This window comes from Trematomus bernacchii, unplaced genomic scaffold, assembly GCF_902827165.1.
Source record: "Trematomus bernacchii unplaced genomic scaffold, fTreBer1.1, whole genome shotgun sequence".
In the NCBI taxonomy this organism is placed as follows: Eukaryota; Metazoa; Chordata; class Actinopteri; order Perciformes; family Nototheniidae; genus Trematomus; species Trematomus bernacchii.
This window is the reverse complement of record NW_022987588.1, coordinates 2,283,726-2,427,904: the sequence shown is the minus strand read 5'-3', so window position 1 is coordinate 2,427,904 and position 144,179 is coordinate 2,283,726. Positions and strand designations below refer to the sequence as shown.

Here is a 144,179-nt window from a genome sequence, read left to right as displayed (position 1 = left end):
TTCTTTCTACAAGTGATTGACCTATTCAACTACAATGTGTATGTGTGTGTGTGTGTGTGTGTGTGTGTGGTGTGTGTGTGTGTGTGTGTGTGTATGTGTGTGTGTGTGTGTGTGCGTGTGTGTGTGTGTGTGTGTGTGTGTGTGTGTGTGTGTGTGTGTTGTGAGGAATTAACAGCGGGTGCAGAACTCTTGAGAAAAGTTGGAGACTTGGTGAGCGTGGATTTGGTTTAACTCATGATAGCTGCAGGAAAGAAACAGCTGGACAGTTTCAGTCTGAAATGAAATGTGCATCATTTGAATTACTATACTATACAATACATACCCCTAACTGATTTGTTTTAAGAAATAAAAACCATCTTATTGGAATATATATTCTTATGTCTGACAACAAAAGTAAAATGGCTTTCTTGACACGCTTTGAAAAACCACGAATATGTTTAAAATGTGGACACAAAATGCATCCCACTGAATACATTTCTTGTGTATGTGTGCTGTAGGGCTTTTAGTTTTGAACCATGATTACTTGCCTAACTCAAGGTTCAAGGTACAAGGCTTTTATTTGTCATACGTACATAGCTACAGTGTACCTATGTCGATGAACATCTTAGGTCACAGGCTCCACCAACAGTGCAACACAATAAAACTGAAAAACTGAATAAATAGTGCAACTAGTAGTGATGATGTCTCAAAATCCTGGTCATACAATCATGTGCTAAACCTTTTCCTTTGGCAGATTAATGTAAAAGCAGCATTCTTGTGTCAAACTCTGCACAGGGAAGTTTGAACCTTCAAAGAAAGAAACAATAATCAGCATTTCTCAGTGGAAGGGGAGTTTAGATACATATTAAAGATTCAATGCCCATACAAGCTGAATCTGAGGCTACATGCAGCATCCATATGTAGCTGGAGAGCATCTGTGTTGAGTCTCACACTGAAGCTGTGAAGTTGCTCATGCTTCAGACCTGTTGTCAGAGCCTCCCCTCACTGAGCATGAGAACAACACACATCAGTGAGTAGGCGCTAAGTGCTTTTCCTCTGAGGCAGCAGAAACTTCTGAACATTTCAAATCTGTTACGACAGCTGTCCCGGAGAACATTTGTGAGATCTGTTTCACCACACATGTTGAAATGACGAATCCCTCATTACAGTTGCCATCAAACATAGCGCCAAAGCTAATAGTTGACCAAATCCAGTTAAAAAAAAATGGAGGGGAAAGCTCTTAAAGGAAGAATTAATGGGAGCAAAAGAAAAACAGCTCTTAGACAATTAACACCAGAGACCACTCTATAATCTTAAGATTATTTTCACCACTTAAAAGCAGCACACATGGTTTGTATTGTGGCGGGGCAGAATGAACAACACTTGAGTGGATTTGATTTGGTCTCTCTAATCTGCATTTCCTTTAACATGCCTTTCTTCTGTTCCAAAATGTCAGCATTGATCAGATCCAGCTGGAATAAGCCATTTATGTGTCATCCCAGTTGTAAAATCTTTCACAGCATTTTTCCCATGACGGAGAATAAAGCGTCTGGTCGGAGGCGTGTTTCTGTTGCCTGTGACTCAATGTTTACTTTCTTTTCTTTTGTGTGTTTTTGTGCGTAAATCCTGAAGGAATGAAGATGCATTTTATTGGAATAAAGTATGTATGTGTGGTAAAGCCCATAATCAAAACATTATTATTCAGATTACATATCGTTAAAGTAATATGGATTCTCTTTGAATTTTCCAATTTTTTAAAAATATATTTAAACCTCCAAGATACATATAGAGACGTCTCGTTGATGACCCAAAAACAGACGATCTACTCTCCTTGTTTGAAATGATGAGTTAGAAAATAGAGGGAAATTAATCTACAATTCATTTTTCTGGAGAACCCCCTGAGGCACTCCAAAGGGCCCTCGGGGGTCCCCAGGCCTCACTTTGAGAACCACTTTATTGGATCTGGTTAACAGAAACATCCCAAAGCTATGTTCATTTAAATAACACATTGTATCTTTGTGGGTAAAAAAAAACTGTAATTGCTAAAATCTGAAATTTAACCCTGGGGCTGGTTGCTTAACCAAACATGCTTTGGCTGGTTAGGCTTAGTCACAGAGGAAATGTCTGGCACACAGATTGAATTTGTTCTCTCTGAAGTCAAAGGCAGGAAAACAATTAAGTGTCTGCCGCACATTTCACTGTGTACCACTTGACACAGTTTTTCACATCACTGGGGCAATTGTCTGCAGAGAGCGACGAGACAAAGCCATTACTTCCAATGTCTCAAAAAGATGGCATTGTTATTCTCTGATTCTGAAACATTTCAATTAAGCCACTGATGGAGATAATACACATAATGGTGGGAGACTTGCAGTGCTTTTTTCTTTTTGTGTGCTGTCACATCCATTTTCAGGATGTTAGACATGGTGCATCAGAAGGAGCTTTGGTCCCAGAGGTACATAGGTGTGTGTGTGTGTGTTAGTGTGTCGCTATCCTCCAGAGCCCCTTCCCCTTCTCAACCTTCGTCTTTCATTCAGCGACGAGTCCTTTCAAAACAAGGTGAAGTTCAGCAAAGTTTCTCTGCAGAGATGATCAAACAGTCACATCACTAATGGCGATGGGTGACAGGGCCAGTGAATACAGATCAGCTTTAATTGTGGTGGGTCTTACTGCCACTGTCTGTCAATCTGAGCCTTTGAATTGGTGAAAATTTGCTCTGTTCATTCTGTTAAATGACGTATCCAATTAAATGCTTTAGAATTCATGATCTTCAGTCAAGGTTAAATGAAAGCAGTTACTCCTGTCAGTAAGGTGATTAAAAGCTGACTACATCAGGCACATTTTGAACTAAAATTTAAATTTGGAACTAAAGCATGAATCTTTATTCATTATGTGCAATCCTGCTACATAAATGTCCACCACAGACGCTCTTAATCACCTTGTTCATTTTAAATCTCACTTTAGTCCTTTTAATGAAAAGGCATCCTGGTATTTAAATGACAGTGTTTTACATATTTAAGATGAAACTGTGGACAATTCAAAGAAGTTTCTCAAAAGCCAACATGCCTTTTAAGTGTGCACGTTTGTTATTTTACATGCTGCAAATCCATATGTTTGCTGTGGAGAAAAGAAGCAGCAAAACCTCGATAGCCAGCCAGTTTAATATAATGCAAAATATAGTTTGTCCCATTACCCTTTTTAACTATGATTGAAGGGATGGAGCAACTCCTGCTCGGCAAAACAAAGAAAAAAGGTTTTTGACAATTGGTTCAAATGAACAAGTGCACCACAGCAAGGAAATTAATTCCCTTCCAACAAGATGAATGTCGTACCAGGTTATTAATGAGCATATAATGTGCTTTTGCCGGTAAGTTTTCTGTGTCGTGATGAATGTGACGATGGAGAAGAAGAGCACGTTGACTAATGAGTGTTGTCCAGGGATCTGATCCTGGAGCACACCGGGGACAAAACCAGCGTCTGGATTTCACACTCCACATGATGCTCACACCCAGAGGTCCGCCAGTCAAGCTCCTTTTTAAAGAATCACCGCTGTCATTTCTGTAATCCCTCGACCCATCCAGATCCAGGTTTCATTTATTCTGTATGCAATTGTAATTGTATACTTACAGCTTCTGATAGGATCTTATGTGCTTTGAACCCAACTGATTATATAAAGTCAAAATATAGGTCCTCATTACCGCCATATGAGAATGTAACCTTCTACTGAGATATCTCTTTAAAAATATTTCAAATAACATTTTATTTTGTGTGAATTTGTCAGCACCATACGATCTTAAAATGTCAGTGAGCACTTCTGTTAGTCTTTACAGATGTCTAAAGAAACAGGTAAATTAAAAGGAGTTTTAAACAAAGGACTCCAATGTATTATATACTTTTAAAGTAGAAGAGCTTGGTTAAAAATTAAATTTCAATAGATTGCTCTCATCACATAACAAGCACATGTTGTTGAGATATAAACAAATAGCACATTACCAAGAAACACAAACACTCTCCTAAAAAGGTCTGAGAATGAGCCAAGATTGGGAAATATCTACATATGTGTAAAGTTTGATTGTGCACGAGACATCGAAATCAAAACTGATCATAAGAATAAACTTGTGTTATCAAACAGTGTTCTTCTGTACGGAAAGTGACAAAGGAGAAGGATTGCAGCGGCACACAAACATTAAAGGGAACACAATGAAACTCCATAGGTTCCTCTGCATTGACTTTAGATACATAATGGGATACAGGCCTGGGGGCCAAGATGCACATTTGAATGCCTGCCAAAAACACAAACTACACTCACTCAGGGGCTCATGGTGAATAAATAAGGCTGTGGATTACATCAAATCTCTTCTCAAACCACTACTCCTGCACACCACTCCCAGTGTAGAGACCATTTAAACTCTAGAAGGGGCCAAACATCAGCAGTTGGTCTCCTTTAAACAAGTCTGACTAAAGTAGAAAAATAAATAAAGCCTCCGGCGCTCTACTTTAATGTATTCAATTAACTGGGGCCCCTCTAGAGAACTCCAGCGCACACTTGGATAAAGAGAGAGCATATCGCCTGGAGATGAATACGCTGAATGCACTCATTCTGAAGACCATGATTGGAAATCTTCCTCAACAGGTTCTTACTTAATTAAACTTCCCTTCATCTGACTTTCTGTCGCTTTCGAGGGAAAATTGGGAGAGGCATATTGAAAGCCAGAGAAACTTTCTTCACTATTGCATGTTGTTTACAGGCCAATTGGGGGGACTTGTAGGGCCCGTGATAACCTCCATCGCCACTGTGGAAAGTCAACTCAGCCTGAAAGAACAAAGAAGTATATAAAATCTCCAATTCAATCATAGACAATTATGTGGTGAAATGAGAGAAATTCAGCAGCCGTCTCAGTGGGAGGGATAATTATCTTGCAGTCATTACGGCTCCCATAATAGCATTTAAAGACATTCATATACTGTATGAACATATTGCGCTTGCTGGAAACATGTAAGTTGAAAATAATCAGACCAAGCTTGGAAATATATGAAGTCGTCTGTATGCTGCGAAATGTAACATGTTCATGATGTCCTTGAGTGAATGATGTGTGTTAGTGTGACATTTTATCTAATTATCTCAAATATGTCTCGTGAGAATCCTTTCAGCATCCCTTTGTACCTTATTTTCCCTCTGCAGCCCCATTGTGCCGCCAAGCCCCAACAGAGTTTCCTATCTATTAAAATCCATCCTTCCTCACATCGCCTACATCCACCATTTGCTGCACTTTTTCCCTAACAAATCAACTTAATCAAGCTCATTAAGTGTCATTATTAGCTATTTATTGTTATCTCCCTCAGTGTAGCCCTGACAGGTCCCCCCCCCCCCCCCCGCCCACGCATGTCCCCTCCTGATACCGGGACCTTTGCCTGTCACAACTGCTCCGCACTCAGTTCTAATTGGCCTTTATTGTGTTGTTCTCGCAGGGAAAGAGGAGAGATGTGGCATCATCTGCATCGCACAGCGCACCAGAGAAGTTGCTTGAAAACAAATCCTGTGAGGGAATAATGCACTTAAATAAAGTGGTGCAAGGGCGTGAAAAATAGGCATGAAGTAGGTTCCTTTTGTGTTTCAGTGTGGTGTTAAACACGGTGGACGCGCCTTAATGCAGCATGGCGAATGTATTTCCACAGCTGTCAGGATGATGGACAGAGGGGCGGGTCTCTCCTCTGCAGCGGCATGCTTCTACCTGCACACAATAGACCTGCAGGATGGGAGCGTGATGACAGAGTGGAGGGGGGGGGTATATGTGTTTCTGTGGAGGAGAGGGGGGTTGAAGGGTGCAGGGAAGTTTGTCCCATGGCAGGAGTTATTAAGTTTGTCTCTGGGACACACTTGGTTTCACCAGGGTGCACGTCCCTCATTCAGAGGAGATGCTAATCTGTTCAGGGCTGACTGATGACAGAGCTTCCTGCCCTTCATAGAATTAGTCCTCGGCTTTATCAAAGGACCCAAACTGCTTGCTAATTAGACTCATTTCCTCCAGCATGAATTATTTATTTCCATTGTAACTGATCAGAGGCGATTGTGACGCATCATGCTGCTGCCAGTTTTCACACAGATGCGCATGCCGCCACCACAAGTTCTCCAACTCTTAGCTCAGGAATACAATTAGAGCGGAGACTGATTCAGCTTCTTCCTCAATTAATGACTTCTAAGAAATGACTCGATATCAATGAGCAGTTTTATGATACACACTTATATTTCAGATATTATATATTCCTCACTTTATTGTCAAAATAGACAGATTACCTCCCAATGTTGTTTGAATGTAACAGATGAGGAACAAAAGTGCAAAAATGCACCTCAAAGTATATCCGAAGTATGAGGCTTCAGCAGTTACATGTTGTGAAATCATAAGGACTTTTTAGAAGACAATATTAAACAGAAAGAGAAATGGCCAAAACGTAGTGAGATACCCACTCGATTTACTGCTTTATAGTATTCATTTTTTTAATTACAGAGAATGAGGACTCTGTAACTTACATTTGAATGTGGAGGAACAACTACAGCAACCACATAATGCTTCAAATCCTTATAAGAGGAAGTGAGCATTGTATAAAAATAATATTTAAAAATATAAGCCAATCCTTTAAATGAGACACATAAAGTTACACTCTTCCTATAGCCACTGTGTGTCGTTGCAGAGAAACTCTATGGATACATTCTATAAGTTCTGTTCGCCTCATCAAAACATTCACTCCCTAATTACATCTACTTAAGCAATTTTGTCGAGGGAAAAAAAAAATGTTGTGCTTAATTGCATTACTATCTGGAAGGCAGAAATATGCAGAGCGAAAAAACGTATAGCAACGTGAGGGAACTGCTAATAAGCCCGATATTTGGTTTTGCATTACCAAATAGCACGGCGCAGATAGGAGGCTAAGGAGAGTGAGGCTTCTGTTCTTCAAACTGTAATCAAACAAAGACAGATGTACAGATAAACACTAGAGGGAAAGTTTGGAATAATTGTTCATCTGCTCGCTCTGTTCACACTTCTTCTTCTGGGGGAAATCAGCGCGGTATACGTCTCCCTCTCTGTGATTTCACATCTATAGGGGCCAGGTATCAGATAAAGAGCGTCCATTTCTCCAAATACAATACCTTCTGATAAGGTTAATAACAACAGTTCAAGTATTACAATAGCACGAAATGTGCAACAGCTGAAATATTCATGATGGAGTATTGTGCTGAATTACAAAAGCTTATATTTACAAATCAGGCCAATACAAAGAGCTCCAGACGCCCTCAGAGGGCTTCTGTGTACAATAAGGCTCAGTTTCATCTCACAATTTGAAAGTTTATTCAGACTTTCAAGCGGTCTTTAGAAAAAAAGAGATGCCCTCTCCACAATAATGCCTGCCATTTTCACACGGACAATAGGAAATTATGTCGAGGCAAGATTTTTCTTCCTTTAAATAATGAATAGCACATTTAGTGATTGCAAATAATTGCGTTAAGTGGCTTATTTGCCTAAGGTCGGGGAGGGTGACTCCTGTATAACTAACATAAGGATCTGAACCCTCACCCTCACTGATGAGGCCTATTCACTGCTCGGCTGCCACTGTGCCCCCTCCCTGCTCCTTATGCTCCCACCTGATGAGGAGTGTGTTGTTAAAGTTTTAAAGCAATGATTTCACACAACGATATTCACCTCTCTGTTATGGAAGTAACGGACCGATGCTGCTTCTGTTCCAGCCCGGAGGAGGACAGTGGGAGCTACAGAGACACAGAAACTGTAGGACAGCATACTACGCACAACATGTGATCTGTGATTAAAATATATTACTGGCTAGAAAAAGAAAATGTGGACTCAAAATGTGTTCAAATCTCACATATAAAAAAAAAACACACTTACCCCTTGTGTCTAATTGTGGAAAAGTACATTTTTCATACAATGTATCTAAATACAGACTGGGTGTAAGAACAGTTTTGTGCCTTATTTTGAATTACACAATGTTTAGTTATCAATTACCAATAGATATTACTTAATTCGATTTTTGCCAACACTGAGTACGCTTGTATTTTACTTACTCCAAATGTACTACATTTTAGGGGGACATATCATAATTTTGACTTGCAGACATTTATTTCTCATCTATTGCAGATTATGATTTGATATACCTAACACATGACCAGCCTCTAAAATATGATTATATGTTAATCTGTAGATTGGGTAACCTTACAGTTTGTAAAGGAGTTAAATGATTAGATTGAGCAGCTACATCATTAAGATGCCACGGACACGTGAATGCATCTGCAGTTTTATTGCAGTAAGAAATGTTGCATTGTATTTATAATAATGTAATACTTTTCATTCTGCATAAAGAAGCTTTTTCTATTGTCACTTTACTGCTAATTAAACTGTAACTTAAGTAACATTCTGGTCTCAGAGCAGGAGTTTTACTTGAAAGAAAAGTATTGCTCCATTCTTTGCAGAACAAACTTAAAAAGAACGTAAAAACAGAATAACATCCCAAACTTACGGGAAAAACGTTCCTGTTTTTTCCTGCAATTCATTTATTCTCCCTAATAAATCCCTGTTTTCCAGTTTGTTGTACCCTTTATATATACAGTCTATGGTTGTACCCTTTATATATACAGTCTATGGTTGTACCCTTTATATATACAGTCTATGGTTGTACCCTTTATATATACAGTCTATGGTTGTACCCTTTATATATACAGTCTATGGTTGTACCCTTTATATATACAGTCTATGGTTGTACCCTTTATATATACAGTCTATGGTTGTACCCTTTATATAAACAGTCTATGGTTGTACCCTTTATATATACAGTCTATGGTTGTACCCTTTATATATACAGTCTATGGTTGTACCCTTTATATATACAGTCTATGGTTGTACCCTTTATATATACAGTCTATGGTTGTACCCTTTATATATACAGTCTATGGTTGTACCCTTTATATATACGGTCTATGGTTGTACCCTTTATATATACAGTCTATGGTTGTACCCTTTATATATACAGTCTATGGTTGTACCCTTTATATATACAGTCTATGGTTGTACCCTTTATATATACGGTCTATGGTTGTACCCTTTATATATACAGTCTATGGTTGTACCCTTTATATATACAGTCTATGGTTGTACCCTTTATATATACAGTCTATGGTTGTACCCTTTATATATACAGTCTATGGTTGTACCCCACACTGAGCTGAGCGCATCTTTTTGGGAGTGAAACAAAAACGTTGTAACATAAACTTCATTATAAAAAACAAGGGTTTCCACGTGAACTCGACATCTGTTTATCTCCATTGAACACTTTGGCATGGTCTTGAAGCAATCTTTGGAATTAAATTGCACTGTCTGTTGTTCATGGACAGACGCCATGCAACATAAGCCTACAATAAACACAGTTTAAAAACAAAAAAACTTGATCTGCTTTGTTTTCGCGCTGACCCTTTCCATTTGGCTGTGCTCGGTTACAGTTTACCTTCCAGAAAAAAAGGTCTTCACGGATTATTAGCAGTATTCTGGCTGAATGTGGAAAACAAAAATATAGAAATGATTGCGCACATTGTCCTCCATTTGAAAAGAGATACCCAGGGAAATCATCAACAGAACAAAAAAACACAAAAATGGAAGACGCTGCAATAATTACTTTAGGGTATCCAGTACTCTCTCATGGAATATATCAGTGGGCACCATGTCTGGGCTTTGACCCTCAGTCGCTGCAGACATCTCTAACAAACAAGGGACAACATATGAACCTCCCACTATGGACAGCTAAAACTGTCAATGGAGGAAAAGAAAACTGCACAAACTGACCACCTGGACACTGACGAGACTGTCAACAAAACTCATAGTTTACTGTATTCAGGAAATAATACAATTATTTAGAGCTGCTTGTAATGTATATAGAAAGTAACTAACTCAAAAGCAAACACCAGACAGATTTGCAGATTCTACAGGGTGTGGATGTGCCAATGTCTCTGAACAATAGATGTTATGGTTATGTTATTTTTTAATTCATGTGCAATGTGTTGTTTACATGTTGGTGTGACAAAAACGAATTTTCAAATTATTAATGTGTGAGTTTGCACACAGACAGAAAGTCTGACTCTGAAGACAAAGTAGGAGGAGAATGACCTGATAACAGTAAAGCTGTAATATATATATATAGAGTAAAACCATATGAACCTGGAAAATGTACAATTTTATCACATTTACGTTAGATTTGACATAAACTCAATATTTATCATGTCTATTATCTTTAATTTTAATTTTATATTTATTCTGTAAATACATTTTTTTTGTGTGTATGTGTGTTTTTTAAATGTTCCTATTTCGCCTCCCAAAAACTGTACACAATTGTGTCTGTTAATGAGCAGTGCTCTGCAGTCGAGACTAATACATAGCATAATTAAAGCAATTAAAAAAGGTGTTTTAGGCTTATTTACACTCCACCAGTTTTTCTGTTTGATTTTAGGCCAACATGCAGGGGGGTTGCTGCTAAAAGCTTGGAAACCTACCAGTTTTTTCCTAATTAGCAAAAGTGCTAATTGAAACCAACAATATTTTGTCATTTTAACAATGTTTTCATTACACATTTTTGATTATGTAAGCATAATGAAAACAAATCAAGACCTCTATATCTCAGTTGGGGAGTGTAAAACAGGCTGTTGAGGCTGGTTTGCTAACGAACTACTGCCTATTATTGTGTCATCACAGAGCTGCTTTACTAACCCGCTAACCCGACACGCTGCATGCAGGGAATACTTAGTCCTTGTGTGGCTCTCTGTTGACTCTGTTGGATTTCCTGATGTTAACATTCAATCCTAATCCAAAGCACAACCCATTACCAAACATTTGGTACATTTGAACACAAAAGCCCTCTGAAGCAACTAGGGCTCACATTTGAGCAATGCTTCGTTATACTGAGCTCGATCGTATATACAGTAGAGTATTTCCTGGCAGTCCTGACATTAGAGCTCATTTCCCAAACAATTATAACGCTCAGTAATCTTACTGTTGCACAAAGATTCTTCAATTTCAGATTGAACTGAGATTAAATAGTAGATATTTTTTGGTGAACTATTCAACAACTCCTAAATGGAAATATTAGTGACGAGGGAAGGCTTTTAATTGTAATTTATGCAAAAATCTAACAGAAGTGTGATTTCTAAGATGATTAAAATAATGTGCGGTATGAGGGGTGCAGTAAGGAGGAAAGTTTTGCAGTTCATGCAGTCGCTGTAGGAGCCAGCACTTAGCCTATTAGGACTAGTGCCACAGAAACACGCAATTAAATGTCTCCATGCAAAATGAGCACTCAGGTCATGTTTAATGGGCAGAGAGCTAATAAATGTTGGGCCGAGCGGGAGGAGAGGTGACTCACCCTACAGTCGCTGCCCAAAGGTGTCGCAAGCACAAGAGCTGGTCGCCGTGCCGACTCCGACAGGCACCCTATCATCTTCCTGCAGAGAGACACTTCACATCAGCAGACACACACAAATATTAGTCTCTCATCACTGGGCAGAAATCACATAACCAAGTTGAGAGGTATTCAGCTCATATCCACACATGTAAATATCGTCTCTATACGCGCACTCACATGATGATTTCCTTTGATTTGAAGCTGTTCTGATGTTATGAATGTGATATTTGCTCTAGCTGACACACACAGTATTTCTGTTGGTGTTGAGCCTCATGTTGGACGTTCATCCGCTGCACCCTTATGGATGTGTAGCTGCGTGTCTCATAGGTTCCCAGTAATCGTGTAGACAAAGAGACAACATGACACATAACATAAACCTTTGAGTCGATACTCTGCTTTTAATGGAGAAAGATGAAAATATCAATACCAGCTCATTTACAAATGCGTTTTGTTGCCCAGTTACTTATAGTTAATTGATTTTAACAACCACATGGGAGACGTAGCGAGAAATCAATTGAAGGGCCACGTTAAGTGACTGCATGACAGCTCATATTGTGGCCAATTCGAAATAGTCTAATCTGAAAAGACAATAATCCAAAGAGGACAGGCAGGAAGAGTGAAAGCTACAGCTGAGTTTGACACCCCCCCCCCTCGCTACGCAACCGCACCACCGAGCTGTCTGGAGAGAAAACATGAGACGAAGTGGAATAAATTCTCCTGGTAAATGTTATTACAAACAATATGCCTTCATGAAAAAGAAAGAGGGGAGAGCAATCTGCGCGGACTGACCATTCTGCGGACCGTTTATCAGCTTGAAATGCTATTTCATGCATTAATACTCCACAAACTGCATCCCCCCCCCAACACCCTCAGTACGAGAGCCCTCCGATTTATGATTACCAGTCGACTAAGCAATAGCCTGTGGCCCCCGCCGACACACCACTTCTTCTCACTTCCCTCCACGGCAGCTCATCTCAGGGCCCCTGCAGGTTCAGAGACAAGGCTGTCAGGGTAATGTGATCAAGGTGGAGGCCGGCGGAGAAAAGCTAAATCGTGGCTGGGGGATGACATTCTTTGATTTTTAACCATTACAGAGTTTTCATAGAGCTGCAGTCAATTTATTTTATTTATTCTAATGAAGAGCATTAGGAGTGCCATACTGTGCTGCACTGCACATTGATCGCCTCGTTAATCACACTTTGCAGACACTCGCAAATCAAGTTCTAACAGCAAGCACTGAATCAAGTGCAATGAAGCATAAGCTCCTTCACAATTTATGATCTTTCAAATTGCATCTTTTCAACCATTAAATTGCAAGATACCATAAATTTTTATCCTCTCTTCGTCAGTCCTGGTATTGATTCTGTCGTGTGAAAAATAGAAGAGTAGTAAATTCAGGCAGTTAGACAGAATGTAAGCCTTGTCTTCGGAAGGGAAACTGAACGGCACAAGGAAGGCTGTTAATTTGCCATGGAGAACAAATATCAGGTGTGATAAAAATGTAAAAGTCCAACAGGGGCTTCAAAGACGTGGCTCAGATGGGTTTCAGTCCTCGACAACCTTGAGTTCTTTTACTTCACTACCTCTGAAATGCCAGTGCACCTTCAGGGTCTTTTACCTACCATTTTTTAAGATTAGGTACCTGATGTGCTGCAGAATTAGAATTAAGTCCTCACCATGTATGAAAATGACAAGCAGGCAGTCACAGATCCAGCAGCTTTTAAAGAAAGACAAACTGCAGAAGGTGTTGAGGACAAAAGTCAGTAGTTCATATTTAATGCTATATCTGAAAATGCATTTATAAAACATCAAAAGTTCACTTTTCTTTCTTCTTGTTAAAGCATTGGTTTTAAAATATACACAACTACACAAACTCAGTGGCCATTACGTTCAACCTGAGAAAATCTAAAATGGTGCTTACCTGCCCCATACTGTTCCCACAAAATGGCATAATTGTTCTCAGATTGCATTTCACTCAGACCGAGCTGTAAGGAACACTTGTCAAACAATACAGTCAAATTAGTTCTCTGTGATTGAGCATGTTGAGGATCTATCCAGTACATTATATATCTAGGAAAAGCAACAGAAGTGCCGTGAAAGAGTTTCAATTACTGTGTTAAAGTAAAGGAGAGGAAAGAAAACCAGTCAAAGGCGTCTAAAAGTGGGTTAACCTCTTCACATCAAGTTATGATTGGAAAGAGGGCCTGCTGTTTCATGGGGCATGAGAATAACAACGCCTGCGATAAAAGACCCTCAGAAGTGAGACACATCTGCATGTGTTTTATAAAAAATATGATTCAAGTTAAAGGAGTACAGCGGCTTGATGATTCAGGTACATGGATATCTTTAGTGAGAAAAAAAGCTTGTTCCCTGCAAGATTTGAAAGCGCTAAGAGAAAATGGTCTAGCAGATGCAACATGACATTTCCAAATGTCTAAATTAATTTTTGTGCCTTAGAAAAGAAAGCCTTCACTAACCTCTTCACGGAGGAAAAGAGGGCAGCTTTAATCATATAGCGCTGTGCCAGACAACTGCTCTGAAAAGGTGAACAGTAAAACTGCAGCGGCATGGCCGACAGGCGGGGAGATAATGCTGCTCCACTCACTTTCATGGGAGGTGCTGCCCAACTCAGACAGCACACAATTGTGACTCCACATCTGAGAGAAGTAACGCTGGTGAGGCAGCAAGAGTGTTTCTGACACAGACCCTCCCCAAGGGAAGGCAAATCAGCAGAGGAAATAGCACGTAAGGAAAACAAACCATAACAAAAGGCATAAAAGCTCACAAACATTGGATTGATCAGACAATTACAACCCATCTGGCTTGTTAAACTCAATCTGCTATCACACACAAGCTGGCGCCTGGGCTTTCTGCAGTTGGACTGTTCCCAGATCTGCTAACAGCTGAAACTTAAAGGACAAGTCTGCTGATAATCTGTGTTTGTCTTATTCCGCACAAAGAGACCAAAACAAATAATGGTTATCTTCTACTAAACAAGAAAGGTGAACAAAGACTGTGAGAGACGTGATGTTATTTTACAGAGCCAGTGCCGGCAGTAACCCTGTTGTTAATGTTTTTATTCACTTTGATCCAATTAAGCTTTTACTATATTCTATAATGCACAAAGAGCTTTCACTTGCATTGTAGGAATTCTCTTATTGTGTTCCTATTCTGTTTATGTTATTGTGCTGCCTTACTGCAAACAGATTTCCTCTTGTAGGACAATATAGATCTAAATTGAGTTGAACTGAAGTACCATGAAGTATTGACTGTCTGATATATGCATCTTCCTATTCTATACCATAGATTGCATTGATATACAAAACATTTAATCAGTGAGTGACACAGGGGGGGAACATGGGCAATGTAGTTCACTTTGAGTTGATTTAACATGCTCCGTGATTCTGGTGTAAATACTCACCAGAGCACCAATTATATTAATCTAAACCTGTTTACCGCAAATGTGCTGTTTGAATAACGTTTGCTTTAAATGTTGTAATACGGAAATATTTAGCCTCATTTAAAACGTTAGACTTGTGATGTATATTATTTATATCTACGTCTCCAGTACTGGAAAATTGGCTTTGGTTAGTCACACAGTCTCCAGAAATAATGAAGAAGGATTCTTATTAAGTGTAAAGCATTGTTGGTTCGAGTATTTGCATTCGATTTGTTGACAATAACTCAAATATAGAAGTTCTCCAGCTGTATTTCTTAAGATGTAAGAATCCAGAGTGAAGGTTGACATCTTAGCAGGAGAGCAATGCGTGCTTAACATGGCAGCCAAAACACACCAAAAACAATCACCACCTTTGGATCTTAATTTTACGATCCCTGACTAAGCGATCTTCTGACGCCGTGCGCTGATCTATAGTCGCAGCTGAACTCTACACAATATACCCAGTTCCTCTTGTGATGACTCCAATAGATAACTGGACCAAAACAGTCTGACTCTATAGGCAAGCACACATCAACAAGCACACAATAGTGCACTCAAAAAGACACTTTCACCAAGCCAACAAAGGGAGATGCTTCGGGGTATGACAACTTCTTGTGAACGACAAAATGCCGCCTGACAAGCTTTCAAGGGATGGTTGAGCTCTGGCAGATTACAGAGATCTTTATCTTTTCATAAAACGAGTGCAGCATTTAAGTGCCAATGACTGAGAATACAATCTGAATTGTAAAGTGTGTCACAGCCATTACATGGAGATGTAGGACCAGTAATGGTGAGAGTAATTGTGTGATGACAGTTTCACTGCACAGTGACATTCTCCAGGGCATTGTCATCATCCCTGACAGGTAATACGGGTCCACTGGGAATTGGGTATGTCTTACAGTTGGAGTTTCTTCTTCATAAACACACACCAACCCCCCAACCCATCTTTACTTACAGCTTTGTCAAACCCCAGAACTCGCGGTGGCTTTTCAATATAGCTGCAGGTCTGAGTGAGGTAATTAGATGTTAATGTGAAATAATGGAATCATGGCGGGTTGTTACATAGGGAGAAATGCAGACCTTGGCGTGATCTCCGAGTGAAAAGCACAATTGCTTAAAAATCAAAACATGCTGTCAGCCGCTCACCTAAGCAGCAGAAAATGCCCTGACTTTGGAATACATTACAATGGTAATTGCTCTGACAAAATTACCTTGTCTAAGATGAGCTCGACCAGACATGCATGTCGATTGGCTCAATTTCATGATCATTGGGAGGCAGAAATCAAGGCCTTTATGTGAGAGAAAATCAACAGGGAAATTGACATAAACATCTCATCGGGGACATTACGCTGAATGAAGAAGGGAGCTTCAGTTTAACACTGCATTGTCACGAATCAATTTAAAGCGAAGCCATACTTTGAGAGAAATCATTCTTTAGATTGAAACTATGAGTGTTTGAAACCGCAGTATGTGGTAAGTAGAAATGAAATACTGTTCATAAGTTATTATTCTCATATCTTAATTAGAAATCAGAGCATGTTAGTCCATCTAGTGGTTAATTCACCTTTAAAATGTGTCTAATGTAATGTTTACTTTGTACAGCTGGATGCAGAAACTAATACTGCCTTTATTTCCACTGCTGCATTAGATACCAAACATGTGCTTTTGTATCTCTAAGAGTAACAAAGGAGGTTGAACAACAGCCAAGACTGAGTGAATCGACTTAATAATCAAAAACACAGCATCATACACGGACTCCACCTTTGATTGTTAGTTGTGGCTCTTTCTGTCTGGGCTTTTCTTCACACGCATCAGGATGGGAGAGTTAAAATGCCTCTTGTCTCTGTGATCTGATGAGGATCACCTTCATCCATTTGAAAGGTGATTTCCGAGCAAAATTGTTTCTCCGAACACATGCTGCTTGAGCCGAGAGCACATTTTTCCAGCATGTTAACAAACATGTAATTTCCATAAACACGTCCAGTAATTGACAGCTTGATTTGGGCTCTGCCAGGGAGCTGACAGACAGTCCTGGCTGCTCTAACGCAGGCAGCTCAGGCTTAAGGCCTCACCAGGCTGTAATGAGCTTCTCAAGGCTTTGTCTGGATTAGATCACAAAAGAAAAAAAAGAAAAACACAAATCCAGTTCAACATTCTTTGTCTTGTTAGATTTAGCTATGTGCTGTAATTCAGGATTACGGTTTTATTAAACAATAATTGTGAACAGGAAGAGGTGAGTCACGCCTGACACAAGGTGCATCTGAGAGTGAGACACTAAATGTAAAGTGTAAATGTAAGTAGGGGCAGGTCATATAGTATTATTCTCCCTGCTCCTTTCCACCATGGGCTACAAAAGAAATCAAATCAAATCTGTGTAAAGTGTTTTGTTTTGTAAAGTGTCACGTCTTAAAATAACTGCCATGTGTAGAATACATAAAGAAAAAATAAAGAAAGAAATTCAATACTAATTTTTTAGGGAAATCATTCAACAATGTTTCATTTGATTTCTTTTCTGCAGGAACAATAAATTGATTAAGAATAAAGAACGTTAATCTCAAAATGTTACAGAATTGCATAGTAGTATAAAAGGTTTGTGTATAAGGATCCATGTTTATGGGCTTGATTAAACTTAAATATTTTGTGATTTAATGTAAAAATATTAAAAAAGATTCCAACAAATAGAAAAAAATCTAAAATCAGCCAAAAATATTTATGTTTGAATAAATACCCAATATTTTCAAATACTAAACAATGCAATGATTCTTAATGTCTGCAATTTGAACTTCTGATTTAGGTTCATTTTAAGACTTTTTAAGATTTTACTGCAAAAAAATGTATTATTTCCTTCTCATTAAGACAGTACATTTCATTATGTCTGTTAATGTTAACACTATGTCATACTACTAAAATGTTTCAATATTAAAGTAGCTGGAAAAAATATTTACAAAATGTTCCCAGTTGAATTAGATGAATAAGCTAAGGAGGATGGTAGTGTGCTGCTGTTGCAGACTATCAATGGACTCCATATTGAACCCTGTCTATCTACAGGCCAAGGTTCTGCTGCTTGAACACCAGCAGCAAATTCAGGTCTATTCACCTCATAAAAAGCTGTGGTTCAAGAGCAGCAGAGAGATGACGGCGAGCACAAGAGGAAAAATGGAGTCTGATAAATCTGTATTGAACAGTGTGTGTGAAGGATGTTAATACATATTAATGGTGACAGGAATATTTGCAAGTGAATACACTGGCAAAGGGGATTAAACATAACTCTCCATAGAAGGGGAGGTATCATCACTCCCATTCTGGCGTGGGACTCGGCCGTATCAGATTCATCCCCATGCACATTGCCAGCAAACACTAAGCCCTTATCTCTCCACTGGGCCTCTCCGGAGAGTTTACAATTTCTCGCTTCGTTGGAGCCTGAGCTCAGCTTGTTACTGGCACAAAGGCTGAGAGGTGGCCTGGTTGAGAGCACAAAGCCGCCCTCACCTCTGGACGGACACATTTCCCTCAGATAACGGACGACTTGTTGGACAGCGGCACTAGAGTGTCCCCACACATTAGTATGACAGCCACACATCCTCCACAGCCCGGGACAAACAACAAAGTTAAAGTTCAATACATGACACCGTGACATGGCTTCAGTCAAAGATCATTATTAATGAGTTGTGTTAGAGGCGGCCGAGGGACATCAGCAGATGTGGTCCGGTCCCTCGGAGACACTTTACCGTCCCGCCATGGGTGCTATTCTCTGAGGGCACAAGCTTCAGAGACAACGTCCCATTTGCTACTCGGCTAATGGCGTTAACTCCCATGGGGATTTATGATAGGAACATACACATGAAATTCAGGGGAAATGTGCCTTTTTACCACACCAAAATGTATGTTCGGCCATATCCTGTAACCTTGTTATCCTGGTAATGTCCATATACATTTTCCAGTCCTCTAAAACCTGTTCTTACTCAGGTGTCATATAAAAAGCACACAAACTGTTCTGATAAATATCTATTAGTTGTGAATTTTAATGACACAAACGGAAAAAAACAAGGTAATTTTCTGTGTCGACCGACCACCCTACTCCATGGAAAGGCCTGTTACAAACAACTAATTCATCAACAAAACACTCTGACTTTGGATTTAAACATTAAGTAGTAAATTACATCTTTATTTCATCAGTGGTAAAGACGCCAGGTAGCCTGATTTTAGTAATACAAATTAGAGTGGTTTAAATTAAATAAGGCTTTTGAGATTAATCAGGAGATGATTTAACAGGAAGAAACAAATATTGCTTGTTGTATTAAAATATGCCCGTTCCTCAAAGCATGAGTGTTGTTCAAATAAACTTCTATGGTAAATGAATAAGATCTGAAAATAGTGAAGTGTTGATGTGACCCACAGAACATTGCCATCTTCTTAACATAAATGCACATGTTAGAGTTTATTAACAATTATGTTTTTCTTACAGAAGCATTGATTGTGAACAATTCTCTCTTGAGAAATCTGATGTACAAATGTATCTGTAGATTGAATGTTTCTCATAATTGTGTCATTATGCTGCTGTCACATCCTTGTCTCAGTACTGTACGATACCAGTCAAAACACATGTGGAAACATTGGTATACCTGCCTTTTTAAAATGTATATCTGAGTGTTGTATGTCTTTTAAAATGGACCTTGAGTCTTTTCAATAAAGCTGATGATGATGATGTCCTCAACCTAAAGCTGACCATTTTTTTTTTAAACGTTGAATTGTCCTGACCACAGAAAGAGATATCTTCTAAAACTAAGTGATAGCAAACAAATGTGTTTTCATTCAGTCAGGGTACAAAGAGTCCCATAACAACAGGTTAGGTCACAGCACAACAGAAACAGTGCAGATGAAGCTCTAAGTGCTTTCATAAATAAAGGTTTGAATGTGGCATTGCTTTTTGCTGCACAGAGCACAATGACAACATGAAAAATGCAAGTTATTTGATTAAAAAAAAGAAAAGAAAATGCCAATATGGTTTCAGTAGATTTTAAGTTGACAAGTAATATTGGATTGCTGCTTGTCTTACAGTAGGTCTCCCAGTCACAGCAATTTCAACAGACATGCTGCTGAGACAGCTCTGGCATTGTTTTCTGGGACACAGTGAAATTCTATTTTCAGTTTTACTTGGTGCAGTAATTATCTGCATTGTTGGTGAGAATAAAGAAAATAAAGTGCATGAATATGTGCCGGTCAATTGGATTCTGTCAGTTCAAGCAGAATTGGGTACACAAGCGAGCAGCTTGCCAGCTTGTAATAACGATGGTGTTTGCGTGGAACAATTTCCTCTCTAAAACAGCTCATCAACAGCAGAGAGAGTCTGTCACCCCGGGTACGGAGTGACAAGTCTTCTGCATCTCTGTCTGTTATTAACATGTCTCTTACGACAAGCTCAATTATCTGACACTGCCCGTAATTTCCATTCCTTTTTCTGGCACAATGTAAAGTTCCTCTCCTTCATTTTCAAAGCTGGTCGGTTTGGATCCGGCAAATACTGATATAAGACGTGTGGGAGGAGGAAGTGAAAACTGAGGGAAAAACATCTGCAAGTCAGAGCGAAGTTATAGTCGAGCCGAGGCCTTGATCTTTTGTGATATCTGTTGTTTTAAAAAGCAACGATGCTGTTAGTTTTTTACAATAAGGCTGTTTGTTGGCTTTCATTTGAGGAAAATATCATGTGTAATAAATATCACTATTACAACAGTTTTATTCAAATACATTAGATGATGTTAAACCCTATCAGGTACTCTCTATCTGCTGTTGGAAATCATGCTACATCATGGAAAGCTTCTAACTAAATTGCATTTCAGTGGGATTATAATAGCAACAAAACAAAAAGGTTTAGGTAAAATGATGATTCTGGCATGTTTTATATTGTAACCACTGCAAACTAAAGCACAAAGGATTGCTGGGAATGTTTTTTATACCAGATTTCAGACGGCTGTAATCAGAAAACTGTATTTGACATTTGTGACCTCCACAGTTTTTATCCCTGACCTGAACGTAGCTGTACTCAAAAATAAAATCTAAACGGATTGTACTAATGAAAAGGAAAGAAATACAAATGATGTTGAAGGTGCTTCGTAGCAGCAAGTCTTGATTAACTAAATAATGTAGAAGCGTTTCCTTCATTTTAATGAGCCATTCAGGCTTTTTTTTTTAACAGAACTGCCTACTGATTATTTTCAGACAGTACAATTTTGCAATCATTTTGAATAACTAAACTAAAATAGAGGATAAATGCCATTCAAATGACTGACCTCATATTCTTCATATTTTGACATGGAGACAATTTGCCTAGACACCTTTTATCTTCGAGATTTCTTCTCTTTGGCAAGAATGGTTCTCAATCTGAAAAGTTTAAGTCAGAATTATAGCCTTGTGACGGGGAGCTATTTTGGAAACGTTATGTTTTAGTACCCCAAAGGCCTGTTAGAGGTTACCTTACTGCTTCAAATCTAACAGCTCCACTGCCTCCGCTCGTGGCAGGGAGGGATGCATGATAAAAAGTGAAAATGTTCCACCAAAGTGAAATATCGCTCTAAGTGGGAGTGTCTGGGTTGCTGTGGGGGAACGTTAGAGGAAGTGGTAATGATGACAGCTCTAACTCAGTGCAGGTGCAGTAAAGCATGGCAGGTTGGTCAATTGCCCAGAACCCATTACTTCTCCCCCGAGACCAACCTTGTAATGTGCTAGGTAACTTCTGTAAAGGATTGACCTACTGTCAACAGAGAAACCTCTTACATTTTACATAAAGACACAAGTGTACCTCACAAGGTTACACAGGCAGGTTAAGAGTGTGTTGAATATCTGTTTGGAAAATAAATACTAGTTTGTTTTATGTGGCACACTTTCTTTTTACAGAGAACAATAGAGTATTATAGCAATCGATTCTCTGTCTTCACATCATGGTTGGTCTTGTTGGACAGGTTTGTCCTGGCATGGGAGACACTTTGTATTTTGAGAGCGCAGAGCACAACGGCGCTGAATGTAAAATGCATGATATTGTTTCTCTCTTTGTGCCTTCACAGGAGCTCTAAACATTTGCGGCAGTGCTGAGATTGGAATAGGATGACCTTGGGTGTCGGATACATCTCTGCTCCGGTGTCATCTTCAGACAGCCACAGTTTGACCACTCTCTACCAGATGCATTCCGTCCGACACTTGTAACAATAGTGTAAATGGGACGAAAATTGAGCTCACCTTAAAGGCGGACTTCAGTCCTCTTGAAGGCTGAAAGCCCTGGATGAGTCCAGTGCCCAGTGGCAGCTCAGAGTCCTTGTTTTGCTCCCTGAGACGTGTGTAATCAGAGAGAAAGTCCAGCACAGATTATAGTCTTCAATCAGTCAGGGAGGAAAATGATATGTACATCATTGTCTCTGCCGCACATCCCAGCCACTGTCAGCCAGCATGCATATTACCTGTGTCAAAGCTGCCAGGGATATGACGAGAGAAACTGAGAGCCATCACGGAGCCGCCACTCAGGGGGGTGTCGAGTCTCCGAGCGCAGCAGCCAGATTCAGTCTCCATGGGGACTCTTCTCTGACCTCCACCATGTTGTTGACACCATTTAATGTACATTTTCAGATACAAAACGTCTCTTTTCATATCTGAAATTGTTTTCAATGGGCTGAGTGACACTGAAGGCCAGCTCTTGTCACCCAGAGAGAATATTGAGCAAACGCTTGCAGTTTATCCTCGACTCCAGTCTGAGGAAGTTGAAGCCGTTGTCACATTTGACCTTGAGGTGCACAATAAAGACAGAGTTATTTCATACAATGGGAAAACTATACGACTGCTGTGAGGAGTTGCTAAATATGATCCCTCCTAATCTTCTCATATATCTCAACATCATCTCATGAAATTGTCTCCTCACTAAAAAACAGACACATGCTGTGTTTGAGTACAAAGAACATAAGGTGGGAAATTTGATGGAGGTGTCTCATTGTTTTCGATTCAATTTTCACAGTTGGATCAGGGAAAAAAACGTACATACAGTAAATGCAAACCACCAGGAGAGACATTTTACAATAAAGAATCTGAATTCCACCCTCCTGAAATAGATCCGAATCAGACCGTAATTTTCCTGACACAAGAGTGTTTAATTTGAAGCCTTGAATGGCACCTCTGCATAGAAAAGGATGATTGAGGATGATTTGCAGGCACACCGACGCAGGGACACCATACTTTTATACCCAGTGGACATCTTTAAATGTAAACATACACCCAGGCACCGTCGATAATTGCCTAAAATATATGAAAAACTAAATCCACAAGCCTGTGACTTCTTGCCGTGGCTCAGGTTTGCATAATAGCCTCCCTGTCCCTCACCAGGTATCTGTTCACCTTGAGAAGTCCACAGCGAAACGCAATGTCAAGACAAGCACTTTCTACCTCGACGATTCTGTTTGTCCTGCTGGGGCTCCAGAGGGAGGTCACCAAATTGTCTCTGGAATAAAAGAAAAAGGCGCTGACCTTCTGTTAAATTGGCCACACTCAGTAGAAAGGGAATATCAGGTTATTGAGTTGATCCATGCTGAGTTTCCCTGCCTGGGGAAAATGATCTGCGCTATTGTCTGCCTTTTACAGTTGATCAAGGGCAAGAATGTGCCATGAATGTAGAAACGTGGCACACTTCTTTATGTCGTTTCAAACGTCCTAATGGTTTAAGAGATAAACACCATTAGTACCCCGCTGTAAACAAAATATTAAGCAGGATGGTGAGTGCTTTCTATTTATGAAGAGACATTCAGTTCATATGAAATTGGAATAAAGGCTCAATGCTCTAAATGTTGTGTTTTGCAGAAGAGACATTGTGAATAAATGCAGCTTCAAATCCCCAACAATTCAATGCACTGTACTTTCAAGTTGTTGATTCCTCGAGAAAAGGCAAATAATAGTCAGAGACAAATTGCAGGCTTCTCCTTCCCTGTGGAAAACAGTTAAAATTGGGCAGAAGGAGAGGGAAGAAGCAGCTCTCTCGCTGAAGTATTTTGTATATTTTGGATAGTATAATGAAAGAAGTCATTTCTGCCGACGGTTCGCATTACCTCCCAATGCTTAAGAACCATCATCCCAATAGCATTTTGAATTCTATCACACATACAGTTGGAAATGTTATTACATGATTACAGTGTTTCTATCCCTCTGCATAGTTATTGCATTTACGCATTTTGTACATGAATTGGAAGAGAAGTTGAGCACCATGAACAATTTCCCCGATATTCAAACGGAGCTCGAAGAACCAAAAGCTGTTTGCTGCAATAAAAGCACACAAACAACTTGTAGTGTTTTTCTATCACAAAAACACAATGCGGAAGGTGCTTTACTGAAAGAGCTTTCCTTTTATTCTCAAAAATAAGACTCATGTTGAATTGTGTTTCAATCCTAACTAAGTGTGCAGTAAACACACACTTACCCCAAGAAGCTTTACTCCTGCATCTGCGTGTTTTCTTTATAAATGTACAAGTATATAAAGAGAATAACACTCTATGTTCATTTACTGGGCTGAAATCTGTTGAAATCTCAGCTCATTATTTTACAAATGAACACTGACATCCGAATCTAAGTTTGTAGAATAGCTACAATAGTTTGTTGACCTCAAACCCAGCTGGTCAGTTTTTCACGACGGTGTGGACACGCTCAGCAGCCGCCCGATTTCTCTTCCTTTAACCTGCCGAGGAGGATTGCCCACTGATGGCAGCTTTTATCTACAGCTGCCAGAAGAGCCAAGCCTCTCCCTGTTACAATGCAATGATACGTTGTCAAGAAAGACAAAGTTATCCTGGCCCTTGCACCGGACAATCGCCCTCCGTTTCTCAAAACATTTCCAACTGTCGGTGTGATTTGCATCATAAAAGCTGAAGGCAGACCATGCACAACCTCAGGTAAACAATTTTCAAGCACAGAGTATAAATCCCCCAGAAAATATTGCAGACAAATTCAAACCTAAAGTAAGAAATCTTTCAAGGCACTCACGTTTTCATATCTGCCGCACATTTCAACCGGGAAATCCAGGATTCTCCATGCAGGTTGTCCCAGAGGTCTGCGTCTCACAGATCCATTCCTGCAGGGGAGCAAAGATTATTACAATATTCAGATTACCGAGCAGGGGAAATTAATTGGACTAATTAACATACAAGTAAATGATGATACCGTTAACACATTTCATTAACTCAAACTGTCATTCTATGTTCCTGGTGCACTAGGTATTGCATTACAATGAATTGGATTCATTACATTATGCAAATGAAAGGAACGACAAAACGGATGAGTCCTTTTAAATGTTATAGACCACATTTTCTGACTCACTTTTAGCAAATTGACTAAGACTCAAAAATCATGTGCCTCTCTCTCTCTGATTTACCAGATAACGCTTTTCATAGAATACCATTTTAATTATGTTCAGACACTAAAACCAGGTAGGCTATTATACATTTTTAACTCCCATAAGCCAATGTCTTCAGCTTAAAATTAAAGAAAAAATAGCAACAGTACCTAATTAGTTAATGCCCCATTTATGTGAGAGACACAGACAGATATGCAGCATGTGTGCTGATGTAGGGAGTTAATATTAGATTCATATAGCAGAATATTAAGAAAGAATCTCCACTTTTGGCAAATTATATTGACAGAAAACTGTTTCTTTAAATTCAGAATTTAAAAAAGCATGTTATTTAAATGTCTTTCCAGATAATTCACTCAGATATACATGAATCTAGGTCATAGAAAAGCCGTTACCTCTCATACGACAGTAGCGTTTGTTCAAAGTCATGAGCCGTACTTTGTTTTCTAACAGCAGAATATGATCCTGACATTTCTGTGTGACATTAACTCGTGGTTAATTGAGGGTCAACACCTCCTGTTGGCCTCAGTGACTTCTGTCTTTATCCTAGCAGCGCTACATGGGGAAGGTCAAGGGGTCAAACATACCTCTCCTCCTGCTCCCTTGGCTGCAGTGACATCTACTGGACTACTAACCCTGAGTGTGAGCCGTGGGGCAGAACAACCTCCTGCCTGGACGACAAGTCTTCCAAGACAAAACAAAAAGGTTTCAAGTATAAGAGAAATTCAAACTTGACTTACATTTAGTTTGAAATATCGAGCTGCTTTCGGGAAAAACAGACATTTTAGAAAGTAATACAAAAAGAAAATAACTCAAAAATGAAATTCAAGTGTAACAGAAAGGTTTATATTGATGTTATATTGACATATTTATACAGAAGACTTTTGACTGAGAGTTCAGTTTTTAGTACAATATAAAGATGCTGTTCTAAAAGGGGTAATCTCCTGAAGAGGCCACGAGAGCAACAATGATCACGTGCATTATGTTTGACAAAAAGAAAAGAGAAATCGATAAAATATGCCACCAGAATTCACTGTTCCTTGTGTATTCAATTGAACAGTTGGAAGGGGAGGGTATAAAGGTTAAAATAAAAAACATATAATAACATGTGAATGCAACATACAGTTAAAGAATAAGTATTAACACCAAGACAGTTGTACATTTACTGACAGTGGATATATAAAGGACAGTTTCTTGGGAAGTATACAAAACATTTTTTTTTATACAAAAGGATTAACAAGATGAACGTGATGAGAATAGTGCTGTTAAAAAGAGTACCGCTTTCAGGAATACACTACATGTATCCAACTGCAGGATGGAGCAAGATACCGACGAGAATTCTGCGAAGCCGTTTCTATAACGTGAACCGGGGGTTGTCCTTATCGTAAAAACTGACATGGTAGAATTCAACGAGAACTGGTAACATGGTGACAGCTTAATTCACCTCAGCTTTTGGTCCATCATCAAATAACATTTCCTATCAACGTCACCAGCGTGGCATTGGAAGCTGCGGGGGTGATTTACTCTTATTGTTTCACACAGTCACAAGTCACCCTGAGTTTGTGGTCAAATTTGGCAATTACCACCAAAAGAAATGGCTTTTCTTCTTCATATTACAATTCATGTTTTTTTTTAAGTTATCCAAAAAGGTTTTACAAAAACACATTTAAATTACATATAGTAGAGCCATTTGAAATATTTTGGACTTTAAGAATAATAAATGCATCGTCCTTGTAAAGACCAAATATAAAATAACGGTTCAGTCAAAATATTTAATAAGCAAATAACGTGTATCATAACAACAGTAAATGCTAAAAGGAATTTCAGTACAAAATGTTGATTGTTTTGATTTTCACCTGCAAAATGTAGCAAATGTGAGCAAAAGTTTCTCAAAAAACTGGAGGAAGGAGGGCTCGCTAATCTGCGAACAGACTGAATGCAAGAGGACGCTGAAAAATATATGCATAATATAAAAAAAAACAACAACAACATGAATACATTTGCATGGACGTAAGCTATAACATTACTTCAGCTGGATAAAATTAGCTCTGTTGTGAGATTTAGTCTTTGCTCAAAGGATGGAACAAACCTTGCTTACCAAGGACATCATAATAATATACCATCAAAAAAAAAAAAGAAAGGCGAGGAGAAAATTGCTCAACTTACCAATAATTTCTTCGTGAAAAACACAAACAAAAAATGTTGATTCAAAACAAAATGGCATCCTACATTTTCCAACGACACAGTATAGTACAAAATAAGGCATTTCCTTGTGTGTTTACCGCATAGTCTTTTTTCCCCTCTACCTTCTTTTTGCCTCCACTCCTCAGTAAAGACCGGGTCTGGACATGGGCTGACTATTTCTGTGGTAAAATATATATATATTTATAATTTTTCTTCAAAACTTGAATAAAAATGCAGGTAGGAGTATACAGTATGAGAGAGGTTTCAGAAGTTCATAAGCCGAGTGTAAGTCACTCCATGACTTCGCTGGCGGCTACCGTGGTGACGAGCTGCAGCGGGATCTCTGCGTTGGCCAGGATGTCCTGGGCGGCGCTGGAGCCGTGCTGGATGTTGGTGAGGATGAGGGTGGTCCCGCCTGCCGTGGTGATGATACTGTCTGAGGACCCCGCGGACTCCATCGAGGCCATCACAGCGCTGCCAGAGTTCACGGCTTTTTTGTTCTGATGAGTTTTAATGTGCTTCGCCAGGTGGTCGCTCCGCATGAAACGCTTGGAACATTCTGGGCAGACAAACTTCTTCTCTCCTGCCAGAGAGAAAACACAGTTTGGAGGATGAAGAGATGCTGAATACATATGGAGCAGGTGAAACTCCTATCTGGAGGAAATGTCTTATAGGTGAGGAGATAAGTTTAAGTATCAGGCAAGTTCAATTTGCCGTTTTGATGTGAATTGAAGTGACATTGCCTCACGGAAGTTTCATTTCTTATTAAATAGTTTTTGTGTTATAGGTTGCTTAATAAAAACCTGTCACTGAGAAATTGATGACAAATTGATAATGTATAACGGACTGCAATTAGACACCCAGAACTATTGAATATCAACTTGCAAAGTTAAGTGTGAACACTAACTCTTGATATCTGATCTTGAAGCTGACAGCGTAATGAAATGTTGCTTCAGTCTGTTCTGTCAGCCAATGATAGGTTTATAAATCAGTCATATCTCTTTCAAAAGTCTATCCTAGCAGTAAATATCATCAGATACTTTATATTATTATGTTGTGCTGGTATATCTGACGGGATTTCATTTAGGCTACTAGTTCCTTTGTTTCCCAAAATAACAACACATGGAAATTGGGTGGGAAATAAGTGGAAAAAGAGCTCAGAAAATAGCTTCACTGTTCTGTTACATAATCAAATGTTAACTGACACTGCTGATTAAACTCCAGAAAAGACCATTCTGCACCAACCAGTCTGTGAAATCGGCATATGTTTTTTTTTTTACAAAATGGCCTCCAATCTTAACATTCTAAGTGTAAATCCAGAGGGGGGGACACACATGTTGTTATTTTCCCCATGACTCACACTCTGGAGGGCAGAACATTAACACATTTTAACTGATTTTACTGATGTGCAAACACTGAAGGAGCAAAGAAAGGGCACCTGTGTGAGTCCTCCTGTGTCTCTGCAGCTCGTCGCTGCGTGTGAACCTCTTCCCACAGAACATCCAGCTGCAGACGAAAGGTCGCTCCCCTGAATGCCAGCGCAGGTGGGCTCGCAGGTGCGATGTCTTCCCGTAAACTTTCCCACAGCCAGCGATGTGGCAGATGTGCTGCTTCTTCTTCCCCGTGCTCGATCCTCTGAGAAACACAGGTACGACAGTTAAGGTCCTGATTTGATTTCATATGCTGAGTTACATTTTATTACATATAAGTAGGGTTGGGAGGGTTACTTTAAAAATGTGATCCGTAACAATTACTAGTTACCTAATGAAATCAGTTACCTCAAAATATTGTAACCTGATTACTTTCTGTTACTTTTACATTATCTCAATATCAAGTGCAACGCAAATAAATAAAAGGGAAGAGAAAGTACGATAAGATGTTTGTTTTTTTACTTCAGTGTATTATAAAAGACAAGAGAACAATGTAACCTTAGAAAAGAAGAAACCAACATATTAAGTATAGAAAATGAGATTTTATGAAAACACATGAGCACATACAGTACTACAGTTTAAAAAAGCAGAAATAAAATCTGTGCTTACACAAAAGTGCTGCGTTTTAGTTCAACACACACAGTTAAGCTCACACACAATATTCTATGAACATATAGGTTCACTTACTGAATAAAAATTAACCTAGGAAACCCATAAAGCAAATTCAGGCAGTAGCAAATAACCCTTAAACTTAAAGCATCAGCCGACAGAACAGTACAGCCTACAAAAAAGAAATCTGATCCTTTTATAACAAACACAATATGACCTTTTAGTTTTTTACTAACATGTAATCCTTCTAGTAATCCCCAATTTCTAGAAATGTAACAGTAATTGGATTAATGTATCTGTAAGGGAATACAGTTACCTTTTCTTGTTTTCTTGATTACGTAATTCCGTTACATGTAATCTGTTACTCCCCTACTAGCCTGCCTATAGGTGGACTTCACTCACCTCCCCCCGGCCTCCTTACAGTTGGGGCAGGTGCAGGCCACTCTGCGCAGCCTCTTGCCCTCCTGCCCCAGCTGGTCGTCGTCCTCCACCAGCCGCACGTGGAGGTGGGACAGGTCGCTGGTGTTCAGGGTGGAGTCGCTGCTCAGCTGCCACTCTCCAGAGTCCGGCTCTTCTTTTATCTGAATGTCTGGAGTTAATGTGTACGTTAATATCAAGCGCTGATAAACTTGTCAAATAGCCTTCCCACTGAGAGCTGCTTTATTATATTCCCTGACTGACAGCATGGCGGCACATTTCAGAAGTAAAGCTCCATATTTAAGCACAGTGATAGCATTGACAGAAAACGTATCAATGACATTTTTTGATAATTAATTAAACGTACCCTGTGGACCCACATGAATGGCAGAAAATGGTTTTGAAAGACTTGGCTATCATTTCATCACAATGTTTTGAAAGCTATAATTACATTTTAAAAGAAATTCAGCTTTAAGGATAAACACAACGCATTTTGGTAAGAATTTAAACTAACTATGTTATAATGAGAATTTCGGATAAGTTATTAACCAAAAAATGCCTTTGCTGATCACAGCTGATCAAATATGAGTTCTTTGTTTGTTTTCCTTAATTAAATATAATAGTATGATTTTATAGAACCTTTTTACAGCAGGTATTTTGACTAGTCATAGTAGGAAAAGCACAGGTGTTACAGTTGCATTCAAGAGTCAGAGAGCCAGCATACCAGGACCCTGAATCTGGATCAGCTAAAGGCAATTCAACCATAACTAATGTTGTGATTTACACCTGGTCCTTTCCTGCTGAGACATCGTGTCAAGAGTCTGATTGACTGATTTAGTGAAGACAAAGGGTTAGATTAATTAACACTGTAAATGATTGTCAGTTACATCCCTATAACGTTACATATCATTTTACACAGCACTTTGAACTGTCTAATTATCACCACAAAATGGCCTCTATTCACCTATATACGCCTTATTTAACTGTATTTAATTTTGTCTAAATGTACATTATTTAAATTTCATATCCTGTTCTCGTACATATCATATTCTATTTACATGTATATAGTTTCACAATTTTTGTATTTTATTATATATGTTGCATTGTTGGAGGAGCTCAGGTCAGAAGAATGTCATTGCCATTTCTACACTGTAGCTATGTGCATATGACAATAAAACCTTTGAATCTTGAATCTTACCAAGCAAAACATTAAAGGAATCTTTTTTTAGGGTGCTTGAAAAATGTAAAAGGAAAATTATTTTTGCACCAGTTTGTAAAATATGCTGTTGCAACAAAATAAAAACGAGGTACATAAAAAATAACTACTATACCTCCAACGTTTATCGTGTCTCCTTCTTGTTGGGCCATTGTGTTGACCGTCACTGTCTGCAGGTTGGGAATCTGACCCTGTCCGATGCTGACTTGATTGGATCCCAGGGACAGAGTCTGGACCGGAGCCAGGGTGATCTGCTGGGGCGGTGTGGTGGGCAGCTGGAGGTTCTGCAGGTTCTGCACACCCTGCACCTGAAACGTCTGCCACTGAATCTGACCCGACGGCGTGACGGTCTGGGCCTGGATGATGAAGGTTCCTGGGTTGATCAGCTGCACGTTTTGCATGTTCTGCCCACCTGTGGCCATGGACTGGACCATCTGACCGTTGGAGGTCTGAATAGGAACCTGCTGCAGCTGGATGATGGACTGAGCTGCAGACACCTGGATGCTCTGCTCCTGGTTCTGTTGGATGTAGGCCTCCTGGAGACCAGAACTCGAATCGGTTTGCTGTGTAACCCCCGATGACAATGAAGCGTCTTGTGTCAGCAGACCTGATTCGCTCCCTGGAATGTGTAGCTGAGAGGAAGACGTTGGCACATAGATCTCGTGATTTGCATTTGAGTCATTAACTTGTAGTGTCTGTGAGAGGTGATTATCTGTCTTCTCCAGACCCTCTGAGCCGCCCATAGGCTGACTCGTCATGATAAGCTGGCCGTCGGCAGTGACCCCTGTTGCTATAGTCTGAGCACCAGAGAGGCCGAGGGAGTCCAAGTCCACACTGTTAATAGGAACAAAAGTAATGTTCCCAGGCAAACTCATAGGCACATTTGTAACAACCTGGCCGTGGTTGTTGAAGGTGGAGCTGCCAAGAGAAACCCCCTGGAGCTGCTGGACATGACCAGTCTGTGATATGAGGTTCTGGTTGTTATTAAGGATGTTTGCAGTGAGACTGCCATCAGACATGATCTGAATCTGCCCCGTGGCATCCTGAGTCAGAGTCGCTCCTTCCACTCCAGAAGTGGAGAAGCTCAGCTGTCCATCTGCTGTCTGAATCTGAGGAATTACTTGGTACTGAATGTTAGGCACTGAATTGGCGGAGCCGTCCGTTCCCGATGTCACAAAGATTGGCTGACTTTGTAAGTTCTGAAAAGGAAGAACATACTGTCCGTTCGATGTTAATATTCCTTGACTTTGGATCTGTAGCATTCCAGATTCATCCTTTGCTGCTGTTGTGGGGGTTAAGACCTCCCATCTATCAGTCCCAGTGAGATCTGATGTCTGAGAAAAAAGAAACGTTTGACATTTAAAAATAAGGATGAGGCTCTTGTTGTTAATAAAGCATTGATATATTATGAATTGTGAAAAAATTAACAGTCGTATACAGTATACAAGCCTTATTTGATTTCCTGATATAATTGTGGTTTATGCTGCAGTTTTATTAGAGCACAATAGAGATTAAGCTTGATGTACAATAATGAATTGCTAGTTGCTATATGGAAAGTCTAGAGCACTTTACTTTGAGTGACAACTGTTTTCGCATGTAATGTCATGTGCAGTATAGGAACCCCAGTGTAATCACATGACCACAAGGATATTGGTGCCCCTACCGAGTTTGTCTCAGTATTTAAACCAAAAACATTAGAGCAATTAGATATCCTTCTGTTTGATGCCAAAATACAGAGGCTATACATTTATTAAAAGCACATCCAAACTCAAATTTGGCTTAGCTGTGACTTCCCTTCTGCTGTGTCCAGCAGAGGTGCTGACTTACCACTCCAGCTGCAGCACCTCTGTCCACCTCTGAAGACGGTGACCCAACATTAGTGCAGGTGGTTGCTAGCAGGTCGAGGGGTGATGATGGCTGAGTGTCCTTCCAACAACAGGCACATTTAAAAGGAAGATAGTGTATGATCATTAGTCTAGGCCATAAATAAACTATGACTTATTGCCAAAGAGCAAAGTCTGAAGTAAGGAGGTACAATTACTGTTTAGCCCCCTAGGCAGCACCGTATGATAGCACACAGGTAATCTTTTCATGTCTGACTGGAGTTTACAGCCTGTCTCTTACTTCCTGGCTAAGGAGGCGGGATCTGTAAACTGCCTTAGAGGAAGTGTAGCCTGAGAGGTTTAAATGAGGGTGCAATACCCCCCTCCAAGTTTGAAATGTGTGAACTTCGGTTAGCACCACAGCAACGCAGTATAACGAGTCATAATCCCGAGAGGGAAACCTTACCTGGTGGCCCCTGCCTTGTACCTGCTGCAGAAAGTCCATTTGACTGCTGTCCACGTCCAAGCCAGCCATATCTTCTGATTTAATCGGCTTTTCTGGGGCTGTGTATTACAAAGCAAAAAGCTCAGAGTGGAAACAGCCGTAGCAAACATTACCTTAACAAGCCTGATACTCACATAACTCAACGGCTAACGTAAGCTTACATCCGTTACGTTATAGTAACGCAAGTAAACAATACAATCACAACCACCGTTAAAACATGCATCAACCCTGTGGAGAAAACAGCGATGTAGGCATGTAGCAGTAATTAGTTTAAGGAGAGCTCACTACTGATTTGTCCTAAAGTAGCTAACAAGGTTAGCTAAGCTAAGCTAAGCAGCGTTAGCCACCAATGCTAAGTTAGCCGGCGGTGATTAGCAATATCACCATCAAGCATCCCTGTTAGCCTGCTAGCAAGCTAATTTAGCCATAGGATGCCTGTGGTAGCTTGTTAGCTTACGTGGTGAAGAATAAGATAAATATAACATACCAGTCATTGCGTGACTTCTCGTGAAACGAAGAGTCTTGATAGTCACAAGCCACCGGACATTATCAGCACATTCAAAAGATTGTATACGCGTAAAAATAGGTGATAACTGTCAATTTTTTAATATTTTGATTGACGGGCGGTAGGTAACACAAAGGGTGGGGCCTCCAGTGTTGACTGGGAGTATTTGCGTCACAGACCGGAAATCCCGCCCTCCTTCTTAAAGGTGATTGGTTATTCGATTTGCACACCGTGTTGTTATTTGTCAGTCACCATGCCAATCATCCTTTGTTGGATTCTTTTCCTGTTTGTTATGCATGTTCAGTTTTACAGTAGTATGATGGTAGTGATAATTGTAATTACATGGTTTACTTTCGTTGTTGTTAAAAGTGAATACAATTTAAAGTGAGACAGCTACTTTCATAAACCAGTCTGTAAAAAAGTGCAAAATATCGCATTTGCAGTACAAATAAGTTATATACATATTGGTCCAATCACAATAGTGCCAAATACGTTGGATACATATACTGCATTAAAAGTGCCAAAATATATGTGTTTTTCTTAAACTTGTCGTAAAGTAATGTTAATTCACAATATAATGGCAATTAAAAAATAACATTATCAGCATTTACATGCTCCCTATAAGCCCCGCTTTCACTATGCAATTCTGTCTGCCAACTAAAATAACTGGTGCCTGTAGGCCATGAAGAAAACTAAAGTGATCCAGTTTTTGACTCAGATAGCGTCTCTAACAATTACACTACTCATAAACACTATAGGGGGATTTTATGAAGTAGTGTATTGCCCACTTTAACTCTAATTAAAAGCCAAGGATCAATAGCAAGTCTATTAAATTACCTGCCAGCTTGTTACATCACAACTTTTGTCAGGAAACAGCAATCTGACGGTTACTAGGTCAACCCACCTCTGGCATCATCATTCAAACTCAGAATATAAGCCCACTACTTTATGCGCTACAGAACATATTGTAATTCAAAATGCACTTTTGAAAGGATTGCGGTATTGCTTTTTTAAAGGTTCCACAGATTAAAATGGTCTCTTCTAACTGATTTCAATACATAGAGATCCAATACAAGTACTCTATTTTCACAACTTAAAAAATCTACAAAATGTACTGCATGGTGGAGAGTTAGTGTACCAACAATTACAATATGTAGGGTAACATAAGGCAAGGCATTGAACTGCTGTTGCTTTAATACAATGAGCTGATGGCCTGCTGTAACTTAATGCATGTAACTGATGAAGTAAATATATGAAGGAAACATAATTGTACAATGACACTGACAACGAAACAGTGTATGATAACTTGTCAAATTATGGCATATTAGACCAGTGTATTTGTATTTCTAAGTTAACAAAACAGATGTATTTGTTCTAAGGCACATTCTGACTCAATAAATGATGACATTTTCCAAGGCAGGTTTGCTCTTATGTGTCTCTGCAATAACAGTGGCACTTTCTTACCTGTGAATCAGAAAGTGATCAGCAGTTGAGTTTGAAGAGCTTGTTGATTGCTTTGGACAAAAAGGAACACAATCGAGACACAATCTGAGTTTGTATTTTACCGGATTTCTTCCCCTTCATCTGATTGTGCACAGTGCAACATTGTGAAAGTGCATTGAAATGAGAGGCTGCATGCTATTGTACCTGCGCCGTGCCTGTGATGCTATCAGGACCCCACTTCTGAGTATTATTTGTGGTGTGTCAGTTCCTCACAGTGCGCGACCGCAGTGAGGCTATTTCTCTCAACCTTCAATTCAAACTTGGCCCATTACAGCCCGACTACAAAAGCACTTTCCGTGCACTCAGGAGCTCACTGCAGTGAATGGTGGATATTTCCAATCACTCTGCTGTCAATCCAAGTGTCAGGTAAACACAGGCCAATGGAAACAGCTTTAGAAAAACCTTGCAGCTGTGTCTGTCTTACTCCTGAAGTCCTTGGAAACGTATCAACAATTTCTACAAAGACCTCCAAGTTAAAGGAAAAAGTCAAATATCCTAAAGGCAGCTCAAATGCAACACCCTGGTGGATGCAGCGTCCTAGACGAGACATATAACTGCCATGATAGTTGTCTTCAGACCTGTGAGTGTTGTCCCCAGCTCGGGCTGCAAACAAAAGTAATTTTATTGAACACCTTGACTTAACTTCACGCAAGGAATCTGTAAAGTATGTGGAGCAATTGCTCAGTGGGAGTTTCAGCACATCTATAAGGATTCAGTGTAATACCTATAACTGTAAATATGGGCATTAAAGACCTTCTTGCTGCAGAGACTAAGCTTTCCTTTAGTATTGTTGTGGATAAAATGCATTAATATTTCTTTCTTTTTTCAAATTCAACAGAAGAAATTGATTATTAATGTTATACAACACTTATCACTTTCTTCTGAGAGTGGACATTGTTATTGTGACAAAGGTCAGAAATGTGAAAGGAGTAACAGAGAGAGTCCACAATGGCCCTGAGTGTTTCATATTAACATATTGACAGTTGTTTTCATGGAGGCCAGTCCAAGAAGAGTGACCCCACGGAGAGAAACTGCCCTGCTGGAGGCACCTTCTGGGACACTGTAAATAGACCTGAGAGGGAGAATTGAAACTGGTGTGGCACGGAGAAATGTGGATGGAATATCAAATGTGTGTTATCGACTATAACTCTGAGGCAGCTGAGACAGAAACCATCACTGTTCTTTGTCTGGGGGATTGAGAATTTGACTCTAAAGGGTTGCAAGAAAATATTTTATAATTCATTTGGGAGCTCAACATACTTTTACCATATGGATGCATTTCCCATAATGCATTCAGTATCAGAATTTCATGTAAACTTTTTTGACACATACAAGAAATTTGATTCCAGTTTTCAGTAGCTCTTTCAACACAAAACTAAACAAAGACAACAATGTTTAACAAATATAATTAGACAAACAAATAGCTTTTACTGTACAGTTACGAGATGTGAAAGTATATCAATATGGATCTATATAATCCACTTTTATAATGCCTTTTTTTGTATTGTTGCCACATAGCTGCATTGTTGTACTGGACTAGATTATATTGAGAGGTGTTACAAAATATTTTGCTCCCTTCATGTATATAAACATGCAACATGAAAACCCTAACATTATGATGTAGTGCATTATACCTTTAACCCAGTGATAAAGGTAACATTTTTGATATACTATATTTCTGACATCAATTAAAACTGAAACACTTTGTAGAGGAATAACTTATGACAGAGCTGTTGTATTTATTTGGATACAATTGTACAGTACAGTATACAGTATTCATAAGTGGCCAATGTATATGTAGGGGATAGAAAGATGAGTACTTCTGTATACATTAATTGTAACAGAGGTATCCATTAATGAGATCTGATATGCCGTTACAGTTCCACACTTGTTTCTGTATTTAAGAGTCATTCTAGGCTGCCAACTTCACACCATACAAGGAATATGGATGAAAACGAGACTGGCTAATGCTGGGATATTTAATATTTATGATATACACTGTCCCTGAGAAATAAAAAAGTATAACTTATAGTTGTGTCATGAAAGTATAACACAAGTGAGTGGAAATTGTTACACAAACTGAACATGAAGTGTTATTTTAGTAAAATGCTGATTCTATATTGATTTATTGTCTGTTCTTTGTACAATACAGTGCATGTGTCAGACATTGGAGTCACACAATAGCAATAATTGCTACATGGCATCACTTTTATTGTCATCCAAAATAGAGATCATTTCCTCACTGTAATGATATGATACAATGCGTTTACAATGACCATTGAATTTCTCCACACAATCCCTTGTGCCTTGTAACTGCTCTATAAAATGGCGTAGTTATTTATATGTTTATTTGTTATAACTCACAGATTACTTATTTAAAAAGTCTTCAAAGGTCTTTGGTGAGCATGTGATTTACAGCAGCAGGCCGTGGTCTGTTTTGCATGGGTGTGTGTTTAATAGCGAGCTTGGCACTCTGTGGCCTTCTCGGTTTGATGCCACTGTGGTTTGCCTTCGGGCAGAGTGGCACCGCCTGATTGATGGCGCTGACAGAACATTTGTGCCAACAGAGAATCTGTCACATTTCTGGACTTGTTTTCATTATTAGAGGTTATACTTGTTTTGGTTCTTTAACAATCCACCTACGTCACTTTGTATGGTTTGTGTATTGGTTCACATGTTTGCGTGAATACTCTGAGATGTGCTTCATGGTGTCTGGACAGAAAGGACACCCAATGAGTTCATAATTCATTCATTAAACACAAAGCTTTGATATGGTGTTTTGTGCCTATACAACATCTGTTTGATCCTAAATAACTTTATTACTTGCTCTGAGAAGATTTATTGTCACTTTATGAAAAACAAAATACTCAAGGACCCAGACCACTGGGAACAACTCGTCAATCCCCGCGCCTCAAAACTGCAGCAGACGAATAATCTTCTGTGTGGGGTTTAGGTTGGCCAACACCACCACCACCACTCCAAGAAGAATGTAAAAACTGTTTTGTCTCAAGCTCTCATTGTGCTCTCCAGAGGATATGTATGGTTTCACTTAGAAAACAGTGAGCTGAAAACAGCCTGTTGTTGTGCAGAGGAGAATATGTGAGAGCTGTAAATGTTGGTCTGCATCATGAAATATCTTTGTGTGATTAAAATCAGTGGTTAATGCTAAAGCTACCAAGCAAAGAAGACCTAATGTTATTTTATACACATGTTTTCATCTGCCTTTCATTCAATCTAACCACAATAAACACTATCCTATATTTTGCCACTGATCTCAGACCTTAAAGACTATAATCCACCTTATTTCCATGACAAACGCTTTGCTTTGTAGCACAGGCTTGTCTCCTTTCCAAAACTTGGATATGCAATACTATCTCTGTAAAATGACAATTTTTATTCAATCTTTTTGTTCCCATCAAAAGGCCATTTTGTTCTCTGCAGTCTTAATGGTTACAATATATTCACCAAAGCACTGCTGATCTAGAGCTCTTTGTTCGGACTCCCACGGAGAATACAATCTTACTTTGGAGCACTGCGGCTGCAGCCATACAATTCCATCAGCATAAACGCTCCACAAACACTTACACACAAAGTATAGGGGCGAGAAAAACACTACTTCAGACAACAGGAATCATTTTCTGGTTGTGGATTGTGTCAACCTCTATTTTCATACTATACAGAATATTATAAAATGTAGACGTTTTTGTGAAAATTCGGTTTGAATGAATATTTCTTCCATTTATTTGTAGGTGTGTATTTACCTTGATTGTTCAGGACAGGAGAAAGAAACTATAAACATAACAAAAGATTGTAACAGAGTACTGCAGGGACAGTGAATAGAGGACACATCTATTCATCAATGATAAATGAAATAAATGAAAGGTTAACTTAATCACTCTGCAAATAATCATTTATACTGACCGGTTCTTTTGGCCGAAACACCTGCATCCTGCATGTGCCCTTCTCAAATCAGCATCACTTAACAGATTTAATTATAATTGTCCCCTCTCTGCTACAGTCAATGTCAGCTGTGTCTTTTAATTCTCTAATCAGTGGTCGGCAGGACCGCTATCACCATCCCCATGCAGCTTCCCACTCAATACAGACATCCCAAAACACACACAGACTGGTTTTGTCAAATGTTTTATTGAGTGTAGACATCTGGGCTACTGTAAAACATGCATTATCTGCAGCAGGGGGAGAAGAGCAGGTGGCATTGTCCCCGCTGTCAGCTGTGTCAGTGCTGGCACCCGTGATGGAGATTAATGAGGTATCTGGAGAGTAATATGCTCCTTCAAATTCTGCTACAATTTGGAGTGGGGGCCGATCCTGATCTTAAATAGCAAAGCTGTCAGAGTTTACTGAACCTGTGCTTTGGATCAGAGGGGATTTGATCCTACAGAACGTGAGTGTGTGGCAGTGGGTATCAGGCCAAGGGAAGAAAAAAAGGGGTAACAAGCACTGCCAGTTATGTAAACAAATATATTCTTTTCGTGTCACTTCTTCTTTTGTGCATTCGGTGTGTTAAACTTGAAAAAGATGATGTCTCCATCTTCAACGACGTAGTTTCTTCCCTGTTGTCTGTATTTCCCTGCCGCCTGCAAAATAAGAAATACAAATACAATTAACAATAAAGCGCATAATAACAGTGTACATTGTAATAGTTACAAATTAGTATCCAATCTAATGTATCACATTAAATAACTTTACTCCAATTAATTCGCAAATCTCATCCCCCCTTTTCTGTTAAAGACACACACACACACACACACACACACACACACCCCCACACACAAAACACACACACAACCATGTTTTGTTCAAGGGGGGCCTGAATTCCCACTGAGTGAATAATCATCTCTTCTGCCCATTTCAGTTTCATGTGCACAAGCACAAAATGTTAATAAGTCTTTGATTACAGCACTATCAAACTTCTCAAGGAAACAGAATAAGTTCTAACATTTCTTTTGTATACAGTAAGTGTTTGTTCTCCTTCCCGGCAAACTCAAAAATAATTGACTTGAAGTGCTAATACAGACAGGTTTATGCATTCTGGTTCTGCACGGCGCACAATTAATTAGAAGAATCAATGTCCCTTTAAAGGCTCAGGAGACCATTTAATCCAGGCTCAATACCACCAGAAACACTGCATGGAGAGAGAGACAGGGGAAAAAATCAATGGCTATTTGTGATTCCTGAGTATGTATTAAACCAGACACGTCTAACTGGTTCATTTGCACTTGAAAGCAGCCATCTGGAGCAGCAAGCTTGGCTTAAGCAGATATGATTACTAATAATGTGATATCCCCGTACACTGGCCCTATTCAGACAGCCTATTCCCACAACTGGCATTAAATAGCACAGACTTTAATGCCACAGTAAGAACCGCTCCATGTTCTTATGAGGCCCAGAAAGGGATTAGTAAGAGAGCATGCAGTAAGGGCCTGACACTCAGATCTGAACCTCGGATAACAATGGTGGAAGTCCCCAGAGACCCACTCGCTTCGCCCTCTGTTTGCGGCTTATGATGGGTGTGGACAATACACTGCCGCTGCATTAAATTCTAAATACTTATTAAAAAGGGCTTGAATAGCAAGGAGATTTAAATGTTTTCATAGTGCCCCGTTTCCACACTGGTCCGCGCCGCACTTCCCTGTGTGTCACTATAATTACATTAGTTGAGTCTGTAAGTGGGCACATGGAGTCGATGGTGGTGATAGTGGGATTTTAACAGCATGGCTCACTGCTGTCGCTCACAAATGTCACACATAGTCGGTTTAAGTCCCTTCTGCTTTCATTGAATCAACTGAGAATTCATTTTCTTAATGTGTTTTTACAGAAATTAAACATAAAAAAGAGCATCTTTGATATGAAAGGCTTCCAACAGCGATGATTAACGGATTATTAACTCTGTACCTTCAATTACCAAATTACAGTTTTCCAAAATGAAACTAAATTAATGCCAAGCCTCAAAACAACACTTATTAAAGGAGGGAGACGCATTTTGAGGCATTTTGCAAAGTACCTGCTGCCCAGTTATTGTCTTTACAAATTCACCATGAAATCCCTTATTACATTTGACAGGAGCGTGCACATGAACAACCCACAGCCCAGTTAAAAGGTCAAAAACAAACACAGGCCATCATAAAATAAGATATGCGAGGCACATTTCTGCACCACCCACCCATGAAACAGTCCTTATTTGAGGAATTTCACACTTTATTTAACTTGCCGCTTTCTATCACTGTCACATGCCTACTACAGTGGCTTGGGGATTTGGCAACAGAGAGCTCTAAGCTAACAGCGCACTCTATAGATCTGATAAATGCCTGGTGAGGTAACGAAGTGCCACCTCCAAGAGACGGTGCTGAGCCACGAGCAAGAGCTGCCATCAGCCAGTTAAGACACATTGTGATAAAGATATGCACAGCTGGAGCAGAATGGCAGTGTTTAGAGCCAGAATCAGTTGGCTTGTCAGGAGTGGTGCTGGAGTGTGTGCAGTAATTTCTTCCCCTGAGTAAAGGTGAAGAGCAGTTTGCAGTTGGAGCTGTGTGCTGACTGTCAGCTCCACTGATCACAGGAGACTTCCCCTCATCTCCTCTGGCACCCTGACTGCTCACCTTGACAGCGTTCTCACTGCCTTCCTCTTTAAAATCCTGGAATTTCATTACTTCCGCCATAATGAAGCCCTTCTCAAAGTCTGTGTGGATCTTCCCCGCAGCCTGTGGAGCCTTAGTTCCTTTCTGTCACGAGGAAGGAAAAGAGAGGACAAATGAATTGTTTTGGAGAAGATGGATTACAGCATGCGAGCGACATTGTGTTTGATAGGGTGATAGCGCTGTGAGCATCACTCGGGGGTGTTTTCAGTCGGGGGTATTCTTGCCTCAGTCCTGATTTCTGGATAGCTTTCCACTCTGCTGTGCCTTGCTGGGGCAGCATGGACACTGATAAGGACCCAGCACTGCTATCAATGCCTTCTGATTCCCATTCCATGTTGGTATTGATTTCTGTCCAAGCAATCTCGCCTCATTGTGGGTCTCTGCTCGACTCTCCGGTCATGACAGCAAGAAGACCCAGTGTTGCAGTGAGAGGCCAGGGTGGTACAGGCCTCACTGCATTAGGCCTTACTATTTTGGTTTGAGTTAGGTAATTCGGTACCACTTTACAATAAGACTACCCTTATAAAGGGTTTACGAATAGTTTGTAATTCATTTATTAATTAGGTTGTGAACACTTTATAAGTCATTAATAAGCTTTTATAAGACATGAGATAAACAGGGCAACTGTGACCGGTTGCTTGCCAAATAGTGACCCCACATTTATCTGTACTGCTAAGCCTTATATTGGCTACCTAGCTTACTTCATCTTCTTCATCAGCCAGCATCCTTGGTGTCTGTTGTTCACTGAGTTGATTCTCGCTAAGTAGCCAATATAAGGCTTAGTCATCTTGCCAAATAGTGAGCCTGTGTTGATGTATAGAACTGGTTTACAAATGGTTCTTAATGATTAATAAAGTGTTTACAACCTAATTCATAACCTAATTATAAACCCTTTATGAATCCTTTATAAGGGTAGTCTTATTGTAAAGTGGTACCGGTAATTCAAACTCATTTCGTACATTCAATTAAATGTAAATACTGTAGATTCAGGGCTGCTGTGAAGCTGTTTTAAGTTATTTAAATTGTATTCTCAATACATACATTTGGAGCTGCCCTTAAAGTTATTTCAGATGCCAATTTACAAACACAATTAAACAGCTTTATAAATTGTTTGTACCTTAAATCCTCTTTTAAAGAATTTAAGACACAACTAGTGACTGATAAAATGTGCAATTTATATGCACTGGAATAATGCAGGGCAGAAATGACAAATGACCCGTATAAGTGACGTGGCTGCTGTGTATCATTATGACTCCTGCCTGTCGACCTGCTCGCTCCGCAGCTCCGTGCTCAGGAACTGTTGAGCAGTTTTAATTATGTATATAATCAGGTTGGGGTCAACATATTTCATGCCAAAAGAATGATGCGTATTTAATGACTCTAATACATTACCATCTCTTTGCAATCTCATTGACGGAGTGCTTGTGAGTTTAACTTCCATTAATCAGTATCAAGGTTTGTCTATCTGGAGAAAAATAGATTAAGGGAGGGATTTTTTTCATATGGAGCACTACAAGAGATCCACATTGTCCTAGTTAAGAGCTATGCAGAGCAGGCTGATAGATAATGGTCACCTCGAGGCTGCCTAATAAAGCATGGTAAAGGATTTAGGAACACGACATTACTAAGTGTAGTTTTTACAATGCAAGATGTATTGGCTTAATATAGTTACTCACTGATGCTTACCTGACTAAATGCCCCTCACACACAATCAAGGCTGGCTGTAATCATTTATGTCGACGAGGACAAGCGTGTTTTTGAGGATGCCTTTAAAGTGTTTCAAGATTTTTTTGTATATAGTGAGGACATCAGTCATGCTGAGACGAGTGTGCGTCTAAACCCAGTGATGTCATCGCACTAAAATGTAATGTGTCCTGTGTAAAAAAAAAAAAGGGAAGTGAGCTCACCTTTCCCTCTGGCATGTACAGAGAGACTGTTTACAGACTTGTGTGGACATGTCTCATGATTAGCAACAATACATTTACTATCAAAATAAATAATAATTATATTTTTCTAGTTCAAGGTGTCATTTAGTTACATTGTTTGATTTAGTCAATAGCAAAACATATAGGTAATTATTGTGGTCGTTCATTTTCTGCATAGTAATAACATTTGCATTTCCCGGATAAATGTAGTATCAGCATGTGGCATCCTGTTGGCAAGCGATCCAAAGCTTATATTTTACTACGATTTCCTGTGTTCCTTACTGACAGGGAGGGGCTTTTTGCATTTTATCCCCAGGTCACCTTTTCTCATTTTCTAATAAGAAAAATTAAATAATACACAGTATGCGTCACAGAGTCTGTATTTTGTTTTTGTAAGCATAACAATATGATAGCAAGATGTTAGGATGGATTTCTGTATCATTAGTTCATATTGTGAATCTAAACCTGGACTTGGGGCACATTTGGCTTCTTTATTTATTTAAAATTACAACATAAGACTGGAAATGTCCTCCTATGAGTTAACTGGTCGAGCTGTACATCCCACATGGAAAAGGGATTTATAGGGAAAAAATAAAATGTTTGCCTTGAGCTTTTTTTTGTGACAAACAAAAATAATGTAGGTGTTCAGACTCACAGATCATTTTGCAGCTAGTCTTTAAAGTTCCGTTATACACAATTGTTGACCACACACAAGATCAGTGCCTGGACACTATTTCAATCCTAATGTTATTTATTTCTTAGTTAACTACCATAGCTAAACTAAAAATGCCATGTTTAGAACATTAAATCTTTTTAGAAGCGAGATAATTACATATTTCACTGATTTTGATTTGATGAAATTGTGGATTTTCTTCATTGAGCAAGATTTTTTCCATTGAATATAAACTGAAATATCCTGTTATCTAGTGTCATAACAGATTTTTAGCAGCCTATTCAACAAAAACACAAAATCAAGGAGAATATTTAGATGATTAAACTATTTTACATTCAGGGAACAAAGCCTTACAGATCTGCGCTTACAAGTTATTTGAATAATAATATCGCGGAAAACTGCAATGCTTTTATTTTTAATTAAAAGTTTTATTTGAAAATCTTATGGGGTGGAATAATGCAAACCAAATATTTTTTAAGTTTCTTTAAAAATGGATGATTCACTTTGAAGCACCTTCGTGAACTTGGAACCACAGGCAAATTCCTTTTTATATCTGCACTCAATGCTTATATTTACTCAAGATTCTCTCTTTTTTTTTTACACAATACCAGCACGCAAAGCCAACATCTGTATTGATGTAAATCCTGCGATCCCATTGCACAAAGCTCTTGGCAGGCCGGGCTCAGTAAACTGAGACACACAGGGAGGAGGAGCCCCCTGCAAGGCCCACAAACAGTCGGATGAAAAGCGACATCAATTTTGGCACAGACAACCTCCGTCACACAGATTAGGCAGGCACAATGCACAGGCTCCTTATCTCCAGCGGCAGGAGGAGGGCAGGCAGATCTGCACAGGATGGAAACATTCTCATGGACGTAATGGGCAAAATCAATTGTTGCCCTCCTCAATCAATGTAGCCCCCACTTTCACTGTTCAGCAGCTCACCAGTAATTGAAGTTATCCTTGGCCTGTAATGACTAGCTAAAGCACAACCATGACAAAGTTGAAAGTGTGTGATATCAGTGAGGGTGCCAGCAGGGTGGAACGTGGGACACAGTGTGTATTGGTTTGTGTGTATGTGCGCGTGTATCTGGTACACACACTCATATGTGTGTGCACAGCAGGCAGCCTGCTCTTACCCGAACGGTCCATGCACGGACCTCATCTGGTCCAGTGGTGAAGAAGTACTTCAGCAGCAGGGCTGCGTAGCCTGCCTTGATGATCCTGCTCAGGGCACTGGTGGAGAGAAATGTCAGTTTAAATCGAGGGGTCTGAACTGTGTAAGTATTATTTATTGCCACTGATGCCTAGACAAAGTTCACTTCAGTGGCAATGCCCCATTCATTCCAGTATAAACTCATTAAGTGAATAAGATGGGTCACTTCGTCTCTCATAAGACATTCAACTCTCCAATGGTTTCTTTGATTAATTAGAAAGCTTGTAGACTCATTTAGCATTTTTAAGAATTCAACCCGGCGCCTTGCTCTGCACCAAGAGAAAAAAAAACATCTGCTGTCACAATTTTTCTCTCCATAGAGGTTTTCACACGAGAACAATAAACCTAAAATGGCCAAGTTATAATTATACCTACAGATGACAGATGACAGTTAAAAACTTAATTTAGAGGAAAACCCTTTGACTGAGTTGTTCAGTAAGAAGAGGGATCCTTTGCTTTATAATGGTAATTACTCTGCCATTTATTATTCTATCAGCACATGCAATTAAAGGAGTGCATGGAGGACACAGCTGATAATAAAGTGTGGGGAGACTGAATGCTAATTAACCTCTGCGTCTTGTGCTCGGTGCAGTGCTTCTGCTGCTCCTCTTGGTCCTGGAGCTGGCTCTCCAGGCTGCCGCTGAAGGGGATGACCAAGGGTCCGGGGTCATGGCCGTCCACCCATTCCTTGATTTTCACCAACCTGGGTAAAAATCAGCAGCCACAAAAGGACTTGATTCACAACAAAATGTTTGTTATCTGCTGGTGTATGCATATTCATGAGAGCAGCTGAGTGTTTTCTGGCGACTGCACTTCAAAGGTGGTATTATTTTTCAGAGATTGACTTCTTTCCAAGTAAACATCTTGACTTGGCATGTGCTCACACTAAAAAGCATAGATCCACAGATTTAAAGAGGAACAATGGCAGTAAAAAAGTACTCCTATACAAGTCCTGCATTCAAACTCCTAAAGGTAAAGGCAAAATATACTAAATGAATCACAAGTAATGGTAGATGGACCCTTCTAGTGCAGTAAATACATAAAACAAATCAATGTTTTATATTCAAATCAACCTTTTAGAAAAAAAGATTTACATCTCGATATAAGAGACCGTTAGGCCAATTGCTGCACTGGAAATATTAAGAAAACTGTGCAAAGTTGATTTGTTTTGAAAACGGGTTGGAATATTCTTAATGCACTGGCGTTTAATGGATATGATGTAAAGCACTTTATTATAAATTCAAAGTACTTATAAAAGGACATTGCATCATGTTTTAGAGGCTGATCAAATATGGAAAATAACAATAGAGTAACTGTAAATAGTAAATACATGTAGTGGAGTAAAAAGGCCAACATTTCCTTATGAAACGTATAAAGTAGACACATAAACTAGCAACAAATTGAAATTCTCAAGTACAAGTACCTACAAGGACTGTGTAGGAGAGTATTTACTTCAAAACACCACAAAGCGTTTACTAAATTTGCCAAATAGACCCCAACTGACCTTGTACCGTAGAGCAAAGAAGGAGTAGACAAACTAACCGCAAAGTGTCTCCTTACTCATAAATGTCTTTGTCGTTCTCTTTACCACCTGACGTTTTTCTCTCTTTTTGTCTCCCAGTCCAGCGGGACACCTGACATTGCATGACAAAGATATCCTCACACTTAATGGTAACTCTCAGTCAGAACAATACAAGGGGGTTAGGGCAATTATGAGATTAGCCCCACCAGCTCTCGGGCTGGGATTGTACAGGTCTCAAAGAACAGCATCACACAAATCCATTTTCACACGGCGGCCCCGACACAGCTCCTAGGCTGGATTGATTCTAAAGGGGTCCCTGTCATTATCTGTAATCCTAGTTTCCTGTTTAAAGCCCATAAGAATCAAAGACTGGGAGGAACCCGACCACCTCAATACCACATCTATTCCAATAACAATGTCACCGCTTTATCACCTACACCATATCACTGCTGCCACATAATGATTATCAATATACAATATATGACAGGGTAACGGGCGCAGGGAGAGCACAGTTTTGTTTTGATTGGATGTTTTTCCCAACAAGATAAGATAACACTACAGGGTACATTTTGAAATGCCTCATATGCCACTTTGTCTGTTCGGATGCACATCTATTAAGAGCCGTAACCTAATATTTCCCTTTCTGTTCGGTGTGGAGCTGACGTTTGACTGCCACCGCAATGAGGTAGTCGACCAATGTCTCCCCAATAAAGGACAGAAAAATAAAACACAGTCAAAGCCCAAAAAAGCTGAAGACAGGAGATGGCGGACGCTCCAAGAGGGGGAAAAATCCAATCTGAGATAATAACAGCAGTAGTTTGTCACTTTTAGGCGCACAGCTGTCTATTTGGTGGCACGTTATTTGCATTCCTCAGGTATTGCGTACTCTACAGGCGGCTGAATAATGATTCACAAATCACTCTCTCCACACCAGTCAAGGGCTGTGATCCTTTGAATAGACCATTGTACCTGAGACTGTAATTGGTGAAGACTTGACAGAGCTGAGCCAAGCCAGCCAAGTAACAAAGAGGCTCTCGGTAGAAGGCTGAGGGATGATTTTAATAATGTGATGCCGAGACGGAGAACGTGAGCTGCAAATGAGCATGGGGGCCTCTGGGTCCTTGCACTGAGTGACACAGGACCAGACAAACACCTTGCCACAGGAACACGAAACTCCCCCTTCCCTCAACTCCAGAAACAAAGCACTGTCAATTAAGAGCTTTGATGCTCCGTCAACACGGCTCCCAAAACAGATTCTGTCAACTTCCCCGCTGTCTGCCCATGCCACTTTGCAATTTGTATTTATGTCCTTTCCAATTATTTGTGTGAAATTGTACGAGGAATTGTAAATTGGGGAAATGTTTATGTAAAACATGCTGCAGATTTTTTTTCATCTTTCAGTCTCCATGAAGTTCTGAGTCATAAAGGTCTCCATGTAAATCTGTATCTCAGAGAAATCAAGGTGTTGAGGAGAAGCATCTTTTCTATACATCAAGGACTCTTTGCTCTTGCTCAGCGGCATCGTTTCAGTATCTCCTCAAGAACATGTTTGAAATGCTGACATTATTTATTTTTGTTGTTGAACAAGTTTATTCATGAGGATAAACTCTTTGAGATAAACCATGTGACTTTAGAGGGGTCCTAACAAACAATACAAATGAGGAAACAAAGACTTTAAAGTAATACGAAAAAGACCAAAACATAATCAACCAATCAAATTACATACTGCAACTACAAAAGAGAATCAACACACCTCAGAAAGAAGACTATATTGATGAACACAACCTTGGTAGGCCGTGAACAAACGTTTGCTTATCAACAATATAGCCGTAATATACAGTGCAGGCAGGTATGTAAAGTATAGCATAATCTAAAATATGTACAACTTACATTTCTGCTTAAGAAAGATCAAAATAATTTAAGGGAAAATGTAAAATATCCTATAGAAATAGAAAAAGATACAATATTTGTTCTTGTAAAATATTTGTTGTAAAAGTCTGAGCTACACACAAAAATCCAGTGACCGAGATTGTGTCTGTCCGTGTGTGTGTGTGTGTGTGTGTGTGTGTGTGTGTGTGTGTGTGTGTGTGTGTGTGTGTGTGTGTGTGTGTGTGTGTGTGTCTGTCCGTGTGTCTGTCCGTGTGTGTGTGTCCGTGTGTGTGTGTCCGTGTGTCTGTCCGTGTGTGTGTGTGTGTGTGTGTGTGTGTGTGTGTGTGTGTGAGTGTGTGTGAGGGTCTGTGTCTTGTCAGTCTCCATTATGTCCCAGCACGGAGTGCCATCTCTCACTGCTCAGTTAATAGAAAGATTCAGCACTTTCTGGTCCTGATATCCCTCTCTGAACAAATGATGCCTGAAATTTTTATTCTTTTTATAATGGAATTCCAATGGCCTTTGCTGCAAATCAAGTGGAAATTTTTGCATATCAAGTGGGAAAAATTAAATGTTAACCACGTTTTAATGTGATTAAGGGTGACAGGGACATTATTTCTGCTAATCATTCACCAGCTTGAAGGCTCAAACAAAGCTAAGGAACAAGCCATGTTTGTGCTTCTCCCGCTGCTCTCGGTTCAAGGAGGAAAAATAGTTCCATTATCAAACTCTTACAAATCTAAAACATGATATGCAATTATTATAATATTTTGGTTTATGTTGTTAACTGATAAAAACAAGCAGTATGAGTGAATACCTGTTTATCTATACCAAAAAACATGTTGTGTTATTTGTTCTAAGCTTTAGATTTGATGCCTGCTGTATTTACAATGCATCCAATTTAAAGCACAATATATTGTGAAATGAGAGAAGAAAAAAACAACAATTGGTGCTTCCACAACAGGCTGCCTGTGAATGGGGACGTCCCACAGGGGGCCACCCTCTGGGGCTAGTCTATTTGTCTTTTTGTGTGGGAATCCTGAGGGGGGGATAATTCCTGTGTTTCCGCACGCCCGGGGCTTCCCTGGGCTTTGTCAGAGCTTTGATCTGCTTAAATGGCTCAGGAGGAGAAAACAATGGGAGTTTCTAAAGTACAGGGGCAGCTACCTGAGACAATAACCTGGGCCTGCGTCTGACATGCATTCATACAAGTTGGCTTTATTAGGAGTTAAGCCTGTAAAAGGTGGGCCATCATCTCCAGTTTGAGTGCTCCTTTCAGATGCAATTGAATGCTGACACACCTGAAGAGTAATCCACTACCTGCATCCATTACAGCTTCATCAGTGACACACCCGGGGAAGGGGATCGGGCAGGCGGTCCTAAATAACTTGGGAATACTGGCCAGGTTACAAAAGACCCCCATCATCCCAGCAACAAACTGTTCTGTCTGCTGCCGTCTCGCACCACCACACTCAGGGACATTCCACAGGCCATAAGACTGTTAAACACCTGAACTTTTGAAAGAACATCTATAACACTCATCTGTTTGCAACTTACAAATTATTTATCTAATATATCATATTCCAATTTCTGGTATATAGACTCTCCTTGCGCTATTTCTATTCTATTTTACTTGTATTTACTTGCACTATTTTATCAGTTTTATTGTGTTGCACTGTTTGAGGAGCCTGTGACCTAAGATGTCCATTGACATATCTACACTGTAGCTATATGTACAAATGACAATAAAAGCCTTGAATCCAGGTGTTACCGTAATGGCACCTCAGCACACAGGTCAAATACCAACATATTACAGAGCACCTTCCCAAATCTTGCCAGCTGCCGGCTTACACGCCAGGTTCAGACTCATCCAGTAATAAACCTGGGGACTGTGTTATGCTGGTCCCAGTTTGCAGGGAACAGCATCCCAGAGGGTTAGGATGCTGCGGCACACTGCACATACAAACCCCCTCCTCTTCCCTTCCTCTGTGAAGGGAGACAGATATGAGAGGTATGAGCTCATGGTGGCTTTTGAGGCTGGGAAGTCAGGGGCTCTGTGGGAAGCTTTTCATCCTCCCAGTGGTGGGCTTCTGAGCGACAAGAGTGCAGACGCTCTCTGCTCCCTGTGGCCATGGCCGGATGGAAAAAGGCATTGCACATCAGTCTCTGAGAAGGAAGGAGATCTGACACACACACACACACAAACGCACACACACACACACACACACACAAACGCGCACACACACATACTATCTCCAATATTGTGAACTTCTTTCAGCCTTCAAAGCAATCACAGGCTGGAGGAAACAGAACTCAGCGCAGGCACAATGGGAGCAGCTTTAATTAAGAGCATCATCGCACATCATATCTGAAACAAACCTCGAGGGCATGCTGGTAACAAGCTTTTTTGAACAACTTTTTTCTTTGATAACTGCACCCATTAAATGTTTTAAAGACACATCTTGGGACTTTAAATGTTTGCACGTGATAGATAAAACCCCTAAAAACATGTTTCCCAATTTTGTCTTTACGATGGTTGTTGAGGAGACATTATCAAAGCTATGGCACATTATACATCACCCAAAATAATTCTCTATATGGGGTATCCATGCTGTCATTCAAGGCAGTTGACTGGGCGAGAGAAAATAAGGGGGCTGGGGTAGAGTGGGGGGAGTCATCAAGATGTGACAATTGTGACAAGAGCAGGCAAAGTGTAGCGCCGAAGAACACCACACGGATTTCTCCATCTCTTCTTTTTTTTCCTCCAGGATGACAGCTTAATGTCTACCACATGCAATATTTATTCTCATCGTGTGTCAGACTGTCTAGCTGTCCTAGGGAGTACAAAGAATGCCACTTATTAGAATAAAAGCAGAAGGAAGGTAATCAAGGACATATGTAACATCAGCCAATCATGTCCCCTTCCAATCCATGCATCTTCTTTTTCCCTCTCTTATTCATAACAGTTCAACAATAATCCTGATAATAAGCGTTTAGGAGCTGTATGTGGCAACACTAAATTCATTTATTTGTCTCATTAGAGCTGCCAAAGCTGCAGGCAACTCACTGCGGCATGTGTGTTCGGGCTTAACCTTATCGCTAAGATAATAAAAAGCACAGCTCGAAAAGCCAAAGCTATCATTAGACAGACTTGAAAACTAGCAGACATTTCTTTTTATGTTTGCAATGCCAAAGTTTGGCTTTGCAGGGGAACTATTCCCAGGGCGCCTTCAGAAGAAAGCAAAGCAAGCATGTTGTGCTTCGACAGAGGTGCCTACATATATTATGAACTGTGAGAAACAGCAATAGCTTCCCTGGTCTCTTTTGTTCTCAAGTTTAGAGTCTGTCTCATTAGGTACAACCACAGCACTGTGTGTTCACCACCAAGACACAACAAAGACAACGGGGTGACATGTGACATGTCAGCAGTGTCCTTTCATTACCTGGACTAGGGACAGTCAATAACCAGGCTAACTGGACCGACAGGACTCTATTAGTACCATCTGTTTCAGTTTTACAACACAGCCTCTCCTGTTGTTTTCTCTCATTGAAAGCTAGCTAAAGGCATCCATTAGGACTGACTGTGGGCAGGGGACACATCTCACCATGGGAAAGTGTTTCCCACACTGAATGAGGAGAGAGTGGACGGCTGTGCACAAAATAAAGGAGCAAGGGATCGTATATCTCCCTTGTGGCTTTGAAAAGGGAACTCTAACTCCTCAGATAGTAGCTCCTAAAAACTTGGATGGAGCCAGTGGTTTTGCACTCAATAAAGTTTCAGTTGTGTTTATGGGAATTATGGTTTGGAGGAGCTGAAGTGGGCTGCAGTGAGTGCTTTCATGGAGTGGCTTTCAGTGAATCATAGTCTCCCCTCATCTCAGTTTTTCAGTCTCTGAATTTTGAACTTAACTTATTGCTCAGTTTCTTTACTACCAAAAATTGCATATAACCAAATACAAGACAACTCTTAAGCTGAGCCAATGAAGAATGCATTTACCACATGATCTGTTAGGATAAGGCTTGTGAGGAAATATGAGCTCTAACATGCTGTCACTCCTGTCAGAGCTTCCTTTCCTTTAATTGTCAAAGCTCCTGCTCCAGGCCAACTATCAGACTCAGGACAAAACGATTTCTTCTCTTTCTTTAACTGTGGTTGGATACTAAGATTATTATTAAGATAAGATGGACCTTTATTTGTATTCATTACATTTGTTGACAATAACAAAAATAATAGAATATCTCCAACCATATCCTTCGATTTATAATAGGTGTTGACAGTTTTTTTTTTTTTTACATTTATTTATTTATTTAATTTAATTGTTTATTTGAACCGGGACAGTGCACATTAATGAACATTTTAAACAAAATAATGCTTTTAATGCTTTTAATTAGCTTTGAGCTAGTTTCCATCCGTAGTCCCGTCACATACAACATTTATGAACATAACATTTATATACATGGCAAACAGAAATACATGATATGCAGAAAGAGCATGAGCAGTGCAATGTAGCAGCTACGACATATAATAATAATGGCACCCTATATCGGAAAGAGGCCTTTGCTTTAATCAAACCAGACAAGTGCTGTTTGAACATAAGTCAACTGAGCTGTCTTTTCAACATTATAGTTAGAAATGGCATATATGCAATTCATTTTTCCAGACGTATATCACGTGGGGATTTAATGTTACAGGTAAAAAAGAAACGTGATTAAAAAGACTGCTTGGAAGAGCAGCTGTGGTATGTGGCGAGTTCAGTTGTGGTTTCCCAAACATAAAGACAGAGGTACCTAATGTAACACACATTTAGAAGCAAATCACGTGCGCATACCCTTACTACCCTCACACACACACACACACACACACACACACACACACACACACACACACACACACACACACACACACACACACACACACACACACACACACACACACACACACACACACACACACACACACACACACACACACACACACACACACACACACACACACACACACACACACAGTTAATAAAAGCAGAGCAATGGTACCCTGCAGTTCTTACACTCACCAGGAAACACAGGCAGAGGCACTCACAGACAGGTCACACTTGCTGGTTTCCTTAAAGGTCAACTCATCTACTTAAGAGGCATCAATTTACTTGAATGCACATCGTCCCAAAGAAGAAGGAAAAAAGACAGAAAAACATCGAAGCTTTCCTGGAGTATTTTCCATTGTGCTTTTTTTTTACCATTGCAAAATAAGACTGCGCTTAGTTCTCTGAGGAGGATTGAATACATATCTGATATCGAAGCTATTTAAATGAATAAAGACTGATAAAGATGGCGAGGCCACAAGCTTGTAAAACAAACAATAACTTAACTGACAAGTGAAAACACAGTAACACTGGGCAGACCGCCACATCATCAACAGTGCTCTAATGACCCTCTCCAACACACCAACTACGGCATGTGGCACAGCAAAAAGTCTTCCAGGCAGCTCACTGACGCCGAGGAAAGAGGAGAAAGCTCTTGATAGACTCTTGTAGATGCCATTCTCTATCACGCAATGCCTCTCAGTCATAAACACATGACAAATGCGGCCTTAATCATTTTTTACGAGCGGGGATGTGCAGGGGGCAGTGCATGGTTAGAGGGGAGAGGGGAGCGGTGAGCAGCAGGCGGCCCCCTCTGCACAGAGGAGAGGGCTGTGTGGTAAAGTCTCCTCGGGAACATCACTCGGCCAGCGAGCCTTTGATCTCCACACCGCAATTACGCCAGCATCCAAATGAGCATGGAGTCGCCTCTGAAACAGACTTCAAACATGCACATGAACGCATTCTCATACACATACACATACACTGTATAGGATTGGAGCCATGTGCTCCTCTCAACAGTAAATGATGTACTGTCTCCAGCAGAGAACCTGGGGATGAAAGGAGGCCTTGCTCCTCGTCTGATCCCTCCATTAATGATGGCTCGCTAAAGCTAATACTGTGTATTCTTGTCTAAACAAGGGCAGCTTGGTATGTGGTTCCCATACTCCAAACAGGATGATCTTGGCTAACAATGGACTGTTTTTGGAGGCTCAAACCGTTTGATAAAACTGCTGTAATCTCCCACGAGACAAAAGCTACCGCAATAATCACTTGTGTGTCTACAACCTGCAATTGAGTGTCTGTTATATAAAATAAATGAATACACCTGCATTAAACTCAGGAAATAAAGTGTGTTGTATTGAAATAAATAACATAAGCCAACAGCCTGAGTGGCAGCATTCACTGAACAATAAACCTGGAATATAAAACAGTACTTAAAAAAACGGAACCTGTGAAATGGCTTGAATGGATGTCCTGAGAGACACAGATGAGATTGGCTTATTTGTCTCATTCTAGGATTCACCCTCTTTTCCTCCTCACATTAAAGCTGAGATTGCAATTTGTCTTGCTGTTTGCTTTGAATAGTCCTTAACCGTATCATCATCTCAACTATGCTGGTGGAAAAACACAGGAGCATGGCGACAGCCAAATGGCAGTCTGGCGTCTCTGCTGCAGACTAGCTGCCATTAGGGCTGAGAGCAGCATTTATTGTACAATTAGGGCCAGCTAGATCTACCTGTAATCATCTCCATACAGGTGTGAGCTTCTCTCTGGACAAGGGAAGTGACTCATCACTTGTCAAACATCAACACTTTGAAGTCGGCATTGTTCATCGTGGCGCCCTGAGGACACCTGAGCACTAGTGTTTGGCTGTTTAAAACGCTCTAAGATTTATTGCGTTTCACACAGTTAAAACACACACACGCAACATGAAAAAAAAAACCCTCTTTCTACCGATGACGGGTGTTCCACATGCCATGAATCATTTGATTTACGACTTCTCTTCCCCCTCCTTCTGTCTGACACTCATACTTTCGTGTCGACACATTCTCACCAAAAGTCATAGGTAAACAACTTCCCTTGTAATACAACGCTGCCAAGCAAAACACTAGAAATAATTTTTGTAAGAACTGACACCACAAGCCTAGAGGGCAATTGGAAAAGTGCGATAACAATCCACAAGTTGGTGCTATTGACAAATGGGCCAGAGTGTTGAAAAGTAGCCCTTTCAGATATAATGGATGTCTAACACCAGCCTTCAAGATCTGCTCTCACTGTGGCCAATAGACAACATTACTATAAAAGTGTTGTTGAGAGGACAGAGCTTAAAACACAGAAAATAAGTTTAGTATTAAAAGTGCGTTGCATCTGAAGAGAAAAAGGAGGAAATCCCTGTTAGCATTAAAAACATTTTTGTAATCAGCTTGTTGTGTTTTCATTGTAATCCAGGCGAGTTTCGTGGCTGAAAAGTAATACTTTTTAAAACAACATGTGAATATTGTGAAAATATTTGTGCCAAAACAGTTATACAGAGATAAATGTTCAAAGAGTATAACCCTTGTGATTTATTGGCTCTCTCCACACAACATTAATTACGTGTCGGGGTTTGAATGTACACATGTTTTTTTTTGTTGTTGTCATTTAAAGCCTTCCATATGATATGTCAAATTTTGCAAGAAAATGGGGACCATATGCTAGTTTGCGCTTAATGAAGTGCAGTGTCTGGTTGGGGTTTGCAGAGTTGGATGTTGTGTTAGGGCACACTTAGTTCCACCTCCAGGCAGATCCTCTCACACAGATATGACCCTTTCTGTCAGCAGGAGACCGCAGTCAGTAGATCAGGGAGGTTAACTCACACACACACTTCTCACACTCCAGTACATGAATATGCAGACGCATGCGCACACACTTCTTGTAGCTGAAATGCAGATTCAATCAAAGTTATTCGAAATCAATCCGTACATAAGGTGCAGAAAAGCTCTTAGGTGATGATTAATAAGTGGAATGAGTTGGCTCCCACCTTTCTTCCAAGCACTTACCATTTGTTCTTTCTCCTGATGTAGTCTTTCTCAGAGAGGTTAATCATTAATCATTAAAATCATTGGTTTGGATGTCAAAAACAAGTATTTGTTCAACACTTCGATCTGTGCAGAGACAGACAGGACAAGTACTGAGAATCCAAACTTCCCAAAGCAGCCTTTGAGGACAGAACAGACAGAGATAAGTGAAGCCAAATCAAATCAGGGTCTGGTGTATAGGCACGGTGGGGAGCGACCAGATTATGATCAGCACGGCCAGATGTCCTTAGATTGTACAAAAGTAATGTCAAAATAAAATTAACAAAAGACTGTGCATAATATTAGCTTTGATTTTGAGGGAAAAGAGGAGGAAACAGCAGTTGTATTGTTTTAGGTCAGATGAAAAGATTATCAAGATAAATCACAATAATACATTTGCAACATCAAAGGCTTACCTCCTTGTCGTTCCAATCGTGATAGTAGCGGACGTGTTTCTTTTCATTTATAACCCAGCTCTTGATTTTGCACATAACGTCCTGTTTGGGGTTAAAAGAGAATGAACAAGAAGCCATTAAAGGAGATGAAAAAGAATATAAACCCAGCAGGGTATGGGGTAATTATTTCCTAAATGCATGGCATCCTGATGCCAAAATGAACAATGGCTGTGCTCGCATTCAAGCGGCAGTGGCCTGGCTCTGACAGGGATGGCATGCACCAGACCCCCTTCCCTCCTTTAAATCATGACAAAATGCCTTCTGGGGTGTCTCGCTTAGAGTCACAGTTTTGAACATCAAAATTCCTTCGGGACTGTTTAATGAAAAGGATAGAGAGAGAAGACTAAATTGGAAAGAGCGGGGAACTAATTGGAACTTGGTTAGTTAGGTGTGAATTATTAGTCCTTCCTCAGGCACTTAGCAGAACGCAGTCATACTGAATAAGCACTAGTGAGATACAGAACTAATTATTCACTGTTTCTTCTGGAGAAAATATTGAGCATTTCCAGCTATGTATGCCACATTCATTACTCAAGTACTTGTGGGCTGAGACCACAGGCAAGTCTGGGTCTTGACAGGATCTGGAAGCGGAAAAGGGTGGGAAAATGGGAGGGAGGTAGTTATAAAATTTGTAATAAAGAAATTGAGCCTATTATTGTTGATCCAGCCCCAAAGAAATTAGCGGAACACATTCTTTTTGTTCCTGTCAACTTGACCTCCCCCTTCATATAAAAACTCCCCCACCCCCTGCAACACTCCCTCTACCTCCTTTTCCCTCCCCAAACCCTTGCAGCACTTCACAATCATACTCCCTTTTGAAAGAACTGAGGAAAAAATCCTGCCAGAGCCTCAATTACACAATGGCAGAAAAAGCTCCACACACTGACCCCCAGCCAGCTGCATTCACTCTCTGCACATCTCTCTCCACAGGAATTCTAAAGGCCTTTTAGTCAGGCAGCCAGAGTGCAGCCAGCGGGAGAGAGCGCAGGAAGAGCTGCATACACTCCGCCCGCGCCGTCCCAAGTCTTCACAGAGAGATTAATCATCTGTGAAATGGAAACAGCAAACGGCCAGTGACACAGGCTGAACCCGCTCCAGGTTTCCCTCATCAGCTCGCAGCCGCCGTGCAGCGCTGCTCTAACAGGCAGGTGTTAATAAAAGGCATATAGGTCCCACAGGGGTCAAACACATATGCCTGCCACCATGAAACGCCGCTGGTGGGCCGGCTTCTTATTATTGTTTTGTAAGGTGGGGGATTTTGAGGATTCACACGGACAAAAGCAATGAAACAATGTTCTTGTAAACACAGCACAGGCAGAATGCATTTAAATCTTCATAACAATGCATACGTATGAGCCCCGTGCTGCTGCATGCACACACATTCATCTGAAACTCACAATGAAATATTCTGTCACTTTTTTATCCAGACAACATATTTTAACCAGAATATACTATTTTACAATAAATTCAAAATGTCTGATTTGATTGTTTTTTTTCTTACAAAATCCCTTTTTATAAACAGAAAATCTTCAAGTGAGTGTGGCAGCAATACGTTATGAATAGTCAAACCTATCAAATCTTCACAGACATTTTTTTATTAATTTTGCCAATTGATTTAACACCATTCTATCGCTGGCTGGTATCCTTTTACGTTTTAGTATTAAACATTATTACTTATCCCCTAATGTGTGTTGTCTTTTTTCTCACATGCTCTTTATGCAGGAATTAAATACAAATTCCCCAAAAATGTGTACAAAGTATTATACTGTACTGCAAAGTTAGATACTAAAATAAATAGTAGTTCCCTCTCAGAGAAATATGGTAAGTTAAATTGTTACTATTAAGTAGTAAAAATATAAAGGGAATTCATTAAACTGCCTAAATGTCTCTGAATAAAGCTCTTTTAAATACCTTCATTTTTATGATTTGCAACATGGATATTTTTATGGTTTTAATATAATTACATAAGAATTGTATATTTTTTTAATTGTTTTTAATTCATAGTATTCACTTTGCTTCCTCTTATATAAATGTGAACATAGTATTCATGTAAACTACATGTCCACTGATCCAGCTTTATAAATGTGAATGTACGTTTTTCTTGCATTAAATCCTGACAATACGCAGATATTGAAATGGTAACATAATATTGTAAATTCAGTACAATTGGATTAAAAGCAGTTCTTGCTCATGAAAATCCCGGCCACAAAAAGACCTGTAGATTATGGGAAACTGAAATTAGATCTTATTTCAAAGGTCTTGCAGATTACTTGGTAAATAGAAAAAAATCTAAGGAGTCTTAAAGTAATCACCATCTTCTTAGAATTTCCCATTTATTTCTTAACATGCTGTGGCTCTACAGAAGACAGTACAAACACTATTGTTTCATTTATACTGTACATTTTCTTCATCCACATGTTCTGCATATAGATGCTTACATAAACATGTATGTATGTCTGTGCACAGCTGAGCGTGTCAAACGCCAGACGCAGCCTGTGAGACAATCACACAATCCCTCCCATCTAAGAGCTCGCTGCAGCCTTTGATAAGCACCATTCTTTGCCGTCTAAAGAGGTTTTCTATAGATTTCACTTGCCGACGTGTGCACAACCTTTGACAAGTAATGTATCATTTTTATTCATTGCCTAAAATTGTTAGCAATTATGTGCGTAAGCGGCCACCTGCCTAGCCTGAATGGCTCCTGTCTGTGTGGCTACAGGGGTGTGGGGAAGTGCTGTTGGCTGCAAGGGGGGGTTTAGTCTGAGGGGAACCAACCAGACACGGGGCCTCTGCAGCAGGTGAAAAAGCCCCTCTCGTTAGTGTAATGAGTGGTCAGAGCCTCGGTGTGCCGGGGCCTGAAATTGGGCATGCCGCTCCGAGTGAAAGGCCAGATCCCCTCTCGTGTTTAGCCCATCCTATCCTGCTCCGAGGATAGAAGTGCATCATGAGACATTTACAACCAAATCATTGCTAACACTGTCAGCACAGCCTCATTACCTTAACAATACCACCATCTGAATGCGTGCGCTTCCACATACATTTGGATCCAGGATGTGATCTTTTTTCTGATCTTACCCTGCAGTTGGCCCTGCACCTCTCTGCATATGACCGAGGAATCTGCTGTCAAAGAATATTCTAAACATTTACGGTATTCATAGCCAGGTATTGGTATATATGTCACCCACTGTATGGCCTTATACCATTTTCTGAGCTGCTGTAGGTGTATAAGCATGAGCGAGAGCTGTGCCATGATTTGAGTATTACTTAAGATGAAAAGAGCTGTGTGGAAACACTTTCATTAGCCCAGTGCTGTGACCCAGGGTCAGCAGCTGAATAAGTAACTCTCTATTAATGATTTCTACAGCAGAAAACCCCTGACCCCTGATCACTTTCAATCGCAGAAAGGGAAAAATGGGGCAGGGGGAGGGGTGAGACCTATTGGAGGGAGATTAAAAAAAAACATACTTTTTGTTCTTTGCCATGTGTGTGGGAGGGTTATTATTTGTGCCTTGCTGTGAGGGGGAGCAAAGGGCCTACTGGGACATTGACTCACATATTCTGGTTTGAGTTTCTTGTCACCGCCTCTAATGGCCATCTTCTCCAGCTTGTCAATAATAGGGCCGATCATCTCCTCATCCTTCAGCCTCAGCTCTTCGTGGATGATCTCCATATCCCTCACTGGGTCCACTGTTCCCTCAACATGGATGATATCCTCATCCTCAAAAGCACCTGCAGAGAAAGGACACAAACACAGAGAGAGCATCAGTATAGAATTTATTTATTTTTTGGCAGCAGCAACACCGCTTTACATGAACACATATAGAAGCAGTCAGAGCCACAGGATCAATGACATTGACTTCTTCAGATCGAATGTGAAATAGCGGTTTGATTTTGCCACAAAAAATCATTAGCTATTTGCAGAGAATATGGGAAAGAAATAAACATCTACATGAACAAGCACAGTGGGAGTCACACGAAAGTCATAACAAATACAATAAAATACTTAGGAATATATTACATTTTTTGTTGTCGTGTGAAAGTGTCAGAGCTGTAAGAAACCAGCACAGTGTCAAAGTAAGTTCCATTAAAAGGGGCTTTAAGTGCAGCAAAATAGGCTTGTGTGTCAATCTGCATGAAGTGCTGAGTGTCTGGTCATGCATATTTTACCCTTCTGTCTTAAAACTATTAGCCATTAAGTTAAAAAAATATATATCAAAAATAAACAAAAGTGAGAATGATTTAGGAGAAATACGTCAACATTTATAGATGGCAGATGACAGTCTTCCCTAATCATTTGCGTCTTAGCCGTCTTGGCGGTGCTGGTGATTAGGTAATGAGGCTCTGAAGCAGACCATTTAGCAGCTCTCAGGACCCCTGATTCTCCATCAGAGGGAGGGGGTAAGAGAGGGGGGGGGGGCGGTACATCTGTCACATGAGAGTGACAGCCTTTAACATCACCAATGGCAACTGTAGTGGACTGCAATATGTTTATTTACAACCCAACCTGTTGTTGTACAGTTTGTTTTACGACATCATATTGTATGCAAGTAAAAGGGAGATCAGTTGTGGAGTATCTAGATCCTTTAGTGTAGTAAAAGTAGCAATACTACAGTATACAATTATCAGTAAAGGTACTGCATAAAAATGTAATTTAAACACATAATGTGCAATGTTTTAATCACAACCATAAGAAAAGATAGAGTTTAATGGAGATCATCAGCTTCTCTAGGATTAGGATTAATTTCTTTTTTGTCATTTACGGAGGTTTTCCAAATTATCTTCAGAGGTTTCACTTTACATTTCAGCGTAACTCAAAAGCTGTTTGGTTTCTCCTAACATATAGTCAGGTTTTTTCTTTGATCCAGATGGGTAAAATATATGGTTTAAAACAACCAATATCTAAAAAGTGTAGTGTGAAAATGTAGCAGATAACAACAACGTTGACAATGCACATAGTGTTTTTGTGTTGCCTACATCTATGAAAATAAAATTACAGATTTTTCTAGGTTTGAAAATTGTTGCAAACGGTATAATAAACATATCTCAACCAATTATATAACATAAGTTTAGGTGGTTGGCAGATGCGGAAATGTTACAAATGTTACGTTTTTATGTATACAATCACAACAGTTTATCATATCGTTGAAGCTCATCATGTGTTGAATGTTAATCCTCAATCTGTGAAACACTTGTGAAATAAATGTGGTGGAGAAAAAGTATACACCCTCTGAACTATATTGTAGTAGAAGTACAAGGTTGCATGGAAGTCAAATATTCTAGTAAAGTACAATACCTCAAACTTGTAGATTTGCTCCACTACTGGAGAAACGTCATATTAAATGTACATACTACTTATATAAATCAAGTATATTTGGACTTGGAATTTGGCTTCACCCGCTTTGTAAATCAGTCAACAGAGACTCGTGAAGTTTGGCATAATTGGAATGCCACCTCATTCAACAGGTAAGTGGAAGTCAGGTGAATGATGACTTGGCTTTAAGTATTGCCGCGCCGAAGGACGCTATGTTTGGAATGTGCACGGTGAAGTCTCTTAACAGAATAAACAATCCATATTCATGTTTTGACACCTGAACAGCGGAGGTCTGTTGACAGGTGAAGCCCTGTGAGATAATAACGTCAACGAAGTGATCTGCACAATTCATCAGGCGGCTGTCCCCTCGTCTCTCAACAAGTTCTAGCAGTGATACATGCTGGAAATATTGATGATTCACAGCTGTGTGTAGTTGTCATGTTGGGCAACAGCATATCTGAGGGAAATCTTTGCAGAGCTCTATTATGCATAACGTTATCAGACACGTCAGTCAAGTATACATCAAAGTTATCCTATGCCTCTTCACTATCAAAATACATGTCCTAGTTGTCATCAGAGGAAGCCAAATCTTTCACTAACAAGATTGAGTGTTTGTTAGCGTCATGGCTCAAGGGGTGTGAATATCCAACCCAGTGCGGACTGAAATATTACTGTATAACTGTTTAATGGATTGCCATGACATTTAGTGCAGACATTCATGGTCCCCAGAGGATGAATTGTAATAACTTCGGAAGACCCCTGACCTTTAGTGCCTACATTAGTTTAAGATGTTCAATTATGAGTGAACCACTATTGAATGGTTACCATAACTAGCTAGCTAATACGCTAAACTTAGACGGTAAACATGATCTGCTAAACATTAGCATGTTAGCATTGTCACTGTTAGCATGTTAGCTTGATGATGTTAGCATTTGGCTTTTGGATGTTAGCAAGTGCAGCTTCACAGACTTGCTAGCAATGGTTGTGTCTAGTTGGTAACCCGTTGGGCAAAACTCACCAAATATGGATCCTGTTTGGCATGGACCTCAAATGTTTACGGTAAGGATATAGTTACAGGATAGCGAATCAATCGTTTTATGACAGTTTTCCAATCCAAAATTACCATTGAAACACAAATCTGCAGACTCTCAGTCTTTTTCACTAAAGGAACCATTGCCTCTGAAACAATATCTGAGTGTTTTCTGAGATACTAAGTTGTAAACTGAATCAATATGAAGCCCTTTGTGATCTTCCACAGACAGATCCTAATGTATTTTGTTATTCTACTGTATTACGAAGGGAAACATACTTGATTAAACTAGACTACAAGGCTTTTGGAATCTATCATCACTCATCAGTCACATCCAAACAACAAAAGTGACAGAAATCAAGAAATCGTCTGCCAGTGTCCTTATTACTCATGCGAGTCGACAGAAGCTATAGACTTTTGTGCAAGCTGTCATCCTGTGCGTTGTCCTCATGGTGAAATGAACTTATCCAATTACTCTTTGCCTAATCAGGCTGTTTTGGTTCCTTTCCTCTTGCAGGGGTACTCCACAGTATAAACAGTTCACTTACGCCGCACAGAAAGGGGCTAATCAGTGGAATTATTGTTTTGCTGCTCCAATTTACCAGCTCCCTGTTCATCACTGATTGGAAGGAAAATGTGCTATTGTGTCTGCATGAACTCAGAAGATATAATGCAATGTAATCATTTTGTTAGCTGCAAGAATATACATATATTATAAACAATTATGATGTACAGTTCTGTGTTTCAAATGTAAAGATTCATAAGAGTCTGTTGTTTAATTGAGTGCATATTAATGAGGACAAAGAACAGGTTTTCATGGTTTATAAAACACTCATGATCGGAATAAATCACTGTTAATGGGATCAGAATGTATGACTGTATATCAGTAAATGTGACAAAAACACCTAAAGCTAGCACAATCATTTCAAAACACATTTATTACTTTTTTTAAATAATGATCACCGGTTTCTAACTATTGTTATGCATCGCCAATAAAAAGCTGATAAATCAAAATTTGAAGGAGGCTTTCACAGAGCAGGAGCAGCTGATCACTCACTATTTAGTCATCAGCTGACACTCTCCTCTGACTGCCACATATTCCAAAGTAATTTGCTTTAATTAATTTCGCCTAATTTAACATTCACATCTACTTTACCGCCGTCCCATTCAAGGCTTAGAGCCGGAGAACAAATGCCCGAGGTGAAAGAGAGGAGAGAAATCTGAGGGGGCAATCTCCACAATTAGTCCTTTAACAACTGGGTCTGGGTAGGGCTCTGTTAAGACAGCTCTTATGAGTCTGCGGCGCCACACAAAAGCCACATGCAAGACAGTTAAAACACACAAAAAAAAGAAGAAAGAGGTTGGAAAGGCCCGGTTACAGGAGTCATATCTGTCTCACAATTTGAATTTTACTGCTTCATTTTATATTGTGTATGTTTTGAAGACACTATTAACAGGTGCTCCTTTATTGACAGAACAAAGGGATTAGTCACCAGAGGGTGAGTGGTGTTCAATGGCCTGATTGGGATCAGGCTAAGCTCTGCAAAATTATGGACTTACAGCGGCACTGCAGGCAGGGGAGCATGAGAAGATAAAACTCAATGACAGGCATTTAAAGGGAAAAAAAACGGACAAAACTAATTGATTTCAGTGACATTGTTTTTTACATTAACCTCACTGTAATATGTAACACTGTAAAATAAGGACATACTACTGAATCTTATACAAATATAAGCAATCAGTTCTAGTTTGTACAAGCTTCACACCTAAAACCGCCAAGCGAGCTGGAGCCAGTTTATATCATTACTTTTCTGTCAGTAACACAGACAAGGCAGTCATCTCAGTCAAGTCACGATCAATACTGATTGAGCTGCTTCCTCTGATGCTGCTACCTGGGAGGATATGTGGTCAACATAATTCAGCTAAATTACAGTATTCATTGACTTCTAACTTCCTCTGCATGTTTTCACATGCAAGATGGGTAAGAGCACATCTAAAGAACTTGCATTCCTCGCACTGCTTTTAAAATGGTCCTGCAAACTCAGTGCCGCAATTCTCCTGGTATTCAGAGCAGTAAAAGCTATTTTATGAGTCTGTCAGGAAAAGCGCATTATGGATGTCTTTCCAACTTAGACACACCAGCAATGTACATAAGGGTATGTTCATTCAGGAAATATCATCTTGATATTCATTTTAGGATACATGAAATTGAAAGCAATTTGTAGTGTGCTGCTTCTGTAACAGAGTTTGTGGCACATTCAGCTGTTTCTTTGGGTATGTCAATTATGGCAAATGCATTGGCTGCTAAAAGGCAGTTCGACACCAGAAAATGGAGGGTTTGAGCCCTTCAGGGAAACACTCATGTTTTCAACATGATCCCATCTTTGAAAAAGAAATCACAGTGCTCAATAGTATGAATATCTGTCCCTCACAACGTGTCTCCAATTCCTATGTAATCTACTGTCTACTGCAGTCTGTATAGCAAACTGAGCGTTAAAAGGTGTATCTTTCCAAAATGTTTGATATCACTGACTGAAAATAAATCTACATTTAGGGGAAAGCCGTTCACACAAGCCTGATCCGTGTGCAGTTGAATAGTGAAGGCTCCAGTTTTTATGAAATACAAAAAAAACAATAAAGATAATTCCCCCTTTCATTAGCTTAACCTCTGCCATTCAGTTTATTTTGTTTAACCGTGGAGCATGAGAGTGCCTTGATTGAAAGGAACCGTCATATGCACACCACTGTTGTCCCACATCATTCAAAGAACAAACCTTTTTAGATCCTTAACTACTATAGTGCTGCTGATTGCACAGGCACCAGCAATTTCCTAACCAACCGCCACCTGAACAATGATGTGTTCAGCTTTCAGGCCCTCCAGCCTTTCAAAGGTGAATCATTTCACAGTTTGGAGCGAGATCTCCATAGCAACTCCTCTTTGAAGGGTTTAGAATCACCATCCAATAATTCTATGATCATCGGGCCTTGCCATTCCCAGTGGTTCTTTTCACAGCGGACAGGCAAGGGGGGCACGAGGAGGAAGCAGGAAGAGTCTACAGTCTATTTCAGGCAATTCATCTTGCAGCCCCATTAGAATTCAAAATATTGCGACCTTCAATCACCGGGCATGTTATCTGGAGCCGTGGCGATCTCCAGTCAAGATGGGGAGACATTTTGCTCTAATCATCCACGATGAGTGGAGGCTGACAAAAACTCTTCATTCACGCTGAAGCAAAATGCTCATTTAAATGCTGTGACAGCACCTCAACACAGTGGCGGAAACACACAAAGGGAGGAAGATCCCCACAGCTAAATGATCTTTATTTGGAATTGCAGTATTGGTTAAAACAACAACTGACATAAACAAAACAAAAACAACAGATATGGCAGGGGAAGGCTTATTTTTACGACTGATTTGCAAAGTAACATTACAATTTCTCCTTAAGCATAAAAAGACACAACAGTAAGGCAGGTGCTAGGACCCAGCTGAGACTGTTGTACAACACACTGTATTCTTGTCGAAGTGTGGCGTGGGAAGTGAGTCACTTGCGTCCTATAAACCAGCTAACGTTGCTACAACAGTACCGATTATGACTGAAAAAAATTAAATAAACAGGTACAGAAACAATATTATAGTGAAATTATAGTGAAATCTGACACTAACAAGCAACAGTATTTAGTATTGGTAAGAGGGTAAATGAACTATGTAGGAAATAATAAAAGCAAAAGCCTCTACAACAGCAACACATGAACACAGTCCTTGCGTCTAAATATTTGTCCAGAGATTGTTCCCTCTATGCATTTTCATCAGAAGCATTAATTTGACAAAAGTATGACCTTGGCAGAAAACATATTTCATACAGGCTTTGTAGGGTTTGATAGCCCATTGTTTTGTACTGATGAGCAATTACTGTATACACATTATAGCAAATACTGGTACACCAGAATTACTATTCAGAGATACAACATGTAAGATGGATTAATGAGGAAATGTGTTCCTAATATAATAAAAACATTATTGTATGTATGTGAGCTAAACGTGCAAGGTGTTGCTAAATTAATAAGAACTTGTATTAAACTATAGTAAGTGAAAATGTATTGATACCTTCCCTTCTTTAAAAGGTAAGCTACTTCATAGAGCTCCATGCACTGAGCTATGCTAGGCTCTTCCCACTGTTCAGCGTGTATTAAAGGGATATATCTGCTCATAACAACAAAGAATTGAGACAAAAACAACAATGAATCAATTTGTCTAATAACTAATGCCTTTGTACCAAAAGCCAGACATACAATTAAAAATGTCTCCAAAAATGATGAAACACTCAGCAATGAACCACACTGTTATTCTGAGTGACATGCTCCTTCATGGTCACTGTCATCAATTGTGAGTCATTCCCACATAAAGCTCCTAAATCGTGGTGGTGGAAACATTAATGAGTGACAGTAAGAGAAGACTTCATACCAAATGTGTAATAGTCGGCAGCTTAAAACATTCAAAAGCACTATTTCAGCACTGTTTCTGAAATGTCTGATAGAACTACAGAGTCAGGCTGTTAAGCAATTAGGTGTTACTCCGATAATATTGCATTTTCATAATTTATGTCCCTATTGACAACCTAATACTTTCACTACTACTTTCATACCTCTCAAATCTTACCATTACAGATAGAAAGCTTTAAAATTGCACAAAAATACAGTTTCATTTAAATGAAAAAACTATTTCTTCAAGTTAAAAGTTTCAGTCATACTGAAATACACTAAATGAATCAGGTATACTGTAATTTGAATAATTTGAGAGACATTCTAGATAAACTCACAATGATGAAGGGGATCGTGTTTTCACTACTTGTTTTTTCTCGCTCAGCTGTAGCAGTATATTCCTCCTGTAAAACAATCTATCTGTAAAATATTTTCAGCAACATAAACTGACATTTCTGCCAGTTACAATTGATTGTATAAATTATTACATCAACAGCAACTCCTGAATTGCTGAGAGATTCACTCATTACCTGATCTGTTTAGATAGTCACACACTTGGAAGCCACAGGGCTGCGCGAGGTGTTTTGGATGATTGTCGAGTTGAGAATGTGTGAGTTGGTGAGTGAAAAGGCAGAATTCCTGGAGACCAGCCATTACTGGCGTCAGTGCGGAGGAAGGCTGGCCATAAATCAGCTCTGTCTGAATAGTCAATCTGGTTTGTTCATAACGCCTGTAGCTAAACAATCAGTTTGATTTGTTCACTATAAGCGATTAGTGTATTGTGGGCTGATGTCTGCATGATGCAATAACCAAACACAAATACAATGTGTAACCAGATTCAGCAAAGTGAAGCCAACTCATTTAATCACTCACTCTTTATCATCAGATTCGGATATTCATCAGGTCATGGTGATTCATGTGGAAGTCACTGAGGATATGAAATACCAAACTTTTTTTGGGAGATGAATCAGATCAATTTCTTCAGAGGTACCAATGTTGTTAATTTGTTTTTGACTGACTTAACCCCATCAAACAAAAAACTGTAATAGACAGTTAGCACCTAGCAACACTTCCAAAGTGTTTGACAGATTTGATACACAAACTAACACACAGCAACTAAATCAAACTAAATACAGTTGCAGTGAACAATGAATACTTATGTATGTATAGCCTGAATAATAATGCACAGGAGTGAAACAGACCAATGTCTTCATTTATAATTAGCTGGAAAACACAAATATGTAATATTTCCATTAGGCTGCCAACCGCTTTATGAGGGTGTTTTCCAGGTAACCAAGACTGCAAAACAACTAAAGAGCTGAACAGGTAGCTCATTGGCTTTTGGATTTTTAGATGTTGTTCTTGCTGCTGTAACCACAGCAGTTGCTGTAAGCACAAGTCTGGGTTTACATTGCAGTGACGGAGAAAGTATTCCCTGTTTGTAAAAGAGACCTTTGCAGATTTATCTAGAGTTATCCATCCAAGGTTCTATAAGCTTTAGTACTCACAGAACAAAAGGTACTATTGTGTGGTACTGTACTACCAACACTGAATAACAATAAAACCCTTATCCCATCATATCCTCGCATTTGAGAATCTGGAACCATCAAAGTTTTGGGCTTTTTATAAAATGCCTTAATCAACGAGCTAATTCATGATTACGTTCTCATGGACTAATTAATAAGTTAATGAATGAATAAAGCAATGTACCATATTAACTGCTCTGGAGCAAATATCTGTCACATGAAATGTATATCAAATGTAAGTTTTATTGGCTTATTTTATCAATGTAATTTAATGATCCCTTCAGATATTATTGCAGATTTGTTGAAAGCTAGTGAGCTAACGTAGCTAACCTAGTCATTTCAAATATACTGACAAAACACGTACAACTATGCGAGGGTGACAGTTGGCCAACTTTACAATCCCTACATTTCAAGAAACGCTCTGGTGCATCACTTTTTAGTTTCCCCGTTTCCGTTGAGTTTTGAGCTTCTTGCAGCGTCTTTTGATCGGATTTATGCTTGTAGCATTTTGCTAATGCAGCGCTTTATTTCACGTTTTGTCAAGTTGGCCACTGTAAATATACCATGTAATAGATCAGGTTTTATATCCTGAAACTTTTTCCACTGTTTTATAACATTGGATAACTTTCTAGTGTCTGCTTCAGGCAGTAAAGAGGAGGAGAGAGAAGAGCCTTTACTTAACCAGGAGTTCAGGTGCTAAATGCATGAATATCACAGTGAGTGGAGAGTCTACGCCAAAAATAACAGCTCCTTTCCAGTACGCTGCCCACAACCACAGCCAGTCCCTAAAGATTAAACGTGCTTCACCACAGTATCTTAAGGCTAGATTCTTACTGAGTGTCATGCAACCGTAAATAAGTCGTCATTAGAAGTGAACCAGAGCATTCCTGCAGCGATGAGGGGGACACTGGGTGAGCATTCAAACATCTAATTGCTGGAAACCAAACATCTGGGAATAAGGCCAGGTGAGCTGGCAGAGTTGCTAGCGGGGAACAGAAGAACAGATGAAGTAGAACATGTCTGCGTCTTGTCTCAGACCGCGAGGATCCCGCCGCGTTCCAGTCACTGCAGAAGCACTGGGAACACTTAGCCTGCAAACCATTTGTTATGAGACCAGGGAACACCAGCCGTTCAGCAGAATCAGCTTTCAGGATGTCATCAAGCGCCTGCATAGTACTGGGTAGGTATTGTTGAAAGCCAATCCACTGTTTACACAGGCTTTTCAAAAATCATTAGGGGTTGAAAAATATTCATAATGTGCACAATGTGCTGGTGGAATTTAAAAACACCAAGACGCAAATTAAATAAGACTCCTCCCTGGAAACAGTTTAATCTTTTCAATAGATGTATACTCACTCTCTGGTAACTATTCTGCCTTCATGTCTTTGTAAAACCTGTTTTCCTCAAATTGTACAACCTCATCACAAAGGAATGTAACAGTGAAAAAACACTATAAAATAATGTCATACAGAGAAATGGTAGAAAATAAATGCTGATCTCTAAAATAAAACATGACTTCCCCTCTTCATCAGGCTCAGGTCAATTGTTTTTGTCTTCATTTTGCAAAGACAATCGATGTTTAATGACACTAAAGCTGAGCATCTCTCTGTGGTGACTTTAAAAGCCCTTCTGTTAATTCCAAGACAAAAAACATACCACTCCAGAAACAAAAAGTGTGATCCCCCACAACAAGCTATATAAAAGCAATGGCTTCAACATTGCAGTCTGCCAGTCACCAGATATAATTACCAAACAAAACCAGCTATGTTTAATGGTTAACTTTTGAAACATAGCACATTGTTTCCAAGGACCTCACAAGAGGGGAAACAATAGCACGCCAAAGCAGATAGATGTAAATACTCACAAAGAAGAAGCTTTCGATCTTCCTATTTATGATTGTTGAGGATGTTTGTCTTCTTTGTGTCAGTAGAAACAAAAGACTTGGTTTTGGGAGAGGATCTTGCATACACATATTGAAGGAACTGTGGGTGTTTTTAAGGACATAAGGATGTACATAAGGATATTTAAAATATAACCCACATACTAGTAACAATTATGTATAGCACATGTAGTGAATTAGTATTTTAAAACGTGGGCACACAGGAAAACAAAGAAAATATATTCTGTCATTTGAAATATGAAAAACGTCACGGTTGAGAATATGTAATGTACTGTATATTTCTTAATTGTCTGAAAAGACCAAACTGATCCAACTAATTGCACGAGTGTAAAAAACAAGTTTATTCCCGTGTGCTATCTACCACTTTTGTTGCCCAGAGACTATTCAAATCATATAATGTAGCTGCACTGTTGCTCTGGTGGACATTGTCCTTCAATACCATGCACAAAGGCACTAATAATATTCTGCCCTGCGGCTGTAAATACTGTAGTGCAGCAAATGTGTATTAATCCGCAGCTGAAAATAGTCCCCCACAATTACAGTACTTAATCTACGTAATCTGTATTTAAGACAAATTTGTTTTAGTTTAAACTACATTGCTAAGCAGTTGTGGGAAACTCTCGCTTACATTTTGAAATACAACAAACCCTATATATTTATGACCTGTTTTAGCAAACAGGCTAAGGAAAACTACCGTATTAATATAATGACTAAAGAATTGTTGGTTTTCAGGTAAAATAATACCGGCTTTGTAATATTACTTAAATTGTGCCAAAAGCCATTCAAAACTGAACTGACATCAGACCTTTTTATCTCAATTAACTTGTCTTGTCCCCTCTGTAAATCATTACTAAGTCTTACAGTGGGTGGTCTTCCAGTTCCACTTCTCACAAACTACGGAGTCAGAGGCTATTTGAAATCTGCTGGAACAAAAGTAATACACTTGTCTGAGACACACAGGAACAATTTAGGAACAATGTAGCAAAATGGTCTTAATCTTAACCCTTTCTATGTGGAGGCTTCATGTCTGCTGCCACCGTCTCTCTAATCAGAGCTCCTTTCACACAGTGGGAAAGTCAATAACAGCATACAATCAGTACTTTCTTTAAAAGGTATTTTTAAAAAGGGGACTTTGCATTCATTTCAGTTGCTGTCATATGAATGATTCTACTTTGCAACACTTTTATTATTGGAAACGTAATTGTATTAGACAAAGACCATGTCAGAGACACAGAGGAAGTTGAGGGAGACCTGGGAAGAGATTTGAAATCTGTCTCTCTGAGGGACAGACCAGGAATAACATGCTGAGCGAATCAGATCTGTACATTCAGGTAGTCACAGAAGGTAGAATCGGAGGGATGAAACCCTCTTTAAAATGGTCACACATGCAGAGCACACACAGTGAAATTTGGCCTCTGCATTTAACCCATCCTAGTACCAGGAGTCTAGTACTAGGAGCAGTGGGCAGCTATTGTACAGCGCCCGGGGAGCAATGGGAGTGGGGGGGGGGGGGGGGGGGATGTCCGGTGCCTTGCTCAAGGGCACCACAGCAGGGCAGGAGGTGAACTGGGACCTCTCCAAGTAGCAGTCCACACTCCATATTTAGGTCTGGTCGGGGACTTGAACCAGCGACCCTACGGCTCACAGTCCAAGCCCCTACTGACTGAGTCACTGCTGGACGTATTTTGAATCATTACAAATAAACATTATTTGTGTTATTATTCCAACTGTTATTGTTGTCAACAGTATTATAAGGAGTGGCAATAGTATTTGTCTAGTTATTATATTTAAAGCTACTTGTTATTAGAAATGTAAACAGTGTGTATTAAACTGAAAGGAAAAGAAAAGGAAACCTTCATCCTCACAGTATGTTCATGAATAACTCACTTACCTCCACAGTACCTAACCTTAATCAAAAGTGTCATTAGGAATGATATAATATCATGTGGTACTCCTTGTTCTGTTTTTAAAACGACAAATATGCTACTGATTTTGTGAAGCCTAAGCTACAGTCCCTTTAACAGTTCCCTTTTTATGATTCTCATTCCTTACATATGAGTTTTGATCTGGCTTTATGCATTTTGAGATGTATGTTGATCTGAATGCACCAGATAAGTTGTCCTGGGACATTGTCTTGGTATTATATAGCACAACTAAGGCCTATGCTTACCCTTAGACGGTACTGGTGCTATAAATTGTGACTAAATGTTGCCAACTGCTACAGCGGAAATAAGAGTGCTTCACTGATGTGCACAACCCTCAACCTGGGACTCACGTATCAGGTGGAAGATGCCGTCGCAGGCGCTGATGTGGGACAGGAAGGCATTTCCCAGGCCTTGACCAGCATGAGCGCCTTTCACCAGGCCAGCAATGTCCACGACATTAAGGAAAGCTGGAACTTTGCTGCAAACCAGGAAGTAAAAGCAAAAAGGTCAGACTTTAATTAATATCACTTTAAATAAAAAAGAAACCTCCCTCATTGTACTATCATCTTCTTATATCAGATTATAGTCACAAAACATGGCATAGTCAACACTAACTTAAGAAGCCTTAACATAGTGTAAACATCATAAAAGAGAAGGCTTTTGGATTTTTCTTTATTGCAATCAAATCCTGTGAAAGAAAACAATAATGTCATAATTATCCATTATCCGTAATTTACAACTGAGAGGTATTTAATGTCATTGTTCTTGGGCTATACTGTAGCAGTGGAATCTGTTCTGCGGGTATTACAGTTGCAGCGTAAGTCAAGAGGAACTGAGTTTAAGCCTGCCACTGAGATACATACTGCTCTTTGAAAGGCAGTAGTGACTCAAATTCATGCAGTCAAATGCTCTGTGCTATTCAACATACCAATTCTTGTCAGTCAAAAAGGGATATCTCACTAGTACTTTGTCAGAATAGCCCGACAAATCTGAATTCCGCCTGCTTTAACAGCCTCTATAAATGTGTATGATAACCAGGTGTTGGAGGTTCAGATGATTCTGCTTTTCCCTTAACAGAAAACCTTGAAGTAGAGCAGCAATCATACATCATACAGAACTGGCAGCTACATGTCAACAACATTGTTATGTTTTCTCATACCTATTGCAAGAAGACCGTCAGCGACTACAGATCTGAAGTGTGAATAATAGGTGAACGATGAGACCCCATACCTGGGAGGTTTGTGGAATTGGCAGAGGAAATCATAGCGTTCATCTGGAATGGGCACTCTGCTTTCATTTGGGTCAATGGTGCAGAAGGGGAAATGTTCTGCTGCCGCCTGACTCTTTGTCAACACGTTGAAAAAGGTTGACTTCCTGAAAATAAAAACAGCAGTGAGGTCAATCCATCTAAAAGTGCTGGTGTGCAGAACCTCATGGTTCGACTGCATGAACCTGGAACAGTTCAGTAAATTATTTAAGGCTTTTTTTATTTTTCGGAAAATGGAACAAAAAAAACCAAAAGGTTAATGGAGATAGAGTATTTGAGCTTTTGATTCAGAAATACTATATGAAATACTTCGCCCAATTACAAGGTCAGATAATCCCATAATAGATCAATTGTAGGTGGAATCGAGGGGCAAATTACATTTCTGATAGATCTCAGCTGTTGAACGGGATCAGCCAAACGCCGCCCCATGTTGTGATCACACAGAGATTTATTTTCTCTGTCACAAGCAGATCAAGTGTACTTCAAAATCTACAGACAATGGCAAGTGTCTACGAGTCATAATGGCATGGCAGTTAACTATAATCCAGGACTTTCCATTTGTATCCTCTCATTGGGGGAAATGATTGTTTGTTAAGTCCTATAGGCATAAGATTGCTCAAGATTGCTAAAGTGATGCATTTGTTTCGTATGTAAACCTAAATTGTTTTTTAAACATACTTGAAGGATATTCTTGGGTCACCTTGGATAAGGAAAAGAATGACAATCCACAGTTACATTGCCCCATTATCATCAGGTTTGAAAATGTTTCTAATTAAATAAATAATTACAATTTAGAGTGTAAAATGCGGGTCCATGGGGATGGGGATCCAGACTGTTTTTCCACTAGTGGGAGTGGTATATACTTAACTTTTTTTTATCTTTCCAAGAAAAGGAAGATGCTAAATAGAATGTTAAACTGAAAGTGGAGAACAATTAGGAACAAGAGAACAGTCATGGCACATACAATTTAAATGTTGGGATTTGCAAATAACGCACATATTTTCTTACATCATTTCTTTATAGGGGTCAAAGTGCCACAAAATATGTATCTGTGTTATCTCTATGTGATATCTCTGGGATATCTCTATGTTCTAATAAAAGACAGGACCCTTGTTATAGATGATATTTGTATTCACAACAGTTCTTATCAGAAGATTGCATTGTTTTTCTGGTTGAATGGCTTGTTTAACTTCAATCAAATCAATTATTTTAGCGCAAGTTGTCTAATTCAGTGTAAAAAATGCAGGGAGACCAATGAGCTAAATGTATGAAATAGAAAATAATTGTTGTTTGTCTATTAATAAATTAATAGTGCACAGTATGTTCATGCTCAAATGTTAGCATATCCACTTTTTAAGAATATTAAATGGGGCAATTGGGAACTTCAAGAAATGACTTGGAGATTCAGTATTTCTTAATTTTCTGTCTGGTACATAAACATAAACACATGACGAGCTTAAGTGCATAAGAAGTCACACAGAGCAAACTGGGATGATGCACTATAGTCAAAAGGCAGGGACCCTTTCAATTAAGTTCAGCAGCTGACCTGAGGAAGTGTTTTAAGAATGACTCACAATGAGTCAGTTAAGCCATAAACTGTGCATACTTGTCAGTGTGTCACAATAGTATGTTAAATGGACAAGAAAGACTCAACTTTTTGGAGCTTTTGAGCAAAAAGACCAAATGTCTCTGTGATGGAATAGCTGCGAGATTGGCTGAATCACACTCTCAAGTTTCCCATGTGTGTGAAGAACGGTCAGTTACGCCCAACTAACAGCAGGCTGGCATTCAAACATGGTTCATTCATGAAGAAACCACAGGAGGGTTGACGAGTTGCACTTTGACTTAAATGAGGTATGGCAGGCCACAACCTCAATGAGTTCTTCTTCTTATACCAGGAAGAAATTGTGGTTTTGCTGGGTTTAGAAAAGAAAACACTGGACTCAAGGGGGTTGGATCATTGTGCTCTAACATCCAACAAACAGCTGCATGAAGAGGCTGCATGTGCAGGAGCAGAAACATCTCAAAAAGGGATTCTATACAGAGTGTTTATTCTCCGTTATAAATATCCAGTACCTGAAAATATAATGAAAAGTCCTGTAAAAAATACCCTCACGCTATAAACAGTTTATTTGGAATAACATGAGCTTTTTTCCCTTCATAACCTGCAGTTTTCAGTCCTTATAAAAGTTTTAAGGCCACTTGAAAACAACCGTTCTGACTCAAAAAACGTTTTAGGAAGCTGCAGAAAGGTGAGAACCTGTCAGCTGAGCAGAAGATGACCTATCGCTGCGGCCCAGTCTGTAGCTCAAAGGGTAACATGTAGGGTCTGCCCTGTCATTACACTCTGTCACTGGGGCTGCTGAAGGTCCTGGTAGATGCTGACAAGGTGGATTTGTCTGACCAGGTCTGACATGCAGACACTGTGTCGGCCTCCTGACACACACTCTGAGCATGCAGTACAGATTCATGTCAAGTTGTCCACCTTACGGATACAAATCACAGGAAGAGTGACTCGCTTTCCAGGTTCATATAAAGGGAAATAATCCAAAACTACCTCACATTCTTTTCATCCTTCAAATCAAGTTACTGTGTTTGATTACATTGATGCATTGACAGACAGAAACACCTAAAATATTTGCTGCATCTATGCGTTATATATAAATAAAACCACATCAGTAAATAAGAAGAAAGAGGAAAGATCCGGGACTCTGATTAACATAATTCTACATATTTTTACTTGCAACCTTTAGTTTAAATGGTTATATCATATTTGAAGACACTAAAGCATATTTTGCACAGTGGAAAAAAACATTTGGAAAGACCACAACAGAAAATGTGTATGTCCATAAACAATGTACAATTTCATGCAGGTGTAATAGCTGAGTGATTTAAGCAACGGGTTTGGTAACTTGAACTTACAAGTGAATTTCATACAGTTTTCTTTAAAAATGTGTTCCACAAATCATAGTAAATGTGGCCTGCAAGGTGTCCTATTTTACTGAGAATCCTGTGTTTGTGTTCACTTTGTGATGGGGTTCCTTTAACACCTTAAAACATGGAATGTTTAAAGCATTACGTGAACGTTTATTAAGAAACACTGAAAATATGTCCATGTGAAGTTGCTTAGTAACAGGGTATTTTGCCTCTCTGGCTATTGTGTACATTTCAAGTTATAAACATCAAGCCAAATGCTGTTTAGTTTGTTTTGATAAAAACAAGGTGTGAAAGCTCTTTGTGAAGGAACGTGAACAACTCAAAGTTGTCTGTATATCTGAAATTCTATTTTTCTTTCTTTATTTAATATCTGCTCTTAAGTCTTGCAATCTACTGTACTCAGCTTACATGCTGCCTTTTATGCATTTATATTTATGGCATCATGGGAGGCAGACATAGTTCAGATGTGGACAGAGCACATGCTGGTGCAGGCAGTGTGAATGGGGAGAAGGCGACACTATCTATGTAAATAAAAACGTTACTTACCCAATATTAGGCAGGCCAACAATTCCTATTTTCAATGAAGTGCCAAACCTTCCAATCAGTGGCAGCGGCTTCGCTTCATCCTCTCCCTTTCCCTGATAAAGACAACGTGGAGAAGTCTGAAGTCAGAACCAAACACCATTACATAATCCACAATGCACACTCGTTTTTGGATGGAGCTATTCCTCATAACCTGCACCTTCTTTGGAGCCATTTTCCACTGTTAGGTTTCTGCTGAGTTCCACAACAGCTCACCAACTCAGAGAAGAAAACAACACATTTACACAAAATGTGCCAAGCTTAGTCCTCAAATGTTACCAGCCGACTGCACCTCGGATGGCTCGCTCCCCCGCATTAAAAATAGAACATGCAGCTTCTGGAAATGGAAGTTGACACTGAACGCTGGCAGGATGACCTGTACCTCCACATTTAGCTGATGGTTTTATCAATGTAGGTTGATGAGCTGCTGTGAGATCAATCTTACATAGAACTGTTGGCTGAAATGTGTCTGTATTGAAAGTGTAGTTAATCTTCAACAGAGGCTTGACTGGGTTGTCAACAGCTGCCTGCTTTGAATTAACATTTGAATCGTCTTGACAGCCGTGTTACTGAAGACATCCACCAGCTTCATCCCTTTGCTGGCAGGTCTAAGCATTTTGGCCATTTCCCTTTCTTTTATACCTTATTGACTTCCTACAGCAATAAATCCACAGTGCACTTTAATGTATATCAATTATTTCCAGTGCTTTTGTCTCTATTCACCTGCCAACAAACGAAACAATGACCTAAACAAACTCATGGTAGATCAGACATTGTCATTTAAAGCAAACAAAAACAATGGTTTTATCTTTATCTTTACATTTAAGAAGGAAGAGACCTTAAGTAATAACATATTGACAAAATACTCATACTTGTGCTATTCAATGAGCTTCATCTGATCATAAAAAGTGTAATTTTCAGACAGCACTGTACAGCTTTAGCGCCACAGAAACAAAGTAAAACATCCTTGCTGTTCCCACCAACCCCCCTTTGAGAGAAACAGGTGTAGCCACATGAGCACACCAAATTACCACAATTAGTTAAATGTCCTCAAATAAACTTCCCCCAGCAGAAATACAAATTAAAGCTCAACCAAAAACCATTGCCCAATCCGGCATCCTGTCTGGTTTAACATGCTGAAAATGAGGCTGTAATAATCTGGATTTGAGGCAAGTGAGGCTGGCTTTGTAGGAAGAATTCAAATGAATAGGTCTGAATTAATCATTTATCTTTTGTTGATGGATGCACCCCCACTTAGACTCATCACAATAGATGCAGAGCGTTTTGTTCGACCAAATAAATCATTCCCATTGTTTAAGGTACATTGATCAATCTAATGGCTTGTAATAGGCTCCTAATTGCCACAGAGAAGTGCTCACGAATAGAGTCCAGGATTACAGATGCAACTCAAAAATCTTACTTGAATGACAAGGCAAGATCATGTTCTCCCCTTTTGTCTCAAGAAGACATCGTCAGAAAAATCACTACTCTTTTATTATTATAGGTTAATGGGACAAACACATTTTCCTGCAAATACATTTAAGGCAATGCTTGTAAAATACATTTATTGATGCATTAATAATCTGAGATTACTGGAGATGTCTTTGTTAGGAACAATATTACAATCTTTTATTATGATATAATAGGACACAATCATGAACACGTGAATTAACTTCAACAAACGGACAGAATACCCGTGTTATCATTGAGACTAAAATCTGTGACATCATTTTATATTTTTAATAATTGTTATAATAATGTTGTGCGATGTTGTAATATAATTTAAGTAATGAAAAAATGCCCCTACATGCTGCGTGTAATTTCATTTACCGCTCCAATTAATTTCACTTATTCAGCAACAATTCACTTTATTTATGTATAATAGACATTTAATACTGTTAACAGCATATTGTCAAGATTGCAAAAAAATATTTAATTGTCGTTACAGCTCTCGGTATTTGATGAGGCTGATTTGTATTCACCCTTTTAAAGGGTGGTGGTTTGAAAGCAAAAAGAGTATTTGAACAAATTGCGCCTGTGTTGAATGGCAGCATTCATACTCTATAATGGAGCATTATTTGCCCGTTTTGAATACTATAATGCACATCGTTCAGTCAAGCCTTTCTCTGGAAAATTGCTTTAACTTTTAGAGGGATGATGGTTCACGTCAGAGGAGGTACATTTTACATTATGTCATTATCCCTGGGCGTTTTTACAAGCTATGTGGTATGCGGGCTTATGGAATTGTGATATTTAAAGAAAAGAAAACAAGTCGCTAGTTTAGACAAATTGTTGGAAAACGGCAGCCTCTTAATCTTCTAAATGTATGATGTGAGTGATTAGAGTGGCATTACATTTTATTTCTCGGATGAGACTCGGACAGAGTGCAAAAGCAGTTTAATGGAGATGAGTGGCGGCCTCAGGCATCACCTGCGAGCTGAAACTTTTCCCTCTTTTAAAATAATTGCCTTTAAGTTAAAAACACATTCAAGCACTGATCAAGCAAGCTGTCATTTGTAATTAACCCCTCACCTGCACTGCCCAACAAGGAAGCAGGGAGGGGGGATGCGCGCACGGCACGAACACACGCACGAGCACAGACGCGCAAATAATTGTGTCTGGAAGTAAACAAATGGTTGTTGATCCATTACGAGTGATTAGGTTATTTTCCTTCGTGTGTTCAAACAATACGTTTAATTCAGTCGGTTCATAAATGATCCCCAGGCGTTTGGAGGAAATATCCCTGCTGTTTCCGGCCTGTTTCTGGACATCTTCACTAAACTTCACCTGTGATTTTGCAATACGAACACGAGCACCTGTGGTTTAAGATATATAACAGTATTTTTGTACACCCGAGCATTGACTGTGCCGTGCCCAACACACTGCAGCATGTCGACACACTCTGTTCTGATAAAGTCATCAGCAACGCCAGCGTCTCTCACATTGTTCAGGATACTATGTGCTTAAATAGCAGCACTTTCTCAATGACGTGTTGCGCATGATCTGAATATTGAAAATCAGACGGGAAACCTGGAAGAACGCAGTGTCACCACAACCTACACATGCTTTAAAATAAGTGAAACGCTTACCTTTTGGAGAACTGACGTGTGAACTCAATTCTGCAATGAAAGGAGACATTGAGCCTTCGTGAGAATACATAAAAATAACTGTATGCATACAAAAAAAAATCAAAAAAAATCGTGTCTTGTATGACAGTCTGAGCAGAGGCTGCACAACAGATGATTGACGGCGGGGTTTTTGGTGTTTCTGTCCGCGGTCGAGTCTCTGATTGGCTGCCTTCATCCCCAGCCATGAATGCTGTGCTACGATTGGCTGCGAGTCTTTGCCAGCTGTACTTCAAAGAACACGCTCTCTACAACTAGGTAGTGTTGGGAGCTGCGAGCCAAGAGAGAAACCGTGTGACCTGAGTCAAACACGGTGAGTCTGAATCAAATTGGAGCCTTACAGCATTGAAATCGCGAACACTCTCATCACAGCACAGACCCTGGATATGGCAACGTCTATACTTGGGGTGAGTCTGACTTTGTATTTGTGCGCAAAAGTTGTGCGTAAAGTTATTGTAGACTACTCTCTTCTGCAACTGAAAGTGCTTGCTGCTTACATAAACATGCTTGCTTTCATGTTTGCACTAATGATCTCCAACTGTGTTACTAACTTGTTAATTATTATTTAAAAATAGTTACATGCCGATAAAGACGTGTAGGATTGTGTTTTATTATGTTATTTGTGTGTATATTCACAGCAGATATCTGACATAGTTAGTATACTGAGAAAGTTTAAAGTTTAAAAAAAATGTAAATAATTATTTCTTGAACGTTAGCCTGTGTTTTATGTATGGCTTTTTAAAATACGATTCTCCTCTCGCTCCAAAACATTTAACTTAGCTCCAACTATTCTTTTTAGATGTTGTTATTATTTATTTAACTAAAGTCTTATTTGTTTGTAATAAGTCATCTGCTAAAGATATTCGGGTTGAATAGAAAAACATTTATATATTCCAATGTTGTTGCCCGTTTTAAGTCCAACTTGTGTGTGTGTTTTCAGGAAGAGCCACGGTTTGGAACTACACCTCTAGCAATGCTGGCTGCAACTTGCAACAAAATTGGTAACACCAGTCCTCTTACAACTTTACCTGACTCGAGCGCTTTCTCAAAAGGTGGATTTCATCCGTGGAAGAGATCCTCCTCCAGCTGCAACTTGGGATCCAGTCTGCCCGGTTTCACAGTAGCAACAAGCCGCGCGCCGTCAGGACTAACAGCGAGCAGTGGCGCAGGGAACAGCGCCTTCTGCTTTGCCTCCACCTCCCCGACCTCCTCTGCCTTTTCCACAGAGTACAGCGGTCTGTTCTCCAACTCTGCGAGCGTCTCATCCCAAGATTCTGGACAGTCAGCTTTTATCTCCAAAGTCCACACATCAGCAGAGTCTCTTTACCCTCGGGTGGGGATGGCGCACCCGTATGAGTCTTGGTACAAGTCCGGTTTCCACTCGACCATCTCTGGCGAAGTTGCCAACGGTGCGTCCTCGTGGTGGGACGTCCACACTAACCCTGGGTCGTGGCTTGATGTCCAGAATCCTGCCGGCACCCTCCAGACCTCACTGCACACCGGGGCACCTCAAAGCATCCACTCCCAGCTGAGTGGCTACAACCCGGACTTCTCCTCGCTGACGCACTCAGCGTTCAGCTCCACAGGAATCAGCCCCACCGCGTCCCACCTCCTGTCCACCGGGCAGCACCTGTTAACTCAGGACGGGTTCAAAACTGTCATCCCCACTTACACAGACGCTTCTGCTGCCAACGCCATGATTTCTGGGGGCAGTTCAGGAATAAGTAGCTCCTCAAGGTCGTCCCGGCGGTACTCCGGCAGAGCAACATGTGACTGTCCGAACTGCCAGGAGGCTGAGCGGCTGGGACCCGCCGGGGCCAGTCTGCGCAGAAAGGGACTCCACAGCTGCCACATTCCCGGCTGCGGTAAAGTGTACGGTAAGACGTCTCACCTCAAAGCGCATTTGAGATGGCACACCGGTGAGCGGCCTTTTGTCTGCAACTGGCTTTTCTGTGGCAAAAGGTTCACTCGGTCCGATGAGCTCCAAAGACACCTCCGCACACACACCGGAGAGAAAAGGTTTTCTTGCCCGGTGTGCAACAAGCGCTTTATGCGGAGTGACCATTTGAGCAAGCACATCAAAACGCACACGGCCGGTGGAGGAAGCAAAAAGGGAAGCGACAGTGACACCGACACCAGTAACCAGGAGACCCCGAGGTCCGAGTCCCCAGAACTTATTATGGAGGGGGTGAATCCCAGAATCAATGTTAAGGACCATGAGTCTCCTCACGACGAGCCCTAATGAGGCTTCATCCAACAACAACAAAAAACAGATTAAAAAAATGCACAGCATAGAAAAACGGGTCTTATTTGAAAGACAATAAAAAGGAGAAAATATTCCAAGAGGAGATTGCAAAATCAAAAACATATATTCTCCACAGACGTTTCATTCGTAAACCCATCAAAAGAAAACAGTGCTTTACTGTAGGCCTTTGGGGATTTTTAGGGGCAACTTGAAAACGAAATGGATGTTTGGTAAGGGTGAGCGAAACCTGTTGAATTTTGGTTGGACAATGTGAGTTACACCTTGTATATTGACGACTAAACTATTTGTTATTTTCATGTAAATGTTAGGCTATGATTGTTTTATTCGTGTTGGTATCCTGGAAATCAGGGAGTTTACTTTCGACGCACTTTGTGGATATGTATGTACACAGCTTTTTCAACTTTGGTTAACCATTTTATTTCTTTGCTAAAAAAATATCTATATATAAATGTTTACCTGTATAAAGTCACACGTATAAGACTTTCATTTTATCGTAATTAAAACATCTTTAAAAAAGGCTGAAATTGTGTGATGTAAATTTTATATATTTTTGTGTTATTATTATTGTGAGGGTTTTAGTTAAAAAAAATGTTTATTTAATTTTGAATTGTATTTTTAAACGAGTGTTGCTCGTTTACTAATACTCTAAATATCACCTATAACACCTTGACTTTCACTATTTCCCCTATGGAATAAATCAATGTTTAATGCCCCGGAAAAAAACATTTCATGCCCAAATGAAAACCTTGTTAAATGGTATTAATTATGACTTGGAGCACATCGCAGCCCCATGCGTCTTGTATTTGCGATTAGGGATTCGTGTCTTATCAAATATCTAATTAATCTCCGAGACATCTTTTGTTCACTTTCACTTTATCGGGGGGTTTCCGAGGGGGTTTGACGACAAAGGGCCCTGAATATTTATTCTAATTGTCCAAATTAACTGCTTTCATTTGCATACCAATCGGTGGACCGATAATACGGATACGGCGTCTTTCTCTTTGCCAGGAGCCACATAGATGTTATGGGAACAGTTTTTAAACTTTAGAAAAAGAAGGGGCAAAGAGTCACATGCAAATGTTTGAATTTAAAATGCTCTTTGCTCAGAACAGTCAAATGGTGCCTGCACGGTATTTGAATATCAGTGGCCCCGTGTTGAAAGGGTTCAAGGATGCTCTCTGACTTCTTTGTGCTTACCCAGTGCAGCGTCCGACTCTCAAAGAAAACCCGGGGAATAATTACAGCGTGGGTCCAGGACAGGGAATACGTCAGGGAGCAGCATCTCATCCAGACACCCTCTTTTTTTTGAAGAGGATGTTAAATTGACCAGAAGGCAATAGAGGGAAATTATTTCAATTTCCCCTTTGTGCCACAGCGGCGCTAAGGAAACGGCCACATCGTGAAAACTAGCAAATTAAATGCACAATCTGAATTTCATCAACAACAACAAAAGCTAAACGCAACACTTGAGCATTTTTTTTTAAATTAAAGCTTCTTGCATCACATGTACAAAAAGTAAATCTGAGATAAAGAATTGAATTGTTGCCATGTTTTATTTTACAAAATGTATTTTGTCTCAAATTAAATGTGTAATTTTAGGACATACAATAACAGGTTAAACATTTTGTCACATTTAATTAAAAATAATAATTGTTAAAAATAAATGTACACAGTTTAAAACATGTATTTAAATGCTAAATACTGATGTTCATTAATAAAACAAATATAGGCTAGTGCAGCTGCCGTTTCGTTTGCTGAATTTACGCTTGACATTTAGATATAAATAATATTTGTTGTTGAAGCCTGCAAAAAACCAACAGGAAATATATATATCATTATGAAAAACACAAATAGTGTCATATCATTCAGGGAAACCGGACAAAAAAACAAAACAATAAAAATAAATAAACATTGTAATTAGTTTCTGATAAGTAGCCTAATAGTAATATTTTATCGGCAGGTGCCCGGACCTAAAGGCATGTTAGTATTTAGTGGGAATACACTAACAGTGCTAAATTATAGACTTTCTTTCATCCATCGCAAAACAAACCCATTTTGGAGAGAATTTAAAATTTAATCAGAAAATAAAATATCGAGACTTTTTTTTTCGGAATCAACAGCCGTCCAAGCATTACATCTTACAATGACGATATTTCCCAAAAAGACACAATAATGAATGCAATATATAAAAAAAACTGCATCGCAGAAAATGGTCTTCCGGTGGCCAACTGACCATTAAAATGAGTCCAATATTTTTCCATCAACGGATCATAGCTGCAAATTGCTTGCAATGGTTATCAATTAATCTAGACTCTTCCAAACAACACAAGGGCACAACGAGCTGCATCTGGATATTATCTGTCCACTGCTTCCCTCTACTGGAGAAAAAAGGAAAACCTACTGAACAATATCTGCAATTTAAATAGAGAGACAGTTATAGTGTTCTCAGTAATCACAGAGTCATCACAAAAGGGGATTCAACATATTTTGTCCAATATTGTAAGAGAGGAAAACAGCTAAACAGTCAGTGCCTTGTTTTGGCTCCGTCTTGGCTTCTTTCCTTTCTCTCCCTACTCCTGCTTCTCCCCATGCCATCTCTTTCCTTCCTCCTCTCCCTGCTTCTGGTCCTCCCATCTGCTGTTCTGCCTCTCCTTCCATCTGGGCTGCTTCTGTTCCTCTCAACATCTCTGCTGTGACGCCCGTCTCTCCCTCTCTCCTCCCTGCCTCTCTCGCCGCTCCTGCTTCTGTCCACGGCAGAGCTGCTAGGTCTCTCTCTGTCCCTGCTGTTGTGTCTCTTTCTCTCTTGACCTCCCTCCTGCTTGATCTTGTTCTCTGGGATAAGACTACAACTCCCGCTCCTTCCCCTCTCTGTCCTTGTTTGTCTATAATCTCCCGACTTCTCTTCAGGCCGCTTGTGTTCGGCGTGAGGGCTCTGTGACCTGCTTCTGTGAGAGGAGGCCTTTTTCTGACTCTTGACTCGCCGCTCGCTCTTAGAGCTGTTATCCCGACAGGAATCTTTTTTCTTGTTCTTCTTTTTCTTTTGGCTCTTGAACTTGCCATGGCTGTCTGAATCTGAGTCACTATCACTACTACTGCTGCTGCTGCTGCTGCTGCTGCTGCTGCTGCTGCTATCGGAGGAGTCACTCGAGCTGTCACTACTTTCAGCCTTTTTTTTGTGTTTTCTCTTGCTCTTCTTCTTCTGTTTCTTGCTCTTCTTTTTCTTCGCCTTCTCTTTGTCCAGGCGATCAAGTTTTCTGTAAAACAAGATCACAAATGTTCAATTAAGATTTCTACAAGGCAGCAGGTAACCGAATATTATAAACAAAAATACATTCTAATAAACACATTTGAGTTGAAATTAATGTAAAACACTTCATCCAAATAGGAAACCATGCAGCAATGCAAAAAAAGATGCCTTTCACTTTTGACAGTTGATAATATACTAAGATTCAAATATATTTCTATCGCTCCATATAAAACAGTGACCTAGTAATTCATCAGATGGTTTTTAAACATTATTTTCCTTCAGTTTATTCTATAAATTAGGCAAAAAATATTCAAACAGTGTTACAAAAATATTAATAATCTCGTTCAGTCATAAATTAATTTTTTTTTTTAATGTGCTTTAAATGTTTTTACCTGAGGAGCTTTTGTTTTTCCTTTTTCGTCAATGACTTAAGAAATGCCACTTCGGGATCTTCCTCATCCTCACTGGCAACATATTCCTATAAAAGCACACAGCACATTTACATGAAAGCATATAGATAAATATAACTCTCAAAGGCACATTTTGTAAATCTCAAAGTGAATACATCAGCTGAAAACCTTTTGAAAATCAAACAATTCATTTTATCCATATCATTTAGTCTACTTGACTTAAGCTACCTCAATAACAGCATTCATATATTGTAAGGACATATAAGAGACGTAGTCGGTCTTTGTCCCCCTGAAGGGTAAAGTATACATGTGTGTGTGTGAATATATCATCCTATGTGTGCAAAGAAGGGAGTGTGAGACAGACAATTACCTGCGATATATCACAAACAGTAGAATTTCTACCAAGGACACATTTTTTCAGGGCAAACCCACTGTTTCGCATCTCCGCTATTAACTCCGAGGGGTGCATCGACGGACCTGTTAGCACAAATCACAGCGTCAGAGTCCCATTGATGTCAGACCCACGCCAGCCACTATCTCCACAGTGGGAATTTCAGGGGCGGCTTTGTTAACAGAATGGGACATCAAATCAACTCACTCTACTTCCGGCTGAGCAAATCATACAATATCATGCTCTGCCAAAGCAGCAGTTAGGGGAATCAGAATACACAATAATTACTTTTTTTTCTCCCGGCACAGGAGGGGGACCATTACAGCACTCCACCATCAACACCATGCACTGACTGGACTCTCCCAAGGAAACATTATTTCTTTACTGCGCTATCCGCTGATTGCAGAAGTCTGGGAGCTCCAGCTGAACCCCGAGGGGAATGATTCAGTGTACCTGCTGCAAAATCTGCGACAGACTGAAGCTCACACTCACCACCACTCACACTGGCTCCTTATAATATAGTACGACATACCATAATCCTACTGTTTTTTCCCATTGCATAACCAAGAACACCCATGTTTTAGAAGTATATATCTCAGCAGGTCAAGTATCAACATATTAATAAACTGTTAATGATTACTTCCTTTATTTGATCACATATTTAAATGCTGTATTTATAATGTTGATATGCTTGTATGCAAATGCTTGTATAAATGAATGAATTACTCTGTTTTAATTCAATAGCAACACGCTATCTGTATATAAAATGGTTGTTGTGTGTTTACAGAGATATCAAAATAACATTTGATTATTTTGATAAACAAAGACACTGCTGGAGAAGGCGTTTAAAAAGTCTGTTTCAGATTTTAGATAATGACTGCATGTACTCTACCTGGTGCCTCCTCGGGGGCCACAGCGCTGGCATTGATACCCGACAGACCATAGAGGGGACACTCTCTGTCTGTGTTCACGTGGCCCCATTTGTGACATTTGATGCACCGCACGTTGCGCACCTGGGGGGTTCACAACAACACACATTATGGAAAATAGTGCAGATGTACCATTCATTTCATAGACAAACCAATAATCTACAAATCCTTTCTAAACATGATGGCATCACATACTTTAAGGCTAAATCGATTAGTTTAATGTCCAATTTTTGGTTATAATTTTTTTTTTTTTTTTTACTTTGTTCACTAATGTATGCAGTTTCTTTAATAATACAGTGGATCCCAATCTTATACGTTTACTGCTACATCTTAGACAGATATGGGTGTCATTTATTCTGTTTAGATTTGTATCAACCTGTGTGCACACTAGATTTAAATCACAGGTGCATCCTATATATATCCTTAAAATAATAAAAATTCATCACATACCTGGATTCCAAACGGCTGATCTCTAATATTCATGTCATCCTTCGCATATCTACACGAAAAATTAAGGATTAAATAGAATGCAAATGTTGCAGCGCACTTGAGAATATTTCTATAAAATGTAGGTTTGTTTCAAAGAAAAATACTTACTTCTCTCTCGGAGCCGTTTTCTGCCACTCAAATTTGTACTCTTCTTCCCCATCCTGAAAAGAAGACACATGTTCATTACACATTTTAGTATACAAGCCTTTCTATTTATAAATGAGTGGAAAACCGTTGTAAAGAAAGAAAAAGAGTGGAACCGAATGGATAAATAATTTGCTTGACTTTACCTCTTTTGTTTCCTCTTCAGGAGAGAAGACGATTATGAAAAAAAAGCAAACAAGTATTAATGAAGTTTATCATTTCTTTCTTAAGAATCAGGTGTTTGGAATAAGGTTCATAGGATTAAGTAACCACTGACCTTTGGATGCTCCCGGTGGAGCCTCGTACATGAAATTGAGGCCATTTTTAACACGATCATCCCCCATCAACACCCTAGAGGTAATAAGATTCAAGGCCTTATTGTCATGTGCACAATAGCTACAGTGTAGATATGGCAATGAAAAACTTAAGTCACAGGCTCCTCCAACAGCGCAACATGAATATATATAGGACATAGAACAAATACAACTGATAAATAAAATAAAATAGTGCAAGAGAATGTTTTGAGATGTGTAATGTACAAAATAAAATTGAAATAATGCAAGAAGAGCCTATATACAAGTAAATGGAATGTATAGATAAATAATTTGCAGAATGGAAAACACAACAAAAACATGTTATTTTAGTTACTTTCTATTGATGGTGATTTTCAACATTTACCACAACATTAGAGGAAGTATTTATTTTTTAAATGATTGTATAAGTTAATGTAAAGTAAATAAAAACCTTTCCATTTACTGAGAAGGACATTTACACGTTACGTTTTAATCAATAAACCCAAATTAAATGCAATTCAAAAATAAATCAGTAGGTCATGAGGTGGTTTAAGGTTACAATTATATATTTATCAAACCTGTTGTTGTAACAATCCTGTTCCTTCATGTACGCCTGCATGAGATCTTCTTGCTTCTTCTTGTCGAAGGTTATTTTCTGTTCTGCTATCCATACCTGTAAGAAAAGGATGAAATCAAGGATTACTCCACACATCTCCCTACTTCTTCATACACTTAAACACATTCTCAGTCAGATGGCTTGCTGCCTGACACACAATATTTGTAAAGGTAACTTTACAACAATGAGTAGCCAGCAAGAATTGTATAACCTATACTTTTTGGCTTAAATTATTCATCATCAATGTTATTGTTACAGTCACATTCATCAACAGAGAGAAATCCTTATGGGTTACAGCTAAAACTAAAGCACATGAATGAGTAGAGCATGCAATCATTGAATGTATCTTCAAATGTATTTATTTGAGAGGACGTCATGTGTATAAACATTGTTAGTCTCGAGAACTGATTTATACTACAGGGAGCGGAGAGACGACTCTCATTAAAAGTTAGCATTAGACTACATCTAGACACAATGATAGCACTACATATAATGTATATTGAATCGCATTAACAATCAACAAAGTAAACAAATACAGTATTAGTTTGGGTGGTCCATTTTTGCTAATAGTATCTTTATCTTTTAAAGACGACGATAGTAAAAGTAGACTAAAGTAACTTTAAGTTAGCGATGTCTTTCTGTACTGTAACGTTAGCTTTACGTTACCGACCAAAAAACAACAATGCGAGCACACAATGTAGACTAACCATCGTATATGGTTTGTATATAATTGACACATAAACACTACTGAGTGGGAATCATTTTTATCAAACAATTGTCAAAGTGGATTGTGTTAGCTTAAGCTTAGTAGCAAATTGGGCTAGCATATCAACGGTTAGCATTGCTCGCTAGTTGGCTAACGTCTTCTACCCTCAAGCTGTAATGCTAAGTGTAGCAACCACTCACCTTTTTGATATTTGACTTCGACGCAGGATGAAAATCCTTCTTGCACATGAAATTGGCAAACGACTTCCCCATGGCTGACAACTGTTAATGTCACCTGAATGGAAATCGTAGCGTTAGTGTTGGCTAAGAGAGTTGCTAACGTAGCAGGTAGCAGCCTCCGAGTGCGCATGTAAACAAATCCGTCTGCAGGAAGTCGGTTCTGTGTTGGTGCTACAGGGAGCCGTTGAAAACATAAACGCGTAACGCTTTAAACTACATTTATTTGTTCATTCTTTATGCATCAAGTATTTACATTGAAATATAGTAACATCATTTGTATCTTTTTAATTGGGTTTGTCCATGGGATTTTGATAATGAAATCATAAATTAAATGACACAATAATGATTTCCTGACAACAAATCTTCAAACAATTATTAAATAAAATAGAAAAATGTATATGTTTTAGGAACACCAACTGCCATCGTAACAATAAAGGATTACAACAAAAAACTATAATGTAAAAAAAGTAACAACACTACTTGGATAACAAATATAAAACGGACTTCAGCTTGGTCACGTGACTGTGTGACTGTTTCCGTGTGAGACTACAGTGTGAACTGTGACGGTGAGCTCAAATGGAAACCTAAAAGAAAATAGAAACTTATAGTGACAGACAGAGCTCAGTAAGACCTAAGACTGGCAGACACAGGTAAGCGTACCTTGTTGAATGATGAATATAATTACAAACAACTCAATTACTCTGCACATTTGTCTTGCTCTCTCAGGTAACTTTAGGTCTAAATCTGATTTAATACCAATGTCGTATTGGCTAATAAATATGGTGCAAAGTGTACTATTGGCTGCTAATGTTAAGGCCTTTTTCAAAACCTGTTTAACTACAAATGTAACCCACTCAATGTACTGATCCTTATGTTTATGACTTTCAGAAAGTTTTTGATTCAAAATGCACCCATCCTCCTGTGACACCTTCGTGGCTCTGCCCCCCTCCACTGAGAGACAATGCATCATCTTTGGGAAAAACTCTGACAGGCCTTGTGATGAAGTTCAGGAGGTGGTCTATTTTCCTGCCAGAGATTTTGATGCAGGGGAGAAGGTTGAGGTAGGCGACACAGACAGCTTGTTATTGCCCTCCAACCTTCAATTTCACAATTGCCCACAATGACTGCTCTTTGGTGAAAGTGCCATGGGGTAACCATTAACAGTTTTTCTCTTCTTTATCTTGTGAACAGTGTACATACATAGAGATCGAGCAGGTTGCCCACACTTATGCAGTGATGTTGAGCAAACCAGCATGGCTGTGGGGCGCAGAAATGGGCGCAAATGAGCATCAAGTGTGTATTGGAAATGAAGCAGTGTGGGGCAGAGAGAGTGCAGATGGTGACGAAGCTCTTCTCGGTATGGATCTTGTCAGGTAAAGCCCCTGTAAAATAGATTGTTGGAAATGTAATAACATCCAGAAAACCATTTTTGAGAAACACTCAATGACGAAGCAAAACATCATTTTCTGACTCTACCATTTTCAAGGCTTGGACTTGAGAGAGCGGATACAGCTGAGAAAGCTGTGGATGTTATCACTGAGCTGCTGGAGAAATACGGCCAGGGAGGATCGTGCATGGAGGATCAGGGAAGCTTCACCTACCACAACAGCTTCCTCATCTCTGACAGGAAGGAGGCATGGCTGCTGGAAACATCAGGGAAGCACTGGGCAGCAGAGAGAAGGCAAGGTAATTAGAAAACAGTAAACAAAGAATAACGTTCACATTTATTGTGTTTATCTGTATATATGCTGTCGGAGAAATGCCAAATATACTGTATGTTTGAAAGAGTCTATTAAAGTTGCAACCCAAGAAGCCACAAAGATCCCAGCTGTCAACAAGCACCATCATCCTCTGTATACATGATTTGAACCCTTTTTTCTTTAGCAAACCTATAACTTACTAACAAAATATGTTTTTTATTTAATTTGATATTTAAATATGTACACCCAAACCCATGGGCCTACCAAAACAACAAGTATGAATGTTCACTTAGTTTTGTTTATGTGGCGCACCAGGATCAACAGCTCTGTCAGCACTCCAGCTGGCCCTGCCTGTTTGGTAAACAAAGGGCTGGTTGATATCGCTGACATCAATGCCATGATTAACTGTCACACTTTGGTAACAATAATTAAAATGCTACCTTGTTAAATAAACCTGGGCACAAGATTATCCTTCTTCAAAGTGGAGCTATTATTATTATTCTATCAAAGTAAAATAGTGAAATACTTTCCGATGTTCTAATGTTTATTCTTTTTGTCATCTACCATATTGTCCCTGTCAGGTTGTTCTCTGAGTAGCTGCCAATCAAATTTCTTATTATGATCATCATGCCTTGACATTTTTCTGCATTAAAGGCCTGAGTTTTTTTTACAACACATTACACTGCTTAGGTTGCTATCAAATATTGTTAAATTCAAGTATAATTGCTAATCTTCTTGTTTTTACTTCTAGCTGGATATCGCAACATCTCAAACGAGTATAGCATAAAAACTAAGATCGACAAGGAACACCCAGAATTGAGGAAATATGCACAGAGCAAAGGCTGGTGGGATGGAAAGACTCAGTTCAACTTTTCCACGGTCTACTCCTTTACCACTACAGCCAGAATAGAAGCTGCTGGGAGCCGATACTGTGAGGGGAAGAAGTTGCTGAAAAAGAGCAATGGTAAGTAACACACACTTCACTATGGAGAATTGAATCAGAAGTAACACAACTGTACCACTGTTTATGCAAGTGTTTATTTTGTCTACTGAAGGTCACATTACTGCTGAGACGATGATGGATATCCTGAGAGATAAAGACAGTGGCATCAACATGGAGGGCATGTTCATGACAACGGGAAGTATGGTGTCTGTGATACCCACTGATCCCTCTCTGCCCGGGGTTCACTACTTTACAGCAACTCCAGACCCTGAAAGGTAAAGTGCTGGATCACAGTTCAGCTGATAAAGCATGCTTTGAAGTCATTTAAAAAAGCGAATGACCAAATAATGTCATTATTTTTGCACAACAGGTCCGTATTCAAACCTTTCATCTTTGTGAAGAACATTAATGCGATTAATTTGCCGAAGGAGACTACTTCTCCCAGCTATGGTGCGGATGACCCTGTCAAGAAGAAACCTCGCTTCCAGAGCAAACCTGACCGCAAACACGAGTTGTTTGTCAAACATGAACTGGTGGCGGCCATCATGGAGTCCTTCAAGGTTTACAACTTAATTTCAGCCTGCAATTTCAACTTGGTATGATCAATTTCTTCTTACATATGTATTAACCAATTGTTTTTTGTCTATAGGACAGAGGAAAGAAGATCACAGAAAATATGAGGAGACTGGAGAAGGAGAAGATGACAAAGATGGAGGAGATTCTTTCACATGGCATTAAGGAACCAGACCTTTTGGTGAATCTGTTCCCGAGCTGTGTTCAGGAGGAGATGGCCGTGTACGGCAAGAGTTGAAACCACAAAACAGAACTGCAGAGTGACACAGCCAGCATAGGCTTCTACGTTTACCGTTGAATCAGGTGTAAAAAAACATGGTTGTATAATTAAATAGAACTTGAGAAATTAACATTGTTGTACAAAAAGTAAAACAGACTTGGATACCCATGTTGTACGTATCGCATCATTGACCAGAAATACTAGGAGGAACAAATGACAGGACTTGAGGGTTTGGGTATAACATTTATTTTTAAAACACATCATTAATACAGACCTAGTATATTAAAGTGTTTTTTTTTATCAAAAATACATTGTATACCTCCAGTGCGTCCATCATAAACGTAAAACGTTTTTGCTTTTTAAAAAGCAACAAAACTGTATATTTTAGCAGTGTTTTAAATTATATATACCTGAGAGAGAAAAATGATTTCCAGCAGCTTGTAACATCCCAAGTCTCAAAGTTAATGTGCACACTTGCGAGTAAACACATTAACATTGTCTGGATTATGACACTCATTTCACATAGTTCTAAAATCATAACTTTTTTAATGTAAAGAGGAAGGTTGCTTATTTTGTCATTTTCAGAAAAGCAATTAATAATTTGAAACTTTGTCATTCAAACTTGGAAAATGCAGGAACTGGCAGGTTGTTTGTTGAAATGTGTATGTTAGGATACTAGCTCTGCTAAACTGTTTTACATCAGCGCCAAGTCCTATTCAACTACAGGTTATCAAAGATACAATACTCTCAAGCTTCATAACCAGGTAATTATCTGGTAAAACTCACTTAGCCATACATTAAAAAACATACTATTAAAAAAAAGGAGGCAGCTTTAACCATGTTCCCTTTTTTCAATAATACATTTAGCAGAATAATGGGATTTCTTGCTTGCCAGCATTGTCAATCCCAAAAAGGACACAACATAAAAACAATCCAACGGAAAGTCCAAGTATTTGCATTGCATTTGAAATGATATCAAATTCTATAAAAGCAGCAACGTCTAGTTTTATCCTTTAAAATTGGTAATACTTGTTTTAACTGGCATGACATGCTTATTATTTTGTATATGAAGTTATGGCCCTAGGTCATTTTCAATGTAATACTTTTAATCACCAGTTTCATTGCAGTTAAAATGATGCAGAGTCTGTCCTGACTGACTGTTGAAGCAATGTTGCTGCATCTCAATATCTCTACATTTATACTTGTGATTGAAATGTTAAATGTTTAACTACATAAATAAGACATTTATGGTTAGAAATCCCTTTAGGACCAACTCTGCACAGTACTATGACCTGGCCTTACTTATTTTAAAGTTTCAAGTCTGTTGCCCTTCTGAACACACCCATCATCACGTTCAGGTGTGGTCTGTTCCAACACCCGACAGGGATGTTGTGCTGAACAAAACAGCATTGGGAAGGGCTGTACTGTGCATGGTGTGCACATAGCATGTCAGATTATGGTACTTCCTCCCTTATGAAACAAAAATATATTGTAATATATTGGTAAATATAATACAATATATTGGATCATACATTTCCATATATGGGAAAGTAGTCCTTATATTTTTAAATATATTGCAATATATGCATGGACCATGTATGGCTATATATTGATACATATAAAAAAAAAATATTGCAATGAAAACAAAAACTGCACTATACATTTATATGTAATAGTTTTATTGAAACACTCATTTATCTTTCATGAGTTTACATAAAATTGAACAGATATTCATAAACAGTTATCTCACTTCGTTTTGTATAGTTACCCACTTTATATATGAACATATGTTTGATGGTAGCCTACATATAAAAAAAGTACAAATTGTCCATTGAATGATGGAAAATAATATACAGTTTATAAATATATATAGACACACACATATATGCACGCATATATATATGCATATATGCACGCATATATATATTCATATATATATATATATAAATATATATATATGCACGCATATATATATGAATATATGCACGCATATATATCTATGCATATATTACGGCCGACCGACTATTTGGAGTGGAACGCACCCACGGCAGACAGCCCAAACAGTATTCGAATGCGCCACTTCCGGCTGATTTCGGGGAGCCCCCCCCCCCCCTCTCCAGCAATAGATTGATCTGATTGGCAGATTCAAATCTGCGTTGCTGCCTCTGTCTGTTGATTCTGTCGCTGAGTGTCAAAGAGAAAGCATTCATCAGGTGCTTCGAAACGGAAAATTAAAAAGAAACGAGAGGAAAATACAGCACCAGAGTCAGGTATGTGTGTGAGCATTTAAAACTATTTTAAATTGAAATAATTCTGCATGTACACTATAAGTAGTCTAGTTGCTTAATCCGTATGTCCCGTCTCTCGGCACTACACCAGCTACATTAGCTAACGTTAGTTAAATTAGCTATGTTAGTTCCCTCGTGTATGAGTGTATAACCGGTCCGCAGCTTTGTGAACATTCAATTTCGAAGATTTTCGATGTTACAGTCAACTGAAGTCGACCCAAAACAGCCAAAAATAGCGGACCTTTAGATCGCTAACATTTTAGCATAAGTCAATGGAGTTTAACATAGCGAAAACTAGCCCCACGGCTAACGGACATTTTCTGACTGGTGACGATGATGAGCTAGTTAAGTAATGTAACCACAGTTAGTCTATGTCTTGTAAATTCCCCTTGTTCTCCTTGATGTGCATTATATCGTTCGTGTTTTAGTCAGGCACATTTAGGGACAGCTAAAGTAGTTCAGCTACGGGTCTTCGAGCTGGTTACACATGTGCGTTCAGGACATTATTGCGCATCGTCACATGCATAATTACCATCGTCACAGAGAGAATGCGTTCGTGAAGAATGTGAGCATATATGCAGATCTTTAGTGTTGGTAATGTTATAAGATTGTATGCATAGTGTCCTGCTCAGTCAGTGTGTTAATGAGTCTTGATGTCCCGTTTTTAGTTTCTATGTTGTTCAGGAATTGAGCTAATGCTAGCTAGTTAGCTAAGTTAAGCTATGATAGTGTGTGGATGAGATGCTAACTTAGCTTTTATTAGCCGTGTGTTTGCAACGTGTCTAATGTGTTTTAGCAACAATTAGTATTGCTGTTGCTTATTATTAATAACCATCGTCTGGTTAGTTATTGTAATTTGAACCTTATTTCTATTTCTGTGTATTTTGCAGAAACCATTCATTCATTCTCTACTCTACTTAGGCTATGTGTTGTGGACTAATGCATTCAAGTTAGTTCACATTTTAGTTGTTATTGCCCCTGCTGACAATTGTGTGGATAATATGTAGCCTACAGTCAATGGCATTTCACATTTTACTCTCCAGTGTATGTTATTTTAATGTTGACCCATAATACTATATATCTATATATTTTACAGGAGCATTGTTGAAATTCATAGGTCGAACTAAGCCTGCAGAACCACAAGTCAAGAGGACAGAGGAGCCAGATAGCAGTGGTGACTGAGACAGAATAAATAAGGAGAGAGGGCCCATGCAGAGAGGCAGACATCAGTAGTGAGGAATCAGACCCAAAAGATACGAGGACAGAGGAGCCAGATCGCAGTGGTAAGGAACGCACTGTCATTTAATTTCACTGTTATTTTACTTTTCACATATCACTTTATTCACTATTCAGCTTAGTTATCCTTGCCATGAATGTTCTATATTATTTTAATGACAGATTGAACCACAGCAATATTGTTTTAGAGATTTTATATGTTTAACTGCTATGCCTGTCATCTCTGCTCTGTGTCATTGTGTTGTCTCCTGGGTTCTGTAGTGCCTGGAGTCTGTCTTTTTATTTTTTTCCTCCCAAACCCCATCCCCTCAGGACGCCTTTTGCCTCCTGTCAGGTCATCATTGTAATAAGAATTTGTTCTTAATTGATTTTCCTGGCTAAATAAAGGTTCCACTACTATTTATTCAGTTATTTTATTACTGGTACTGCTAATTGCATTATGCGTATTGTTGTATATTGTATATACGTATGTATTTACTACTACTACTTACAAAATCAAGGGTTGTAGCTTTGTGTCAGTACATATTTCAGGGTTTTTCTATGCCTTTGTTCATCTAAATTCTAATACTCATAGGCGACTACCACTCCTGCCGAGGCCCAGTTCTCCCTTCCCACCACCCCAGGCTCATTGTGCTAGGTAAAACTCTCATTCAATAAAAGTAGTCTTTTAAAGGTGGGGTAGGTAATTTTGGAGAAACCAGCTCGAGATCGCTAGAATTTGAAAATACACAGCCGGAAAAAATGTGCCACTTCCTTACAGAGCCCCTCCTCCAACACACACGAACGCGCACATGACCAATGAGGGCACGAGATAAGTTTCTGCACAGATGGAAGGCCATCCAGTCATTTCAACCGGGCCGGCTAAAATGATTGGTTGTGCTTTTTACAGTACCACGGCTTCCACAGATGATATTTTTTTATGGATTTTTTGTCAAAGCACTTCAGATATTCATTGCTATCAGGATGTTAAGAGCATTCCATGGAATATAACAAAAAGTGTATCTCGAGCCGGTTTCTCAAACTTACCTACCCCACCTTTAAAGATGAATGCAATTACATTTAAAAAAGTTTTAAACAGAACTGTCACAGATGCAGATGCTTGGTCCAAATTCCATAAAATATACCAACCAGTAGCGCCACACTCAGACGAAAATGTACAAAGCCTATTCTTCCACTATTTGTATTCCCACATTATTCACCAAGCCAGCCCATGCTTTAATATAGATATTATGGATATTGTTATAATTCCTGCTGTCTTTTGTGAACTTCTAATTATTTGTAATTGTTCTGTTCCACAGATGCTGTAGTAAACCACCATCCAGGGACCAAGACATCAGATATAAGAACATCCATTAACACAAGAATTTGTGAGTAAAGGCACGAAAAAAACAAGATGGACGATTAAATAGGGTACAAGACTGTTTTTTTGGCCCTGTTCCAGACCTTGTTTTAATGAGTGATCAGCTCATGTTTAAAGTTGTCACCCGGTGAAACAAAAAACAAGATTGTTAAATAGGATAACAGACTGCTCTTTTTGGCCCTGTATGAAATAACAATGCATCATTTATTAACTATACCTATACAAAATGTAATACATTTTCCCTTCATTATGTAATAACACCTCCTTTTGTAATAATTTGCCCATTATGTAGTAAACAAGTTCAATGCAAATATGTAATACATGTCGCCACATTTTGAAATATATTATTACATATTGCTGTGGTTATTACAAAATGAGTTGCAAACAATAACATTACAACTGTTTATTTATTTATTCAACCATGAATCATCCTTAATCATAATTTAAAAATATTTCAGTAGAATATCTTTCATTGGCCAAAACTAGATCAAGTGTTACCATATTCATTAGCCAACATGTATATCAACATCAATTTTGGGATATATTTACAGTTTGGTTATGGTTACATAATGAATATTACAGTTTTTTAAAAGGGCAACTCACGCATTTTGTAATAACCATTGCAAAATGTAATAATTTATTACAAAATGCAGGGACATTTATTTTATATTGCGTTCAGGCTGTTACAGAATGCAGCAGATTATTACAAAATGTGGGTTTTATTACATAATTACATAAAAATGTTCTTGAGTCATTACATAATGTGTTGTTTAGGCCTTTTCTTTTATTCTTTCCTTGTCCTTCTTTTAATGAGTATTTTGATAACTGTTACACATTGATAGAAAAAACAAATTAAGCTTCTCATTATTCAGACTCAGCTCTCAGCGCTTAAGCTTCTTTTAAATGTTGATAAAACCAAGGTAATGCTCTTTTCAAAAACTAAAAAAGACACCAGAGCCTGTTTTAGATATTTTAATTACACAAGGAATAAAACTTGAAGTGGTTGCCTGTTACAAATACCTTGGTATCTGGCTTGATGATTGTCTCACTTTTAAACTTCATGTCAATAACCTGCTTAAAAAACTGAGGGTTAGACTAGGTTTCTTTTCCAGGAACAAGTCCTGTTTCTCACTTGAGGCCAGAAAAAGGCTAGTCACTGTGACCTTTTGACCTGTGCTGGACTATGGTGATCTGATCTATATGAATGCACCTGCCAATTGCCTGGTCAAGTTAGATGCCGCCTATCACAGTGCACTGAGATTTGTGACAAACTGTAAAGTATTAACCCATCACTGTACCCTGTATGCAAGGGCAGGTTTGCCTTCACTAACTGTACGGAGGCTCAGTCACTGGTACATTTTTATATACAAAGCCATGTTAGGGAAACTTCCATCCTACATCTGCTCCCTGATCTCACGGCGAATTGTAAGTGGCTACTGCCTGAGATCGAATGCTGTGGTTTTATTAAATGTGCCAACTGCTAGGACTGTCTTAGGGAAGATAGCATTTAGATGCGCAGCTCCGCTAACTTGGAACAGTCTGAGCAATTTGGTTCCACTAAATGTTTTTTAAAGCAAGGATAGATGCTATCCAATCGGAAACTGTTGGAACCTGTAAATGTTACTAGCTATGTAAACTGTAGTCACTGTAAATATGCTGTATGATGTCCTTTTTTGTTTTTCTGTTATGTTTATATGTATTCATGTGGAACCTACTTGCAGCAGGTCACCCTTGAAAAAGAGATCAATGATCTCAATGGGATTCACCTGCATAAATAAAGGTTTGAAATTAAATGAAAGATTTTTTTTATCAGAACATGCATTTCTCCTCATTGTGAACATATATTGCACTCATGTTCAGAATATATGGTACGTACATGGTCTTTTATAAATCTGAATATATATAGTGCATACATGTCCCCATATAATTGTGAATATATAGCGCATACATGTCCCCATATAATTGTGAATATATATATATAGTACATGTCCCCATATAATTGTGAATATATTCTGCATACATGTCCCCATATAAATCTGAATATATAGCGCATACATGTCCCCATATATTTGTGAATATATATAGTACATGTCCCCATATAATTGTGAATATATTCTACATACATGTCCCCATATAAATCTGAATATATAGTACATACATATCCCCATATATTTGTGCATATATATAGTACATGTCCCCATATAATTGTGAATATATTCTACATACATGTCCCCATATAAATCTGAATATATAGTACATACATGTCCCCATATATTTGTGAATATATATAGTACATGTCCCCATATAAATGTTAATATATAGTAAATGTATGTTCACATATATACACAACCAATATATTATATATATTTACATATATTACTCAATATATGGAAAGCGGCAATTACTGATGTATTATCCCATATATTACAATATATTAACACAATATATTATTCTATATATCTTCAATATATTTTCAATATATTTTGTAGATTGTTGATTATTAATCAGTATCACTTGGTGTAGCCAACAGCAAGATTTCCTTTATTAAATCTTTTCAATTAACCAGTAAATCAGAAAACAAAATAATGCAATATATTGACAGTTAATATATGGGGAAATATATTTTCTTTGCGTAAGGGCTAGAGGTCAGTATGGTTCTTCATGTGGCCTGACCTTAAGATGTATCAAAGAAGACATTTTCTTCCTCAATGAAAATGCAATTTTCCTTTAATAAAAACAGAACAGAAAGGTTGACCTTGTTTCTTATGTCATGAAGCGGTAATAAAGGTGACTGTCTTGGAAGCCGTGTTCCTGCCCGATGTGCTGGAGCACCCCACCCTGCTGTAAGCGCGTCCCGTAGAGCACCGCCTCCCCCTGATCCTGAGCCAAGCCCACCTGCTGCAGCCACTCCACCAGGTCACAGCCAAGGAAACTCTCCACCATAGTCCGCTTCCCACACCTTAGAGTTTGAAGAATATATTTTTAGTTAAAATCTGAAGAAAGCCTCTTTACCAAGGTCTGAACAATGTTTAATATCTCTAAAAGTAAGAATCAGATTTAAAAGTTGTGCTACACGAATAATGTTAGAAAGATGTGTAACATTTTAAAGTTGGAATGAGGTTTCTGAGTGAAAGTATGAATGAACAGTTAGCAGTTGAAGTCGCATGAAGATTGTTCAAGTCTGAAGATTTTCTCCATTGACTTCAATGGTTAAAAATGTGATGAATTATGGGATGTATCTCTGGAATTATGAAAGTTATGAATGATAAAAGTAATAGCCATCGATTCCCGACCGAGCTGAACGTTTTGATGTTTGAACGGAGTTTCTGCGATGTTGAATGCAGTAGGAGAAGAGGTGCAAAATCCCGGCGGAATAATAATAATTTTGTCCGTAGAATAACATATAGTGGGAATGCTGTATCAGCATTCCCACTAAATAACTGTTGAAAGTTTTTTTTAAATAATTGTCATATGTGTTGGACTACCAGGATTGTTTCTCCACACACCATGTTTATTCAAGACATTTGTCATCAACCTCTGACCAGAGCAGCGGTGAGTATGATGATGATGATGATGATGATGAGGATGATGTGCTCTCACCTTCTCTTTTTGACGATGTCATGACAACACTGGTCCTTGTGGTATTGGGTGAACTGGGAGCAGGTCATCCTGATTTCCTCCGGGAAATTAGTCTGTGGTTGCTCTTCTTGCTTCTTTCCATAAAACAGACGATGTAACCTAAAAAAACATTCATAAATGCATAGAGTATAGTGTAGTTAACACATAGTATGTATACGCGGTTAATACAGTGTGGCTTGTGTGTAAAACACTAGAGAGTATGTCAAAGCTTAATAACATAGATGATCTTTACCTCTTTTTAAATGGCAGTATGATCAAATGCTTGTCCATCCCAAAGAGAGCAAAAGAGAGCAAACCCTAGGGACAGAGAACAGGTCATGACACTGGTGCTTTGTCACAATAAAAAACTCACAATCTTGGGAATAGTTTATCTGGGAAACCAACCTGTCCATAGTTGGCCACAGCACAGAAGAACAGCAGCTCCAAGTAGAGTCTACCAGGAACCGGATTCAAGAGCAACCACAAGCAGCTGGACAGGTTCTGTTATGACAGGAAGTGAGAGGAGCTTTTTGTTTGAGGTGTACAGTACACCAGCAAACATGTTGACAGAATACAACGTGTGGAACCAGTTGAGTGAAATGACTGCATTAGGACAACTAAATAAGTGTCAGAAAATAATATTTACTTGACTTCCATTAAGGGAATAGTTTGGATTATTTGAATAAGGGCTGTATGTGGTACTTGTATGTTTGTTGTATGAGCAGAAAGCAGTACTGGCACAGTAGCAAAGTAAAGTACAAAATATATTTTTGTATATTCAAGATCAGCTTTATATTTAGAGTATTTGTTTCATTTACATGGCTGCCGGATTGCCCTTTACAACGTTGAACTGAGGCATTATCCATGCTCTCTTTAAAGCCTCATGACCCTATTGACTATTGAGAAAAAACTGTAATTTTACCTCACAAAACACAACCTCCAGTCAGCTGCTTCCTGCACTGGTTAGATTGTTTGCGTGACTTTGATGCTTTGACCAAAGTTACACATTAACACAAACAAATTCACTAATGTAGGCAGCCATAAACAAGCAACTCTTGTGTTCTGCAAGATAAAATTACTAATTTTGTCAATGTAGTCTAGTTGGAAAGGGCAATGTAAAGCAGTGTCTATGGAGGAGAATGTTTTCCAACCCCACTACATATAATTTGTACTATACCTTTAAATAGTGAATTTACAGGTTTGAAAAATATTTGTTGAGATACACAAACAAACCACATATCACAAGTTTGATTGGTATCTACTAGTCTTATTAGAACCAGAGTCAGCTTTCATGGCCAGTCTTAACATACTTTAAAATGTTCTTTAAAATGAAATATAAATAAGGCCTAAAACAGGGACAAAAAAAACTAAATTCTAGATTTACTAATCTTATTTAATATTTTTCTTATCAAATATTTAGAGCAATAAATACCAATCCAAACATAATAATCTAATGGGTTTCCTTGGAGAAGGCTACAACCAAAACTGAATGAGTGAGTGAGTTGGAAATGACATGGCTCAGCCATTTGTGTCTGATTTGGTTTGTGATGCACTAAATATAATGATGCAGGCAGTAAGGCTGGCTTCATGTCACTGTAGAAGTGAAAGGTGGTGGTTTACTCACAGCCAACAAGCTGACAGTCAGAAGCAGACAGAGGAGCACATGACGGGCCACTTGTCTTTCTTCTACCTGCTGGAGCTCCTCCACTTGGACAAGCAGGCAGTCTGTGGACTCACAACGGCTCTCACACTGACCTGAGGGGGGCAGCACAACAGGAAATAAACATACACTCAATACTGAATCTTATTCATTGTACAGAAATGCTCTTTAATGGTTATCGTTGTTGTATGTGTTTAACAAATTGGGGTTAATGTATTTTTAATTCTCGCTGAATAAATGTACTGTTGTTTATTAGTAAAATACCTGTGAGTGTGGTTGCGGTGCTGTTCATGGTGGTGCTGATCATATCAGGCATGGGCTGGGGTGGGGCGCAGTCACACAGGAGGCACGCTGATAACAAAGTGTTAAGAGTGAGGTCAAACTCGAGGCAAAAAGCACACACAGTATGAGTAATACAGAACAAGATTAACCCTCTAATGAAGATGAGAGTAATACTTGTGCATCCATTATAACATTTTACTATCTTGAATATTTTGAGTTATTGCGAAATTAAATGTTTTCATGCTACTCTTTATGTGAATGGTACCTACTGTATTCTGTTAACCACATGTTTGAATTGTCGTTGTTGTTTTTATGTTAGAATCATGATTGTCTGCAACACACTAGTATCTTTCAAATCATATTCATATAAAAGAAAGAGTGTGTTCCTCCAACAGTGGCAGAACTGGTTTGTATGTATTGTAATAAAATCCCCAAAGTCGGACCACTCCTTGAGCTCTAACTTGAATGGAAGGAGACTCTGCCTGCATGTAGGTCTGACGTTGTTTTTCTTGACTAACTGGTCACACTATTGATTTCACTTTGGATGTTTTAGGTGCCAGCTCTTGAGATCCATGTGACTCATTTTGTTATGTATTACGTTTTTAACAGGCACATTTTGAGTTGGCACAGCAGTAGTCTCCTTACAAAAGAAAACAAAATGTTAGCCGTGAAGGCTCAATTACAAGTTATATCTCGACACTTATCAGTAACTTCAGATCTCATGTTTCCTCCAGATAATGACATCCAAAATGTTTGTTCCTTTTTTTCAGTGTTTACTTTGTGATTTTGAAACGTATTTGTTCTACTTGTGGAAATGGTCTGCTGGGGCAATAAATGAGAAATAAGTTGCGCTGCCAATGTGGCAGTTTGAAGAAAACTTATGGATGACTTTTTAATAATGACTGTTCTTTCCTTTTCTCTTTAACAACTGTGACAACATTTGATATGTTTGAACTCTCTGTGTGCTCCACCCATTCCCATGTGCTGTGACATTCATCACTTGGCAAATGGTTATTTATTCAGAATCTTAAAGGTGAAATTCAAACAAATGTTGAAATGTTGAATAAAAGTCTCAGTTGAATGGCCTCTTTAAGAGAAATTACCTCCGTTGGGATCTCCTGATGGGGCGGTTGGCTCAAACAGAGACTGGTTCTCTGGATCATCCTCAGTTACAAGATCCTCTGCAGAGTTTTCCTCAGTGGGGGCCCAGCTTCCTCTGCTGAGACATATAAGAGAGCTCCCTCCCAGCAGTATACTGAGAGCTAGCACAACCGTGGTGCATATTATCTGTAAAATAATGCACATACAGACATGTAGGATTTTAAGTATTTCTCTGCAGGTTAAAAAATGGCAGAAAACATGAAAGATTTAGATGTTGTTGTTGTTGTTGTTACCTGTGGTTTGCCATAAAAGAAAGCTGAGTCAATAGTGTCAGGCACTTTTGTCCCAGAAATGAGCAATGCAGCTGTTATTGAGGCTGGGATACTGTTAATATAGAGACAACATTTAAAATCAATTACAGTATCAAGATGTAAAATGTAAATCCTCTCAATGATACTACATTTCTGATTACATTTGAAATTAATGCACTTTAATCTAAAATCCCCAACATGGCGGACCTTTTAGTAGACCAGACAATCTGGGTTAGTTTCATTTCTGTTTTTAGTCTTCTTTAAAAAGACTCACCCCCAGCCAGCAATGAGGAACGCGCCGGGTAAGACTTTCACATCCTCATGCCTCTTCATGAGCACAAGAGAGAGTGCTATTAAACCTATAATGACAAAAAACACATTACAGAATTAGCAAAAAAAACTTCAGATTTCAGAAATCACCGAATTAAATGTATGCATTTTAATGTGAGGTTAATGTGGATGGAGAGTTGTTTGCATACCTGGCCAAAGAAAGCTACTGTAGAGGGAGGTACATATTAATGTGAACGTCAGGACCTGCCCGATGAAGTTGTTTTCTTTCACCGCAAAGTTCCACAGAATCATCCCAACACAAGTTAGGAGCTACCGTCCAAACAATAAAAAAGAACTGCATTTACTTATGAGGTTACACATGCAGGTAGATGTTTGGCAATTTGAATAATGGATCATAAAATCAATTCAGAGAAAATGTGCAAGTTTGCTCACCTGTGCCAAAAAAAGGTTGATTGTAAACATGTGAGGTAGCCTCTTGAATTTTTTACTTAAAAACATGACAGCAATTGTCCAAACCTGTGAGGGAAAACACACATTTTAAATTATACATGTCGTCCAACACGAAGACATGTGCAGACATGTTAATAACTATCATTATTCAACATTATTTGCTGGCATTTCATTTGAAAGCAAAGGACAGGTGAAATAAGAGAATGAAAGAATGGAGACTAACAAGGTAGTAAAAGATACTGCAGAATACACAACTGTATACATATTTCATCACAATAAAGATTATTCATTGTTTTTTGCAACAGGTTGCAGGTTCCTGAAAGTGGAATTTAATGAGGAAGTAAGTTCTCAAGTCAGTAAAGCATCTGTTCAGTCACACATCCTCTAAATGACGAAGCCTTTTTATGTCTATCTGCCACAGTGGTTCGAACATCTCACAAGAAGCCACATTTTTGTGTTTTCTTTTCATTACACAGCAGATGTGTAGTAGTGTTAAGGAATAATTCTTCTAGATATCTAACCTTTTGCTCTGTGACGTTTTATGATCTACTCTGACGTCTGTTATCTCCTTTAAGGAAAGGCCTTGGTGCCATATGTGTTGTTGTCACCAGTTTGTGACCGGTCAACTTGTCTGGCACGAATGGTAATTGTTGTGAGAACACTGAGGCACTTCTTTATCGGTGTTTGTGGACTCTAAGATGTGAAATCTTCGAGGCCATGAGTGTCGGACGCAGGTGGTTCAGTGTTCCCAGCTGTTTAGTCGACTCCTTCAGAGATGTTGATTACTCTCTGTGAACCCGTTAAAAGGTCTAGCATAGAGAGAGGCTCTTCAGAATTGACGTGGCAACTCTACCGTGTAGTCAGAACCTCTGACTCTTTGATTTGTGATGTGAATCCTCCGGCCGAATACTCTGAATAAACCCATCAGTGTTTGACATCAAAGCTCCAACTCTCACCGTGTCTCCTTCCTGAGTCGGTGACTCCATGCATTGCTACACAGGAATTTCGTCCACAAGTAGCAGTAGTGAATTGTGCTGTTTTATGGAAATAACTTACTAAAGTAATTGCAGGCCCAACTGCTTTAAGTTCAGAAGTAGAGAATGCTTTAGCAAAAGGCTTATGAGTCAGGACTTCCCTTTGAACCCAGATTCCACATACTGAGATAAAACAAAATAACCAGCCAATAAAAAGACAGTTATAAAACATTAACCAACAACAAGTTAACACATATCAGACTTACCAGTGCAACCAAGGTCACTATGCTTATATTAAAGCTGACACTCAGCAGTGAATTCATCAAAAGCTGAGGATCCATCCAGCGCATCGTAAGTAACCAAGCAGAAACATACATTATTGGAGCTGAGAGAAAAGTGCTGATCACCATCCCAGAGGTTACCTGTCAGGAAGAAGAATACTATGTATGTTAAGTAAAAAATAAAAGTAATTGTTAGCATCTGAATGGCAGATAGGATGTTGACTCATAAACAACTTACAACTTCTAGCTCTGCGTTGTAATAAACAGCATAGATGGCCACACTTGGTGCAGTGGGAAACACGCCATAAAGAAAGGCATAATTGGAGAGGCTTGAGTGGTTCAATGAGCTGGTGTTGGTATTGTCCAATAAATCCACCATGTCCTTACAAATCAGCGGCATCAGCAACCTGAAAGTGAAATCAAAAGGCCGGTGTCATAAATCATTACCTGAGAGTTAGTTAACTGAAAAATGCTACGAATATATAAACATACACTAGTTATTATCATGCTACGCCTTCCTAACAGCTATGACAAGTCATGCTTTAATATAAGTCTTGTGGTCTGTGAAAGGCATGGCTCACACAAACCATAAGCACAAAGCAACATGTTGGGAGCACTCTACAAAGCTCTAACCTGACGACTATCTACACTCCCAGAACACATTAAGAGTTAATCTGCTAACACTGAATCCTCCCTTGTTCAAAATGCACATTAAGCAAAGTAAAGGTCTTAGTTTTTTCCACTCACAGTTTCGCTGTTGTGAGTAAAATCAGTGTCACGACTGAGGATCTGGTTAATTTCCCCAACTGTCCCACCATGGACAGACCCAAGTAGAACAGAGCTGCTCCCCCGAAAGAGTTGGCCAAGCCATCAAGAAATGAAGCCATGAAGGGAGGAATTGTCTGATGTAGGGCAAAATGGCCAATGATGCCGATGACAACCATGAACACTATAGGGTTCTTCAGGACCTGCAACACTACAAGCCCAACGATCAGGATTTTTCTCTGTTGGTGGTTTCCCTGATTCTTCCACTTCTGGATCTCGCAGAAAGCAAAGCCAATGGGGTTTAGAAGAATCAGGGACACCGGTGCCACCAGGTAGATGTACTGCAGGTACTCTGGGTATGTGCTCTTGTAAAGGGCCTCCACTGTGGATAAAGATGAAAACAAATAGCTCAATATTTACGTACTCAGCGAATCTGACTTGTTGGAACATGTAGTGCCAAAGTATGAAATATTGGCTTATACACACAAAGCTGCAAAAGTCCAGGCTTACATAAATATCTGATTTACATCATTGTTCAAGTGTAAGGACTGTTTACATATAAAGTACCTGGGCCATACTGTTACCTGCGCTGTTGTTACTACTGTATTTAGAAATATCTATAACTCTCAGTTAATCAATCATGCTTAAAGGGTTTGTTTATTCTATAATAATATGATCAGAAGCATCAGCATATGCATGCTTATAGAGCATGAGTATGCTTGTATATAACATTTAAAATGTTGAGGTAGTTTACAGTGACACATGGATAATTACACTTTTGATTTGATGAGTGGACAAACATAAGGACAGCATGATTACAGTTGCAGCAGTGAATGAAAAGCAATGTGTGTGGTAGGCTTAAAGGCATTATACTCACCAATGGGATATCCCAGGGCAAAGTCATTGCTTTGGGTGGCAAATATTGAGAAAAGCCCAGCTTTACTATAGCGGCTCTCAGGACTGGCAACTATCAGCGTGAGAACGCAGACAATGAAAAACACAGACACCTTGGCAATGAGGACGCTCCATAGAAATGGCCAGATGACATTCCCAAAGTCCAACAGCACCATGTTCTTGAACAGCAGAGCTGGGAGGGCAAACTTGGACACAAAATTCCCCAATCCTTTGGCCTGTGTGGAGGTGATGATGTTTGCCCTCCCTGCGATGTATCCACACAGTATTATCCCAAAGCACTGCAGGAGAGCCGGTAGCAGCTTGTCAATGGACATGCTGGGTGAGGGGACTTCCTGCTCATATGAAAAGTTGGTGTTTCTGCCCGGTGCCTCCATCATGTTGATCATCCTTCCACTGTCACTTGTCATGTCTGGTTTGAGGGCATGTTATTTCCTGTCGGCCCTGTCAGATAACACAAGAGGGAGGGAGTTCAAAGGAGGAGTTTGTAGTAAGACGTTAAACTATCAGATGCAAAGATAACGAGTTAACGGCGTTAGTTAACCAAATCAACGTCATATGACCGACTCCTTTACGAGTGACTATCAAGCTTTTACCAAATAGAAAACAGGCATATCAAGGTCAATGCGGTTATAAATTACTAACCTCTGCACTGAGTGCAGTTCAGCCCCAACGTGTAACGTTAACGTTTCCATGTGTCAGTGAAATGTCAGTTGGAGTAGCCATTAGCCAGCTAGCTATCGTTGAATTGGTGAACCACAACTGAGAGTATCCTCTTAAATAGTAAGTGGAGTTGAACAACTCTAAAATCCACACGTTTAACCCACCCAGGGCTAGATAGTTGTTGAAATGTCGCGTTACGTAGGTGTTATTAGCTCACTTTAGTCACCACCCAGCAACTTTCCTAGTCACTGATTTGTCAACAACGATTCAACCAATCAAAATATACCGAGGGAAAAAGAGGCGGGGCTTACTCCACCTACACAACACACCACATGCAAAGCAGGTACACTACACACTTCCTGATGCCCCCCATCAAGTACGACACATATTACATTTAGTAATAATACTGAATTCAACTCTGTAGTCTATAGTATTGTTATTATTTGAAGACGCAAGAGTTTTAAAAACGCTTGAACCATGTGCAGGAGAGGGTATAATTAAAACAGGACTGAGATGAGATACTATTCCCCTCTCAGACATTATAACTTGTACTTATAATACATTATGAGTTATATATCTTATAAAACCTAATTTCAGATGGTGGACTGTAGTAATTGAAGTAGGTTTTTTTCAAAGAGATGGTTCTTAGTGAATGTTGAGGAAGTGTTTAAAAATCATGGAAAGGTAATCAAAGTTTGGCAATTCATGAGTTAGATGTACATATTTCTAAATGAACAACCAAGTCTGGTATATGCAAAGATTAAAATTGATAATTAAACTTTCAGAAAGCATAATTTTCCTTCAAAATAAATAGTTTATTATTGTTAATAAGACTTGTTTTATATGTGTATTTAAGTCATGAATCCACACCAGCCCTCAGTTTATCCTTTTTTATAATTCAATAACTCTACGTACATCCTTTATGAACAATGAATCATATGACTGTATAAGGTGACAGGGGTTATTTGAAGGGACAAACCCACAGAGAACTATGACTCAACTCTTCAATGTCCCTCAGCTTTTCTTATAACTCAATGTTTTGTTTTACAGCCTGAGATCATCACGCTCGTCAGCATCATTGCCTCACTTCAGCTTAATAATGCAAAAATAACTACTTTTATATTTTCCACCTTTACATATATGAAATAATATGAGTCAAAAGGATTCTGGACACAGAGCAAGACTTGATCAGCCTGAAAAACGTATTTAATTTTTTATTTAGTTGTTCCCTAAACAAACATGTGAAAGAATATATTAAATGTTTTTAAACAAATTCAATATCTCAATTGCACACATAGCCTATATATTACTTTAAAAAAGAAAAGCAACACAGCTCTGGCAAAACATATCCTGAAGCTACTGTATATAACATTATCTTTTACATATACACATGTAGGAACACAACATCAAAGAGCAAACAAAGACTTATACTGTGAATGCAGCTATTGTTCAAAGTTATAGACAGGTAAAACATGATGCAGTTACGCCCAGCTGGTGCACTCCACTCCAGGACTTTAAATCGTGCTCAACTCAATGAGACGGCCTGCAAACACACCTAATGTGCCGATGAGACACACTGCCATGAACACACAGAGCAGGATGTGATCCAACACCATGGCTACAAACTTCCATTCTTCAGCAGCCTGGAAAGAAAAGAGGGACAATGTGTTACATAAAGCATGACTAAAGAACAGTATTAGTGACACTTTCTATGCAAGAGAGATTACATTGTTGGACTCCTCGTCCGATTTCATGGTTTCTGCGATGTATTTGACTCCTTCAATGGCACTGCGGACGTCAGGGTTCTTAGTCATGGGCGACTGATAGGGAACAGAAGAGGCCTGGTTGCCTGAGATGTCTGAGATGTCAAAATCAGCACCATATAGGTTGGGTTTAGCCTGGATATCCTTTCCTGGGCGTTTCATTGTTGAGAAGAACATGATGTTGGGAATGGTTTCAATGAAAACCTGTTCATAGAAAGACAACAGATATGCATCATGTCATACAACATCAGAGAAGTTGGATTATGTCAAATGAACATGTTATGCCTGCTACCACTAGATGGCAATATCATACAAAGAAAAAATAAATAAAGGATTGTTCTCTAAAGCTTGCCAAGTTTGAGTGGTAAAGCTCTTCAGTCAAAAACAATATTAGGTTAAGGTTTATGTTCCCCTCTGTTTATGTGCTCACCTTGCGGACCCAGTCTGGCATTGTGTGAGTGCTGGGGGAGCGGTGGTGGGTGTTGATGACGATGACAGTGATAATGATGGAGGCAATGACGAAGACCATAGTGAAGAGCATGTACTTCCCAATGAGTGGTACAGCACTGGAGGTAGAAGGAATCAGCTCCACAATGACCAGCAGGAACACAGTCAGAGACAGCAGGACGGAGATGCTGAGGGTCATCTTCTCACCTGGGAGACACAGAAGACATCTTTTGTGATCATCAAGGGTATCATCATGTTGATTTTGTTAATGATTTAAAGGCTTTCAAAATAAAAACTCTACAGGACTTTAGAAATCATCAATAATCATCAAACTTGTTTTAGTTCAACTGGTCACAACCGGTAAACATATGAAACAAATGTCTGTGGTTCACAAATCAGCATGGGGTCAAAAAGGATTTCTAATTTTGTAAGTGTAGAGAACATTGTATGTTTACAGCAGTAGAAAAAGTCAACCTACAACAACACATTCTGTTATTTGATCACATCTTTACTTTTAAAGACACACTAAAATAACCCTTAAACTGAATTAAAAATGGGGAGCTGCCGTATTGAAAGAATGTTTGTTCAAAACACTAAAAACATGCAATCTTAATACATCGCCACAAGGGAGAGCTGTTGCTGTGGGTAGTAAATACTTCCATTACCCTGCCATCCAATCAGGATGCTACCCCCACTATTAACACAGCACACAATAACTGCACTGTTCACACTCGAGAATAGGAGGTATTTTCGCTGTTGTTTGTAAACTCAACAATAGAATAGAAGTAAACAAATTCTGACACCATCTCACAAGTAAAATGCTAGACGTGTTGTTTTGTTGCTCAGATAGAACAGTTATCCCAGAGAGAGCATCTTTTGGCACCAGCTTCTCCTCCACACTTTCCTGTCAGCAGCCATATCAGACACTGGAATCAAGTGATGTATTATACATTAAAGCAAAGGCCCGCTTTCAGACATGACAGCACAGAGGGACCCTGGGTAATGAGGCAGACTTACACACTAGGAACACGGCCAGATGTGCACACAAGCAGTGCAACTCCTGCATCAGCTGATGTAGGGACACCTCAGAATTAGGGACGAGGATTAGTCCAACATGATGTCAGTTATCATATCGTATCTGTGTTTTTATGTCACATCATGATACCACAGATAATGAAGATAATGTCACATTCAGTAGATGTTTTTTTTGGACAACTTCACAATACTAAATCAGAGGTTGTTTTTTAGTTTTTTGTATTTGCCTATCTCCATATTATACACTATATACAGTTAGCATTTATGAATCATTATCTCAGCTGAGAGTGTCAGAGAACTTTGGGCCTGCCGTCATCCATGTTCAAGAAATAGGTTGACATTTAGAGAAATAAGCTTATGTGCCGTCTTGCTAAGGTTAAGAAAACCAAAACCTCTTTCATAGCTGTGGGCTAAATATGATACTTTACAGCAAAGAAACCATTAGCTTAGCTTAGCACAAGGAGTTGAAACAGGGGAAAGCAGCTAGTCTGGCTCTGTCCAATGTGCCTACCAGCACCTCGAAAGCTCACTAATTAACTGAAATGACTATGTCTTGTTGTCACGGTGAGAGTGCCAGACAGAGAGCCAATTAGTGAGTTTTAGAGGTGCTGGTGGCAGCTATAGGGAACAAGCTAGTCTGGCTCGAGTCAGAGGTAAACAATCTGTTTACCAGCACCTCACATAAACCCTGCTCACTGTATTTGCATGCGGCACAATAAATTGGGCAAATGTATAAAGACATACTATATAAAATCAGCTATGTCAACTTGGCATATACAATAGATGATGTATCTTAAGAGCTATTGTATATATATATTGTGTGTTGTTATTGTTGAATATGTATAGATTGTATAGACTGTATAGATTACCATACTGTATGTGGTAAATGTCATCTTTAATTGCTTTTTGAAAATCAGAGAAAAGCACTGATGTCATAATGTCCCCGTGCTATTGATTAATGCTTTATGTTATATCCAAATTGTGGTCTCAGTATCAACATACCAGAGTCTGTAGGAAGATAGAAGACGAGGCCGGTCAGGAAGGAGAAGAGCATGCAGGGGATGATGACGTTGACGATGAAGTACAGTGGGAGGCGCAGCATGAGGAAGTGGTAGGTGATGTCCAGGTAAGGGGTTTCCGGGCAGCAAGCATAGTACACCCAGTGCTTCCAGCCGCGGAAATCCTTCATCTCCCACTCTCCACTTTCCATAAAGTTACTCAGGTCAGGGCGGTCACTTTCCTGGTGAGGAGAAGCAATACTCAGGGTTAATAAAGGATGGTTTTTAAATCAAATTCCTTAATTATTTCTGTTCCTGTTTGCTAAAAAAGGCATTCAACTTTTGGCTGCGGTACGTTTGAACTTTGCATACATAATATCTTCTATAAGATATTATGGTTTTATAGTGTTTTTGATGTTGCAAAATGTTTCAGTTGTTGCATATATTAGTTAATTGTAAACAGAAATTACCTCCTTGGAAAGACTGCTTATATTCTAATATTTTACAAGAGGCTACTACTCCAATTGTGCCCCAAAAAACAGCATGAAAAAAAAGATTATAAATTGAAGCCATAGTGTATATTTTTTCTTTTTGTACCAATTTCTTAAGCAATAAAGGGGCCTCAGAGTTATTAGTGATGCTGTTCAAGGGGATGTCTGGTGCTTGATCTGATATATTTTGACATTGACTTTGTATTGTGAGAGGCATAGTTCGATATTTTGGGAAATACATTTGTTCTCTCTCCTGGGGAGAGCAAGATTAAAAACAAATTGATACCACCATCAATCTTCTCGGAAACAAAGCTAATAAGTGCAAATCCCTAAAGAAATGGGGTTGAATGAGTTAAATTACTGGATTGACGACAACCAGGGTTCCATCATAGGTCCAGGTCCCCAGCTTCATAGTGCAGTTCTGCAGGTCAAAGGGGAAATGCAGCACAATGATTTCACAGTAGCTCTTGAAGATGGCAGGCGGGTTCCATATGATCTTTCCTGTGTACTCCAGCAGCACTTTGGTCTCATGAACGATGGCAAAGTCTCCATCAGCACTGCAGGCACAGACACAAACAGGCAGCATCAACATGGGAGATAATAAGTTAAATGTTAACACAGAGGGACATCACATCAGTGCCTGAGGATGGGTTAGTGCTGCGGTCGCACCACAGCCAACCAGAGCTCAGCTTGGCACAAGTTGTTGTGGCAGCGGAGCTGGTTGTCAGGGAAAAGAAGCAGTGTGTCAGACGCAGCATATGGTGGGAGGAGGGGGAAGGGGCTGATATAGAGTCCAGATCACACGCTGAATACCGGACTATAGGAAAGTGTGATTAAAAGCACCTCTCCAAGGTGTGTTAATTGTTTCGAGAGGTGTGGATGCTTTAGGGCACATACATTTTTTACAAAAAAGGTTTCAAGAAAAACTGAAAGAGGGACATGGCATGTATCAAATATAGCCTGAGAACATACTTGTTGTAGAGCACCAGATCAGGCCGCCAAATGTCTTTGGAGGGAACTCTGATCTTTTTGATGCCGCCGTAATCCTGCGGGTTCCACTTCAAGTTTACATCTTCCCATTGCTGGAAAAAATAAATGACACAGAACAATGGACAGGCCATACATTTTGACAAAAAAGTAAGAGAGAATTTTTTTATTTTGTTAAAGAATAAGAAAATTCAATTATCGTTATAAATTATTTTTACATATTAATACATTTTTTGTTGAAGGGATTTCACATTTTTTATTTGATGATTTATTTGTTCCCAATCCTTTTCAAACTCATATTAATTGGTACATTATTGAGGCTTTCTGTGATATGGTGAATCCAAAGCCAACAACACCAATAAACCAATAAACCAAGTATCAAACCTGCTTCAGTCGCACGTTGCTGCTGACAATCTGGTTGACCTCATCCTGTAAATCCAGATAAATGTGTTTAGACAGTTGGTGACGGTTAATTTTATACAGATGGGTTGATATGTTGTGTGACAAGAGCTCTCACCACACTGATGAGCTGGATGAGCTGAAGGCCCACAGTCACAATCACCGGGTCCTTGAAGTGATTGACAGGACGGACGACCTTATTGTAGCCAGTAAAGAGTTTTTTGACTAGAATTGTCTCATTAGCGGAGCCCAAGGCAGTGCCTAGAATAAGAAACACACCATACAGGAATGTTGTTTTTCACAGTTTTGTACATTTAAGGCATGTAGAAGGCAATATTAGTCTTTCTTTATACCTCAGGCTGCCTCTTCACTGTGCTTGAAAACTAAGTAGTAACCAAAGTAGAATATCTCTTTAAGAACATCTGATACACGTTGGGTTCATTTAAGATGAGTCTAAAATAGATGTGACCAGGGTAATTCTATAGGTGTAAGGTGTTTGTGAACATACTGTATGTGCATGTTGTTATTATAATGGACCTACTTTTTAACATGCTGGGCATTCAAAATATAAATGTTGGTGATTTAAAAAAGTCCATATGTTCATTTATTAATTTATTTTCAATGTTTTTCAAGGCTTTGAGAAAACCATTTGGGAATTGTATTCAGGAACATGATCGCAATCCTGTTGGCCTCTTGTGTAAATGCATGTATTTGTGCATGCATATATATTTAGGGACTAAATTAGAAAAGTCTGCATTCAAACATGCAATCACCCCTGCACGTGTGTTAATAGAGATGTTCTTTTACTCTCACTGCTACATATCTGTGACAAGCCGGAGTAGGATCTCCTTACATTTTTCCACTGACCTTGAAAAGGAGGTCATTTTACAGCAACATGTTTGCATTGGTTGAATGATTCTACAGAGATTCGACTCGGTAAACTCAAGAACATGAACATAATTATGCAGGTGACTTCATGTGTTGACAGAAAAATGGTTGGAACGCAAAAATGAGAACAGCACACATGCCCTTGTCAATCAAAAGCTGGTTTGCACTGACTGAACATTTGCTCATTTTTTGTTGTTGTTTGAATTGGATCAGCTTTCACTGACATGAGACTGGTTTTAATGAACATAATGAAAGCAAACAGGGCTTAGTAATTGTTTTATAGACTCCAACCTTATCATGCTTTAACACTACAACTCATTCAAGCAAAGGAGACAGGCACTTATTTCCACAGCATACATTCTCTTCCGTTTTAAATAAGTTCTTACCTGCTAGAATGACTAGAGGAATAATGCATAACACAGAGTTCATTGTTGCCAATAAAACCAGGCATCCAATAACCAAGATCCAACTTCAGCACACAGCCCGCAGACCACTTGAGTATTAAAACAGCTAAAACATCTTTCAGCACTGGCATATAACTCACAGCAAACGCTCCGAGCTCTTCACTGGCAGACGTGTTGTTATTGTCCGACAGCGGATGTGAGTGACTAGCTGCCAGTGCTTGTCATTTGAGAGGGCCACATTCTTTGTGATCGGCAAGATCAACATGCCGGAGTAATCCACCACTGAAATATCTCATCCTGAACTTGGCCACACTCATCCCGAGGTGAGAAGAGACACAGCAAATGATGGCTGCTTTGAACCCCCATTGATAAACTCTCATTACAGACTTTAAATCCGTACGCCGGTGATACATAAGGTTTCGCAACTAGAATGTTCATATGCAACCTGTATGTATGTGTTTGCCTTCTATTTGGTAATTGAAGTTTGGGTGACGTGTGACATTTTTTGTATTTTGAAGGATGGGATCTTAAAATAAAGCTTTGTCAATTTCCTGCTTGACCTTGGAAACAGTATTTTACACAATGGTCTTTTGACTAGGGCCTTTTCAAACTATCATTTTGCATTACATTGAATTACATGATCAATATCAATGTGCTGAGAAAGATCATGTAATGCAATAAAAGGCTCAAGGAACAGCTGAAAGAAGCTTGTCGTGAAATTATCTAATCGATGCTTATGTCCACCTCAATGTTGCCCCATATGTTTTTATTTATTTATTTGTTTAGCTTGTATCTACAGTATGTTATTTTTGTTGTCTTGTTTTTATAATTTTTTTTTTTTTTTGCCACTGTACAACGCTTCTGTCAAATTCTGTTGTTTTGAGACATGCTCTATAAATACACTAAACTTGAAGCGTGAAGCTTGGAGCGTGAACCTTTGAGCAATGCTCGGTCAGGCAACATTTACATGAGGTTACAGTGTCTCAGATTTGGGATCTTTCTTCTGCAGCATGTAAGAACTTGTTTCTTAAGGGTGATGGTTAATTAAATAAGCTATCTTTTGGTAGGTTATATTTAACAAATCCTCTTAATATTGCTTGTCGGATAGAGAAAAAAACAGAATCTCTTGAAATTGTATGCATTCTGAAAATATACTGAATGAAAGATATGTGTATGAATACATGTTTGCATGTTTGTGATTTATCTAATGTTAAGGTTTCTTTGAACCTTTATCCACCTTGACAGTCTAAGTTGACAGGCAAATAGATATACATAATTGAACTCATAAGAGCTTTATTTAAGGTGAATGATAATGTGAGATAAGAATAAAGTAAGAAATGTTTCTTTGGGTCTATCTGTATTTATATATATTGAGTGATGATATCTAATATGGTTGGTTTGACTTGTCTGCTTACAACAACATTAAAAGGTCTTTCACTCATTGTTGATACACTTCTAGTTGTTTTGTGGTGTATTGAAGAGGTGGATGATGAAGCTTTGTTTTAGAAAGTATTCTCTTAATGTCCAGCTGCCCCTAACAATCAATAACATTTAATCTAAGATAATTTAGATGCTCAAACAGCCTTTGTTTGTGTCCTGGGGGCCAGGTGTTACCCCCGTATTCTCCTCTTTTGCTCTACCCCACCCTGTCGGTCCGTGATGGGTCAGGCAACTCAATTTCCTCCCATCCCGAGTCCGTTCAATCAGCCAGTCACTCAACCTACCGCCTCATTCATCTCACTTAAGGACAAATGACCATTTTGGCAATGCTTGAATTAAGAGAGATTTGTCTCGACCCACCCACTCTCTATCTCCAATCACTCAGGCCAGCTGAATTTACACCATGTAAGCATCGCCTCGCCTTTCTTCAGGTATGTAACACGGGACAGGCCAGCATTGTGTCTGCTCGCTGGACCTGCAGTCAGGCGCTCTGGAGCTCTGTCCAGTGGTAATTAAAACACTTTGAAGGCTCACAAGGCGTTTACAGTCTCCAGAGGTCTGTGAGCTGTGTGTTTATATCTGCTCTAGGTGATTAAATGTTCATTGAATCTGAATGAAAGCACCCATTTAATATCTGCAGGGGGTGGACGAAACTGGACCACATACTGGATGTTTATGCCTTGATGAAGATTAAGAGGATTAGAGTTTTTATAGAAGAGATTATTATGTGTGCTATATTTTACATGATGTTCCAACATAAATATAGGAATGTAAATATAAAAATTGGACTGCATTGATAGTATTTCTTCACAATCAATGGACAATCTTGTATAATAAACAGTATGTTGTAACACTGTTTTATAGTTTTTCAGTTGTTTTGTTCAAAAGTAAAACAAATATTAATGTTTATAATATGAATATAAAACTCAAGGAAATAGCATTCATGATTACATTGTTAATATGATTACATATAACATGCTCTATGTGAAATATATGTATATACGATATGATTATAAAAACAGAATAAATGCTTCCATTTCCAACAATTCACATGGATAAACTGAATATTTCTTTATAATTCAACATTTGAAAATGTATTCAGGTCATCAGTTTGCAGGGAGGTAAGCGTCATGATCCAGTCAACAAAGAAAGGTCAGTTATCTCATGGATCGCAGCCTTTCAAATGTAGTCTCATTACTGGGAATGAGGCACATCCACGCACAATGCATTTGGCAGACATTACTCCAGCCTGGTGTTATCACAGCATCTGACTGAGGGGTAGGAAGCTCGATAGCTTTATTGGTGTGGTTTACCCCCTTTCACAGTCAATGCCTGATGTTGATGAAAGTATGATATGTTTTAAAATGGCTGATAATGGCGGGGGAGGCTAAACGGTTGGATGAAAATCCAATTTTGCCACACAATCACCAGAGACAAGTCGGATTTCGGCTAACATTAACTCAATGTGATGTGGTCACAAAACCTGAGTGATTAAATGTCAACCAGTGATTGCTTCTGTGATGCTTTGTGGGGAAATATAAAGCGCAAAAACCTAAACAAAGGCAACAGCTGAACTTGAAGACATAGACAAAATGGAGTTCAAAACGCTGTGGTTACATCAGATTCTATACCCGTCAATAATTATCAACCTAAAGGTTAATATGCCCACGGAGGATATATATAATTTAACAGGAAATGTGGCATGAAGACACAATCCTATTAGAGCCTAAACTGTTTGAAACAGTGCTCATGTAATGAACCATTGATGGCATGCCTGGTTTATATAAATTGCTTGGAAATACATAACCTGTGGGTATTTAAACACCAAATGCATACATTTAATGTGACATTGTTTGCACATATATCCAGTAATTAACAGTCTCTCGAGTGCACGACTGGTGTTGCCTTAGGTGTTGCGTGTTTGGTTTTAATCTCAAAGTAAATCAGTGTGACTGATGTGTTGTTAGGGGGCTTTTTGAAAAGTCACATGACATGTGGCTTTTAGGCAGAACCTGTCATCCTGAATGTGCAGAATGAAGAACTGTCAGTCCTTTCTGTCAGGGTCATCTTGCAGCCACAAAGTAAGTTCCTCACTATTTATGTATAATATTTGAAGCAACATTATATGTATAGTCTTTTTAAGGATACTGATGCTGTAATTATGTTTTTACGCCTTACTGCTTTTGTAGGTCAGAGTATTTGTGTTATGTTGCTCTGTGTATTGAGGTGATTTGGAAAACAGGCCAATTGAGGTGCAGTTGGCAACTAGCTGGTGAATATGGTGGATAATTGGGGAGGCGTGTGGTGTAGTGGTCTAGTGCGTATGTGTTCGGATCAGGGGGGCACAGGTTCAAACCCCACTGCAGTCAGCATGTCGTTGTGTCCCTGGGCAAGACACTTCACCCCACATTGCTCCTGTGGTGATTGTCCACAGTATTGAGTATGTAAGTCGCTTTGGATAAAAGCGTCTAACGAGTGACATGTAATAATTTACAGGTTAAAGATCCAGATATTATGCCAGAAAGAAAAACTTGAAGTGAACGATAATGTTGCCTTGTCTGCAGAATCTATATATAGAAAAAAGCAGTTTGCTAATAAATTAGCCGTATCAACGTAGGTATACGTTTTTTTCCCTTTCAGATCTTTATTATGGCAAGTCAGACTCATTAAGCTCTTAATTTCTCAGAGTAAGGTTTAATAAATTAAAGAGATCATGCACAATTTGTGTACAAAAACATTACAATACAAAATTAAATTCACAAATAACGCTGTTTTTAACACAATAGAAATGTTTAGGTCAGGCTAATGCACCAGTGTGTACACATCAACAGGAAAGGCTCATTCAACTACTCATTAAAACAGTTGAGGAGATACAAAAATACAGCATCATAGAAATTAACCCGGAAATATCAGTAGCTTATTTTTAAATCCAGCTATACAATGTTTAACAAAAGGGAGCTGAGAATGTGGGCTATAACTACTACAGACCAGACAAAAGCAAAATCACAGCGCTACACGATCTTAACACATGCTGGGTTACGACTACAAAGCAACAAAGACCTTGCACCATGCATGCTGGCCTGTCAGCTTCTGAAAATCCCCCGACAAAAATGGGGAGACATCGAGTACGTGCAAGTGTTAAGTTCATCTTCCAACCCCGAAACAGGGAAGGACAGATGTTAGGTCAACACTAGTCTATACGCAGGGCATTTAAAAAAAATGTATCAATCAATGTAATACAAACAGTCATCCAAGTCTTTACACAGAAGAATGTTTAGATAGCTGTTCTATAAAAGTCCTGATCCATGTTCAGAAGAGCACGTCTTCCTTTTTAATGAGCAGCTCCACCACCTGTCTCTGGTAGCGGATGTCATTGAGTGCTGTCATGGCGTCAAGGTTAGGTACACGCATGAGGGTGGGTCCGAAAATGATGGCGAGGTTCTCTGCGTTCATTAGATTGAATTGCTCATTCTGGGCCACCCTAAAAACATTAAAGTTTCAAAGTTAGAAACACAAACTGATACTGGAAATACAAATGTGTCGGGACTGTGGTGGGGACGTGGAATGAACATTATGTTTTTGGTTTTGTTGATAAAACAAGGCCCACAATATCTGAAAGTAATGACTTAGCCAACTTTTGACTAGTTCAGTTTATTAGCTATCAACCACTAAAAAGGGTGCAAAGAATTAGAGATAGTGTATTCCAATTAAAACTATAATAAACTATACCACTATACTATAATGAAATATAATATACAAGAACCAGTCTCCTATCATCCAAATGAAAAGAATGCATCGTTCCCCTTCCATGAAACCCCTCCCGCATATTAATTTTCACACAGCCCCTTCGCTCTTGCTGAGCCGCATTGCTAACCTTTTCAAGTGCGCCATTAGGTACTTCAGAGTGTCACTGTGTGATGGTGGCAGCAAAGCGATGGCTTCACGGAAAGCTTCCAGCTTCTTCTCTGGGTCTGTGAGCTCTGAGCAGAAACAGAAAGCAGGGTGTTGTCAGAGAGGCCAGAATACACTCTCTGACCACAGAGGACACAAACAGGAATCAATGTAGTTATTTCCTGTTGGGTAATAAAAGCCATTAGTCTCTGAGAGGAAGTCTGAGGCTGCATGAAATGGCTAATGCATTTTAACATTGCAAATGTGTTCTCGACTGTTGTGGTTGAGGAAATGAGGGGCACAATTGGAGTTGAATTACGTATTCAGGACTTGAATTCAGTGTAGAGTTTGGAAAGTCATTGGCTGATTCTGGGAAGTCAACAAGCTCTGTTCTAGCTGCAACTGAGGAAAATGACCAATGCATGTGCTTGGCCAACGCAGTATAACACAACAACCCTACAAACTACAGCCAGAATAATGCTCAGTTGTAACATAAATCTAATTGTATTGAAGGTTATTACATTTGATTTCATCACAAGTGTTTCTGTTGTTTTACCCACCTTATTAAGGCCAATATATTGCATTTTCTGCTAAATAAAAGATGATTACATTACATTTCATTTAGCTGACGCTTTTATCCAAAGCGACTTACAATGACCAATTACAGGGACATTCTCCCTGGAGTAACTAAGGACTAAGTGCCTTACTCAAGGGCACACTAGTGGTGGTGTTCCTGGCGGGATTTGAACTCACAACCTTCCGATCTTCAGCCCACCTCACTATCCATTAGACCACCACTATCCCTTAAAGATCACTTTACTCTGATTCTATGTTACTAGCAAACAACACAAAGCTGAATACTGACTCTTTGTCCCCTTTATTGCAGCACTCAGTGAAACAGGTGTGTTTCTGACTCATTTGTCTCGTGACTTACTTGCAGCTTCGATGAACCTGGGGTAAGCGTCGTATGAGATGATGGGATCGGGCAAATCCCTGAGGTAAAGTTTGAGTGCACCCGTGATGATATTGATGTCTTCATAGGCATTCACTGAGATGTCTGTCTTCTCGCCATCTGTGAGGATATGTGATGGAATAAGGGAGACAAGACAAACATAGTTTTCACACTGCAAGAATAGCTGACAATCGACACCTTCACATCACCGTGTGAATTGAGGAGTAAAGAGATTGTGTTACTGTGGGTGGATAAAAACGCTTCCTCTCGCTCTGTATTTTGTGAAGTCGCTGCTATCATCCGCCTGGCCTGTTTTATTCTGACTTTCCCTCAGTTATGCATGCTTTCCAGAGCAGGCCATGGCCTACTTGTGCTGGCAGACTGAACATCACAGCGCTGTGAGCTGGAATGACACTCTGTCATGGATGATTTCCCACATGCGGATCTGGAGGAGACTTTAGCCCAGTGCTGCAGGGTTTTTCTTACAGTTAGAATTCACACTGCACTGGGCAAAGACAGGCTCATTCTCACTAAGTCTACTACTGAATCCCAACACAGCGCAAGAGTTCTCTTTTTTTAAGAGCTATGTTTAAAGCAGTGAAAGAACATCCATGGTTTGTATCCCCTGAGGTCCCCTCCCCCCTGTCTGTCCACACTGTGAAAAGCTGCGTGAGATGGTCAGGATAGGATTTGCACTCCCAGATGGACAGTAATCCTCCACAAATGTGTCACTTTCTCGTGAATCTGAAATGCTATGCGTGTCATATGTACACAAATGAAGGCATGCAATGTCAATCATCATGGCATGAGCTGACAGGAATCTATAAAGCAACACGTACCTTTGTCAAAAGCCATCTTGACCTCTTCTAATGAATCACTGAATCCAGATATTCTGTAAAGGCCTTCAGACTTCAATCCTTGAGAAAAATATACAATAATGATTAACAACTTTTCACAGACATTGTCATGGCTGTCATGAGTAATGTAGACAAATTCGCCAGCACATATTGCCTTGGGTAATTTAGGAAATGCCATTAAACACCCTTAAATATGCATAGGAAATTAAGGATAAAATGTCCACAATGTCACACAATAGAACAACACGGGCAGATGCAAATAGTTTTCTGCATCAGTGGGCAAAATAATAAAGACATAAATCAAACTTAGCTACAGACATATATTAGTGGGAAGACAATGAGGGAGCAATGAGTTTCCTACATAGCTGAATGATTTAACTGAAACGCAATCAAATAAGGCAGCAGGAAACGCAGTAATGTATTCCTCATTACATGTTCTCAATTACCAGCACACTCATCACTCAGTCATCCCCCCCGCACAAAAACATTAACTCAGTTAGAAATGTAAGCAGACTTAAAGTAATGTAAATCACTTAGTCTAAAAGTAGAGGAACGCATCAGCAGTAAAGAGGAACAATGAACCTGTTTAAAATCCCTTAAGATTTACTGGACATTAGCTGAATATGTTCGATAATGAATAGTTCATCAACAATATGCTAAAGTTTAAAATCTTATTTAATTGATTACCTACTGAATATTAAATATTGTCATTTAAATGCTTTAGCTGATCATAATGTATAGCTTTGAAACAGTAACAGCACTGACAAAACCATCTATCTGAAAATCAACATTTCCACATAAAGATTGATCAAATTGTTCCATTTTTTATTTATTTAAGTTTTTACAGATATAGTAAGTCTCCAAAATCAAAGTCCCTGAGATGAAACTGATAATTGCTGGATCTAAAAAATGTCAGAAAATAAATAAATACTGTCCAATAACTCATAATCCATTTGTGAATCTGATGTTTTTTTATGATTTTTCTAAATTAAATCTTTAATTGAACGATATTTCAGAGGATAAATTCCACATGAATTATGAATGTGATGTATTAATGATATAAATTCAGCTGCTTTTGAATGTAATAATTAAGTATGCAGTAGTGACTTAAATGAGTACAGCCTCTCTTTGTTTGTTAGCAGCATGCCTGCTATAATCCTTCATTAGTAAGCCTCCACTCGGACAATTATTGCTTATTTATCATTTCTACATCTTGTGAGAAATAGCCTTACAGTATATTCTGTTATATATTTGGTGAACACACACACAAAGACGGATGTCCTGAACTCACCTCTTGACTCGATCTCTCGTATGCACATGTCCACCACCATGGGTCGCGCTGTGTTGTGAGCTTGCACCAGGGTCGTGAGGTCACAGCTGTAAACTTTACGGATGTGTCTGAGGTCCGGCTTGCAGTCGTTGGGCACCAGAGGAGAACATTGTTTGTGGACGTTCAAACCACAATCTGCAGAGAGAGACATCAGCATGTTTAGTTCATGTTCATTTATGCATCTTAAAAATAGTCATAATGGAAGAGGGTAATAATGTTGAGGTTTAAAGGTAAATTAATTCTTATAGGTCAGTTTATTTTATCTGTAAACCGAGAATAATTATGCAAATGTACCTTAAACATCAGCTTAATTTGGATTTGGTTGGCTGGTTTTATGTGTGTTTTGGCTTGCAGGAGAGTGTTAATTCCCTCGATCAATGTTTGCCCCTTAAATGTCACAATACCACTGGAGAGCTCTTTTCTCTCCACCACACACGGCATTGAAGTCACCTTGAGCACTGGACGATCCAAAGTCACCTCTAAAGGGCTATTGGTTCATTAAAAAAACGTAAAATAAAACTATGATTAACCACGAGACAGGACATTCATCTATGAAATATTTCTGTGCACATTTTGTTCCTATTTGTATAAAAGCATTTAGTAATTTGAACAGCAGGCAAATTGATTTGATGATATTAAATGTGTGGAAATGTTTTTTCCCTCCTTTCGTCCTCCTATATCTTTTCCTACATTGGTTGCACCACACTGGGTTTTTAAATGGCATATTAGTCATTATGTCAGTAAGTATCCCACATTGCGTTTTGTCTTCCCAGCAGATAGGGCCTGGGGCTCAGCTGTTTGAGGGCAGGATTCACCTTGTCGGGTACAGAGGCTCCCGTAGAGAGCAGGAGCAGAGAGAGTCTGCTGCTCTGCTTTGTAACAGAGATGCATGGAGGGAATTAGAGGAACACTGAGAACGCTGTGGCCTGGAGGAGGGATAGCCAGCGCTGCTGCTGTGTGCTCTATTCTTCTCCAAACCCAAGCTCACACACAATGGCTTCGGAAGCAGCAATTGAGGCGCTGCGGGCTACACTAGACCTAGTTTCCCAGACTAAAATGGGGCAGCTCTTCAAGCTCTCAGATCTTTTGAGCCGGCTCCAAGTTCCGAGTTTGTTTTTTGTGGACAAATGCTGTCTGCTTTTTGATTCCAAAAGATTAAAAAAAACACATTTTGATCCCTCAGAAGAATCGCTACTTTTTACATTTTTAAATAAAAGACAAGAATCTATGCTACTGGAGGACCGCAGACAATATTGAGATTAATATGGGTCCCTGGAGAAATTCAAGCAGCCTGCATTTATATGCATTGATGCAGAAATGTAATTACTTTAAGAGATGATTCTCTTAAGGATATGAGACAGGCAGTATAATAGAGGACGGCCTGTCATCAGATACAAGTCTGCTGGGCTCTTGTTGTCCATGTGAGCACATTGACGGCCCTGGGTCCCAGGTGGGGAGGGTCAGAGTGAGGAACGGACCCGAGGGAGCCGGGAGACAGAGGTTACTGCTTTACTGCACCGTCAGCTCTGTCTCGGTTGCTATGGAGGAGGCTGCAGCTCTGTTTTGTCTAAAGGGCTCTGAAGATGTTTAATGGTGGCTGGATGCACATTATCAACATGTCGACCAGCAGAGACAAATAACGGTCTCTTTCTGAGACACAAAAAGCATCACTTGTATTTGTTAGATGGTTTGGATTTTTTTTAAATCAAGTATTCAAGTGAAATAGGGGTTGAGCTGCTTGACCTAGCTCTTTGGTTGAAGCCTCTGCATTTTAATGTGTGTGGAAACAGAGATCTTTCCCCACGCTCCGAGCCCTGCTCCTCATTAAAGCGACATGCCAGCTTTGTTTTCCTTCATGGGCATGATGGGATGAGGCTGGGGGGGGCGTACTCTGATGAGGAAATGTGGCACAACAAGCACAAGCAGAGGCTGGCTTTCTGGCACACGGCCAAAACCGGTTCACACATTCAAAAAGAAAAGGGGGTGGGAGGACATTTTTTTTGGTATGCAAATGTGAGCCTCATGTGAGACTTCGCTGCCCTAGATTCTGGTAGCTGTGGCGGAGACTGAAGGAATGGCAACATGAGAGTTTTTAAAGGTTGGCTGAGAACACAAGTGCCCTTTTTTTTTTATTGTTGTCAGCGTTCAAAATCAAGACATATATAATTAATAATTAAAGCAAGCGCTCCCACAGATTTGTGTGACATACTTTGTATCATCAATAAAACATCAAAGGCACACATCAGGCTATATTTGAGCACTATTCTAGGATGTGAAGCAAATTCCAACAACAGTGAAGCTAACATTAGAGTGTTTGACAAGCAAAACGGGAAATATAACAGCTCCATTTACCTCTCAGAAATACTGTTTGAATGTAACATCTACATTATGTCTACTATGCTCATACTGTGGAGCACATAATGACACAATGCAACAAACTGAGCTTTATTATTTCTGTCAGCTGCTGCATTGAGCTTATTGTTGCGTGTTTAGGTTATAATGCTGCAAATGTTCTGCAAAACCATGGAAGTGGAAACACAGATCGCCTTTGTTATGGCAATAATGAGCACAAAATGTCAACAGCAACTCAAACCCTCAGCTTGAAAAAGTTATCATTATTTCCAAAAAGAATAAAGCTTCTTTTAGATTTTCTAAATAGTCCTAAAACGAATTATTCTGCTTGTTTGATCTGGTTGTTCCATTCACAAACCCAGTGTGGAAAAGTAGGTCAGAATAAGGTTTTAACATGGTGTAAAGTGCATGTTACATCATTATGAACAACAATATTGAGCTCTCATTTCACTCTATTATACAATCCCCTATACATGAACTACTGTTGGGATTTACTATTAAGACTCAATAATCCAGATCTGTATGCACTAAAAGCCAAGTAACCTATATACAGAAGTGCTTTGTACACCATGTACAGTTGGCTTAAAAGCAGTTTATATAATACAGTATTGATGTAGGCTGAGAACAACATGTACCTGCACATTTGACCCCCTGAGCCATCAGTCCCCACATGAAGCTGGCGCAGTGTTCACACCAGTGAGGCCCTCGGAAGGTATGGACCTGCAACAGAGAGGAGGACAGGGACAGGTATTAGTGATGAAGTGAAATGAGAAGACAGCGGGGAGCTGCGTTTGCCATTTGCTCCATTGACACGACATCCTGTTCCTTAGTTGGCCCAGAAGACCTGTAGGTGCTGCCACCTTCAATGAGGCAGAGGAGGATTGTTGTTCAAACAAACCCTCAAACTGACAACACTGAGGTGGGTGACACCGAGGAGGGGAGGATTAGCCATCACGGCACAGTAGGATTTGACACTTCTCCAGAGTGAAGGTGCGAGATGTCAGGGAAACCTGCTATGGAAACAGTAGGAGGCCAGCCTGCCTGTGACAACCAATCAGGGAGGCCTCTGGGAGCGAAAACAAACCACAGCTCCCAGTTCTCCTCGCATTACGTCAACAGCAGACACGGCACACAAACAAGCCCTTTTGGTAAAGAAATGCTAGCTTCTGACTCGCTTATCAAAGTGCAGTTAGATCGTTGTGTTGAAATATAAACCAATGGTCACCTAAGAAATTCTTTAGCAGTCAACCATCAACAATAGTTGTCCTAATCACCTGAAGTCGTTTCTTCTGATGTTTCTTTTGATGTTTACAGAACTATGATGACAATTTGACATGTATCTCATCAATATGTGCTGTTTATATATTTGTCTAGTTAGCTTAACTTGGTCTCTGATACATACATTATCATGTCTTTCTTTAAACACATCCAAATACATAATGTAAATGAATTTAATGTCTGATAAAGGCAGGAGTAAAGCTCTTTCATTTGACAATTTGCTTTTAAAATTGAAAACTTGTTAAAACAACCAGATGTTGTTTACACTCTCTTTATTATAAAGTCAATCAAATTGCACATCATCCTTTAGTTGGGGGCTTTGAACACAGGAACTATCTGCTAAGCGAAGATGCTGAAACGCAACATTCAGCAATCCTAGCAAACAAAGCAGCAGAAATAGATGGGTAAGCATCAGCAGTTTGAAAGCCTTGAAGCTAATGTTTCACCTGCTGCTCTCCATCCCATTAACCAGCCAAAGTAAGAGCCTGAGCCAAATAGGGAAACACTCCTCCTCTGTTTCCCCTCTCCATCGGCCTAATCTCTCCATCTGGTGCTCAAGCTAACAGCAGCGGTCCACAGACCACCCAACAGATTTCCTTTTGATAAAAGCTCACTGGACAGACCCAAACAGCCCTGTTTTTCATCCCCTCTCTCCTCCTCCCATCTCCCACAAGGGAAGCATGAGAAGCCCTCTGGCCACACATGATGAAATTAAACCAATGTTTTTGGAGTAGCGACAGCTGACAAGAGGTCTCTAAGTCTCACCTTGAAGTTGTGGACTTTCTCAGATTTGGGCGTCCTCTCGTTCTCCTTCAGTGTTGCTCTGCGAACCAGTGAGGTGAGCTGTGAATAGGCGAATAGTTTAAGTGGCTGCCAGAAAGTGGCTGGAGGTTTCTGTGGCCCCATCCTCATTCCCAGAGCGGCGGCCAGAATATCCTCCTGATTGGCCTCTCGCTTGGCCTTTTGCACCAGGGACTTCTCTTCCTTGTGAACCTCGTACGACTCTCTGGATGGCATTTCGCTGCTGCAGTCTCCCAAACCAGATGAAGGGACAACCCCAATGGAAAAGTCCCAAAAAAGGTGGGGAAAACTGTGTGATGCTCAGAGCAACTCAAATGATGATAGTTGCATTTTCCCAATTAAAAAGACAACAAAATGCAAATTTGAATTAAGAAAAAACACTGACAAAAATAAAAAAAGAATCCAAAAGGATAAAAACTGTGGTCCTTAATAAATCCTCTCCCAGCAGTGACAGTGGGTGAAGTGGAGCCTCTGTGGTGGGAGTGCCAGGTTTTATACAAAAGAAGTGCAGCTCTGGGTGCTCATGTGTTCTCTGGGAACATGTATGCAGATGAGCTGAGTAGTTTGCGCTAATCCTCTCCTCCCTGTGCAGAGCTGATATTCTCCCTGGAACAGAGACAGCACACTATTGTGTAGGGATGCCGTTGGGGCGGGCAGAGCGAGGGGGAGGAGTGCAGGGGGCGGACCCTGTAGTAGTCACAGCAGATTAAATGGACCCCACTAGCCAATCACAGCATGGATACACCAGCTTTATAGTAGCCACTACCCCGCCCCCACACAACCGTCTCCATCAGATATCCAAGCAGGGGACCCTGGATGAAATGAGAGTGGGATGATAATGAGCAATGAATGAGTAATGCATCAAGAGAGGGCTGCTGCCGGCACAACTTGCGATAGCAGAGGGCCGTTGGAAAGGAGCTATTTTCAAAATCATGTTGCCACAGAAACGGGTCATGATGGGAACTAACATATAAGCACCATGCAGTCAAGACAGATATGGATATAAATGCACACTTTGACACAAGTGATGCTCCAGCTTCCAAGCAAATACAATCCTTTTCATGTGGACTACACAATTAGAGGAAATGTAAACACAAGCTGATGAAGAATAAATAAAAATATAAAGAATCTCCTGAAAAAGTGCATTGTTTATAATACACACATTGATGAAACAGCTTTTCAATGTCCATTATGAAATATGTAAGCAGCAAAAACAGATAAAAAAAAATAACATACCAGTGCTCAGTTTGAGAAGACATTCCCATTTCGTATTTTCTAATATATTTTGAACCAAGCTGAATTTCCTTTGGTCCTGAATGTGCTTTTAATAGACTTTCCTTACGTTGCAAATGAATCACCCTAAAGGAATTATGCAGTGCATTTAATATTTCATAACATATTATCCAGTTTAATCATTTGTAGCGTGAATAATTGTCACTGCTACGAGCTTACTCCATCTTATTACGTTCTGATCAAATATACAATAAAGAATTGAACAACATATGTCTGGAAGCTGGGAGCCTCTTCCGTTTTTTCTTGCTCGGCAGTCTTTGTCTGAATGTTCATTTCCTTGAGGATTGCACTGATTCAATAGTTGTGTGGTGTGCATGCAAATGAAGTATCAAACATAGCATGGTGATAGCGACGTGGGAGAAAGGACGCACAACCTGCTACTGTAATTCACACTGCAAGTCAAATGTGATTATGCTCCCACTCCTCAGTCTAATTCAGACTCAGCTGTTAAAGTGCAGCGTTCTCACCTCTTTTTTTATAACTGAGGACAGCTGGAGAGGAAGTAACTCTCCTTCAGGAATTCAATCAGGACTGCTATCACTCTCGCTGCCCCCACCTCAGCAGAGAGGGATCAAAAAATAAGAGAAGGAACAGTGGAGGGGAGCAGAACAGGGGCTTTGATGATCAGTGTACTTATGTAGAGGGGCTTCCCTAACTGTGGTGTCTGACGGCGTATGGATCTCAACATGAAAGACGGCAAACAGACGGTTTCCGATGCAGCTCTGCTCTCTCATGCTATGGGGAAAGTCTCTGCTCGGGAGGGTACCTGAGAGTGGTACAGATAAAAGCCTTTTATGCACCCGCTCATCCTCTCAGACCCTCAGCACTTTGCAGGGTTTTGCAGCGTAATTGCATTGCCTGCTGTTAAGTGCAGAATGAGAGACTGACTCCCAGGATGTGGTTTACTTTGAACGCAGCTCTAATTGACACGGATTGATTTGTTTGTTTCCCAAACATGTCCAGAGATGGGACTCTTGAGGATTTTTGTGCACAGTACAGTCCGTCTGTGTCCAGCCTCATTCTGAAGGTTGGGATCCAGACACATTTAGGATATAAATAACACTGAAATCCTGCTATAAAACGATTTGATTCTGGTTTAACCCAGAAACAAGCAACATCTCCAAAACATTCTTTGTTACAACTTTGTTTCCTCACTCACATGAACTCTCTTGTAAGCCCTTAAGCTGTCAGTGTGACTATGTCTGTGGGTTAGAAAAGTTGTTGCATAAGGAAATGTTCTCCTAATGCACTGCTGACCCAGCATTGACACACAGACCCATTAACAGGGCAGCCATGTTAGCTCATGATCTGAAAGCTCTCAGGGCAACGATTTCTATCTTTTACTTAACAGTCTTTGATCTAAATCTGTAAGTCATGATTCAGCGAAGGCCAAAATAAAGCGATGTAGGTTGCTAAGTGATCACTGTAAGACTTTGCATTAATGTGAAAGGCGGCTGGTCCATTAACATCCTTGATTAAAGCTGCAAATCATAAAGTTACATAATGTTATATAACCAGAAACGATAGCACGATGACGAGAGCGAGAGCCAAGAGGTTATAATAGAGTCCAAGAATATCGAGGACTGACGTCAGAACTAGAGTGCCTCCACACTGAAAGCTTTCAGAGCGCTACATGGCATTCAATTGTGAGATGAGCACAATCAATCTGAATCTGGTCACGCATTGAAGGTCTTATGACAGCAGAGACTGCACTTGGATTTGTTGTCATTTAGAATGAAGCAAATAAAACCCGTCTTACACAAGAATTACATATTTGATCTGAGAGTAAGCAATGTGAATCCCAAAAGACAAAGACAAACTATATTTGGCCACCAGCACCATGCAGGAAATGCCGCATATGCATAAGCTGCCTGCGCAAATGGCAGCCTTTTTGCTGGGCTTGCAGAAAAAAACTGGAACAAATTACACCATATTTTACCGGGACAAATAGATTACCTGGATGTGGCTGGAGCAGTCTGTGGTTTGACAGTGATGTATGGGGGTCTGCTATCACGCTTTGCTTTTCACACGGATCACAAGGTCACAACATACGAAGAACACACTCTCTACACACGCTCAATATAGTGTGAGCTTATAGTCACAACTGCATTTTCATAGGATTTATTCTATAGTTTGATATATTTTTGACATAAGTGTCTATTTTCTTCTAGTTTTATTGGTGATAATTGACTTTACGAGTACATTTGAATTTGATTTTCTCCCACTATGTTTAATGATACACACCAAAATGACCACAAGAAAAATCTGCTTGTGGAAGATTACCAAATTCTGATTTATATTCTCATTCTAAACAGTAACAGTGTAGTCTAAAAATATCACAGTGCTGAACATAACAGTGAGTCATTTTGCTTCAATGACGTGGAAATGTGCGATCACATTAGTGCTGTCAAGCTTCAAACTCACAATGAGCAACACATCCTTGATAGAAATGTGTTGTTTTATGTTAACACTGTTAGTGAGTTTTACTGTTGGTGAAATAAAGTAGAATTTTCATACAGTGGTCCCTAAGATAATCTTAAATATTGGTATCAGTTCATAATCTTTTATTGTAAATCAGTGGAGGTGCCACGACTAAAACTCAGCCAGTAATGTACAAACGCTGCCATTCATTCGGTCTTGAGAAACAATTTAGCTACCACAAAGCAATCTACTTGGGGAATCACCTACTTTTATAAAGAACGACTGTATTATATGGAACGAGGAACGGTTGTGAGGAATAATTAAAAGGCTTGAGTGGTCTTTTATCTCCGTGTGCCTCCACAGAGAGCAGTTTCCCCCCCCCCAACAACAGCCTGAATACCAGCGACAGAGCATGATGAATGGCTCATTGTGCATGCTCTATTTTGGCAACAGGGTGATGATTACAGGAGGATTTAGTTGATGCCTGAAATATTTTGGTCAGTCTTTAGGTGTTTTAACAAATTAGCAGAGGAATGCCAAATCTGTGGAGTATAAAGACATTTTACTTTTCCATCATTAAAGCATTAAACCTATATTCTGAAAGGAAAAGTTCAATATCTTCATATGTTTCCTTGCAAGAGTGAATGTATATCAATCCCATTTCAGGTGTTATGCTGTGTTCACATCACATAAGATGGATGTTAGAGAGGAAAAATGTCATCATACAACTTATATACAACTTCCAAGTTCATGTCATCAAAGCTTTTCTCCTCTAAAGGATCTGAGTATACTTCTTTTACCACTGCTTGGCATGACCAGGTCCAAGAGACTGAGTTTTTTTACAAAGTCTTGAACTAGTCTTTAAATATAAAGCTTTTACAGAGTCATACACAAAATAACAACAAAGACTCTGACAATGTGCTTAAGACTTTTCCGGGCTCAATTATAGTTTATGTCATCACCCCTTTGTTCCCTAAATAGTGTCAATAAATAAAAGATTACACAACAACTGAAGGAAAAAAGTACTGGTAAGAGTATTAATGGTTTAGAACGCTTGAAAAGCTCTGTGTGAGCACCCAGCGTGGGATCTGAGCGCAGAACTGGCCATGCATAATGATGTGTGTATAGAGTGTATATGGATTTCTCTCTCTTATGTAACTGTACTTTACTCCTCCACATCCCTGGAGAGAAAGGTCTAGAAGTCCCCTAAGCCTAAACAAGTACAGCGAGGCTTCACCATCAGCTCTTACACAACCAGTTCAGGTCTTATCAATAACAGGCAGCGAGTCAGAGGCCCTCTCTGTCTCATCATATAATAATCAAAACAAAGGAATATTTTTACACACGTTTAAACACATCCAGATGAGCAGCTGGGTGTGCAGCAGGGATTGGATTTCATCTGAGTTGTTATTTCTGCCTCATTACATCAGTCTTGCAGTCATATCCTGTTAGTTTCATTATGCGTAATGGGTGAATAAACAGAGAAGGCAACAGACCAATCAAAAAAAAGAGACAACAATTTCAACACAAAGTCCAGATTTAAAGAAAAGAAAGTAGATCCACGCACACTTCTATACACATTTGCTGTGCCTATTTTGGGTCATGCGTTATTTTAAGGTTCTGTATATTCACATTCATTTCCAAAAATTTCCTTAAAATATACATGTCTCTGTAGACAGATAAAATAAGACTGTGACATGGACAACTGACACACTTGCCATTTTTAAACTCCAATTAATTTCAAGGCTGATGTAACCCGAAAGACAAGCATACAACTACCGGGTCTACCCAGGAATCTATGGAGCCATTCGGAGCCATTTTAAGAAGAAATAACCGGCACATAAATGGAGTATTAGCCTATTTTTCATGGTTTAGTCCAGGCCTCGAAGATCCAATTAAAGGGAATTGAAATGCTACAGAATGAAATTACATGTATACAATAGTATAGTACAACAGTTCAGGGAAGCCCGTTTTCTGAATTAACATGACAATGCTTCCATACAAAAAGCAAACTAAATAAATGGCTTTCTATGTTTAGTGTGGAAGAACTGGTACCATACTGTCCTTTATATTTATATTATACCACATAGTCTTTTCTCTTCCTGCGTATTGCCCTACATGTCTGTACCTTATTTTGTATCTTGTTTGTTATCCCGCACCTTATGCATGTTGCTTCACTCCCACTCATGTTGCATCATTCATTCTCTTGGCTGTGCGACGGGGAGCAGAAGAAACACCATTTCGTTCTGCATTGCACTGCAGATGGATTACAATAAAGTCTCTCTTATCTTATCTCACTAGTTCTGCAACAATAACATGATCCCTCACCAGCACCTGTGAACAGTCACTTCACAAAAACAACATGCCACAGTACATACAAGAAGTGTAAAAAGAATATGTTCCAGTTCAAATGTAATCCTTTTAAAGCCTTTTTTCATTGTTGTGGACAGGTGGCCCAGAGTCACATTTTGGCAGCAGGGCCTGACTCTGTGCTCAGTAACCTGCTCGCTGTCTGCCCCGGGCTGAAAATGACACAAACCTGTGGAGCGCTGACCATATTGTGTCTCATTGTTGTTGTTTCACTCGCTGTGAAATAAGAACAGCATCTGTTGAGAGCGCCAGGTTCCCAAGAGAACAACGTTTCTGAGGCGGTGGACTGCTTTTATACACGGCTGGTTCTCTTACCAGCCAAAATGAGATGACGACTGGTCCCATGAGGAGGAGGTGTTAATACATATTTTAGAGGTGCTGATGTATGAATAATTCGATAAGTGTGAGTTATACTACGCTGCACTGTAAACATATGAGGGATTTATGTTGAAAGGAAATGCATCTTACAATTGTAAATAACAAACAGGAAATAATTAAATGAGATATAATAATGTTAATGTATGTTAGCTGCACTCTGTCAGCGTAAAGCTTTCTAATTCTGAAGCCTGCATTAAAATCCTCCATGAAAATATTCTAGGCTCAGCTCATGAAAATGCCTGACACTTTTAGAAAACAGAAGAGCAAAAACTCCTGCAATGAATGACAGAATAAGTGAAGAAAAGAGGCAGAGAGTTAAAAATAACTCTGCATTATAATGACTCATTCCCTGTCAGCCTAAAGGGTGCTAACATTTGGTAGTTTTGTTCTACAAAGAGAACAGCAGCTGGGGTCAGCTTGAAATTCCTTACAGTGAATAAGTCTTATTGTCCATAGAAATATCTCACATCACTTCTGCTGCATATTTCATTCTTTGTTATATTTGATTCTAAAGTGATTTTCCTGTGAATAATAAAGAGTCCCATGACTTAATAAGGTCGTATTAAAGCTCCTTTGTGCACCAGTCAATCCTAAAATTAAATATTAAGTTTAATCCCATGCCACGTGAATGTTGAAGGGTGTTGAATATGTTAAATGTTGTTTCTTGCCATAAATATGTATCCTTTCTTCACTATGCAGTTTATAATTGAGGCCTATACGTGTGATACTTGTCATTTGTCAGTTTCTGGTTTTAACACCTTTCCAAGTCCATGAGTGCAGACTGGAAAAGTTGTGAACATCATTTAATTAAAGGATATTTATAGTAAATCCTTTTCAAACCAGCATGTTACTTTTCACGTACAGAGGCTTTTTCAGTTTGTCTGGGCAGTGGATGCTGTGATTGCAACTTGTGAAACAAATAAAATCAGATTGGTAGTATGCATTGATTTTAGTTTGGCTTTCGATAACAATTAAGTCATTCATTGTTGCAGTTTTCCGCCTACCTTTTTTTGAGCATTCAGGATTTATAATTGACATTATGGGTGCTTTTGATTTCATTTTCACCGACAAAGAAACATGTTTAGATAACCTGGCTGAGCTGATTGTTTAAAACCTGATTGCAAGTCTGATTTGGTTTCTTAGCCTGTTGGACATTGAATTGTGATGCTTTTATTATTGTACATTTTAACAATTTGGGTGTTGTAGCTTTGAGAGACTAATGTTTCATAAAAAAATAATATAGAAGACCCGGAACTATCCTTTATAAATTACAAAATCATGTTGTTTTCAGAGGTACCAATGTCAAACAATATTGCAGTATTACTTGCAGCTGGCAAAGGCATGATGATGGACATTGAATGTTCCACAACACATCAGGAGTAAGCAATGCATGTATATGTATGTCTATCTATCCAATCCAAGGCATTTGGCTCCAGGCAGTTTTCAAATCAGCAGGCCATGAATATGAAATCATTTAAAATTACCCAGAGCAGAGCGACTGGTAGACATCTGGTCAACCGGTTTCTGGGAGACACTCTCCCCATGCAGCCTGCTTGTTAGCATATCAAAGACAAAAATGTATGAATCAGATAAAAAGACATGGGAAAAACTAAAAATCATAATTTGTGCTTTAAAAAATATGTACTTTTCGTCCAAACAAAACACCTCCACTTAAAATAATTACACAAGGGGTGGGCAGACGAAGGAAATCTGCCCAGATTTTTAAACAAAGTTGCCCTTTGTTCCGAGGTTGAACTCACTCCACCAACAACACCACCATTATCCAACTGCTTTATGAGTCTCCTGCAGCGTGAGAATAAACACTGCAGAAGAAAGGGACGTTTGCTGCAGAGATCGCCCTGAACTATTCTCTATTCCACTCATTCTGAATTTATTTCAAAACCATTTGAAATGGTCAGTTTCTACGATATATCTTCCTGCGCCGTTAAGCGAGGACAATCTCCCTCTTTGAGGCTGTCTCTGTTGCCTCTGGCTGGTTATCTGCTCTCACAGGGCTGCATCTCCCTACTGACGCCTTTCTGATAGTCACAGCTAATTTACCATCCTTTATATCCATTGCATGAGTAAACAACTTGTTCTCAAACTCATGATAAAGTTCAGAAAAAATAAGTATTCCTTGTTTATCTTAACATCAACATTCAATACCTTGAGGAAACATAGATACCATGCTGCCATTGTTATATCCTTTCCAAGAATAACATCTTTGTGATCAAGAGCACTTCTGTAGTCATGAACTTTCCATATGCAGTCCCAGTTTACAGGTGGAGACAAAAACACTGTTTGCATTACTGTTTCTGTGAGAGAATGGGTACACATTCAACAGAAAACCTCAAATAAAAGCATTTATTTTAAACTTTTGCATCATGTGAGCTGACACATAAATGGCTATCCTTGCACTGGTGGAAAGCCAGCGACTTGGAAGCTGTGATGTGGAAACCATTTCTCATCTTGATGGTCAGGCTCTTCTCTTTCTCATGGTGAACAGAAAGGACCTACTAAATTGATTATGAATGGAACAAATGCATGATGCAGTAATGCAGTAGATCAAAGGGAACAATGGCTATGCATGCAAAAATAAAGATGCAGCATTTTCCTTTTCTTTAAATCTTTGTCCTGCTGTGTGCACTGTTGGAACACACTCTGTGGCATACAATGTCAAAATCTTTACAAGGCCGGTCTTATGCGAGGGGATAGAAAGATTGTGGGTAACGCCGCCCTAATTCCCCCATTATTGCCTCCCTGACCAGGGAATAAAAAACAGCAATTTTAGATTTGACACACAGCAGAAAGGCATTAAGCTTGTTTGCACAGAGACATACATGTAATAAAAGGTGAAAATATCACCACATGGCTGTGCGATCAATATCTGTCATGGCTGACATGCACCAGAGCTGCGTGTTTACATAAAGAGAGCGCAGAGAGTGTCAGGACAATGTGATCTTATTTTACGTGCACACAGTTTTTGGAAATACTTAGTTAAAAAAATGTACATTATTGTGTTATTCCCAGTTACTTTGTCTGCATAAACGGCAAAATACACACATTTTTATAGGTAGAAACAATAGCTCTCACTTGCCTCTTGTGGTAAGGTAAGGCACTTAAACTTTTGCAAAGAAAATATTTGTAGAAAATGTTCATTGTTACCTCACAAAGCGATGGCCTTATACTACATTATCCCTAATATTTTTTCTGAAGGTTTCCATTGTTCCCGCGATCGTGCTTTGCAGTTGGAAAAGCTTCATTTTTCTGAACAGTTTACAGAAGGACTATTTGCATGGCTAGATGCCAGTAGAGCAGAAGGGGACAATATGTTTTATTGTAATTTGGGTGAACTAACTAACACATGAAAAATGCTTTGACATTTGGTAAGGGGGAATTAAGTTTAATGTACATTACATAGATGAAATAAAGTATCTCTGTGCACTAAAGCAGGAAAAAGATGCTCAGTGCGAGGTTAGAATAAGAGACCTTTTAGAAATCAATCAGAGATGATATCTGACTTCAAAGCAATTTGAGATTTCCTGAAAGCCTGTCTTAAAGCACAAACAGTAATTAGCCGTCACTTCATTTAATGGGCGAATGTTAAAACAGTGATTAGCTCGTCTTTGTTTACTTGATTAATTCATTCGCTGGTGTGAAAGCAAGCAGCTGCAAGTCTGCTAATCAGAGGCAACAATCATGACAACACAGCAATCTTCAGGACAGCCTGGTGGAAACGCAAGAAATCAGAAAACTCTCGGTCAGGATTCAGGACAAAAAAATCAGAATCTTATTAGATAAAAACTGTGAATCAATGTATTTTTCCATGACTGAGTAATGGTGATCATGTCTTTGTTCCTTTCTCATTTAAATCTTGTTCTTTGTGCCAGGAACTGAACATTTCATGTAACACACAGATGGATACTGGATTAAATGTTCAAAATTCAAATAACATTCAACCCTTTTTTTTCTGAGAATCAACCCTGACGTATGAGTTTTCTTTGTTACAGTCATCTTTTGATTTAAAACAAACTAGTGTGACCGGTTTGGGAACAATGAGGCTCCAAGTGTTGGGGTCCTGTCACTGAAAGCATCTAAAAAGAGACTTTCAATTGTTTTCATAAAATGTTAATTTTTGATGGGTATGCATGCAAGATGTTATTTGTTAACAGATGTAAATTGTGCATCATCACCAATAATCTTCCTCTTCACACTGGTAACATAAATACCTGAGTTGTTCTATTTTCACCCAGGTGACTATAGTAAACAATGCTATTTTACCCGTGTGACTATAGTAAACAATACTATTTTACCCGGGTGGCTATAGTAAACAATGCTATTTTACCCGGGTGGCTATAGTAAACAATGCTATTTTACCCGGGTGGCTATAGTAAACAATGCTATTTGCACCCGTGTGAGTATAGTAAACAATACTATTTTACCCGGGTGGCTATAGTAAACAATGCTATATTTGCACCCAGGTGACTATAGTAAACAATGCTATTTGCACCCGGGTGACTATAGTAAACAATGCTATATTTGCACCCGGGTGACTAGTGAACAATGCTATATTTGCACCAGGGTAACTATAGTAAACAATGCTATTTGCACCCGTGTGACTATAGTAAACAATACTATTTTACCCGGGTGGCTATAGTAAACAATGCTATATTTGCACCCGGGTGACTAGTGAACAATGCTATATTTGCACCAGGGTAACTATAGTAAACAATGCTATTTGCACCCGTGTGAGTATAGTAAACAATACTATTTTACCCGGGTGGCTATAGTAAACAATGCTATATTTGCACCCAGGTGACTATAGTAAACAATGCTATTTGCACCCGGGTGACTATAGTAAACAATGCTATATTTGCACCCGGGTGACTAGTGAACAATGCTATATTTGCACCAGGGTAACTATAGTAAACAATGCTATTTACACCCGGGTGACTATAGTAAACAATGCTATTTTACCCGGGTGGCTATAGTAAACAATACTATTTTACCCGGGTGGCTATAGTAAACAATACTATTTTACCCGGGTGGCTATAGTAAACAATGCTATTTGCACCCAGGTGGCTATAGTAAACGATGCTATATTTGCACCCAGGTGACTATAGTAAACAATGCTATTTGCACCCAGGTGACTATAGTAAACAATGCTATTTTACCCAGGTGGCTATAGTAAACAATGCTATTTGCACCCGTGTGACTATAGTAAACAATACTATTTTACCCGGGTGGCTATAGTAAACAATGCTATTTGCACCCAGGTGGCTATAGTAAACAATGCTATTTTACCCGGGTGGCTATAGTAAACAATGCTATTTGCACCCGGGTGACTATAGTAAACAATGCTATTTGCACCCAGGTGGCTATAGTAAACAATGCTATTTTACCCAGAGGCCTGTACTACGAAGCCGGATTTTCCTAACCTGGATATGTTTGAGTTAGCCGGTTGGCCCAATCCAAAACATACGCGCTCTCGCTAAACTGTACTACGACGCTGGTTATCAAGTGGATCGCTTAAGCCAGCCGTGTCCTATCTAGTTAGGTGCGCGTTCACATGAAAGGGGTGGTATTTGGAGCATTCGACCAATCTCAAACACGGACAAGCGTACTGACAGCGCAGCGTCATACTTCCTGAATGAAAAGTGAACTTTAATATTAGTCAAATATGAAGAAGTTAAACTTTAAACATCCATGACTTAAACACTTTATCCAGGATAAAAGCCACATAGCTGCACCTGCAAGGTGAATACAGCTGGTAAAAGAAAAAGTGTTTGAATGCGTACATTAACAGGTTTATGAAATCACTGCCCCGTCCAAGACACGAGTGGATCTGACTTTAATTAGGAGAATTTGACTCGAGTGTTTCGTCAACTTAATGTGTTGCTTAAAATAATACTTCTGCATACAGTATGTGACACTGTGAGTGTTGCACGGCCAGATACGGCTCAAGAAGCTGACTCAAATTAGGAAATATATGATACATTATGATGTGATATGATATGAATGATAATGGGATACATCAACGTCTGTACTCACAGTGCCGCGGACTGTACTTAATGTTACTCTGATCCGGTTACTTATGTCGTGGCAGATATTTAAGTAAGCTTTCTTAACGCTAATGTTATAATAGTCAGATTGCTCTGAAGATGGGAGGGGATATTCTATTAATTTTCACGTTCACACAGTCAGTTGATTTTTGCCGGCCGTCTTTCCTGCAACGGCAGTTTTTCTGTATTTCCTCTATCCTGTAATATGACTTGATAGCTTTAAACTCCG

The 144,179-nt window shown here is 39.3% G+C and overlaps 8 protein-coding genes across 11 annotated transcripts; 2 read left to right on the top strand and 6 right to left on the bottom strand.

The window, feature by feature from the left end:
* Positions 1-26,063: 26,063 nt before the first annotated feature.
* Positions 26,064-34,088, bottom strand: sp3a (sp3a transcription factor). Of its 3 annotated transcripts, none has more exons than XM_034128787.1 (7): positions 33,916-34,088; positions 33,390-33,487; positions 32,928-33,026; positions 31,216-32,434; positions 29,870-30,056; positions 28,867-29,063; positions 26,064-28,011 (listed from the first exon to the last, which is right to left on the bottom strand). In XM_034128787.1, the coding sequence occupies exons 1-7, from the start codon at positions 33,920-33,922 to the stop codon at positions 27,719-27,721; spliced, it is 2,100 nt and encodes a 699-aa protein (XP_033984678.1). In that variant the 5' UTR covers positions 33,923-34,088; the 3' UTR covers positions 26,064-27,718. The 3 variants fall into 3 exon arrangements, with proteins under 3 accessions (XP_033984678.1, XP_033984679.1, XP_033984680.1); XM_034128788.1 differs by having other exon boundaries at positions 32,928-33,017; XM_034128789.1 differs by lacking the exon at positions 32,928-33,026.
* A 5,507-nt stretch (positions 34,089-39,595) lies between these two features.
* On the bottom strand, positions 39,596-78,805 carry LOC117481239 (obg-like ATPase 1). The gene is given in 12 exon segments (XM_034128851.1): positions 39,596-40,034; positions 42,057-42,179; positions 45,833-45,929; positions 46,478-46,612; positions 57,201-57,256; positions 57,258-57,305; positions 57,635-57,715; positions 61,227-61,402; positions 74,195-74,322; positions 75,075-75,218; positions 78,595-78,686; positions 78,791-78,805. Coding segments are annotated over 12 exon segments (1,197 nt in total). The 3' UTR covers positions 39,596-39,932.
* A 3,234-nt stretch (positions 78,806-82,039) lies between these two features.
* Positions 82,040-84,531, top strand: sp9 (sp9 transcription factor). Its single transcript, XM_034128826.1, has 2 exons — positions 82,040-82,162; positions 82,696-84,531. Exons 1-2 carry the CDS (start codon positions 82,142-82,144, stop codon positions 83,995-83,997), a joined length of 1,323 nt encoding a protein of 440 aa, XP_033984717.1. The 5' UTR covers positions 82,040-82,141; the 3' UTR covers positions 83,998-84,531.
* A 1,543-nt stretch (positions 84,532-86,074) lies between these two features.
* On the bottom strand, positions 86,075-91,637 carry cir1 (corepressor interacting with RBPJ, CIR1). The gene is made up of 10 exons (XM_034128692.1): positions 91,447-91,637; positions 90,503-90,597; positions 89,909-89,982; positions 89,778-89,791; positions 89,596-89,648; positions 89,449-89,497; positions 88,962-89,082; positions 88,049-88,155; positions 87,661-87,746; positions 86,075-87,275 (listed from the first exon to the last, which is right to left on the bottom strand). Exons 1-10 carry the CDS (start codon positions 91,516-91,518, stop codon positions 86,546-86,548), a joined length of 1,401 nt encoding a protein of 466 aa, XP_033984583.1. The 5' UTR covers positions 91,519-91,637; the 3' UTR covers positions 86,075-86,545.
* Positions 91,638-92,005: 368 nt separating this feature from the next.
* Positions 92,006-95,089, top strand: scrn3 (secernin 3). 2 transcript variants are annotated; one of them, XM_034128694.1, is made up of 8 exons: positions 92,006-92,135; positions 92,374-92,546; positions 92,677-92,858; positions 92,972-93,171; positions 93,937-94,149; positions 94,241-94,403; positions 94,499-94,688; positions 94,778-94,939. In XM_034128694.1, exons 2-8 carry the CDS (start codon positions 92,391-92,393, stop codon positions 94,937-94,939), a joined length of 1,266 nt encoding a protein of 421 aa, XP_033984585.1. In that variant the 5' UTR covers positions 92,006-92,135; positions 92,374-92,390. The 2 variants fall into 2 exon arrangements, with proteins under 2 accessions (XP_033984585.1, XP_033984584.1); XM_034128693.1 differs by lacking the exon at positions 92,006-92,135 and having other exon boundaries at positions 92,391-92,546; positions 94,778-95,089.
* Positions 95,090-102,514: 7,425 nt separating this feature from the next.
* On the bottom strand, positions 102,515-111,337 carry gpr155a (G protein-coupled receptor 155a). Its single transcript, XM_034128778.1, has 16 exons — positions 111,096-111,337; positions 110,416-110,894; positions 109,521-109,920; positions 109,012-109,180; positions 108,759-108,914; positions 107,501-107,584; positions 107,257-107,377; positions 107,052-107,136; positions 106,760-106,850; positions 106,469-106,652; positions 105,348-105,434; positions 105,048-105,178; positions 103,829-103,924; positions 103,677-103,741; positions 103,406-103,543; positions 102,515-102,764 (listed from the first exon to the last, which is right to left on the bottom strand). The coding sequence occupies exons 2-16, from the start codon at positions 110,858-110,860 to the stop codon at positions 102,569-102,571; spliced, it is 2,448 nt and encodes an 815-aa protein (XP_033984669.1). The 5' UTR covers positions 110,861-110,894; positions 111,096-111,337; the 3' UTR covers positions 102,515-102,568.
* A 977-nt stretch (positions 111,338-112,314) lies between these two features.
* On the bottom strand, positions 112,315-118,692 carry LOC117481186 (acetylcholine receptor subunit alpha-like). The gene is made up of 9 exons (XM_034128779.1): positions 118,508-118,692; positions 117,352-117,494; positions 117,219-117,263; positions 116,820-116,929; positions 116,209-116,404; positions 115,361-115,598; positions 113,307-113,530; positions 112,841-113,080; positions 112,315-112,756 (listed from the first exon to the last, which is right to left on the bottom strand). Exons 1-9 carry the CDS (start codon positions 118,548-118,550, stop codon positions 112,628-112,630), a joined length of 1,368 nt encoding a protein of 455 aa, XP_033984670.1. The 5' UTR covers positions 118,551-118,692; the 3' UTR covers positions 112,315-112,627.
* Positions 118,693-122,637: 3,945 nt separating this feature from the next.
* Positions 122,638-132,036, bottom strand: chn1 (chimerin 1). Its single transcript, XM_034128411.1, has 7 exons — positions 131,391-132,036; positions 129,983-130,067; positions 126,957-127,130; positions 125,648-125,725; positions 124,791-124,928; positions 123,840-123,945; positions 122,638-123,446 (listed from the first exon to the last, which is right to left on the bottom strand). The coding sequence occupies exons 1-7, from the start codon at positions 131,640-131,642 to the stop codon at positions 123,275-123,277; spliced, it is 1,005 nt and encodes a 334-aa protein (XP_033984302.1). The 5' UTR covers positions 131,643-132,036; the 3' UTR covers positions 122,638-123,274.
* Positions 132,037-144,179: the final 12,143 nt, after the last annotated feature.

Excerpts from the sequence above, each read along its gene's own strand:
- sp3a (XM_034128787.1), bottom strand. Across the intron at positions 33,027-33,389 it reads TACAAGGCAGGGGCCACCAG|GACACTCAGCCATCATCACC; the intron begins GTAAGGTTTCCC and ends TGTTGTTGGAAG. Across the intron at positions 32,435-32,927 it reads GAGGTGCTGCAGCTGGAGTG|ACATCAGATCTCACTGGGAC; the intron begins GTAAGTCAGCAC and ends CTTTTTTCTCAG.
- cir1 (XM_034128692.1), bottom strand. The coding sequence starts at position 91,518 with ATGGGGAAGTCGTTTGCCAATTTCATGTGCAAGAAGGATTTTCATCCT. Across the intron at positions 89,498-89,595 it reads AAAACGGCTCCGAGAGAGAA|ATATGCGAAGGATGACATGA; the intron begins GTAAGTATTTTT and ends TTTTTCGTGTAG. Across the intron at positions 88,156-88,961 it reads GGCCCCCGAGGAGGCACCAG|GTCCGTCGATGCACCCCTCG; the intron begins GTAGAGTACATG and ends TTGTGCTAACAG.
- scrn3 (XM_034128693.1), top strand. The coding sequence starts at position 92,391 with ATGCACCCATCCTCCTGTGACACCTTCGTGGCTCTGCCCCCCTCCACT. Across the intron at positions 92,547-92,676 it reads ATGCAGGGGAGAAGGTTGAG|TGTACATACATAGAGATCGA; the intron begins GTAGGCGACACA and ends TCTTGTGAACAG. Across the intron at positions 92,859-92,971 it reads CTCGGTATGGATCTTGTCAG|GCTTGGACTTGAGAGAGCGG; the intron begins GTAAAGCCCCTG and ends ACCATTTTCAAG.
- sp9 (XM_034128826.1), top strand. The coding sequence starts at position 82,142 with ATGGCAACGTCTATACTTGGG. Across the intron at positions 82,163-82,695 it reads TGGCAACGTCTATACTTGGG|GAAGAGCCACGGTTTGGAAC; the intron begins GTGAGTCTGACT and ends GTGTGTTTTCAG.
- LOC117481186 (XM_034128779.1), bottom strand. The coding sequence starts at position 118,550 with ATGAACTCTGTGTTATGCATTATTCCTCTAGTCATTCTAGCAG. Across the intron at positions 117,264-117,351 it reads TCATCCAGCTCATCAGTGTG|GATGAGGTCAACCAGATTGT; the intron begins GTGAGAGCTCTT and ends CTGGATTTACAG. Across the intron at positions 115,599-116,208 it reads CCCTGGTTGTCGTCAATCCA|GAAAGTGACCGCCCTGACCT; the intron begins GTAATTTAACTC and ends TCTCCTCACCAG.
- chn1 (XM_034128411.1), bottom strand. The coding sequence starts at position 131,642 with ATGCCATCCAGAGAGTCGTACGAGGTTCACAAGGAAGAGAAGTCCCTG. Across the intron at positions 125,726-126,956 it reads ACGAGAGATCGAGTCAAGAG|GATTGAAGTCTGAAGGCCTT; the intron begins GTGAGTTCAGGA and ends ATTTTTCTCAAG. Across the intron at positions 123,946-124,790 it reads CAGGTTCATCGAAGCTGCAA|AGCTCACAGACCCAGAGAAG; the intron begins GTAAGTCACGAG and ends GTTTCTGCTCAG.
- gpr155a (XM_034128778.1), bottom strand. The coding sequence starts at position 110,860 with ATGACAAGTGACAGTGGAAGGATGATCAACATGATGGAGGCACCGGGC. Across the intron at positions 103,742-103,828 it reads CTGTGGCCAACTATGGACAG|GGTTTGCTCTCTTTTGCTCT; the intron begins GTTGGTTTCCCA and ends CTCTGTCCCTAG. Across the intron at positions 102,765-103,405 it reads GACATCGTCAAAAAGAGAAG|GTGTGGGAAGCGGACTATGG; the intron begins GTGAGAGCACAT and ends TCAAACTCTAAG.